Here is a 134,324-nt window from a genome sequence, read left to right as displayed (position 1 = left end):
CTATATTAAGTTAGTACGGATCAGGCACCGCAACAGTAAAAATGCTTTTTTTTAATCACACCACTTCGACTGACCCAACGCAGGGTGTACAATCCAGCCACGCAGAGTGCGGCTCTTGGTGTGGTAAAGCACGCAGCAAATTTATCACTCTGCGTTTGCGGCTGCCTTTTCTTGGTGCGCGTAAAACACGAAAGAGCGTGTTTAGCAAAAGAGACACTGAAGGGAATTTGTGGGCGAACACACACCGCATGGCGAGTGTTGTGTTGTTTAAGAATGTGTGTCTTTTAGTCTGCGCTGCGGTTTATGCCACCTCTGCCGGCGATGAACTGAAAGTGGTTGATGAGTTCATATATTTGAGATCTCTGGTCACCGCCGATAATAATGCGAGTAAGGAGATTCAACGACGCATTCAAGCTACAAATCGAGCCTACTTTTGACGTAGGACTAAGTGTTTATTTACTATACTGGGACTGGGTAGCACTTTGTGAAAACGAAAATAGAAGTGTAACGTTTGAATGAAAGATTTCAAATGCTAATAACTACTAAACTACTGAACGCAACTGAACAATTTATATGTCGTTGGATAGATAAAATGACCAGCAATTTTATGAAAGGGGTAAAAGCCCAATGTTAAGGAGGGCGTAAAGGGGGGGGGGGCTCCTATACAAATGAAACACAAATTTCCTCAAAACTCGAGAACTAATCAAGCAAACCAAATTTGGCATGTAGGGGTTTTAGAAGGCAGGATTTTTTTCTATGGTGTACTGAGACCCCTTTTCCTTTTAAGAAGGGGGGGTTCCCATACAAATGAAATAGAAATTTCCTCATAACTCTAGAACTAGTCAAGCAAATGGAACCAAATTTGGCATTTGGGGGTTTCCGAAGGCAAAAATTTGTTCTATGGTGAATTGAGACCCCTCTCCTCTTTAGGAGGGTGGGCTCCCATACAAATAATATTCAAATTTCCTTATAACTCAAAAACTAATCAAGCAAAAGGAACCAAATTTGGCATGTGGGGGTTTTTGGAGATAAGAATTTTTTCTATGGCGTACTGGGACCCCTTCCATTTCTAAAAGGGCGGTTCCCATCCAAATGAATTACAAATTTCCTCATAACTCTAGAACCAATCAAAAACATAGAACCATGGCATGTGGGGGTTTCAGTAGGTTAGATTTTTTTTCTATTGTGAATTGAGACCCCTTCTCTCTTTAGAAGGGGGGCTCCCATACAAATAATATACAAATTTCCTCATAACTCCATAATTAATCAAGCAAAAAGTACCAAATTTGGCATGTGGGGGTTTTCGGAGGCATGAATTTATTCTATGATGGTTTGAGACCCCTCACTCCTGTAGTAGCAGGATAAGGACTCTCATACAAATAAAGCAGAAATTTTTGCGTATGTGCCATATGTTGTGCTATGTAACAGCGGTAAACTATGAAAGTAATCTAGTAGAACCTTCTCGGAGCAAGAGACAGTGAATCGATACCGCTAAGAACGTGCCTGTGGCCATTCATGTCGAAAGACAAGGACATTCGAATGAAACGTCATATTTGCGATGAACGTGCTTTGGCTTTAATGTTATTTGTAACCAATGGCCCTTTTAAAGGCCACAAGCGAGTTAAAGTAAGATTATTGAAACATGTCAAGCTACGCATAATCATATTTAATGCAATAAGCTGTGGGAAGTTTTTACGTTATTGACATTTGAAAAAAGCATTTTTTTTTAGAAAAAATGCCTGTAGCTTCAAACCGGAATAGATAGTGACTTGATTTCTTCCAACAAAATGTGCGTTCTCCATGAATATGACGGTACCCAGAACGCATGATTTGTGAGAAATAAACACGAAAGGAGATATAAGGAAAAAACAGATTTTTAGGTCTACCCCGACTAAAAAACTTTAAATTGCCCAGGCCTATCAACCATAAGAGATAGGATTTTTATTTCTTCAAGAAAGTTGCTCAAAATTTAATGTTCTTTAACTTTGCTGAACATTTCATTCAGCTAACTTAAGCCATAAAAAACTTTATGCCATATACACCAAAAAATGCGGAAGTAGAAATAACAAATTTTCTCCGAAAATACTATATACCTAGGAATAACGGTCTTAGCGCAATTACTTTTGTCCACCTAGACCGTGGGTTTCATCCCACGGTGCGGCACCAGGAATAGAGGGACCCAACATGCTAGATAGCTTGACCAAATTGAAGCCGACTTACGTGTGTCAAGACGTGCACTGAATTGGCGACGCGTAGCCCAGAACCGAATACAATGGAGAGGAATTCTTGATACGTCAACAGCCATCCCGGCTCTCGGCTGGTAAAGCAGAAAGAAGAAGGCGTTAACAGCGGTTACTGCGCTGTCCAAGATCGAACCTACTTTGCCGCCTTTCGCAAAACACTAGGATCAAAAGGCATAAGCCTCCATACGAAGGTGATAATATACCCGCTCCCCCTCGTCGCTACGCCCATGGTTTTTACCTAAAGCTTTTTTAAGTATGGCCAAAAGAATTAAATATTAAAATAGCTTTAAAATTTCAATTGTCGATGAACAATTGTTTGAAGAACTCGCTTATAACTCAGCTGTAGAGAATTTGATTTTGACAGCTCAACACGGATTTTTCAAGCGTCGATTAGTGGTTACAAATTTGTGTGAGTGGTGAGCTCACAAGGGTCACAAAAAGGATAAGAACGAGTTATCCAGTTGATTGCTTGTATACAAACATGACGAAGGGCTTCGATGTGTACCCGAGCAGTAGCGAAGAGCAAAATAATATAAAAACAATATCAAACTGTGTTATAATGCTATATTTTGTTATTGAATAGATATGGAGATACATTGATAGCACATTTTGTTATTGAGAAGATATTTAAAACAGAGGTTGTAAGATGAGTTTAATAGCTGATTTTGTTATCATATCATATTAGACACTTTCCAGCGTTACGGGACACAATTAGCACCCATTGTTACCGTATGAATCACCTCCTGTTTCACCAATTTTTTGGCAAATGCCTTGTAAAATATTTGTTTAAAGAGTGCTTTATTTTCCACTAGAATGCGAGGGATTTGATGAAACAGGAACCGATCTGCATAGTAGGGATAGTGTCCCGTAACGCTGGAATGGGTCATAATGACCTTAAAATGACATTCGATATATTTCATAAAATTTTATTTTATTGATTAAAGAGATTTTAAATTATAAATATTTTATGAAATGATTTTTTAATGTCTCATATGCTACAGCATTTGTTATTCAATACCTTAATAATACTAAAATATGTTATTCCAAACTATGAATACAGTCATGTTATTGCTTTGTTATTCAAATAACACAAGTAGTTATTCTTACCAGAGTAGTAGTTATTTTACCAACTATGTCAGCCAAAACAAGACCAAATTTTGATATGAGGTATTCGATTTCCTGCTCGGGTAGTAATTCGGGAAGTGTTGAGTGCATGCTGGCATTGGTAACTCGTGGATCCATGCATACTTAACCGGAAGAGAGCAATGTGTTAGTGTAGAAGTACATTTTCCGAACCATATACTGTAACATCAGGGGTACTGCAAGCTAGTCATTTGGGACCACTTCTGTTCATCCTACTATTACATTGGGAATAAAAATGGGTGGAAAGCAAATTAGTTTACAAGTCTGTGATTTTGTTAAATAAGATTTTTTACTCCACCAGTGACGGACCTTCGCTGATGAACCGCCACGGGTGGCTCCCTAAAAAGAGTGAACAAGTGATGGGGAAATTGGATCGGGACCCGAGCTGTCTGTCACAAGCCAGGATAAAGGAGGAGTGTTGAGATTTGTCGCTCGGCGTGCAGCTCCGGATGGCTCCATGGTAAGTTTATGGTGGATCCATCCGGAACTGCACATCGAGTCTCTTCCGCGGCAAATCTTGTAAAAATCTTTTGCTCTCAATGTAGCAAGTAGTCAAGGGCATGCTACATTCTGAGCAAAGTGCGGAGGAGGACCCCAATCCTCGGTGTAACGCGACCCGTGCCTAGGGATGAATGCTTGGGGGGGTCTAATAAAGTTTCCCAAGGTCGAACGGAGCCTGCATGGTACCAGAGCACCCTGTGCAGTATATTGCTCCCTCTGTTCCAAGCTGGTAAAGAACCGTTGATTTTCTCCCCAGCAGAGTACAACCATCGCCATGGATAACCTTGAAACAATAATTGATGGGGCAACCAACGACCCCCAAGAGTTGGTGATAAACACCGGAGTAGGTGTAGAGGTGGCGCACGACGGTAGACCGGAAGTGCGCAGACCGAACGGCACGGACAATACTGGCGAAGTAATGGATACAGGGATGGAAGAGGACTTTAACCTCGACAGCATGTCGCTGGATGGAGGACTCTCGGCTTCATCTCTGATCCTGAATTCACCAACAGGGAATGCGGAGAGCGACGCGGATAACCTTCCCGATCCGGTGACGCTACCTGAAGTCAAGGGGCAACCTGGGACTTCCGGAGTTGTAGCCAAGCGTCTCTCCAATGCGCAACGGCGACGGCAGAAGTGGTATCGGAGCAAGGGCTACTCAAAGGACGAAGCGGAGGAACTTGCCCTTCTGCCGGCCGGTCAGCCTAGCCAGCGGGACCTTGTCGTTACCAAGAGGCAACGATCCGCTGATACGGCGTCGCCGAACATCAGCAGCAAAGGTCCCACTAAAAAGAGACCACGCAGTCGAGCCTGCGCGGGTCCTTCGGCACCAAAACCATCCTCGGGGTGCACCTACAGGGAAATGGTGGATGCTTTCAGTGTAGCCATAACTACGGCTGATTATCCCGTTTCCCTGCTCACTACGGATCAGCTCCAGACTGTCCGCGCCGTTCTTCTGGATCAAATAGCTGACCAGGAGACTCCAGCCATTAGACCCAAGTTCAGGAGCTGCCAGTTCAAGAACGGCTACTTGATACTGGCTTGCTCTGACCAGAACACGGTCAAATGGCTGGAGCAAACGGCATCTACTCTCGTCCCGTGGGAAGGAGCACAACTACGGGCCTACGACACGAAGGACCTGCCGAAGGCTCACACCTTCATAGGGTACTTCCAGGACAGTGTCGGTACCACGGACGAGAAAATCCTGAGATTCCTCCAGAATCAGAACGACGGCTTTTCAACGCAAGCGTGGCAGATACGCCGTCGCATTGTGCGTGGAAATACCGTGGATCTGTTAATGGAGGTTGACCAAAAGTCGGCAAGTCAGATCACTGAGCAGCGCTTTACGCTAAATTTTATGTTTGGCAAAGCACGCATGCGACAGGTTGGCAGAGGTCTGATCAACACAGGCGCAACAGTCTCTGCTGCAAAGTCGAGGAAGGTACGAGCGGAACTCCCTTCTGGGAGCGCCCCGCCACCACCAAGACAATGCAATCCTGCAACGTTGAGGGTGGAAAGTGCGGAACTTCCCACTGGAAGTGCCCCGCCGCCACCTAAACAATGCAATCCTGCGAAGACTAGGCGAGCGCCGCGAAAACCTCGCAAGAGGCGTACGCAGCAATCACCAGTCGATAGCAGACCTCAGAGGCTCAATCCGCCGTTAAGTGCGGGTCGGACATCTGTGGCCTGTCGCCTGCGGCAACCGAAGCCTGCCGGTGTGAGCGACCCAGCCACTCAACTCAGCGAAAACGCTGCTGGTACCCGTTCGCCAAGGCTCGATCCAGTACTGGATCAAGCTGAAAACGGCAATCCTGCCTCCAAATGAGCAGCTTTCGCTGCATCCAGGTGAACCTCCACCATGCCAAGGCGCGTCTAGTGTCCTATGCCGGAGGTTCACCAAAGAGCAGCTGAGTGCTGCTCTGATCCAGGAGCCATGGATCAACGATACCACGGTCCTCGGTCTATCCGGCGCTAATGGTAAGTTGATCTATTGTAATACACAGTCCAAGCCTAGGACTGCCATTCTGTTAAATAAGAGAATAACATTTTCTCCAATTACAGAATTCATCCAACGCGACGTCGTTGCCATTACGGTGGTAGTCCCGACGACTAGAGGGAAGCAGGAGATAGTCGTTGCGTCCGCCTACTTTCCAGGGGACAAGGACGAAATACCACCGCCCGAGGTTGCTGAACTTGTGCGGTACTGCAGAGCAGTCAATAAGCCGTACGTGATAGGCTGCGACGCAAATGCGCACCACACGATATGGGGCAGCTCGGACACAAACAACAGGGGTGAGTACCTACTTGAATATCTTACTTCTAACGATGTCAATGTAATCAATGTATGGAATGACCCCACCTTTATAAACGCTATCAGACAAGAGGTCCTAGACCTTACTCTATGTAGCGCCTCTATAGCTGAGAAAGTCAAAAATTGGCATGTCTCTGATGAACCAAGTTTATCAGACCACAGACATATCATTTTCGACATCGAGGCTAATCCTCTAAAGAGTGAACAATTCAGGAATCCGAGGAAAACTAATTGGAGTTCCTTTAGGGATCATCTGATTGCCTCACGTAATTCCTGTCACAATAATATACGAACTCCAGTTGAGCTGGATATCGCCGCTAGTGACCTGCAATGTAGGATCACAGACGCGTATAACACAAACTGTCCCGTAAACACGCGAACAGTTTGCCGTGATGTGCCCTGGTGGAATGAGACGCTTAGCAATCTCCGTCGGAAGGCAAGGCGTCTGTTCAACAGGGCCAAAATCACGTCTAACTGGGAAGACTACAGAGCTTCCCTCACCAAATACAACGCTGAGCTACGCAAAGCCAAAAGGAAATCACGAGTCAAATTTTGCGAAAGCATTTAAACTCTGCCAGAGGCTACGCGTCTGCAGAAAGCGATGTCCAAGGACCATTGCAATGGTCTAGGGCAATTGAAAAAAGAGGATGGGAGTCTCACTGTTACCACCAGGGAAACTCTGGAAGTTCTGATGAACACGCACTTCCCTGGTTCGACAGTGACCACTGGGCAAAACATAGGCGGGCATCAGTGGAATGGGTCATTACACAATGTGCCAAATGATTCGGTTCTACTTGCACGCCGATTGTTTACGGAGGCCTCGATCAATTGGGCACTCAGCTCTTTTGAACCAATGAAATCTCCAGGTCCGGATGGTATTCTACCCATTTTCTTACAAAAAACCCGAATTAATCCACCTAGCGGCGTGACCTAGCCTTTCTACTGCCACAATAATCATTATTTAATTTCTCAGGAACTTAATTGTAGATGTATAGATGTTATATTAGACTATATTTTTAAATATCCGTTCCGTATTCCTCAAAATCCTTATTTGCCAGTAAAATTCACAACGTATTGTGTAGAATAATTATATTTTCTTTCCTTGGGTGCGTAAATACATGTAAGCGTTATTTATGTTACTTGATGAACACCTTATTTAGTTTTATAATATTTATAGAAGAATAATGTAAACACAAAAGATAATTTTTACAGACTTGAATGAATATGTATAGAAAATTAGAAATCAACCCTCTAACGGGTCTACAGACGGCCTTAACTTTTGGACTTCAGAGCCACATACGAAACTTGTTTTGAATTGACAATATTAAGTATTTGTTCATAGCAGATTTTTTGATATTAATACCATGCATTCAAAAGTTAGCATCTTTGAAAAACAAGAGTTCAGAAAAATTATTATTATACTTCGCTTTTGAAGAAAAAGGATATCTACAACAAAATGATTGATCTCAAAATTTTACTATTGGTTTGCTTGGCTTCAATTTTGCAATATATCTGAATTAGAAAAAAAATACTGAATAGAGCATTAGATATGAAAACGAGAAATGGAACTATTTCTTAGCTAGCGCTCCTTCAGATAATTATTTTTGCATGAAAACCAAAACTTAAGCTTCTTTTGAATGTACTTTCATGAAAAGATAGTCATTAGCTTGATCGCATCGTTTTTACAATGTTAGAGGGTTAGGAAAACAAGATGAGGTCGAAAAATAGTGCCAAAGCTGCGCCATAAACATGCTTGAGAATGGGAAATACGATCGATATGATTCCCAGTGCTTGTCTTTTTTTGATTTATTTATTAAAACATGTTACATGACATAAGACATCTGTCCTTTAAAATATCACTAACGAAAACAAATCTTACAAAATTTCTACCGTGCAACGTTTACTTCCTATTTTTCATATAACATTTCTAAGCTCTAGTATCTATTGATTGAAAAGAGCATCTATTGATGCGCAGAATTTGTTTGGAATTTGTACAAATTTATTTGGAAAAATCAACTCACTAGTATTTTTGATTCTATACACCACTATACCTACATGCTTAAATAAACTGCTTTTCTTCGCTTTTTGCTTTTCTTGTACAATTGTGAGTAACAGCAAGTGAAGAAAATGACAATTGAAATCTGAAATCAAAGAAAAGAAAAAACTTTTCGATTGAATCCCACTATTTAATATTTATTTGCAACAGATACGTAGTTCACCTACGACGTGCAGGCTTCATCAGTGTCTTATTTCAAAGCGTATACGTATCTGTCGCGAATAAATATTAAATAGTGGAATTTAGTCGGTAAAAGTTTTTTCTTTTCTTTAATTTCAGAGTTCGTATTCCACTAAGAGGCTTCAAAAACTTCAATTGACATGTTTCTCACTTTTCTTGAATTTCATTGCAAATTTTAAAATTGCAAATTGTCATCACATACATACATACATACATACATACATACATACATACATACATACATACATACATACATACATACATACATACATACACACATACATACATACATACATACATACATACATACATACACACATACATCACACACATCTCATACATTGAATACAATCAACATTTGAGATTGATATGTTTTGATTTCACACGTTTTAACGGTTTAATATACGGTGCTTAAGTGTTAAAGTTTGAATAACTTTTGAATAAAGCGTCCGATTTTAAATAACTCGGTATCGTTTGATAGATCTCAGCAGTAATTTTCAAATAATCATAAAATGTGTGATGTTTTTCATTAAATCAATGCTTATATGTTACATAAATATGTTTTAAATACTATTTTTTCACATTTCTTTATGTAACTTTCAAACTACAAGTCCAATCGTCATGAAATTTGGAAGTTAAGGGTTTGCAAGGCTCCTCTTTCATATGCAATCAATTTTGTTCAAATCGGTTAAGAGACCTATGAGATAATGAAGTCCCATATTTTTCGTATTTTTATACATAACTTTTGAACTAAAAGTCCGATCAGTATGAAATTCAATAGCGACCAATGGGACACCTAGACCTTTCATTTGACACTAAGAACATTAAAATCGGTCCAGCCATCTCCGAGAAAAGTTAGTGAGATTAAAAGCGTCACATACACACACACACACATACACACACACATACATACACACACACAGAAAATGCTCAGTTTTCGAAACTGAGTCGAATGGTATATAACATTCGGCCCGCAGGACCTTCTTTCCATTTCCGGTTTTCCAAGTGATTTCTATACCTTTATACTATATATTTATATAGTAGAAAGGCAAAACGGACGGTGTTATAATGTCCGAGCTCATCAACCTCTTTCGAGCCAGTTTCACTTTGGGGTATATCCCAGAGAATTGGCGGAAAGTAAGGGTGGTGTTCATACCTAAGGCTGGCAAAAAAGACAAAACCATGCCTAAGGCTTTCAGACCGATAAGTCTGACTTCAACGCTTCTTAAGCTGATGGAGAAAATCACGGATAACTATATCCGCAATGAGTTTTAAAAAAACTCTCCGTTACATGTAAATCAACATGCATACCAACACGGTAAATCTACGGAAACCGCACTGCACTGCTTAGTGACGTTAATTGAGAAATCGCTCAAATATCAAGAGACGGCACTTTGTGCTTTTCTTGATATTGAAGGCGCTTTCGATAACACGTCCTTTGCGTCAATTAATACGGCTCTCTGTCAAAAGAGTCGACCACACTACAATGAGCTGGATTCAAGCAATGCTCTCGAGCAGACAAATTACAGCATCATTGGGAGATACGTCGGTCACGATTTCGGTGATCAAAGGATGTCCACAGGGAGGAGTTCTCTCCCCCCTGCTCTGGTCACTGGTGGCCGACGCACTCCTTCACAAGCTGTCACAGCTTGGTTATGAGACCATTGCTTACGCCGACGACGTTGTACTTATCGTCAGAGGAAAGTTTGACGCAGTACTGTCAAGTCGCTTGCAAGGAGCTCTAAACACCACCATGTTATGGTGCTCACAAGAGGGACTTAATGTAAATCCCACCAAAACAGTCGTTATACCATTCACTAGGCGAAGGAAACATACCATTACTCCGCCTATACTGAATGGTGTCAGACTGGGCTTCAGTAATGAAGTCAAACACCTCGGAATAATTCTCGATAAAAAACTGAACTGGGCTGCCCACCTAGATTATGCTGTTAAGAAAGCAACTTCGGCTATCTGGGCATGCAGGTCACTGTTTGGCAAAACCTGGGGATTGAAACCTCAACTAGCCTTCTGGTCATATACTACTATTGCACGGCCTAGGATAACCTATGCTGCAGTCGTATGGTGGCCAAAGGTGAATGAGGTGACAGCCCAAGCCAAACTAAACAAAGTTCAGCGCCTGGCCTGTCTTACAGTTACCAGTGCCATGCGTACAACACCTACTGCAGCCATGGAGGCAATGCTATGCTTACTGCCTTTGCATCTTCATGTGAAGAAGGAAGCAGAGCTCGGCGCACTACGGTTGCAAAGGAGTAAAACCATACTCGAAGGTGACCAAATCGGTCATCTTCGCATACTTCGGGAATTCAATCTGACACCCTTAGTAACTTCAGTCTCTGACTGCATGGAAGCCAGGCCCAATATGGACGTTCCATATGAGGTGATTGAAATAGATCGCTCAATGTGGAATAATGGAGGGCCAGATCTTCCATCTGGAACTATCTGTTTTTTTACAGATGGTTCAAAAATGGGGGCCTGCACAGGCTCCGGAGTCTACGGACCCGGCATCAGGGAAACTATCTCATTAGGAAAGTGGCCCACCGTTTTTCAAGCAGAAGTATATGCCATATACATCTGTGCGACAATATGCTTGAAACGAAAGTACAGGCATGCGAAAATCGGTATCTTCACGGACAGCCAAGCAGCACTACTGGCTCTCAAGTCCGCCAAATGCGTGTCCAAATTAGTTTGGGAGTGCAGCACAGCATTGAGGGAACTCTCCCGCCAAAACAAAGTTTTATTACTTTGGGTGCCCGGTCACTGCGGAATCGAGGGCAATGAATTTGCTGACAACCTAGCAAGACAAGGATCAGCTCAGCAATTTATTGGTCCTGAACCGTTTCTGGGCACCTCCACATCTGCCGTGAAAGGCGAACTGATGACATGGGAAAAGCTAGAAATAGCATCCCGTTGGAATCAAACACAGGGTTGTAGACAAGCTAAACAGTTTATCTACCCAAACCCTGCAGTAGCTAAAAAACTACTCCATTTAACTCGTAGTGAACTACGCACGATCACGGGACTCCTAACAGGACACAGCCCCGCTCTTTATCATTTAAAGAATATCGGCAAGGTATCATCTGACACCTGCCGCTTTTGTAACTCTGAACCTGAAAGTTCAGCGCATCTGCTCTGCTATTGCGGAGCTCTTGCATTATCAAGGCACAACTTCTTAGGAAGTTTCCTTCTTACTCCATATCAGGTATGGAGCCTAAATCCCAAAACGGTCATTGGCTTTATAAACCATGTAGTACCGAATTGGGGCACAGGATTACAACTATTCCGCTCAACTCCATCAATGGGTATGAGCGATCCGTAAACTGTGTACAGCAATCGGGGCCTGCCACAAAAGACGATCATTAAGACTGTCGCAGTGGCCTTTTAACCCAATGCCCTTCTGGCATACAAAAAAAAAAAAAAAAAAAATAAGATTGTACAACAATTTCTTGTACTACAGCGAAAGTTAGTTGAAAAATTTAAAATCAGCCGTGGCATAATTCAGGGAATTGTGGCATAGCATAACATACCGTGTCCACGGAATACACGACTAGTCTCAAGAAGTCACCGTTCGTTCAGAGCAGAATAATATTTCGTTGCTTATTTGTTGCAAAACCTTTCATTGTATACTAGCTATTTGCTGCTTACATACACACAGAGGTGGCATAAACCGCAGCGCAGACCAAAAAACACACATTCTTAAACAACACAACACTCGCCAAGCGGTGTGTGTTCGCCCACAAATTCCCTTCAGTGTCTCTTTTGCAAAACACGCTCTTTCGTGTTTTACGCGCACCAAGAAAAGGCAGTCGCAAACGCAGAGTGATAAATTTGCTGCGTGCTTTACCACACCAAGAGCCGCACTCTGCGCGGCTGGATTGTACACCCTGCGCTGGGTCAGTTGAAGTGGTGTGATTGAAAAAAATATTTTTACTGTTGCGTCGCCTGATCCGTACTAACTTAACATAGACCATATTAGTTGTTCAGTGCAGCGTGTATTTTCACTTTTAAAAGGGCAGAAAATTTGTAAATACAAAACATTTTTTTTGCGTTAATTCCGCAATGAGTGTGGCACCAAGTGCTGTTTGGATGATCACTCACTGGGCGATTTTCACCGAGGGCTGTCGTTCGCTCCCACTCCGCTTTCGCTCGTACGCTGTATGCATATTAGCTGTAGAGGTGTGTTGTCGAATCGCTCTGTGCGACAAGGCATAATATTGGAACATTGGGCGCATAGTGTGAGCGAATGACAGCCCTGTATACACACGACGTAAATAGGGAAGGCATTAACCAGCAGTTTACCAGCTTATTTCAGTACTGTGTCGAGGTAATAAACCGGATTGATTCTCAAAACTTTATGAAAGCAAAAGGTAATTTTCTCCTTGTGCATATCGCGAGGAAAAGAAGTGAAAGATAAAGTTGAGGGACTGTTCACTGCCATAAATGATGACTTTGTCATTAATAATCAATGAAACTCAAGAGCGTAAGACATATCTGCTTCTTCTATTTCTTCTGTCGCTTGTTGTTTCAAAAATTAAATTTTAATTTTTAAGTTTATTCAAACCCAGCTTCTAAAAATATTTTCAAACATTTAACAGCGCAAAAGCTCAAAGGTAATATAGATATTATAAGACAAAAAACCAGTACAGTAGTTTGACGATGAAAACTGTAAAGCACCAATTTCATCGATGTTTTACAAGTACAAGCGAACTTGCTAGGATTCACAGCATACGCAGCACGTTGCATGAACAATACAGAAAGTCATCAAAAGATTCCCTCGATTCAATTCCCAGACAATCGGCACGAAGCGTGGCTTCGAAGAAACTTATATTATTTCGGTTTTTTCTTATTCTGCTTCTCATCAAAACTGTTGGGAAATTATATCTCCAACTGTTGAATAGTTCCATCGACACTCAATTTTATCGGACCATTGCAAAGCGGTGGTGCCGGCGTATAACTTCCGCTGCCAGTTTTCATCAACGTTTCGTGCTTACACCATAGTTACTGTTCCACCGGAAAGTGCCACGCTGCTGGTGAGAGCCATCCGAACGGGACGAGAAAAAAAAACAGCGGAAAATAGGTGAGCGCCGAGAGAAACCAGCTATCTCCAAAATCATCCTGTCATCCCCCAATGTGGAGCACAGCGGAAATAGAATTGCTCTGCTCCATCTTGCGAAGGGAAAAACTCAGCCTTTCGCAGCATCAATTTTCAGTTGAGTTTGTACAGTCACGGAGATTACACGGGAACCTCGCCCCAGGATCTCTGTGCTACACAAAGGATCATAAAATCCACTTGGTGAAAGCCCCCCACTTGCTGCACGGGCAATGTGCAGGAAATAATTTTTTCTTGAAAACGGGTGTTGTCTCGTGAAATTCGCGTCGTGCTCGGGTAAATCTATTTCCGACGGATAGCAAATGAAGAATTAGTTTGTTGAATAAATGTGAAATCCCATATTCCAGCATAATTCAAACCTCATTTCATTGTCCGGTCGTTCGGTCGCACCTCGCCAGGAAATGTGTGCCCATTTGAATTAGCAAAATCGAAATCAACAGTGACGTGCGAAGGTTAACCAGACAGATCAGAAGGAAGAAAACTAGTTGCCACGTTTTTCTGTCTTCGTTAAATTTGCTGTAGAAAAGTGTATTTCCGCGAGTGTGCATTTTCTTTCAGGTAAACACCATCTTGAGCTATAGTAAAGAGGATTTTACCGGACAGAATTAATCATAATGATCAGTAAGTCCAATATTACTTAGCTTAGTGATTAACTTTCTCCTGCAGGAAAAGTCTCGCCATCCAAGGACGAAGTCGTCACGTGTTGAAACGTGGATAAAAAAAAATTACTTTATTGACTCTCATGCATATGAAAATAAAGTGCTTTCTCCTCGTACACAATTGAATTATTTTAAGAGTGATAGAACTTATGTGCCTGACAGCATTCGTCTTCGTATAGAGGAAAAGATTTCGCCGTCGTTGAGTTTGCAATTTTTCTTACCTCGTACGACATCAGCATCCAATTTGGCTGTCTGCCTATGGCGCTCACTCTCTGTCATCCAATTTCACGCTCATGGCAACTTGAAGGAAAAAAGGATTTTCCAAGATTCACAGAGAAGCAATACTAGCCGCATGGCAAAGAGGATTTTCATCTCTCGTAAAGTGAGCAAATCTTGTCATCTTTTCTCGCCAGTAGTGTTGCTGTCGCTGCTCAGCAACATCGGCTCCGGATGTAGCGAGCCTGCAGCACTGTGGAGACGAAGCCGAAGGATGAAGGATTAGGAAACGGCAATGACATATTGAGTCTGTGCATTGTCTCGCACCCATTAGCAGGTCGTTGATAGCAAAACAAGGAAAGTTTGGGTCCTCATTGCACTTTTTGTCGTCCTTCACATGCTCGTTGCGCGACGAAGCAAAATGGGCTGGGAAAGCGTTTCTCTGAGAGTGAAAAGTGCTATCGGCCAGTGCGGGCAATTACGTATGCATCCTATTAACCATGGACCGTGCCAATGCAATGTGCTGTAACGTTGGTCATTGCAAGAGTTGCATCTCGGTACGGAAACATATGGTAATTTTTCTTGGCTTTGTAAAAATACTCATATTTTATTTAATGGATTTGAAGAATTACTCCGATTTATTTCCGAACATTTGCAAATTAATCCGTGCTATAAAGGATATCAAATGTTTTCCGGCAACCAGTATATTTTTAATCCTCCAAATAGTAGGAAAATTATTATTTTACCATTAAATTACTTCCTGTAAATGACACTATTGAACACTACTTAAACTGGAGTATGAAATTGAAAATAGGTACTTATTAATCAGAATGAAATATAATTTTATCTATGCCGAAAGCATTCAACATCTTTGGATTATATAAATCTTGCTGTGCTATTTGTACTAACTCATGCGATGACAATTGTTTGCTTATTGCTTGTAGAGCAATTCTACGCGAAGTCATCCTAAAAAGACTGAAATCTGAAATGACCTTTTCTGATTTGAAGGAAACTTTACCAACGTATTTGATAGGAGGAAACATGCATCTTCCTTTGGTATCATTATGGTTCAAGACTCATTTTTAAAAAGGACGTAATGTATAATATTATTTCTAGGCATAAAAAAACAAATACACCAAGAAAAATTTTACCAGTTTTTCAAAAATTTGATAAATAAAACTTAAAATCAAGATTACAAAAATACAAAATTTAATTTATTTTTTCCATAGTTAGGAATCAATTTTTTACAATTCTTCCTTATACAAAACTTTTAAGCAATCGATAGTTTTCGAGATACGGTTTTTCAAGTATAACACCCATGAAAATAAATGTGTCCTTTTAAAAGTGAGTCTTGAATCAAAATGGTGGCAGGTCCAACACGTTTATAAAATTCCCTCCAAATCGGAAGGGTTTTTTTTCAGATTTAAGCTCTTTAGGACGATTTCGCGTGGAATTGGTCTTCTTCGCAGTTTTGCAATTGTTTCGAAGCTTTTCTCAGATTCCGTGAATTCCTCTGTCACGCATACCGCGGCCATTCAATCTTCTGTCAACTTTGGTGTACATGTATATGATTTCCTTTGCACCTAACAAACCCAATGTACTGCGCTTTGTTTGTATCCAAACGGAACAAAAGAACTGGCAGAATATATGGAAGACGATGTATTTTTTGGTTCGTTTCGATCAAGAGATCAAGACTTACTACACTATCACATGACGCACTATAATATGGATGTTAGGCATACGGATGCTGGCCTTACAATCCAGTTGTTGCATGTTCAAAACTCGACTGGGTGGGTACTGTATATAGAGTTAGTACACTAAAAAAAATCGGCACGTCAAGTTTACCTGAGAACATAGATAATTCTCATCCATCATACTTTTCATGTAACATTCACGTGAATTATTGGTAACTCGCACTCATACTAACCAGTTTACGTGCAATCCCGGTAAATTTGATTAACTTTTCCATTAACTAGTTCATGGAGTTCATGTAAGTTGCTGTACAGAAGTTGACATGATTTTCCACGTGGATGCGACGTGTCGATTTTTTAGAGTGTAGGATCCTTTCACTAGCCCCATTATTGCCCTGTACTTTAATAGCCGGCTGCGAAGTCTTGTCGATAAAGAAGGGTCAAGTTTTTAAGGACGTTTATACTCATGGCTTTGCTTCTTTTGCATACGGATGTTATGCATAATAGGCGTCAGGCATAATAAACGATTGGCCATGATCCATTATAATAGGCATAATGTACAAAACTTCACCCATTTAGCGTAAAGTTATTCATAATGCTGTTTGGCATAATGCCGTTTGACACTGATACATTAGCAAAATTATAAGCGAGTATTAGGTATAGCACTCTAAAAATCATTTTATGACACTCCGAAGCAAACTCTGAATGAATGATCCAGGGTGAAAAAACCGCAGGCCGCGAGTGTTGCCGGCAACCTGGCACATCTGTCTAAGTTTATTTGTTTTGCCAGTTCTACCGACTCTAGTTAGTATTCCCTAGTCTTCGTATCAATTCACTCTATATGCAAGAGAAAACGAGGGGCTCCGTAGCCGCAAGGTTACCGAGTCTGCTTTGACAAGCGAGTGGTCGTGGTTTCGAATCTTAGTAGAATCAAGCCATTCGATGTCAAGTGACTTTAGCATGGGTTTATTCTCAGGCCCCTCCATATACCCTTCCTTCATGCTGAATTCTACATATTTACCCACTGAAGCCTCCTGACAGTGCAAATGTCCCTCCTATATTTAAGTGTACTGGTCAGAGGTACGAATGAGTCCTCGCCAGGGACGGCAATATGGGATAGTGCTGGCAGCGAGGAATAAGTGGGTAAAGTAGATCAAGCTTTGAAGGAAGGGTAAACCCCAATACACACAAGCATGCATAAATTTAATAAGCATGTCGCTCACTCATTAGCGATTATAGCAAAAAGAAATGCAGTGCAGGTCATTCAGCAAACACCCGGGCGATATCACAATAGATCAACTATACTGGTCGCAGTAATGAGTCCACACATGGAAAACAAGAGAAAACGACTGACTGAATTTAAACTGAATCGATTGGGCCCCTTATAACATTATAACGTGACTGGGTGCAAAACATGCCTAACGTCTGCTATGCCTATCGTCCATTATCCCACACGTTTATTATGCTTAACGTCCGTTTGCCCAAAGCGGTACATCCTAAAATAACTACTAAAGGATCCTATTCTGTCACAGCGACTCTTTAGCACTTACTTACTTTCGTCTTATGGTATGATACGGCTTGCATAACATAATTCCACTAAATAACTGGCTTCCGCCAGAGGCCACTAATCTGCAGTTCTGCGGGATCCCAGCGATCGCTAGATATTGCCACCTCACTCGTCGTGCCACTCTTCACCTTGTTTCTACCGGATTCGATACAACAACCATTTTAATTGTCCGGCATTTTAGCAACATGTCCTGTTGATTGTATCTGCTGTACAACTTTATCCACTTTCTGAACAGTAAGTTCACCGTAGCCACACGTGACTTCGTGGTTCATTCTTCATCTCCATACGCCGTTCTCACTCACTGCATGCCGCCAAAGATGGTTCTTGGCAATCGTCGTTCGCAAACACCAACCACCAACCAAACACAAGAGATCTTCTTCGATCAGTATCCACGTTCCATGCAGACCAACCGGTCAAATTAGCATTTTGTACACTTACAATTACCAGAGAAGGGCATAGAAGGTGCGGTTTGTCCCATCTACAAAAACGGCGATTGCTGCAATTACCGCGGCATTACACTGATTATTGCCGTCTACAGGGTGCTCTTCCTGATCTTGTTGCGGATTAGAGCCGCAAGATCTATAGCAAGAGATTTCATAGGGCAGTGTTAGGTGGGCTTTATTAGAGCCTTGCTATCACAGTTCAAATTTTCACTCTCCGATAAATCTTCCAGAAATAACGGGAGCCCACGCATCATATTTTTGTGGATCTCATGGCAGCAGATTTCAGAACAGCTATGGCAGATAAAATACATCAGGATGGTTTTCCGGACAGACGAGGCAAGTTACCCTGGAGTGAGAGATGTGCTAGTTGGTTTCGAGGTGCGATGCTGGTCTAACAAGCCAGTCGTCGTATGTTCGAATCTCGGCTTGGCGGTGCTACTAGATAGAGTCAGTAGGATTATCGCACTAGCTCTGTATCTGTCTTGTACTCTAAAAGCCGGCTGTGAAGTCTAAAGATAAAGAAGGGTCAAGTCTTAGAAAGACGTTTAAGCCCAAGGCATTTTTTTGGTCTTAAACCTCTTACTTCATGAATTTAGTAACTTTTTAGAAGCAAAAAGCTTTGAAATTAGTATTTCTCGAGGCGTTTTTATCAAATTTCTCCTAAAAAGATATGATAAAACTGATTGCTTTTATTTAGGGGGAAGTCCTTCATGACCGGACAGCCACTATGTCCGGACACTTTTCTCAAAAACAAAGCCTGATAAAAATATTCGGAAAGAAGTGAACAAAACTAAATTGCAAGATTTCATGGTGTCCCAATTATGACGTCTTAGGACGTCAAATAAGAACTGGCAAAAGCTCAACAATTTAAAATAGAGAGAATCGAGCAAATTTCAGGAAAGTGTAGCTGCAAAGGTTTTTAATAGATAAAGAAACAATTTTCTAAACGTTGACTTGATAAAGTTTTTTTTCGAAACAGTGCAAATTTGACATGAATATAAAAGATTTTGAAGAAAAACTTATTTTTTTAAAACTGTGTCGTGTCCTCTACCGCCGGATACCAACTTGTCCTCTACGACCGGACAATAAACTACAAAATAAATATTTTCGCTTGCATTTCGCATTACCAGCACTCTCAACATACATTTTATGTGAATAGAGCTTTATTCAACTTTTATACAGCAACCCTGCAAAGATTGAACTCAAAAGATGTGTGGTGAGGTTTTAAATTGTTATACACACTTAAAAAACTCAGCAAAATTTGCCGAGATTTGGACAGCCGAGCGTTCGGTGAAAATTTCAGTTTTGCAAATCGACGTTTACGGATTTTTACTAACGTTTGGCATCATAAAAAATTTTACCAAACGCTCGGCTGTCCAAATCTCGGCAAAATTTTGCTGACTTCGGCACTTTTTTTAAGTGTGTAGGGTCTTTTTTTTCATTGCATTGATGCAGGTTTTAATAGCTCAAATTATCATGTCATGTCTAATTTCAAATTTAATCTTGCTGCACAATTTTGTTTTGTTTTGTATTTTTTTGCTTGTAATATTGTTTTCCTCCACATTGAAGGGAAAATAGAAGTAATAAAGCCGAGATTTACTGAGTTTTATTTGAAAAGCTTTAGTGTCCGAGCATAGAGGACTTCCCCGTTCCCCCTACTAATTTAAAACTCTAATACCGTTCTACAATTCGTTCTTTGATGTAAAACAGTTATGTCTTTTAGTTTCGTTACAATTCCATTTTCAACGTATGGTTTTGGGTCTTTAATTAGTATCTGAAAACTGCACGAATTCATACATCACGCATAGCACACTACATCACCGCATGCGACGGACACGATTAGACGCATATGGAAAACAATAACGAAACTAACTTCTCGGGTCTCTCTGGCACGTTTCTGAAAACAATTGCAGTATTAAAATGTATTCTGCGGAAGGACTCACGGACATTCACCTTTGTTATGGCTTCGCTAATTGTGTAGCAACGACAGCCCAGTAGAAGTATGGTAGTAGATTTTCTGATTTTCGGCTACCCAATGCAAGTAAGTGGACACAAATCCAGAAGTGTTCGTTTTGTTACACAATGATTTTAATTCAGGGACGTCTACCCGAGCAGGAGCAAAGAGCAAAATAATATAAAAACAATATCAAACTGTGTTATAATGGTATATTTTGTTATTGAATAGATATGGAGATCCGTTGATAACACATTTTGTTATTGAGTAGATATTTAAAACAGTGGTTGTCAGATGAGTTTAATAACTGATTTTGTTATCATATCTTATTTTGACCTTAAAATGACATTCGATATATTTCATACAATTTTTTTTATTGACTAAAGTAATTTTAGATTATAGATATTCTATAAAATGATTTTTTAATATCCCATATACTACTGCATTTGTTATTCAATACCTTAATAATACTAAAATATGTTATCCTAAACTCTGAATCAGTCATGTTATTGCTTTGTTATTCAAATAACACAAGTAGTTATTCTTTTAGCCTTGAAGGAGTAAAATTTTGATATTATTTTATGCTATTTTACTAACTATGTCAGCCAAAACAAAACCAAATTTTGATATGAGTTATTCGATTTCCAATAACACATTTTGATATTATTTTGCTCTTCGCTCCTGCTCGGGTACAACAACGCACCATCGCTGCCCAGAAGTAAAACAACGTTACTTCTCAACGTCAATTTTCGACAACGAGGTTTCGTCAGAAAGTAACGTTTGCAATTGACCATAAAATTTTGCGGATCGTGGGGAATGATCTCAAGAGAAGCACAAGGTTAATTGCGGCACAGCCCCATGTCACCCTGGAACTGGTGAGCGTGCTGCACCGGGTAAAAATGCATTCTTTCCACACTACAGGTTCAAATGCTGCTGCCTGCGAACAAACCAATGCGGCTTGAGTTTTGCAAGATTAAGCAAGCAAAAGTGGAGGCGAACCCTTAATTGATGAAAAACATTGTTGTTGCTGTTGTTGTTTTTCATACATGTCAGACTGTGTTCGTCGCACGCGGTAATCTAGTGTGCTATGTCTGATGTATAATTTCTTATAGTCTTCAGATGCAAATTCAACACCTAATACGATACGTTTAAAATTAAAATCGCAACGAAACTAAAACAGACAGGCGTTTTACGTCGAATAACGAATTGGAGAATGGTACCAGAGCTTTAAATTGGTGAATAAAAGCAATTAGTTTTATCACACCTTTTCAGGAGAAATTCGATAAAAATGTCTTGAGAAACACTTATTTCAAAGTTTTTTTACTTCTAAAAAGGTACTAAATTTCATGAAGTAAGTGGTTTAGAAACAATTTTCAGTTCAAATTATTCTCAGCTTTCGAATGAATGTAACAGAATTGACATAGCTAGCATAGTTTTTGTACCAAAGCTAATTTAAGGTAAACGGCAATGAAAACTTAAAATGTAACGATTGAGATTTGACCATTTGCGTAGAAGGAGTTTTTCGTCAAATGATCCTGTATCACCACCTGAGACATCTGCACTAAGCTACCTACCACAGGGCTCCAGAGAAAATAGTGATCGCCTCCCACGGACAGTGACTATTGACGGCAATGAACTGGAAGTGGATGATGAGCTCGTATGTTTGGAATATCTGGTCGTATCCGACAATAATACGAGTAAGGAGATTCAACAACGCGTTCAAGCTGGAAGTTGAGCCTGCTTTTCTGTCCTCAAGATACTTCGATCAAGGAGCGTGCGCCTTCGCAAATAGCTGACGATGTACAAAACACTAATCAGACCGGTAGTCTTCTACGGACTTGAGCCTGTAACTTTGCTTACGGATGACACTCGTCCACTTGCCGTATTTTAACGAAAGGTGTTGTAGGCTATTCTTGGTGGAGTACGACAGGAAAACGGAGAGTGGCGTAGGCGTAGAAATCATGAACTGTAGATACTACTTGAAGAGATAGCCGGTTGGCCAACCACGTATCGCAAGGCTACCGCGGACAACTGTGCAGGGAAATCTGTTTTCTTCAAGAACTCCGCCGGCACCAGGAATAGAGGGTCTCAACGAGGTCGACCAGGTTGACATCAACTTGCGTGTGTCAAAACGCTCATTGAATTGGCGACATCGACAGCCCAGGACAGACTACAGGGGAGAGAAATTTTTGATACAGCACGAGTCACCCAGGCTCTATGCAAGATGCAAGAGACAATTGACGGTGGTGAAATATCTGTTGTTATGAAAATATATCTTATGATGTTCTAGATGAACTCCTGGTTCATCAAGTTACTAATGCGTCACATTTCAACCCGCAACTACAAAATGCAGGTCAATCAAGGAACTTTGTTGGGAACCTCGACCGGTATAAACTTTTTGTCCTGGAATTTGTCAGATAACGCCTTTGCTATACGTTTCATTATCCATAACGACGAAATCGTATTTCGTCCGCATACTCGTAAAGCTTCTTTCAGTGCCACCAGATTATACTTGTCATTACAGCTCGGTACAATTGGAGCATTGAAACTTCTCTAAGTTCTTATTAGAGTACAGGATAATTCCGGGGTTAGTGCAACGATCCTACTAACTTTAGAAGCACCGCCCAGCTGAGATTCGAACATATGACGACTGGAGGATGGGAGTCTTACTGTTACCACCAGGGAAACTCTGGAAGTTCTAATGACAGTGACCACTGGACAAGACATAGGCGGGCAACAGCGGAATGGGTCATTACACAATGTGCCAAATGATTCGCTTCTACTTGCACGCCGATTGTTTACGGAGGCTTCGATCAATTGTGCACTCAGCTCTTTTGAACCAATGAAATCTCCAGGTCCGGATGGTATTCTAGCCATTTTCTTACAAAAAACGGACTGCGTTAGAATGTTCGAGCTCATCAATTTCTTTCGAGCCAGTTTCACTTTGGGGTATATCCCGGGGAATTGGCGGAAAGTAAGGGTGGTGTTCATACCTAAGGCTGGCAAAAAAGACAAAACCATGCCTAAGGCTTTCAGACCGATAAGTTTGACTTCAACGCTTCTTAAGCTGATGGAGAAAATCACTGATAACTATATCCGCAATGAGTTTTTAAAAAGCTCTCCGTTACATGTAAATCAACTTGCATACCAACACGATAAATCTACGGAAACCGCACTGCACTGCTCAGTGACGTTGATTGAGAAATCGCTCAAATATCAAGAGACAGCACTTTGTGCTTTTCTTGATATTGAAGGCGCTTTAGATAACACGTCATTCACGTCAATTAATACGGCTCTCTGTCAAAAGAGAATCGACCACACTACAATGAGCTGGATTCAAGCAATGCTCTCAAGCAGAGAAATTACAGCATCATTGGGAGATACGCCGGTCACGATTTCGGTGATCAAAGGATGTCCACAGGAAGGAGTTCTCTGCCACTGCTCTGGTCACTGGTGGCCGATGCACTCCTTCACGAGCTATCACAGCTTGGTTATGAGACCATTGCTTACGCCGACGACGTTGTACTTATCGTCAGAGGAAAGTTTGACGCAGTATTGTCAAGTCGCTTGCAAGGAGCTCTAAACACCACCATGTTATGGTGCTCACAAGAGGGACTTAATGTTAACCCCACCAAAACAGTCGTTATACCATTCACTAGGCGAAGGAAACATACTATTACTCCCCCTATACCCCATATAGATTACGCTGTTAAGAAAGCAACTTCGGCTATCTGGGCATGCAGCTCACTGTTTGGCAAAACCTGGGGATTGAAACCTCAACTAGCCTTTTGGTCATATACTACTATTGCACGGCCTAGGATAACCTATGCTGCAGTCGTATGGTGGCCAAAGGTGAATGAGGTGACAGCCCAAGCCAAACTAAACAAAGTTCAGCGCCTGGCCTTTCTTACAGTTACCAGTGCCATGCGTACAACACGTACTGCAGCCATGGAGGCAATGCTATGCTTAGTGCCTTTGCATCTTCATGTGAAGGAGGAAGCAGAGCGGCGCACTACGGTTGCAAAGGAGTAAAACTATACTCGAAAGTGACCAAATCGGCCATCTTCGCATACTTCGGGAGTTCAATCTGACACCCTTAGTAACTTCAGTTTCTGACTGCATGGAAGCTAGGCCCAATATGGACGTTCCATATGAGGTGATTGAAACAGATCGCTCAATGTGGAATAAGGGAGGGCCCGAACTTCCATCTGGAACTATCTGCTTTTTCAAGCAGAAGTAAATGGGTACACAAGGTTTGGATTCGACCTCAGCGATTTCAACCAAAGTTGGCATAATTGTTCATTCCGACCCCACAACCAATTTCCCGAAGTTTTACGCCGATTGATCAATCCCCGTAGCAGTGGCGCAGCTTCCTTTTTTACAGATTTTCAAAAAAGTCATTTTTCTGATTTAAATATCTCTGAAACAGTTCGATGTGAAGACATACGAATATACTTTTTTGTGAGTTTTTGGCCGCGCAATCGAATGATGTTATCAGTTTTTATCTAATTTGTCACCATCACACTTTTTTTGCAATTTAAAGCGAAAAATGCGAATATCTCAAAACACCCCTAATTTTATTTTCAAATAAATATGCTTAAAATGACTGCCAGAAAATTCTACATAAGAATCAATTAACTAGAAAAAACAATATTGGTAATTTGGGAGATGTGGCGTTTTGAATATCTGGGGCATGCGTAATTCTATCTAAATTGTTGGTGAAAGTATGTTTAAACACGTCTACCTGAAGCTTCCGGACATTTTCATGATTAAATAATGTATTTTAATGAAAAAGATGCATTTTCAACATAGAATCAACATGATAAATTTTGATATTCTGGATAATTTTGTATATATGACTTAGATCAAAATCGTACATCGAAGCTAACTGGGCGGATTATCTTGCCAACGATTGTTAAACTTCTGCCATTTTCGCCATGGCTTTCGAGGACAACTTCGGGTTGTGTTTGAAAGGAGCCATCACTTTCGAGTACGTTTTACGATTAGCTGCCTTTGCTTTTCTGTAAGTTCCAGATTTCTAGTCGACGGTCGGGCGCTCTCTATATCGTTACCGAACATCATATTTGGGATAGATGTGCAGTTCAGCCAATACACGACCGGATAGTTCGAAATTATCATCGCGAGGCTCTCTAATCGACTCGTGCGCACTCGTTTCGGTGTACTACAAGCACAATGTAGGGTAAGGTGGTGCAGAATGCACCGCTTAAGCAAAACATCATTTTGCAGAGCAACGGCGTGTTTGTTCCACGTTTTTCGACTTATAGAAGACTTTGGGATCTTTTTTACACTTACTCCTGTGGAATTTCCTAACAAAAACCAGTATTTTTTGTTATTTTTGACGGTTTTTGGCAAGAGTCAAAATCATTATGTGAGGCAGAACGCCAAGTCCCGTGGACAAAACGCACCAAGTTTGCCCAGCTAGGCATTAAACGCAACCAAAAAATTTACCATTCAATAACGAGTTGTATAAACTCCTAAAACTAAGCTATATTTTTAATAAATAATCCGAAACAAAAGATGTACTGCAAATTGAAAATATTTTATAACTGTTCGATCCCGCTGTGATGCATTCTACCCTTGTTTTGTATTTTGAAGTTTTTTGCAATATATGTGAAAAACCCGAATTAATCCACCTAGCGGCGTGACCTAGCCTTTCTACTGCCACAATAATCATTATTCAATTTCTCAGGAACATCTATAATTAACTTGACTATATTTTTAAATATCCGTTCCGTATTCCTCAAAATCCTTATTTGCCAGTAAAATACACAACGTATTGCGTAGAATAATTATATTTTCTTTCCTTGGGTGCGTAAATACTTGTAAAGGCCCCCATACACGTACGCACATGTTGGCCGAAAATGTTGGTGAATTCATGCTCGTCCAACACGCTCGCCGGTGTGTGAGTGCCACGAACCAAGCTGACAGAAGAAAATGTTCGGCTCGCCGCTCGACCGGAATGAACCTCCAACATTTTGTTCATTTCCAACCCAACATATGCGTACGTGTATGGGGGCCTTAAGCGTCATTTATGTTATTTGATGAACACCTTATTTAGTTTTATAATCGGTCGGCCTTAACTTTTGGGTTTCAGAGCCACATACGAAACTTGTTTTGAACTGACAATATGAAATATGCGTTCATAGCATATTTTTTGATATTTTTTTTTTTGAGTGGTTTTAGCCCAAAGGGTAGATTTTTTTTGATATTTTGATATTAATACCATGCGTTCAAAAGTTAGCATCTTTGAAAAACAAGAGTTCAGAAAAATTATTATTATACTTCGTTTTTGAAGAAAAAGGATATCTACAACAAAATGATTAATCTCAAAATTTTACTATTAGTTTGCTTGGCTTCAATTTTGCAATATATCTGAATTAGAAAAAATAACTGAATAGAGCATTAGATATGAAAAAGAGAAATTGAACTTTTTCTTAGCTGGCGCTCCTTCAGATAATTATTTTTGCATGAAAATCAAAACTTGAGCTTCTTTTGAATGTACTTTCATGAAAAGATAGTCATTAGCTTGATCGCATCGTTTTTACAATGTTAGAGGGTTAGGAAAACAAGATGAGGTCGAAAAATAGTGCAAAAACTGCACCATAAACATGGTTGAGAATGAGAAATATGATCGATATGATTTCCAGTGCTGGTCATTTTTGATTTATTTATTAAAACATGATACATGACATAAGACATCTGTCCTTTAAAATGTCACTAACGAAAACAAATCGTACAAAGTTACTACCGTGCAACGTTTACTTCCTATTTTTCATATAACATTTCTAAGCTCTAGTATCTATGGAGCATTTATTAATGCGCAAAATTTGTATGAAATTTGTATAAATTTATTTGGAAAAATCAACTCACTAGTATTTTGATCCTATACAACACTATACTTATACCGTGAACGTACCATATTCTGCGCAGTTAAGACATTTTTATGATTCCTCCGCTATTATAAGTATTCTAGAGTTAAATTGATAACGTTGATAGCAGCAACATGTAGTGCTACGGTCTATAATATATGGTAAAAAACATGGGAATTAAAAGTCGACCAACAATTGAGTATATCTTTCGTTTTGTAAACTTATCCACGGTGCCTAATTCTGCGCACTCTCTTGCCCATGTTCCTAATTCTGCGCAAGTTTGTTCCTAATTCTGCGCACCTAAAAAGTAACAATAAACATTCATACCATGTAGTTTATGTCTTTATACGCTGAAAGCACATCAAAAATCCGACATTAGCCATTACCATGATTAAATCCATAATCTGGCCTTCTTGTGCTGTCCAGGTGGCACAGGAACATTATTATCATTTGGATTGGCTTATTTTAAATATTTTATTGTCGATAACGTGAAGGGCGAGTTCATTCGGGTTTTCTCTATACTGAACATTATACTTTAGACTAATATTAACAACCACTTCCCCACTAACTGACAGCTCAATGAAGTTCGACTGTCAAAAAAAATCAGAAGACATGTTTCCATGAATTGGCGCTCGTAGGTTCGGACCCCGAGCCGTAACACAGGATTCCAATCAATGCAAGTTAAAGGTTCTACTTGAATTTCTATGCCTCTATACCTCAGCCATTTGGGAGAAGTTGCGTATTTTTTCGCGATTTCTTCATAGGATACATTACTGCGCAGAATTTGGAACATGAATAAAAAATCTGTGCCTAAATCTGCGCACTACTGCATCGTATTTTTCCAACAAAAACAAGGCATGCAATCACTCTTTTTGCCTAAAACATGACTAAAACTAATTATTCTTTCTAATTATGCTGGGTAATTTGATCATTGCAAAGAATTTCGATCATTATTTTGTTAATTTTCTAGAAGGACAGTTTTAGCGTTGGCGCTAACGACGTTGTTTTCTGACATATAAAATACTTTCAGTTTCACTTTAATTTATTTCGCTGTCAAATATTATGGCCCTTTTGTGAATAATGGCGTAATATTCAACAGAGATTTATAAAAAAATAACACAATGGCCATAGTTATGCACAATGTTGAAAAATACATATATAAAGAAAAATGCGCAGAATTAGGAGCTGCGCAGAATATGGTACGTTCACGGTATACTTAAATTAACTGCTTTTCTCCGCTTTTTGCTTTGCGTGCAATTGTGAGTAACAGCAAGTGAAGAAAATGACAATTGAAATCTAAAATCAAAGAAAAGAAAAAAACTTTGCAATTGAATCCCGCTATTTAATATTTATTTGCGACAGATACGTAGTTCGCCTACAACATGCAGGCTTCATCAGTGTCTTTTTTCAAAGCGTATACTTATCTGTCGCGAATAAATATTAAATAGTGGAATTTAGTCGGAAAAAGTTTTTTTCTTTTCTTTTATTTCAGAGTTCGTATTCCACTAAGAGGCTTCAAAAACTTCTGACTTTTGACATGTTTCTCACTTTTCTTGAATTTCATTGCAAATTGTCATCACATACACATACATACATACATACATACATACATACATACATACATACATACATACATACATCGCACACATTGAATACAATCAACATTTGATTGATATGTTTTGATTTCACACGTTTTAACGGTTTAATATACGGTGCTTAAGTGTTAAAGTTTGAATAACTTTTGAATGAACCGTCCGATTTTAAATAACTCGGTTTCGTTTGATAGATCTCAGCAGTAATTTTCAAATAATAATAAAATGTGTGATGTTTTTTATTGAATTAATTCTTAAATGTTACAAAAATATGTTTTAAATACTATTTTTTCACATTTCTTTATGTAACTTTCAAACTACAAGTCCAATCATCATGAAATTTGGAAGTTAAGGGTTTGTAAGGCTCCTCTTTCATATGCAATCAATTTTGTTCAAATCGGTTAAGGGATCTATGAGATAATGAAGTCCCATATTTTTCGTATTTTTATACATAACTTTTGAACTAAAAGTCCGATCAAAATGAAATTCAATAGCGACCAATGGGACACCTAGACCTTTCATTTGACACTAAGAACATTAAAATCGGTCCAGCCATCTCCGAGAAAATTGAGTGAGATTAAAAGCGTTACATACACACACACACACACACACACACACACACACACACACACACACACACACACACACACACACACACACACACACACACACACACACACACACACACACACACACACACACACACACACACACACACACACACACACACACACACACATACATACACACACACAGAAAATGCTTAGTTTTCGAAACTGAGTCGAATGGTATATAACATTCGGCCCGCAGGACCTTCTTTCCATTTCCGGTTTTCCAAGTGATTTCTATACCTTTATACTATATATTTATATAGTAGAAAGGCAAAACATGCCTAGTTAATGCCATTTTTGTAATGAATCATCGAGTATGACAGTATATTAATTATATAGACTATATTTATTATCAAATTTGCATACCGAAAAAAAAGCAAAGCCTTGGGCATAAACCGTCTTTAGACATTACCCTTCTTTATCGACAGACTTCGCAGCCGGCTGTTAGAGTACAGGACAGTTACGGGGCTAGTGCAACAATCCTACCTGACTCTACCTAGCAGCACCGCCTAGCCGAGATTTGAACATACGATAACTGGTTTGTTAGACCAGCATCGTACCTCGAAGCCAACTGGACGGAGCTTGCATACCGATTAGTGGTAAAAGCTTAAGAGAAAACCGTGATTTCTTACATGTGGAATGAGATCGCGGATAATCGCTTGATTTTATTGGATGTGGCTATGTTTGATGCTTTTACATTCTACACAATTATGAATTAGCGTGTTTTACACCAAAATAAAATGCGCATTCATAATTTTACCAAATAGTTTCCGCGTTTTTAAGCAATTAAAGCAACCCCCCGGTGCGTTCTTTATTTGTTTTATTTGGTTTTATTTGTTTGTTTTACACTTCATCTGACTTATAAGTCTAAATGTCTTATAGTCTTACTCTAACAATCTATAACAAATTTATTCTCACCAACCGGTTAAATTTACTCAGTGATTCGCCAAATTGGAAATGCTCCTCAACACAGCTAAAAACTCCGACACACGATGTAACTGGTTCGTTGCGGCCAAATTCGGTACGGTGAAACAGGTTAGTCAGCAATGATGACGGCCTCAAAGTCCTTTCAGATGCACGGAAATTCATAAGCGACAGTAATTTCGGTGAGTCAATTTCTCCATTTAACAGTTTGGCCACGAACAAAGCCCGTTGAACCTTACGTCGACATTCTAATGTATCTAATCCAAGCAAACGGCAGCAGTCAGGATACGGGGGCAAATTGTTTGGGTCACGCCAAGGCAGATTACGTAGAGCCAGTCGTATAAACTTTCTCTGAACTCGTTCAATTCGAAGGGTCCAATAGAGCTGGTGTGGAGTCCACACTATACATGCGTTTTCGAGGATCTGTCGGACTAATGCACAATAAAGTGCTTTGAGACAATATGGGTCACTGAAATTTCGGCCAATTTTAACTATAAATCCAAGCTGGCGCGTTGCTTTTGAGATTATCTGTGCACGATGACGATCAAACGCCATTTTTGTGTCTAGTGTGACACCAAGATCGTTAACGCAATCGGCCCTTCTCAATACCTGACCGTTAATTCTGTAGTCGTATACGATCGGCGATTTGATACGGTGGAATGTCATGATCTCGCATTTAGTAATGCTGATGGTCATGTGGTTCGATTTACACCAGTCCACAAATGTGTCTAACAGTAACTGAAGACGATGACAATCCTCGATAGAACGAATCGTCAAGTAAATTTTAAGATCGTCAGCATATACCAGTCTGCAACCAGTTCCTAGAGCAGAGGCAGCGTCGTTGAAGAATAAAATAAACAAAAATGGACCCAAGTTACTGCCTTGAGGTACACCAGATATATTTGTGAACGGCAACGATAACTTAGACCCAAGTTTCACTTGCAGAACCCTATCGCACGAGGTTCTGGACTTCTGGACAGTCTTACCCTAATATTTTTTCTTGTTTATTGAGGTATAAGCTTCAATTAATGCTTGTGGGATAAAAATTTATCAAACACAAGGTATATGTCACAAGGGAAGACAATTGCATTCGTTGTACCAGAAGCAGAATATAAAGAAAAAAATGAATTTTCCGATTCAATTATATTTATATTGTACCAATAGTTGCGCTAATGCTCCCTTATTTAAGTTTGGTGTTCCTTTAATTGTGTTATTCCGTATACATTGCTTGGAAGCTAGGTGAAAAACATTGTAAAGCAACTTTAGAAATGAGCGCCTACAGTTGTGTTAGTTTTTAGAAAATCGGCATTTTAGCAAAAAAAAGCTTTACTTTCAAATGGTGTATGTAGTCCAACAACTCCTAAGAAAATACTCCTAAGAACTTGTTTGAACGTAATTGTTTTATTTAAAGTTCTACGGTGACGAAAATATGCATTAATAATGATTAGCAGCGCAACTATCGGTACTGCCACAACTATTGGTTCAACTACCCTACTCTTGGCAAAATTCAGGGAAATTTTGAAAATTTATACCCATGAAATAAATGAATAGGGTAGATGCGCCAGTAGTTGTGGTAGTACCTATAGTGGTGGAAACTCGAATTATTCCGTTATTCTTGCAGATTTTGGTACAAGTTTGATAGGTATCGAACTACCAGTACCAGTATTATCGGTAAGCACCAAACTTGCACCAAAATCTGCAAAAATAACGGAGTAATTCGAGTTTATAGGCGAAACTCCATAGAAAATGGGGCTGTTATGCGAGTAGCGGCAGTTCAAACTGACATCCACAAGCCACAGCGCAAAATCGTAAAATAGGAAAACGAATTTATGGAGGACATCGTTATTTTTTCTAATATGTGCCCAAACGTTCGAAAACAACAACTGAACATCCCTTCAACATTATCTTTCGCAGGTATCTGGTACAACAACAATGATCTAAGGCGTGATTGGATTCGTATTGCTGGACGATAGTACCCGTTATACCCTAACAAAGGGTTTCGTCCAAAGGTTAGACATCCAACCGAACCAGGCAGTGCTCAATTGAACTCGTCACTACAGCAACAGCAACGTCGCCATAGTCACCATCAACAACAGTTGCAGCAGCAGTTGCACCAGCAGCAGCCTACACCCTCAACTTCCGCCTCACCTGCATCCGTCTCATCCAACCAAACATCCGCAGTCCGTTCATCGTCGGATAGCTCAAAGGTTATGGGCAAACACGAAATGAAGCGCGGAATATCACAGAGATCATCGGATGCTGGAGGTAGGCTCAACTGGTTCAGTTTCCATAGATGTTGTTTTCATTTTGCTATGTGTAACCATTGTACGTGTGTTTCATTAGCATACAACACGCAGTTTTTTTGTATAGATACACAAGCCCTCAAAAGGGCACAGTTCCGATCACTCTCCAACGCTTGGTACACGAAAACCAACAAAAACACTTGCACACACCGAAGCCAATACATCAAAGTCTTTATCATAGGTGATATGACATTATTTGCCGAACACTGTCATTCCTTCGAGCAAAAAGAGAAAACAACTGTTAAACACGAATAGCGAGAATATATTACACAATATCGAAAAAAATACTAACCAATATTTCAAACACAGAAAAGATCTGAAACGACACATGAATTATTAATTTCGCTCGGTAGCTTCAACGATGGAAATGGTGTGGAAAATTGGGATAGATGTATCATCAATCATTTTTTTTTCGTTGTTGCTTTCTGCCTCATTGTCGTCTCCAAAGCTTAACGTGATGGACAACGAAGGGTTTAAGTTTGGTTTGTACAATGGCGCGACGCATGTTTGGCGAACAAACATTGATCTTAGCATGTCCTTAATTATGTGACGGGACGATGGACCAAATTACATCGAAATGAGCCAGTCAGCTCGAAGTCTGCCGGGTGATACCGAGAATCTCGTATGATTAAACGAAAACATTTGATAAGTTTTTATTTAAAATTGAGACTCATTTGTAAATTAAAATGTTAAATTTTGATAAAACAGCTATAATTTTGGTTTTATTTGTAATTTTTGATTTGGGTGATTGATTTGGAGATTTGGATATGAAAATTTCCATTCAAAACCAAAATGAATGGGTTTTTAATTGCAAAAATTTTCCTACCCTAAAAGTCCCCTGGATATAAAACTCATTATCTCCTTTAATTTCATTATCTCATTTCCTAGGGCTTCAACTTTATTGTAACCGCATTTCACAGTTCACTTATTATTTCAGTATCGATTTTCCAATACCCACCGACTCTAATCAAGCGTGTAAATGTCCTGATAATAGTTTACGGGCGTCCTCGCACGGACGGCATTTGTAGAATGGTAGATTATGCGAGCTCGCAAATGAATCGAGGACATCAAGTACAATTTCAATCAGAAAAATATTCAAGCGAACCGAATCTAATAATCTCGATTGCTGAACAATATTGAGCGATACAAAAACCCAATCCACTCAGACTCTGGCGAATTATGTAATCAGCCTCATTTAGCACACGGTCCAGCATCCTCGTTAGGTGCTTCCTTCGGAGTGACCAGTTCCTCTCATCTGTCGCCCACGAATAGCTAGATGGATATGGATAATATTGAACTTGTTGCCGTTCCATTATTTTCCAATCATGATGCTTCAGGTGCCGTTTGTATTTTCTGGCCAGCTTTTACCGGCACTTTTTGCTAAATATACGTCGATAGTGTCATGACAAAGTGTACATCGTTTGGCATAAACCTTCTCCACCACTCACCAACCGTACCCTACCAAGCCCGTTCGACGTCATATCCTGTTCTGAGATCTACACCAATAGTGCTAACAGCGTCAACAGTTTCTTTATCCCGCTTAGCAATGTGGGAGTCAAATTATGAAATGAATACGCTCTTGCAAAGCTGTACAGGCAATTCATACATTAAAATTTTGGAAAGTACAAACAATGGTTGTTATAGTTAGGTACGCTTTGTGCATCCAAGGAAAAGTGCTCCGACAATGCATGAAGAGATTCTGGTTCGGAAATCTGACTAATGCAAATTTATTATTATCATTGCGTTCAGCCGAGCGAACGGAATTTTTAGCGCAGAAAACTACATATATTTATGGTTATGCAGATGAGCTGCACCGGGGGAGTATTCTTTAATTAAGTTGGAATATAATGTTTATCGTGCTTCTGACAAACAACGCTACTGCCATGCCGGCCGGGGAAAATCGATTTTCGATCAACGGCATGCAGTGGTGCAGTTTTTGGATCATTAAGATCCCTTTTGATCAATGTATACTAATTAGTTTTCTTATTCTGCTTTTATAAAAAACAAATGAAAAACGGGAGCATAAGTACATTAGAATTATATGATTTTTTTCTTTTATGGATATCATTACTGTGATTATAATTATTATTGTTATATGCTTAGAATAGTTGGAAATTGTCCTTTCCTTCACTTTTCATTGGTTTTGTATATAGTATCGAAACGAGATACGATTTGTGAGGGTAAGTTTATCTTTCGAGCATTGAATACGTAGAAATCGAGTCAAAAACTCTCTTTCTACTAAATTCTACATTTAATTGTATTTTGACGTATACGCATTTCGCCTACGACTTGTAAACAATATCAATGTATGTTTTCGTACTCAACCAACTTTACTTACTTTACTTTAGGAGCAATGGTCCGATATCGATCGTGCGCCGAACGAATAATTAATACTTTGAGCACAGACAAACAGACGAGACACTCGCGTTAATTCCATCGTCCATTCAAAAACCACTTATTTTTCAAAAAACCATGTTTCGCAACATGGCCACACCGCGGCGCACGAGTGTTGCTTCGCGTTTTCAGTATAAAACCATTCAGTAGAAATGTGAAAACCCTACAGTATATAACCCTACAAATGTAAAAACCCTACAGTATAAAACCCTGCAAATGCAAGCTACTCCGCAACATGCAACATAACAGAGAGTGCTAGTGTGCAAGCAAAATGTGTAGGACGATGGTTTTTGAAGGATTTTCTTCTATGTGTCATGTCAGTTCGTTAGTGCTTTGAGGTTCATTGAAAATTATCCACCGTGCAACTCCAAAATGAAATGCTCTTTCATGGTTGCCGGGACGATTTTGACATTATTGGAAGAAATTCACAGAAATCATAAAGTTTTAATTACGTTTGGTGACACAGTTAGGTGAACAACATGTTTGTTTGCAACATTCTGGCAACAGTTCTAGCGCGATATTTGCTTCAAGCGCGGTGTTTCTTTTAGACCGCGTTTAACTTTGGGCAAAGCTCCCAATATTGTACTGTCGGCTGTATTGTCATGTATTGTCTGTATTGTCATCGATAGCGTACAGGCACCCATCGGGACTGCCATGAAGTCTACAGCCTCTTCCTGGTCCTCTGTCGAAAAGAGTTTTAGATATTCTTTCATCGGGCATTCTGGCCATGCGCCCAGCCCACCGCAGCCTGCCGTATTGTATTACCTTTACTATATCAGCAAATTTGTATACTTGATACAGCTCGTGGTTCATGCGTCTGTGCCATGATACTTCGTTTTGGCGGTATTAATGATGATTTCAATCTCGATGCTTCCAATTTAAAAGGCATAAACGCTCTTCTACTTTACGGTTAATTCCGATGATGTGGACGTCATCCGCAAAACCAACAAACATTTGAAATTTCGTGATGATAGTCCCATTCCTTTCTACGTTTGCCCCTCGTATTGCATCTTGCAATGCAATGTTGAATGGTAGATTAGAGAGCTCTTACTTTAACCAATCTAACGTTATGAAGGGGTCAGTCCCGGTGTAGTGGTCAGCATTCACGCCTTTTACGCCGAGGACCCGGGTTCAAATCCCAACCCCCAGAAGTCACGAATGACATAAGCTGTTAAAGTGACTATAATCTAACAAAAAAACGTTATGAAACCGTCTGAGGTTCCCGGTATACACGAATCAGCTTAACTAGTTTCATCTGAAAACTATGTTCTAAACATTATCTGCTACAGCTCATTTCTTTTGACTGATTCGTATGCCGCCTTAAACTCCACGAACAGATGACGAGCCTGCAATTTGTCACTTGGAACTTGTCTAGCAACTGACGCAGGGTAAATACCTGATGCGTCGTGATGCGACCCGCTCCCTTCAATTACTTTGCATCGAAACAAATTATCACATTTAAACAATATTGGAAAAAATCAGTTCCTTTTAAACAATCTAATTCGAAGCTTAAGATGAAAAAATCCCTACTGCAGATTTATACATATTAGTACATGCACAATGCAATACGAAGACTTGAAAAATTTATTCTATTCTATTAAACGCTATTTAATACTACTAAAACATTCAGAATTAGCTTTTAGCTTTTACTTTATGAATTTTGTGAATTCTTAGTTCTTTGTCAGTGGAAAATTTGCATAAAACACCGATATTTCTGTGTGTCTGTAGTCACTTTTGCCTATTGTGAACTGTCACTCTATTCAACAATACCTTCTTTATATTGTTGCCCTGGGTAGTCAGCTTCGAGGAAGGGATGCTGGTCTAACAAACCAGTCGTCGTATGTTCGAATCTCGGCTGGGCGGTGCTGCTAGAGTCAATAGGATCGTTGAACTAGCCCCGAAATTGTCATGTACTCTAATAACCGGTTGCGAAGTCTGACGATAAAGAAGAGTCAAATCTTAAAGGCTTTTATAACCCAAGGTTTTGCTTTTTTCTTTATATTATTTTTAAGACATAGGGTCTTTTTCTAGTTCCCGTTGTAATAAGTAAAGCCATTCTAATTTTCATCATTTGCTGGATGAATTTAATTAATACTCCAAAAGTTCTTGTGCTGATTTGACTAAAACACACTTGCCTTCCGATCCGTGAACTTTTAAATCACTGAAAAGCGACTATTAAAACATATTATTGAAATTACGCAACTGACTTTATTTCTAAAATTCGTCGTACCGTTTTAAAATCCGTCCATCAACATTTTTCATCGTCCAAACTATTGCGACATTTGCCCCTATTTAGACTACCCCGATTTACACGATTATCACAGTCGAATCTCGCACACGATTTCGCTCAAAGAAAATGAAGTGAAAAAGAAGGAGAAGGAAAAAGAAGTCAAACTCATTAGTAGATCAAACTAAAAGCCACTATAATGTCAGATTAACAGTGCAAAATGCGGTACGTTGCATTAAATGATTATCACAGTAGTCTAAATAGTCATAAAAAGGGCAATAAAAAACACAATAATGTGTACGAAGCTAAAGCGCATATATTTGTGTATGACGGCATGACAAATGTTATTCTACAAAAATTCTGCAGGTCAGGCAACTTTTCCTGGCTGTAGAATAACGACAATGCCTTGCGTGAGTTATTTTCATTTATGAATGACGGAAATTAAAACGTTTAGGCGACATTGTCTTCTTCGTCGCACGAAAAAACGTAGGAAATTTGGCTGGTAGGACTTCATTAATGATAAAATACATTTAAATAGATCTCAGCTCACTTTGATTGATCGCGTATGATAGACAACTAACTAAAATATTAGGGAATAACTAGTTTTGCATTGTGTGTCATAAAAATGCTGATATTTTTAATAATTTGTGTTGGATAGGACGGGAATAGGCAATTACGACGATGTAGCAAAATACCCTATAACAAAATAAACCTGAAATTATCCGGAAGAGGGAGGAAGTGTCTTGAATGATTAATTGGTTGAACCGAAAAATTTAGATGTATAGTAGACCAAAATGATATTGGATTGTGCAATGGCAGGTAGGGCTCGCACCCACACTCATTCGGTTGGTACCCGAATGTTTTACTCACTTAACTGCTGCCGCTCGTTATATTAGATAGCCTAATATTACGGAGTTTCCACCTATTTAGAGTCCCACGCGAAAATTATTAGCGTGGTTATTTTCTGCGTTTACCACGCATGTTTGCAATTTAGCAATTTGAACTATCAGTTATTCCCACTGCCTCCCCACTGCACCCCTACTTGCTTGACAAGCATAGTTTCAATGTATTTAGTAAGTACAGGATAATTATTATTAAAAGAATAATTTGCGTGGGACTCGTTAAATTGCTGCCAGGTGCAATACCTAGTTTTGTTTAGTAATGGGTGATGTCACATCGATAAATCGAAACATCGATGTTCCAGCATCGATTTTCCGATGTTTCGATTCGATGTGAGCTTACAGGAAAATCGGTCACATCGATGTTAGTTTTTCGATTCAAATCGATGTCCCGATAAAATTAATACGTTGAAATCCAGCGGGGTGCTATCCCTATCTTAACGAACGGTGTTTGACAGTCGACTTAACGAAGGGCGCTATTGCAGGAAAAGCGCCCGTCTGACAGGTAAATTTGCTGCCAACCTTGTCGAGATGTGCTGAGATGTTGGCAACAAAAACAAGGCACCCATCGCAAGCCCCTGTTGAAATCAGCACAACTTCGATTGACGCAATTAACACAGTTGACTGCGTTGCTATTTCTATAGTTTTTTTTTGTGCTAAAATCCTGCTTTTTTTTTGTAAACGTATGAATATTTTCTAAATTCTATCGGAACTTCGCATATGTGCGAACCGACAGACCGGACTATTAAGGAGAATGGCGAGAAGGTACAACATCATACCGTCACTTTGTTTTATTCTTTGCAACAATATATTCATTTAGTTAAAGTCAGAAAAAATCAGAATTTTTTCTCAATATCAGCCAAAAAATAAGGATTTGTCAGCGTATCAGTAGACACGCAAAAAAATCGGAATAATGCTGCGATGAATAAAGAGCATCGGCCGTTCCGTTTCCTTCATTTGCCAACATCGAACATCGATTCAATTAACATCGATGTCTCACACTCGATTTAATCGATGTGCCGATGTTTTTGAGACTATTGACATCGATTCAAAAACATCGATTATTTTTGTTTCGATGCCCAATACTGGTTTTGTTTCATTCTCCCAATTCTATCATTCCCGTATACGTATCACACTCAACATGCAACGTGCTATGGCTCGACTAGGTGAGGCGACTAAGTGATTTGCGACTTCCGAGACGACTGGGAAGTTAGCACCGACTGGCCCAAAATCGAGTTGAATGGAGAAGATTGCATGAAATAACACGAGCGACCTCGGCACTATTCTGCTGATGACGATGACGACGACGACTCTGCTATGCGACGATATCAATTTTGTATGACTGCTCTTTGTTTTTACCGCTGAGAAGATAGCCTATTATCTACTCGATCAGTGCGATAAAAACAAACAGTACGTTTCTAACAGTCGCCCCAACAAATCTCATGATTAAACTAACTCCGGGTGTGTTTTATCTTTTTATTTACTCGTATGGTGGTTTAATCACAAGCGGACAGCTACTATCGGCAACGCGCTGCTTACTTCTATCGCACTGATGTAGTAGATAACAGGCGGTAGAAACAAAGAGCAATCATACATAAATAATATCGTCGCATAGGAGTGTATGGTGCGTATAAGGGAATAATAGAATTGGAAGAATTAAACAAAACTAGGTATTACACTACATAATATAACGGGCGGTGGTAGTTTATTGAGCAAAACATTCGGGTACCAACCAAAAGCGTGTGGGTGCGAACCACAGCTGCCATGGCACAACCCAATATATTTTTGGTCCATATCGAAATTTTCCAGTTCATTCAATTAATCATACTTCGCATCAGACACTTCCTCGCTTTCCAAAATAGTATACGTCATGACCGTGTACAGTCATATATCTATACCTATAAAGAAGGATTTCTGTCTGTCTGTCTGTATGTTCCTTATAGAATCGAAAACTACTGAACCAATCGGCATGAAAATATGCATGTAGAAGTTTTTTGGGGCCAGGAAAGGTTTTAGTGATGGTTAGAAACCCCTTACCCCACTAAGAGGGGGGGCTCCCATACAAATGAAATACAAATTTCTGCATAACTCGACAACTAATCAAGCAAATAGAACAAAATTTGGCATGTGGGTGTTTTCGGTGACAAGAATTTATTCTATGGTAAATTGAGACCCCTCCCCTCTTTATAAGGGGAATTATAACTCCTCTCCTCTTTAAAAGGGGGGGCTTCCATACAAATTTCCTCATAACTCGAGAACTAATCAAACAAATGGAACTAAATTTGGCATGTGAAGGTTTTCGAGGGCAAGAATATTTTCTATAGTGAATTAGGACCCCTCCCCACTTTAAGAGGGGAGGCTCCTGTACCAAAGAAACACAATTTTCCTCATAACTCAAGAAGTAATTAAGCAAATGGAACCAAATTTGGCACGTGGGTGTTTTTGGAGACAAAAATTTTTTCTATGATGAATTGGGACCCCTCCCCGTTTTAGGAGGGGGGGGTCCTATACACATGAAATACAAATTTCCTCATAACTGAAGAAATAATCAAGCAAATGGAACAAAATTTGGCATGTGAAAGTTTTCGAGGGCAAGAATATTTTCTATGATAAATAAGGACCCCTCCCCACTTTAGGAGGGGGGGCTCCTATACAAACGAAATACAAATTTCCTCATAACTCGAGAACTAATCAAGCAAATGGAACAAAATTTGGCACGTGGGTGTTTTTGGAGACAAAATTTTTTTCTATGATGAATTGGGACCCCTCCCCACTTTAGGAAAGGGTGCTTTTATACAAATGAAATGCAAATTTCCTCATAACTCGAGAATTAATCAAGCAAATGGAACCAAATTTGGCATGTGAAAGTTTTCTAGGACATGAATATTTTCTATGGTGAATTGGAACCCCTCCCCACTTTAAGAGGGGGGGCTCCTGTACCAAAGAAACACAATTTTCCTCATAACTCGAGAACTAATCAAGCAAATAGAACCAAATTTGGCATGTGGAGGTTTCTGGAGGCAAAAATATTTTCTATGGTGAATTAGGACCCCTCCCAACTTTAAGAGGGGGTGCTTGTACACAAATGAAATACAAATTTCCTCATAATTCGAGAACTAATCAAGCAAATGGAACCATATTTGGCATGTGGGTGTTTTTGGAGGCAACCATTTTTTCTATGATGAATTAGGACCCCTTACCTTTTTAAGAGGGGGGGCTCTCAAACAAACGAAATACAAATTTCCTCATAACTCTAGAACTAATTAAGCAAATGGAACCAAATTTATCATGTGGGTGTTTTTGTAGGCAAGAATATTTTGTATGGTATATTTTCTATGGATTTCCCCACTTTAAGAGGGGGGGGGGCTCCTATACAAATGAAAAACAAATTTCCTCATAACTCGAGAACTAATCAAGCAAATGGAACCAAATTTGACATGTAAGTGGTTTTGGACGCAAGATTTTTTTCTATGGTGAATTGAGACCCCTCTCTTCTTTAGAAAGCAAGTTATGGCAAATTTGGCATGTGTGAGTTTTAGATGGCAGAAATTTTTTCTATGGTGAATTACGACCCCTTTCCCTTTTAAGAGGGGAGCTCCCATACAAATGAAATTCAAATTTCCTTATAACTTGAGAACTAATCAAGCAAATGGAACCAAATTTGGTATGTGGGAGATTTTGGAGTCTTGAATTTATTTTACGATAGTTAGAGACCTCTCACCCCTGTGGTAGGGGGATATGGACTCTCATACAAATAAAACAGAAATTTTTGCGAAACTCAAAAACTAATCGAACTCGAGAAATTCGAGACTCTTTCATAAAACATTAGTCAATACAAGACCACAAAAACTATCTATAGTAACACTAGATCATTCAGGACGAGACGGTCGCGAGTGTTGCCGGTGACCCGCCGTCGGAAGCACCGCCCACTGGGGGGCTTGCAAAACTCGAGATTGTGACAAAGATCATCCGAGATTCATGATTTATGTACAACACAGGTTAATTTGTGGCAATACGAAGTTTGTCGGGTCAGCTAGTCTTACATATAAAAATGGATTCCTGTCTGTCAGCCTGTCTGTCGGGATGTTCCTTATAGAATCAAAAACTACTGAACCAATCGGCGTGAAAATTTGCATGTAGAGGTTTTTGGGACCAGGGAAGATTTTAATGATGGTTAGAGACCCTTCCCCCCACTAAGATGGGGGGCTCCCATACAAATGAAACACAAATTTCTGCATAACTTGAGAACTAATCAAGCAAATAGAATAAAATTTGACATGTGGGTGTTTTTGGTGAAAAGAATTTATTCTATGGTAAACTGAGACCCCTCCCCTCTTGAGAAGGGGAATTATGTCTCTTCTCCACTTTAAGAGGGGGGCTTCCATACAAATGAAATACAAATTTCCTCATAACTCGAGAACTAATCAAGCAAATGGAACCAAACTTGCCATGTCAAGGTTTTCGAGGGCAAGAATATTTTCTATGGTGAATTAGGACCCCTCCCCACTTTAAAAGGAGGGGCTCCCGTACAAACGATATACAAATTTCCTCATAACTCGAGAACTAATCAAGCAAATGGCACCAAATTTGGCATGTATGTATTTTTGGAGGCAAGAATTTTTTCTACGATGAATTAGGACCTTTTACCTTTTTAGGAGGGGGGGCTCCCATCCAAACGAAATACAAATTTCCTCATAACTCGAGAATTAATCAATCAAATGGAACCAAATTTGACATGTGAGTGGTTTTGGAGGCAAGATTTTTTTCTATGGTGAATTGAGACCCCTCTCCTCTTTAGAAAGTGAGTTATGACCCAACTACCCTTTAAGGGATTACCTACGAATGGCCGAAACACAAATGGTCGAGTCACGAATGGCCGAAACACAAATGGCCGAAATAACAAATGGCATAATATATCTAATGGCCGAATCACGAATGACCGAATCACAAAAGGCCGAAACACGAATGGCCGAACTTTATATTTGGCCGATAATTTTCACGGTCTTCAACCTGCACAAACGTTGGGTGCATACTGTCCTTACTGGCTGTCGCACGTTCGGACTTAACTAAGGGATAATCCCTACTAGTCACCTAGGAAAATGCATGCACCTAAATAGTAGTGGTTTCTGCGGGCGCTTTCGACGGCGGGTCACCGGCGCACACTCGCGGCCTGCGGACGTCTCACCCTGAATCGTCTAGGAAACATTTGCTACTGACACGGGGAATAGGTTTCGCATTCGCGCTTAGGGTAAGAAAGAGCTTTCAATTATCTTTACACTATAGTAAATAGTTGTGTTGATTATTTTGTTCTTTGTTTGATTAAAGTAATTAATAAACTGCTTGACAATTCATGTTTTTAATTGAACAGTTATTTAGGCATTCCGAAAAAATTCGGCCTTTCGTGATTCGGTCACCTGTGACTGTTGTAGGAATTCGGCCATTTGGATTTTGGCCATTCGTAATTCGGCCATTTGTGTTTCGGCCATTCGGTACCAGCCCCCTTTAAGAGGCTAGGCTTCCATACAAATGAAATGCAAATTTTCTCTTATCTCGAGAACTAATCAAGCAAATGGAACCAAATTTGGCATGTGGGAGGTTTAGATAGCAGAAATTTTTTCTATGGTGAATTACGACCCCTCCCCCTTTTAAGAGGGGTGGCTCCCATACAAATAAAATACAAATTTCCTTATTACTTGAGTACCGCCATCCGGGGTGAGATTGTGCCACGGGGGTGAGATTGTGCCAAAAACCAAAAATGTTTATTTGTGAAAATTTATTATATCTATAGAAACTGGTGACCTAAATTCAAAATGATCATGAACATAACATATTTATTCATAATTTAGAATGGAACACAGATAATATTAGCAAACTATTTAGCCTAAACAGGGTTTCAAAGTTCGCGATCAAAAATACTCGGAAATAACGCTTGTAAAAAATGTCCCGCATAAGCCAACCCAAACAAGAAATCGCATCAACTTGCTATTTTGAAGGTATATAAACTAATCATTTACCATGTATTGAAAGGTTATTATGCGTTGGATAAGTTTTGATTATGAAACTAATATTTTTCGAAACTTTGTACTTTTCGAGCTTCACGGGGGTGAGATTGTGCCAAGCCATAATGATTGATCCAATTTGTGGATTTCACATACACAACAAAAATATGTCAGTAAACACCAGTACACTCGCATTCTTTACTATTGAGCACAATATTTTGACAGATTAGGTTGCATTATCCATTTTGGAGCAAACAGCATCATAGGTCTGCTAAATAATTTAAACTAATTTTTACTTTTTCTCTGGAAATTTCAAATGCTTTGAATGAACACTCTAATATAAGACAAATATATCATACCCTGTAAAAACTGCCAGTTTTAAGGACGAAGGAGGGGGGTGGGATGTTCTGCGGCCGCGAGTTCTCGAACGAAGTAATGGTTACTTTTGTTAAATGATCAAATAGGTATGCCCCTTAGGATACACGCTCTCCATATATCTCCCCCTTGTTAACCCTAGAAACGCTACTGGCTATATAAAAGCTGTCCATTGACTACGGACTCATTTTTAGTTATTTCATACCTCCCCGGGTTATTTTCGTTCAAACTTTTTGTATGATGCGTTGTTTTCGGCCGACCCCCTGCCCCTAATAGTTCACTTAGTTCATGGACGGCCCCATATGAACTACTTTATACTGGTATTTATGTGTATTGTCCATAAACATGCTAATGTTCACTGTTTAGGTATTTACCTTAACTTTATGTTTTTGGCACAATGTCACCCCTTAGAAGGGGTGAGATTGTGCCAAAATTCATGCACTTCCAGTAAAATCAGGTTTTATTGTAACTAAACCATCTCAGCGGTAGTTGTTAATTGAACAATTTAGTAAATATTGACAGGTTTGAAATGAACTTAGTTCCTAAATTGTGTGTGTACTGAGCTAAAGAACAAAAACATATGCTATTTTGGCACAATCTCGCCCCGGATGACGGTACTAATCAAGGAAATGGAACCAAATTTGGCATGTGGGAGATTTTGGAGTCTTGACTTTATTTTATGACAGTTAGAGACCTCTCACCCCTGTGATAGGGGGATATGGACTTTCATACAAATAAAACAGAAATTTTAGCGAAACGCAAAAACTAATCGAACTCGAGAAATTAGAGACTCTTCCATAAAACATTAGTCAATAACAAGACCACAAAAACTATCTATAGCAACACTAGATCATTCAGGACGAAACGAAATCACTACTGTCTAGGTTTATTTGTTTTCCTAGGTCTACCTAGGTTTCCTGGAACGAGCGACAGCGGGTAAGGAGAGGATCGCGAAATGGTACTTTCCACGAAAAAGTTTCCCGTGAAATGGTACATTCCGCTTAAGGTTTTTCGCGAAATGATATTCGGCGAAATGTTGTACAATCATTGCGAATATTACTATCCGCTTGCTGGCTATGCAATGAGGGGACAGGGGAGTTGTTTTCTACTTTACTTTGAGGAAAAATTGCAAATTTGTATATTAAACTACCCATTCATGGTAACTAATAAGCATTAACATAAGCAGCAAATCAGCATATCTGGCATTTTATACTGCACGTTGTTGTATATTAGCTTTTTGACTGCATAGGTGTTGTAAATTGGAATCCAAATTCAAATTCTTCGTGTCGGTAATTAGCTGCAAATTAGCATTGTCAGCACTATAAGAAGATTAGCAATAAAGTAGCTGTATATTTTGCCAAAATAGCATTTAAGTAGCATTTAAAGCGATTTAAATGCTTATTGGCCTGCATTTGAATAGCATTGGTGATGCTTATTGGTTACCTGGGATGGATTGGTTACCTAAAAAGTTTAGCATTAATCTATTAAAATTCGTCACCAATTGAAATATTGAAGGGAACCATTTTATTTCCTCGCTCAAAATGGGGATCGAGAAGGGGGTTTTCCCAAACCAATTCTTTCCTAAATACATGATGAAATATGTTAATCTTTCTTAATGCTGATAATTCGACGTCGCGTGACACCTTTTTGCGAGTGTCCGTCTTTCCCATATCAAGTGTCCGTCTTTCCCGTCCCTGCGCATAAACTCTGATTTACACATACTGTTTATCATATCGAAAAGAGTATAACTATTGGAAGAAATTTTCTAGCACACGTTGTAAGTATATTAGACAGAGACATAAAGGTTCAGTTTGTATGAAAATTACGATTATTTGAGTAGCTATTGGGTCTTAACCTTAAGGTGTCCATCTTTACCGCCCTTCCCCTAATAATGTCTTTTAGTGGTCAGTTCTTTAGCTTTAAGAACTAAAGGTAACAAGAAGATTAGTATGCTGATATCCCCATCTTAGTCAATTCATCACTTTTAAGGTAAAACAATCAGTGATCCACTTAGACTGCTTAAAATAGGTTCCCTGCTATAATGATAATCAAAATCAAACTATATTTCTCATGCTGAATATGAGATTTCTAAGTACTGGTGAAAAATATGCGTAGCTAATGCCATATATGTGATGTATCACGGATTCTATTAAGTAGTTAGTGTGTATTTATTATGAGATTTGCACGCTGTTTAGTGGTAAAAAGTTTTGAGAAAATCATGATATTTTACATGTGAAATAAGATCGCGAGTAGTAACTTTTTTCTCGTCAAACATGGCCTGTAAGCTTTTAATAAACACCAAACATACGTAAAATTTATTTTCCGCTCATCATTTTACCAAAGTTATTTATTCTGCGTACCAACCAACCAACCAACCAACCAAATTTATTTCTTTTACCAAGCTAACATGTAATGAATGTTCCACGATAATTGAATATTACCTAGGTATAACGGATCACCATGATTCCTTTTCATCGTATATCCACTGAATAAATTATTCATCCGAAAGAATGATTGATTTCCCATTTATCCATACACAATCTAGACAACCAATCGCCGAGCTGCCCGTGTGCCGAGATGGAACCACCACCACCAACAGCAGCAGCAGCAGGGATGTCCTGTGCTGGTAAACGGTGGCATCTGATAGTACTGTTACTAGCCAGCTGTATTCCAATGTCCACTTCCAGCATCAATTGTTTCCGTTGCTTCGCCATGATCGATTCAAGTGACACTAATGTGGTTCCCTACAAGCTCACAATTAGTCCGCGCAGCTACGAGAACTCACCTACTAATGGTACCATCGGTAGCGGGACGATTCAAATATCATATTTTGATGAGTCACTAGCAAATGCATGCGTCTGGAGTCTAGACATTGTAGACGAGAGCTTCGGAAGTTACTTCAATAAATCAGAGGATGTGTTCGATGTCGTCAATCATATCTTAAGCGCCTTGGTGAACTATTTACAAATCCATTGCTCGCCCGATGATAATCAATCTTGGACTGATGCTATTAAGTTCAGCTGTCTCGATAAGTTTATCTTGTATCGATTGTGCGAAATTCAACGAGACTTGGAATCATACCATCTGCAGGATGTGCTCGGCTCGCGAGAAAGACGTACGACCAGAACCAAACGATGCAGCCTTAACAATCTACTTTCAACGAATCGTAAGATATATGAGTTCGGACTTGAGAACGAGGGCCTCACCTCCCACTCGCAGACTATTCTTAGTACCATATATCTCGTCACCGATGTAATAACGGAATTTTACAACCGTAAGCTGGCCCATTCACGCAAGAGCTTCTACCGGTCCGATCCGGGACGTGACACCGAGAACACGGTGGTGCAGAAGATCGGCTCTTCCATTGAGATTATTCTCCTTCAAACTATCAAGTATCACATTCTTCACAAGTTGGGCCTGCGGGAACGACCCAATGTAACGCGTGTTGCCAAGAATGAATACGTGTTCGAAGCGCTAGACCGCGTGTATGGTAACAAGATAAATATTGGAAACACTTATGCTGAGAAGCACTACTATAGCAAATATTTGCAAGCGAATCTATCAAAAGATTTCACAAATTCCTTCGTCGACACGTTCTTTGAGGCGACTGACATAGGCACCGGCGGTGGCGGTCTGGAAAAGCAGCACAATTTCTTTCCGAAGAAGATGAAGTACAAGATGCCGGTGCACACCGACAGTGAAAAGCAGAATTTATTCGGTGGTACCAAAATTCTTTCCTTCGCTGAAAAAGGTTCGGTCATGATATTTTTACCTTCACTTTTACGCTTAATTTACTGCCTCCAACTTACCTGGTAGCTCTGCCCCTCGTCAGGGCGGCATAAAGTGATATCATTTCATTATCCTTTGGGATTGTCTGATTTTCCAGCAACACGGTAGGCTTCACCGTTGGCTTCGAAGTCGTGTCAGGTTCGATGCCGATGCTGATTGAAGCCCCGCTTGGCTACTCGGCTTCCAGGCTATCGGTTGCTGGTAACGTAAGCCAGAATATCGGTGAGGTGTATGAAATTTGGAAAGGGGACTTGAATCAGCATGGCAGCTTGCCAAGTTATATAAATTTTTAACTAAGCACAATGTTGCTGCTGCGAGGTAGTTACCACTTTATTTATTTACCCGTCCTTTCAAATAATACTTACAGGTGTTGCGAGCGTTGTAAACGGTGCATTAGAGTATTGATTTTTTTTTCAATTCAATTCGTTACAGCAGAGCTCATATTTCAAAACGACTTAGCAGGAAACGTTATCAAATGGTTGTAAGAAGAATTTTAATCAGGACATACAGACTCCGATGTTTTAACCTGATTAATGAAAAATAGAGCAGTTTTGATCTGCAGTTATAAGATGACAAAATTTACGTTGTTTTATATTTAATAGATTTTTTAATGTTTTTTATTTTGTTATTATTACAAAACTGCTATATAACAAAATATATCAATCTTATATCAAAAACTTGATATTATACTCCTTGTAGTATACATATTGTGCATTGATGTAACTGGAAACGCACTTGACCGGCAATTCAGAGTTAAGAGTTCGAATTCCAGCTGCCCAGTCAATTATTTACGACGTTCTATATATCATGAAGCCTCGTTCCATCACCAAAAACCGATCATTTCAAATTTCCACTCTAACCGAGACTCAAACAACAGTCGCTGTGTGAGAGTGTCGTTTGCCTACGAATAAATTTATAGTGCAGCTAAACTTATCCAGCTTTTCACGGAGCCATAACGGCGGACGGCGTAATCCGTGCTCATTATATTTGAACAGTATTTTTGACATTTCAGTAAAATACATCGTACCGTATCGTTGTTTCCGCAAGTTCACGGTAAAGGCAAAGGAACGCGCGAAAAGAGAATGTGCGATGTATCACTGAAATGTCAAAAATGCTGTTCCAATATTACGAACACGGATTATGCCAGCCGCCATTATGGCTCGTAAACCAGGTGTTGCTAGTGCTTTTTGCGAGATTTATCGTTTCAAACAATGTTTTACTGGAAAACTTGTTCAAACTGTTACGTCTGTTAATCTGTGACGCGATATTACATTGAAAAACATGTGTATCCAAAACATATTCTTTCTATTCATTTGTGTCAAATCTGCATATTTGAATATGCCTCTCATTGCAGATTCTGTTTTTCAGAAATTTATATTTCAGACAGCAAAATTATGGTTTGTATAACAATGATCTTAAAAATGCAATTTCATTTCTATTGTACTTTCGATAAACGTCAATACGAAAGCCGTCGTCATTATGTTTCAAAATATGTATAATTAAAAGCGATTTGCAAGTTTATGAAATTTAAAATTATAATTTTTCAATGACCAACTTACATTCAACATTCAGCTAATTAATTTGTTTTCGTGCTATCACATAAAGGGTGATCCACATTAAATTGCACCGCGGAAAAACGCTGTAGAAAATTACACATTGGGTATTTTCTCTTGCAAATTTGGGTAAAAGTAGTTTAGAGTGTATTGTTTGCACTGTATTTTTAGCGCTGTCAGTTTTTCGAAAATTGGAAAAAATGGCGTCACCCGAAAAGCAACGTCGCGAATTGGTTTTGCGTAAGCATCTGGAAAACCCTCGACTTTCTAATCAGACCACCGGAAAACAACTCGGAATCGTGCAGTCGTTACTAGGTACGAAACTCTGAGTATCGAACGAAAGTAGAAATGCGGTAAGATTGGATGTTCTATAGGTGATTAGGATCACATGCGTGTCGTGAAAGCGTTTAAGCGAAGTCCCACTGCTTTGGTCGAGGAAGAAGTTGAATCTGACCAAGTCTTTCGTTTAGAGAGCCAAGAACCGTGAGGGACTCATACGCACTATGTGCAGAAGGCTCCAAATCGTGACGGGGCTACTGTTCTTCACCGCCTAGCACAAGTTTGATGTTACGAAGAAGGTAAGGAACCAGAAACTTTCAAAGTTTGCCAATAAATGCAGGATTTGGCAAGCGATCTGCTCATGTGGCTAACGGAGTGCGCCGTTCCTACCGGGACAGTAAACGAAGAGGTCTACCTCAAAGAGTGTCAACAGAAGGGTCTGCTTCCTTTGTTGAAGCAACACGAGGACTCCAAGATTTTCTGGCCGTTTTCCTAGCTACGTGCCACTATTCAAAGAATGTCCTGGAGTGTTACAAGGCCAACGGGGTCACTTTAGTACCCAAGGGCATGAACCCCCAACGCACCGGGACTAAGGCCCATCGAAAAACTCAGGGCTATTATGAGGCAGGCACTACGCAAGCATCCCAAGGCGGTCAAATCTGACATGAAGATAAAGTGGGTTTCCGTACAGAAGAAGCTGCAACCAGATATTGTACAGAACCTTACTTACTTACTTACTTACTTATTCAGCCGAGAGCCGGGGTGGCTCTTGCCGTATCAAGAATTCCTCTCCATTGTACTCGGTTCTGGGCTACTCGTCGCCAATTCGTTGCGCGTCTCGACACACGCAAGTCGGCTTCAACCTGGTCGAGCCATCTAGTACGTTGAGCCCCTCTATTTCTGGTGCCGGTGGGGTTCTTGAAGAGAACTTATTTCACTACACAGTCGTTCAGCATCCTTGCGACGTGGCCGGCCCACCGTAGTCTCCCAGCTTTCGCCAGGTGTACGATGGGAATCTCTCCAAGCAGTGGCTGTAGCTCGTGGTTCATACGTCTTCGCAACTCTCCGCTTTCCGTCTGTACTCCGCCAAAAATAGTCCGCAACACCTTTCGTTCGAAAACGGCAAGTGCACGTATGTCTTCCGTAAGTAAAGTTACTGTCTCAAGTCCGTAGAGGACTACCGGTCTGATTAGCGTTTTGTACATCGTTAGCTTTGTGCGGCGGCGTATGCTCCTTGATCGAAACGTCTTGCGAAGGAAAAAGTAAGCTCGATTTCCAGCTTGAATGCGTCGTTGAATCTCCTTACTCGTATTATTGTCGGCGGTGACCAGAGATCCCAAATATACGAACTCATCAACCACTTCCAGTTCATCGCCGTCAATAGTCACTGTCCGTGGTCCGACGTTTGCCTTACTATCTCGGGAGCCTCTTCCTACCATATATTTGGTTTTCAACGCATTAATTTGCAACCCTATCCTCCTAGCCTCCGTTTTTAGTCTGGCGTAGATTACCTCCGCCGTCCCACGGTTTCTAGTAATGATGTCGAGGTCGTCTGCAAAGGCTAGGAGTTGGCTACTCTTACTGAAGATCGTTCCCCTCGTTTCAATGCCCGCTCGCCGGATCACACCTTCAATAGCGATATTGAATAACATACAGGACAGTCCATCCCCTTGCCGTAACCCTCTGCGCGATTCGAAAGGGCTTGAGAGTGTCCCCGAAACGCGCACGTAGCACATCACTCGTTCCAGAGTAGCTTTGATCAGCCACGTCAGTTTGTCCGGAAAACCGTACTCGTGCATTATCTGCCATAGCTGTTCGCGTTCAACGGTATCGTATGCTGCTCTGAAATCCACGAAAATATGATGCGTGGGCACGTTGTACTCTCGACATTTCTGAAGGATTTGTCGGAGAGTAAAAATTTGATCCGTAGTAGCACGGGCCCCCATCAAGCCCGCCTGATACTGCCCTACGAATTCTCTTGCTATTGGGGATAGACGACGCAACAAAATCTGGGAGAGCACCTTGTAGGCGGCGTTGACCAGCGTAATGCCGCGGTAGTTACAGCAGTCTAGCCGGTCGCCCTTTTTGTAGATGGGACAGACTGCGCCTTCCATTCACTCCTTCGGTAGTTTCTCTTCTTCCCAAATCCTTGAAATTAGCCAGTGAAGTGCCGTACTAGCGGTTCTTTGCCATTTTTGAAGAGTTCTGCCGGGAGTCGATCCTTCCCGGCGGCTCTATTATTCTTCAGCAGACCGATTTCTCGTCGGATCTCTTCGAGATCGGGAGCCGGTACGCTGTTGTCGTTTGTAGGTACTCCGAGGTTAACTTCCATTGCGTCTCCTGCTGCTATATCGCCGTTGAGGTGCTCATCCAAGAACTGCTTCCACCTGTCGACCACCTCGCGCTCGTTTGTGATAAGATCCCCTCCCTCGTCCCTACACATGTCAGGATTTGGTGTGTGGGCCTTGCGAGTTTGGTTCACCTTCTCGTAAAACTTGCGGGTCTCATTAGCGCGGAATAGTTGTTCAAGCTCCTCACGATCTCTGTCCTCCTTCTGGCGCTTTTTCCTTCTCAGGATCGTGGTCAACTCATTCCTCGCTCGTCGATACTTGGCCAAATTCTCTCTCGTGGATATGCTCAGATAGTTTTCCCAAGCTCTTTTTTTCCTCTCTATCGCTTCTTGGCATTCCCCGTCAAACCAATCATTTCGTGCACTCGAAGTTTCCACACCTAGCACCGCGGTTGCGGCCTCGTTGACGGCCGAGCGTATCCTACTCCATCCGTTTTCGAGGGTCGAAGCATCTAGCTCCACAGAAGAAGGCAGAGCTTCATCCAGTACGCGCGCGTAGTTTTCGACAGTTCGCGGGTTGTCTAGTTGCCGAATGTTTAGCCGAGGAGGGTGACTTTGTTGCGAGATATAAACCGTCGATAGTTTTGAGCGCACATGTACTGCTACTAGGTAGTGGTCCGAGTCAATATCCGCACTCCGTAGGGAGCGTACGTTGGTGATGTTCGAGAAAAACCGGCCCTCGATGAGAATATGGTCGATTTGGTTCGAGGTTCGTTGGTCAGGTGATCTCCAGGTGGCCTTGTGGATATCTTTGTGGGAAAAAAATTGCTTCTGATCACCAAATCTCGGGAAGCTGCAAAGTTGATGCATCGCTGGCTGTTGTCGTTCATGTCTGTCTGTGTGCAGGCTATGAGGCCCGATCACCGGTCTATGCATTGCTTCCCTGCCGACCTGGGAGTCCATATCCCCGATGACGATCTTGATGTCCTGTCGTGAGCAGTTGTCGTACGTTACCTCCAGCTGGACATATAACGCTTCCTTCTCATCGGGTATACCTTCCTGTGGCCAATATACGTTTATGATGATGTAGTTGAGGAAACGGCCTTTTATCCTCAACACGCACATCCTCTCATTGATCGCTTTCCAGTCTATTATGCGATCCTGCAATTTGCCCAACACTACGAAGCCCGTTCCCAGTTCGTTAGTCGCTCCACCGCTCTGGAAAAATTGGGCTTTGCCGCCACGGATCCTCCATACCTGCTCGCCTTTGCGACAGATCTCCTGCAGTGCCACGATGCCAAACTTTCGGGGTTCTAACTGGTCGAGCAGCACACTGTCGCCACCAACAAAATTTAGTGATTGGCAGTTCCAGGTACCAAGTCTCCATACCATGTCCTCATTTGGTCGCCTTTGTCCATGCCGAATGTTCCGAGTAACGAAGAGCTACATAGTTTGAAAATTTTCAAAAACTATGAGAGATACAAAACGATGTGTTATTCAAAGGCGCACTAATCAAAAATATACTTGTGCTTCAGTTTTAGCTTGGTGTATTGTTATTCTGCATTGATTTTTTTTTAAAAAACGTAAGCCAAAATATTTCGGGGGGGGGGGGCAAGGCCCCAAGGGCTCCCCCCTAGCTCCGAGGCTGCTTACAACAACCGTGTGTGCCTGATGAATTTTCCATGCGTCTATGTTTTGTATGCAGTCTTCATTCTTTAATATTTAGTAAACAGACAATTACTTCTTACTTTTTGCTAAAAATATAATATTAATAAATTCTCCACATGAGAATTGCATGAGTATGATTTTTTTATAATGGTAGTCTTTCCACTAGGCGGAGGAAAGGGTAGAAGAAAGTAATGAAATCATGGGTGTCTTACCCTAGAGTGAGAAAAGAGGTGAAGGAGAAAAGGCGGAACACTACGTAAGCGACGGCCATTGTAGCAACACTTACTAGGTTCGTAGTTCGTTTTCACTTACCAAGCTAAGGTACCCGCCGGTTGAAAGAGGTTATAGTGGAAGCAAAGAATGTTTAATATGCAGAATAATGTTACCATGTTTAGTATCCCGGACCTACAACACTAAAATTGCTTGAGTTTTTTACCTTTGCGTTCCCACTCCATCCGGAGTACCTCAAGGCAGTATCCTAGGACCAATAGTTTTCGTGCTTTATGTGAATGATATCTGTGATTGGATCGACTCTGAGAAATTGTTATTTGCAGATGACCTAAAAAACTTTCAAACTATTACTTCTTCTCTCGATCGCGATGTTTTTCAAAGTGATATAAACAACTTGCTGCATTGGTGCCTTTTAAACGGTAGGGAAATGAATGCATCGTAATGCTACGTTAGACGGCACGTAGACGCTACGTAGACGGCAGAAAGACGTCTTTGTAACCCATAACAATTTACATACTGTATGCACGCACACGACATAACTCGCTGCAGCTCCGTCAAGGATCTGGAGGTTACGATCAACAGCAAGATAAGGTTTGACGAGCACATTAGCACGATTTCATGGTGGTCACCAAATAATGCTAATAAAATTGAAAGCGCTGAACGTGCCTTCATCCGGTTTGATCTTCGCCGTTTGCCATGGCAGAACCCGCTACACCTTCCAGCTTATGAAAATCGTTGCCGGGTAATAAGACTCAGTAAAAACAGTCATCATAGGTATAAACGTCCTTGGCTTTTCTTTATCGACAGTCTTCGCCGCCAGTTATTAGAGTTCAGGAAAACTATGGGGCTAGTGTAAAGATCCTATTTACTCTATAGCGGCACCGCTCAGTCGAGATTCGAACCTACGGCGACTGGCTTGTTCAAATAGCATCATACCCCGGAGCCAACTGGGCGGGCATAATAAGACTCAGTACGCTAACTGAAAAAAAGTATTGTCGTGTAGAATTTAAATTAAAACTAATCTGTAGTGCAATGCAAACTGTAAACAACAAACAGCATCGTTATTGATAAACTCAGGAGCGAAACTGTTTTCAAATTAATACTAGTAAACAATCAATGTAATTTGCTCATGTAGAAACATGGTTATTTATCACCAATGATGGGTAAACATATATTACAACCCATTAGACGTCTGATTCGATCGATTCTGAAAATAATTTCCGGAGGAAATCAATAGCCTTTGAACGGGATGTTTGCTGAGGAATAACTTCTTTCACTCCAAATTCTGTTTCTGTGAACTGGTACATTATTGTGATCTGCTGTTCATTATTAGCGGTAACGTTGGTTACCTAATTCTAAGAAGGCATTTTTATCGCAAGGACATTTTACGAAAGCAAATAACTTATACCTACTGTTATCTACAACAGCGCCGTCAACAGATTTCTGTGTTGTATTCTTTTCACGACAATGCATTCACAACTGATAAAAAAAATCTTTGAAGTTAGAAATTTTTAAAGTTACGAAATCTTGAGGAAATTGACAACCGACCCGTCACACTTCCAATGTTAACAATCAGATGACGATCATTAATCGACAGTTACATTTAGCGTATGTTATATAAACCGCACAGTTTTTAATAATTAAATTTTTCATTTTTTCGTCTCATTACCATATTCCGTTCAAAGCAATCAAAGAAAAAACTTAAACCACCTCAACAGCTTGCACAATTGCACAGCTTCTCAGCTGAACCCATCTACCGAGCCATCCTTCATGCACTTGGGCACACAGCATAAAGTCCACTATTTTCATGCATCATTTCCGAAGAAGTTGGGCGAGCATCATTTGCTTCAACTTCAGCCCGACGACATCAGTCAGGGCGGTGACATGGGTGGGACACAATTGCGTTGTCGGCAGAGCCAGAAGAGCGAAAAGAACCCCTCTCTTGACAGTTGCTAATTGTGGATGTGCGATGGGAAACGGAACGTCTGGAGGCTACAGGGAAGTAGGGAAAAAATCGTTTTGTCGTTACGCCACATAAACTAAACTGGATGAATTTAACAACATGTCAGAGCACTGGTTAGGGGCCAATTTTTTTGCTATTGCGTAGACTTGGCATTAATTATGAATAGAATACAATTATGAATAAGCTTTTGGTTCTATGCTTGGTGGAAAGTTGTGTATCATCTACAGTCAGTGGTATATTCAGAAGTGAAGTAGCAGCATTTCAAATCGTTACCAGCCTTATGAATTTTTTAAAACCCAAATATGTTTTGAAGAGTTGGTGTCCTACTTCAATGTTTTAATGTTTTAATGTGAATTGATTTAGTTTTTCTATTTTAGCGGAATCAATTATTAAATTCCACCTTTATTTTTTAATAATTCGGTGTCTGTGTTACACTTGAAAACAAACACGATGGAAGTTTATAATTTATTCAGTTAAAACAAGTCTACCACAACTCTCGCAGTTCCGCATTTCTCGCATTTTCTTTCCTTTCTTCCTGCTGTTCTGCGACTCGTTGTTTAAGCTTTCGGGCACTGCCACGCCATCTACCATCACCCGCTGAATGTTGAAACGTAGCGTTCTCTCAGTGCAAGCCTTCGCCGCGTTTGACGACGAAACAGTGGTCATAGTCGATATTAGGTCCCCGAAAAGACCGTACATCGATGACATTCGAACAGTTTCGATCGTCAATAAGGACACACCGATCTGAGAGCTAGCGTCCCCATTAAGATACCTCCAGATGTATTTACGAATATTCAGACCAAATTTATGAGCCTCAGACCGTTATGACCGTTTGGTCGACAGATGAAGGCTAGACAACAAGATGCTGTCAAAAACCGGGAAGCCGTTATTGCTACTGGAGCTAAGGAGCGCTATACGAATCATGCATGATTGTCGGAATAACTGGATAAACTTGGATAAAAATTTAAATTAGGAAATAAGGGGGCAGCAAATTGGGTCTTCGCCAAGGATGCTACAATATCACGCTACGACTCTGCCTCCGTCGTCGCAAAGTTCCTGGCTATGACTTTTATCATCAGCAAAACCTAGGAGTTGGCTACCATTGGTGAAAATCGTGCCTCTCGTTTCGATGCTTGCTCGTCGGATCACCCGCTAAAAAGCAATGTTGAATAGGATGCAAGATAAGCCTTAACCTTGTCTCAACCCTCACCACGCCTCGAAGGGACACAAGAGTGTACCCGAGATGCGCAGGAAACGCATCATTCGATCCAATGTAGCATTGATAAGCCGCGTCAGTTTATCCGGAAAACCGTGTTTGTGCATTGTCTGCCATAGCTGGTTTCGATCGACTGTATCATATACTGCATTGAAATCAATAAAGATGTGATTCGTGCGTACGTTGTACTCCCGGCATTTCTGCAAGATCTGTCGGATGGCGAAAACTTGGTCCACAGTTGCGCAAGCCACCATGATGCCCGAAACCTTGTGCTATCAGTGACAGCCGACGTAGCAGGATCTGGGAGAGTACCTTGTAGGCAGTATTTACCAGCGTTATGCCGCGATAGTTGCAGCAGTCGAGCCGATCACCTTTTTTGTAGATGGGACAAACCACTCCTCCGAACTATTCATTCATCCGGTAACGTTTTTTCTTCTCAAATCCGGGAAATAACCCAGTGTAGAGCCGTTGCCAACGGTTCTCGGCCATGTTTATAAAGTTCTGCCGATCACTGGTCCTTACCAGCAGCAGCTTTGTTGATACTTAGCAACCCGATTTCTCGTTTGACTTCTTGGAGATCACATGCTAGGACATTATTGTCTTCCACGAGCACTCCTAGGATAACTTCCGATCCGCTTCCTTCTGACACTTCGCTATTGAGGTGTTCAACGAAGAATTGTTTCTCGAGCACCTTGCGCTCGTTTGTGGTTAGATTTCCTCCCTCGTTCCTACACATGTCAGGTTTCGGTGTGTAGCCCTTATTCAGCGTAGCTCACCGTACGAGATGGCTCAACCAGATCGAAGGGGACTTGCGACTTCTAAGACACCTGGAAAATTGGCTACGAGTAGTCTAGGATCGCCCAGTTAGCTCCGGGGTACGATGCTGGTTTATCAACCCAGTCGTTGTATGTTCGAATCTTGACTGGGCGGTGCCGCTATAGAGTTAATAGGATCTTTGCACTAGCCCCGTAGTTTTCCCGTACTCTAATAATCGGCTGCGAAGTTACTGCTCTCCATCCTTACTTACTTACTTAGGTGGCTTGCCGTCCTAAGACAAAGCCTGTTGAACAAAATTTCTCCATGTAACTCGGTTGAGGGCTACCGCTCTCCAATTCCTCGGACACCGAGTACTCTCCGCCAGATCTCGCTCTACCTGGTCTAACCATCTTGCTCGCTGCGCTCCTGGTCGTCTTGCTCCTACCGGATTTGAGGCGAACACCATCTTTGCAGGGTAGTTGTCCGGAATTCTTGCAACATGCCCTGCCCATCGCATCCGTCCAGCTTTAGCCACCTTCTGGATACTGGGTTCGCCATAGAGCTGTGCGAGTTCATGGTTCATCCTCCGCCTCCATACTCCGTTCTCCTGTACGCCGCCGAAGATCGTTCTTAGCACTCGTCGTTCGAAAACTCCGAGCACTCGCAGGTCCTCCTCGAGCATTGTCCATGTTTCATGTCCGTAGAGAACAACCGGTCTAATAAGCGTCTTGTACAGGGTGCACTTTGTACGGGGACTTAGTCTGCTCGACCGCAATTGCTTGTGGAGCCCATAGTAAGCACGACTTCCGCTGATAATACGCCTCCGAATCTCACGGCTGGTATCATTGTCCGCCGTTACCAGTGAGCCAAGGTAGACAAATTCATCGACTACCTCAAACTCATCGCCGTCGATCAATATACTACTGCCCAAGCGGTGTCGTTCGGCCTCGGTTCGGCTGGCCAGCATGTACTTTGTTTTAGACGTATTTACCTTTAACCCAATCTTTTCTGCTTCGCGCTTTAGTCTGGTGTACTGTTCAGCCACCGCCGCAGATGTTCTGCCGATAATATCCATGTCATCGGCAAAGCAGACGAATTTACTAGATTTGTTGAATATCGTGCCCCGCGTGTTGATATTCGCTCGGTTCATAACACCTTGTAGCGCTATGTTGAACAGCAGGCATGAAAGACCATCACCTTGACGAAGCCCTCTGTGTGATTCGAATGAACTTGACAATCCATCCGAAATCCGAACACAGCACTGCGTACCATCCATCGTAGATTTAATCAGTTTGATGAGCTTCCTGGGGAAGCTGTTCTCGTCCATGATTTTCCATAGCTCTTTCCGGTCGATGGTATAATATGCGGCTTTGAAGTCAACGAATAAATGATGCGTGGGAACTCTGTATTCACGGCCCTTTTTGAGGATTTGCCGCAGTGTAAATATTTGATCCGTTGTAGACCGACCTTCGACGAAGCCGGTTTGATAAGTTCCCACAAATCTATCCGCAATTGGTGATAGACGGCGGAAAATGATTTGGGACAGCACTTTATAAGCGGCATTGAGAACGGTGATCGCTCGATAGTTCTCACAGTCCAACTTGTCGCCCTTTTTGTAGATCGGGCAGATAACCCCATCTTTCCACTCCTCCGGTAGCTGTTCCGTATCCCAAATTCTAACAATTAGTCGGTGCAGACAAACGGCCAGCTTTTCTGGCCCCATTTTAATAAGCTCCGCTCCGATGCCATCTTTTCCAGCTGACTTGTTGTTCCTTAGCTGCATGATGGCCTCCTTAACTTCGCCTATCGTTGGGGTTGGCACCTCTTCCCCGTTTGTTGCACCGTCGAAATCGCTTTCCCCGCCGCCATGGTTTTCCGCCTGGGCGCCATTCAGGTGTTCGTCGAAGTGCTACTTCCACCTATCCGTCACCTCACGATCGTCCGTCAGAATACTGCCAGTCTTATCCCGACACATTTCGGCTCGCGGCACAAAGCCTTTGCGGGATCCGTTCAGTTTCTGGTAGAACTTCCGCGTTTCCTGAGAACGATGCAGCCGCTCCAACTCTGCATATTCCTGCTCTTCCAGGTTGCGCTTTTTCTCCCGAAAGATTTGGTTTCGCTGCATCTTCTTCTGTTTGTGTCTTTCCACGTTCTGACGTGTGGCACTGCGCATTTTGACCGCCCGCGCAGCGTTCTCCTCATCCATCACCCTCCTACATTCATCGTCAAACCAATCGTTCCGCTGATTCCGGGCCACATGCCCGATGGAGCTCTCCGCTACACTGCTGATGGCTGTTTTGATAGTGTTCCAACAGTCCTCGAGAGGGGCTTCGTCCAGCTCGTCCTCTTCCGGCAGTGCAGCTTCGAGTGAATGCGCGTAGTTTGCGGCGACGTCTGGCTGCTTCAGCCGCGCGAGATCTAACCGAGGCTGGCGTCGGTACCGAATGTTGTTCACAACGGAGAGTCTTGGGCGCATCTTAACCATCACTAGGTAGTGGTCCGAGTCAACGTTAGCGCTTCGATAAGATCTGACGTCGATAATGTCTGAGAAGTGCTCTCCATCCTACTCCATCCATCTTTGCAGGGTAGTTGTCCGGCATTCTTGTAACATGCCCTGCCCATCGTATCCATCCAGCTTTAGTCACCTTTTGTACCTTTTGTTCATGGTTCATCCTCCACCTCCATCCTTCGTTCGCCTGTAGGTATACGCCGCCGAAGATCGTTCTATTTTTTCCTGTATGGACTCATATCGTTGATCTAATGTGATATCGCCCGGGTGTTTGTATAACCTGCATTGCATTGCATTTTTGTGCAATGATCGCTATTGAATGAGCGATATGCTTATTAATGCCAGCTTCAATGCCAGCTCTACTTTACCCACCTTGCTCCTCACTGCCAGTACTGTCTCCAATTACAGCCATCCGAGGCTGACCAGTACATTTAGCTATAAGAGTGACTTTAGGCACTGTCAAGTGTGCTTTATGGGGGTCATATAGAATACTGCATGAAGGCAGGGTAATGAGGGGCCTGAGAATAAACCCATGCTAAAGTTACTTGACATCAAATGGCCTGATCCTACTAAGATTCGAACGCTACTAACATTCGAAAAGATCGTTCTTAGCACTCGTTTCTCGAAAACTCCGAGCACTCGCAGGTCCTCCTGAAGCATTAGCCACATTTCGCGCCCTTAGAGAACAACCGGTCTAATAAGTGTTACGTATCTGGATGCACTTTGTACGGGGGCTTAGCCTGTTCGTACGTAAATGATTGTGAAGCCCATAGTAAGCATGTCTTCCGCTGATAATACGCCGTCGAATCTAACGGTTGGTGTCATTTCTTCCGTCACCAGTAAGCCAAGGTAGACAGATTCATCGACTACCTCTAACTCATTGTCGATCGTTACATTACTGCCCAAGCGGCGTCGGCCGGCCTCGATTCTGCCTCTATGTTGAACAGCAGCCATTAGAGACCATCACCTTGTTGAAGCCCTCTGTGTGATTCGAATGCACTCGACAAGCTACCGAGATCCGAACACTGCACTGTGTACCGTCCATCGTAGATTGATTCAGTTTGATGAGCTTTCTGCGGAAGCTACACTCGTCGATGACCTTCCATAGCTCTTTTCGGTCGATGGTATCATATGCGGCTTTGAAATCAACGAACTAATGATGCGTGGGAACTCTGTATTCGCGGCCCTTTTGGAGGAAGTTCCAAGGTCGCTCGTGCCGTATCAAGAAGTTCTCTCCACTATACTCGTTCCTGGGCTATTCATGGTCAATTCGTTGAGTGTCTCGACACATCCTTGCTTACTTTTTACGACTAAATTTTGAGGGCGCCATTTTAAGGCTTTGTGTGGAGCGACAAATGGGCTAGCGCCGGCCCTGCAGACAACTGGCTCGATGCTGTAGAATAACAACATTGACTCGCTTCATCTGCTCTTCTATTATTTTTCTCTTCCACCAAATCTTAAACATACTCTACGACAGTACTCTAGAAGATGTTTCACTGTCATGCTCATAGAGCTCGCCTGACAAAGCAGACAGGTTTGTGCTAGTAGTTTATGTAGATCAGTTCAAAATTCTCTTCTGTTTAGTGCATCCCAAATCAGATGCGTATCGAAGTGCTGCTTCCACCTATCGACCACCTCGTTTTCGTTCGACAGCACGTCGAACTCAAACCTGTTGGTTTCCGTAAAGCGGACAATCTACTTTTGAAAGAGCAGTCACTCAGTCATTTCCGAGCATCCGGAGAACAACAAGACAACAAGCCATTTCCATGAAACTTGCTTTTACATTCCGTGAGCGCCGTAATCGGGAATGCAGCGCTCGTTGCTGCAAAGAATTGTTACTCAGTTTTGTTTGTGTAACTTGACAAATTTACAGTAGAAAGTTTCCTTACGATGCACATAAGAAGGGCTTCATATAAAGTAGCGGCCAAAATTGCCGAATGTAAAATTTCACATTTAGCACATGCTTAAACGCGATTTTGTAGTAAATTGTCTATATTTTTATAATTCGCGAATAAAATTTAGATAGAAAAAAAATCATGTAGAAATAAGCCGTCAAAGTTGACTATTTCAAAAGTTTGAAAAATAAGTCATTTTAAAAAAGTCAAAAAATTAAATAGTTATCGCGGATGTAAATATTATTGTTATATATCATTTTAAAACTGTTATCTTAGCCTATTAAACAATGAAATGAAAACAAATTTAAACTCAATGAGGTGCGTCATAGGCTACTTATAATAAAAATGAAATTCTTATAAACTTTAATCATAAAAACAACTCTTGTCGCCGCAGTTTCTTACAGTGCGTCTGAAAGCTCGAAGTATATTGTATCAAAACATCAATTAAATATTCGCTACAATTTGACGTTTTCCGAAAAAAATAATTTTAAAATTGTCATATTTTTAGAAAGTCTTTAAAATTTTAAGTACTCTTTCAACAAATTTGATTATCTTTGTTACTAAATTTATTTAGTACCTGAAGGGAGTTTCAATGAGAAAATGGGAGAATCCCCGCGAGAAAGATTTTTTTTTATCAAACAAATATTTATACCAGAAACATTTGATCATTTTTCCCCAAATCACCCTAAATATGAGTTCTTATAAGTTTAAATCATTTCTTTTATAACAAATATAATCTAGAATCAATTTGAAACTAAAAAAGAATTTTGGCCAAAAATCGCAATTTCCGACTATTGTGGCGATGAAAGAAGTCAAATTAAAAAAGACTAATTAAAGCTAATGAAACATCAAAACGAAAAGCTAATGATAAAATACAATGGCAAAATAATGCCCCCTCTAAACATGAACACTTAGTTGGCCCTTGCAATTAACAACTTATATGCCACAAAAACAGCATAATTCCTTTATAACTTTTTGAGGTGAAGCCAAAACCTTCTTAACTTCGCACTCTTGCAAAAAATAAAAACGCCTTCTTTTGCAATCTTAGCTGGCCGCAAAAGCTAGTTCTAGAGATTCCTGCATAGCAAGTAGGTATTTTTGCTCTTTCGACTTCCTACTTGGTTTGACATAAATTAAAAAAAAATCGCCATGCTTCCTAATCTACGCAAAAACTACGATACCAAACCGTAAACGCTATCGACCGTTTCCTCCCGGTTCCGTTACCTTTTCGGTTGCGAAGCCGATAATCCACGCATGGGAAAAGTTTGGGTGAGCATGAATTAATAAATCCTAATCATGGTATTAAATGAGGGGATCAGTGAAAATTCTTCGAAAGGGTTGCTTGTTGGCTCCCTCGTAGCTATCGGAATAAAAAAACGAATTACATTTAGGTTCAAATTCAATTGGCTTACGAAACGGTCTCCGCAGTTTCTGGGTCACTTTTTATAGATGACGCTACTGGAAAGGTGTCCTACTGTCCCATTTTCATTAGTGAAATATAAAAAAAACAACTTTCATATTGCGACAGACGGATTCTTTTGTATTTAATGTCACGAGGCTAGTGGATTTACCCCATTCAACTCTCGGGTGCATACGGAGCTTTCGTGCAGAACCACGAGGATTTTTCTGAGTAAAAATCAATTGGTCACAAAGAAAAGGAAAGAGAACGCATGCGCAACGTGTGGAATGTTATTGCCCCGATGTCACCGCGATGAAAACGGTGGACCATTTCACCTTCTTGCTCACGTGCACTTGAGAATATACAACAATATATGACACGGTCGACGGTAGCAGACGTAATTAGGTACCATTCCCTGGAAATCTGCGGAGTACGACGAAGTGAAATATGTATTCGACCTAACGCGTGGCTGGTTGTGATGACACGAGACAGGAAGGGAAGCTGGGATTGCTTGCCGGAGGGTGTGCCATCAGCGGCATTAAAGTCGAGATGAAACATTTTGATTTTATATATGAATTGTAAACGAGAAAGGCCTCGCTGCGTACACTCGACCCCGGTCTTAGAGCAACCTGTGAAATTGGCTTGGGAGCAAATATTATTTAACTTTATTACACCACTCGGAGGGTATACATTTTAACGACCTTGACCAGAACGGATAGCCTGTGGCGCTGGATGTTAAACAGCTGAGCACAGACAGCGCGCGATTAGAGATGTGCTGACACAGAAAGCTAATTTGGCGGATAACGTTTTGCGGTAATAGAAAGCGTGACAGGAAATTTATGTTTTCGCTACAAACATAAAAAACCTTTTTTTTTTTTTAAGGACAACCATGTTGGGTCCTTTGCTGCTTCAATGGTCGGATTGGATACGTTAAAATAAATTTTCAATTGCATAGACATATGCACTAGAGGCTAGTATTTACCAGTAGAGATTTTTGATTAAATTGCGAATTTTTGAACTCGCATAATTAATTTGCGATATGATTTCTAAACTAAAAAATATTGTGCACCAACAGGTAAAACGGGCGATGTGATGGCCAAAAATGCCCAAGATCCAAGATAGGAGTTTAAAATTATTTCTAATTAGCTCTAGAGGTATCCAATCAAAAAGGGCTTTGCCCATCAGAGCCGCACGGCATAACTACACCAATCAGTTTTGCCTAAATTGAAGTCCTTGCCATGGCATGAGTTCCATTTCGAGACAGCATCATGTATTATTTAATGTCGCAGATAGCTTCTGCATGGTAGATGAGGCAATGTTACAAACAAGATAGAGGCTGTAGCACGAACAAGGAATAAAAGAACTCTTCAAGTGTCATACGTACGCTTTGCGAATCCGACAACTGCAAATGCGATGAATGTCTGCATCAGGAAGGGCCCAGCAGCGTTCTTTTGCAGTGGGACAAGTTCTGCGCCCCGAGTGACGTGACATGACAAATTTCACTACGCTGTCACTTACTTGCGAGTCGAATTAAATCTTCTGAGAGCATCAAAAAATAAATCTTCTCCGGCGTTCGACTCGATTTGCGAAATATCGATAGATTGGCGAATGACAGCATGGTGAAATTTGTCGTGACACGTCAATCGACTCGCGGAGAAATCCGTAGTGCGTTTCCGTGTCACAATCGAAAAAGACCTTTACATACAGAGACAGTTTCCGAGCAAATTACGTTGTTCATTCTAATTGTTACAAAATAATTTATTAGATAAAATCATTTGTGTTGTGACATGAACTTCGAACAGTAGGATGATTACATGGATTGTTTTGTTTTTTCGTTTATTTTCTTACTGACTATTATTTTCCAAGCTGTTCATTCTAATGCAGTTTTTGTTTTGCAGCTATTGTTTCAAGAAACTTATTAAATGCTGAGCGCAGAGTGGTTCGTATAGGAAACAGACATCAGCGTAAAGCAAGTATCAAGTGTTGCTTCTACTGGTTGAGTTGGACAGCTAGACATTGTAGTAATTCTCTATTTCCCGCAATGCCTCTGCGAAGTAACGCCGGCAAACGTTGTCTCCCCAGAACGAACCAAAGCACTGGTTCTGCTCAAAGCAGTAGTAGCGAATTTTGTCCGAATTATGGCTGCAACAGTTGGCAATGGCCCACGTGCACTTGGTCGGGGCCTGTCGGTTTGAATTTGATCCTTGTGAATCTCTGTTTCCAACCGTAGATGGCCTGCTATCGGGGTTTGGGACTCTGTTATCTTGTCCGTTTGTGTCTGAGCCTGAGAATGAATCAACTGTTAGTGGAATGGTTTTCTTGTTTTTCGTGAAACAGGTCCCTTCCAAATAAAGCAATTTTGCTTTAATTTCTGGGAAATGTTCTGCTTGTGTGCATGTTTGTTTTACCCGTCAACCTGTACTGAACTGCAATATGCGGCTTCAACCTTTCTAGAGTTAATGGTGCGCTCATACAAGCAAGTGCAAACTATTTGTTTTGATTACCTATTCTATTTCCGACTCCATCTGAAGATATAAACAAAATAAACAAAAAAAATAGCAAAGCAGTCGGTGAGCGAATATTTGAACGCATTTAATGCATGCAATACCCATGAATCTCATGGTTTGTGTCGTAAGTACCTACCACCAACGGAAAGGCCGATGCTGGACCAATCAAAATCATCCTCACTGTTGTGCTGAATCGATGGTCGACTGGTTGTGGTGCTGGTAGTGATGGTTGGCCCTTGAGCGGGTCCAGGAGTAACACTTACCGGACCGGGAATAAATGGCCGTCTGGTCGTTGCAGGAGGTTGTTGTCTCTCTGTGAAAGTGCACAAACAAGTGTTTAATTTTAGGATGGATACAGCAGAACGAGTTTATTTTAGTTTTCTTTCCGAAGAGAAGTAGTTTTTGCGTACTCATAGGCATGAAAACCAAAAAAATTGATGTATTTTTTTTAAATCAACAACAAAAATTACTCAAAATTGTGCCACGCAAGTCAAACACATTTTATGCATTCTATGCAAATCATATCCTATCATTAAAGTTTGACTTGAAATTAGTATTGAATAGGACTTGAAATTGGATTTAAAATCCGACTTGAATTAAACTTAAATTTGACATGAATTTGGACATTATTGGATACAAAATTAGACACGAAGTTTTGATGGAAAGTTTCCCTTTTTTATATTTCTTTTTTTGCTTCTTACTAGTCCCGTTTTTCCACTTATTATTCCGTTTTTTTCTGTACCATTTTTCGGTTTTTGTTGGGTTTTGCTCTCTTTTTACTTTTTCTTCCTTCCATTTTGCCTTTTTTCTGTTCGTGTTTTCTGTTGTATTATTTTTCCTCATTTCCTGTTCCATTTTTCTTCTATTTTCAGTCATTTCCAGTGTTTTTCTTTTTGATTTTCCCTTACTTTTTTGTAATTTTGTTTCCCATTTTTTATCTTTTCTCGTTTCCAGATTGATGTTTTTGATTCCCTTTGACCGTTTTTCTTCCCCCATCTCCCGTTTTTGTCTACTTCATTTGGGTCTGCAGTTTTACGTTTCTCTTTGGCGTGTGTGAAAATTTGCATATACGGGTTTTTGGGGCCAGGGAAGGTTCTTATGATGGTCAGAGGCCCCTCCCTTCACTAAGATGGGGGGCTCCTCTACAAATGAAACACAAATTTCTGCGTAACTCGAGAACTAATCAAGCAAATGGAACAAAATTTGACATGTGAAGGTTTTTGGAGGCAAGAAATTTTTCTATGGTGAATTGAGACCCCTCCTCCCTTTAGAAGGGGAATTATTAACCTTCTCCCCTTTAAGAGGGGGGGGGGGCTTTCATACAAATGAAATTCAGATTTCCTCATAACTCGAAAACTAATCAAGCAAATAGAACCAAATTTGGTAAGTGAAGGTTTTTGGAGGCAAGAATTTTTTTCTATGGGGAATTAGGACCCCTTCTCACTTTAAGAGGGGTCTCCTATACAAATGTAATACAAATTTCCGCATAACTCCAAAACTAATCAATGAAATGGAACCAAATTTAGCATGTGAAGTTTATTGAAGGCAAGAATTTTATATGATGAATTAGGACCCCTTCCCTTTTAAGGAGAAAGGGTTCCCATACAAATGAAATACAAATGTCCTCATAACTAGAGAACTAATCAAGCAAATGGAACCAAATTTGACATGTGGGAGATTTTTAGGCAGGATTTTTTTTATGATGGTTTCAGGCTCCTCACCCCTGTGGTAGGGAAATAAGGACTCTCATACTAACAGAACAGAAATTTTTGCGAAATGGTATTCGGTGAAATGTTATACAATCACGGCGAAAATTTAAGAGCTAACCGCCTTATTTTATCTGGCTAAGTAACGGGGGAATTGTTATCTACTTTACTGTAAGGAAAAATTGAAAATTTGTAAATTAAACTACCCATGCTTTTATAGTGACGTAACTACCAAAAAAAGCAATCTAAGGTTAAGCTCCTCAGAAACATGCTAAACTCGAAATTGTGACAGATTAACGATTTATGTACAACACATTTTAATTTGTGGCAATACGAAGTTTGTCGGGTCAGCTAGTCTCTTATCAACTTACTATTAGTGCAGCGTAGCTATACTATATGGCGCACCAATCAAAGTTGATTTTATTGTGGTTGCTTTTCAAACCGCAAAGAAACTGATAGTTTTAAGGTGCTATTAATATGGTAACACCCTAACCTTACAGGTTTATTGCTGCTATCATGAAGAATATCCAACATGCACGATAAAATTTAATGCGCATATGCTGCACAACTACGGAAACTGCTTAAAATTAATTAAATATTCTTTCGGATATTTTATTATGGTCGTTGTAAATCAAATCAATTATGATAATCTGACAGTAAAACTTAAGTTTTTCTGCTCACAGCTATATATTTTCAAATGTTTAAAGTTGTTTGGATGATTTAGTTTTTTATACAGTAAGTTTTATGCATTATAGCTTTGTCGAACAAAGCGAAAAGCATTATTAGATAAAGGCTGTTTCCGTCAAGCAGCAAAAAGCATTATCGGTTTTATTGTTGCATTCAGAAGAGCGTAATAATCCTTCTTGAGCTTATGGCCTGACTCTGCAAGAGGTTATAAAAACCTTCTGAAGAGTGGGACCCTTGGTCGGCAGGATGTTTTAAAGCGGTCAATAGGTCATTAGAAGGTTACTACCTATAAGGTTACTTATAATTTCAATGTAGGTAATACGTTTGTCTGCCACTCTACGACCAAACAAGCGTCGTCAACGATTTTCAAAATGGTGGATTGACTGCGTGACACAATCCAGGGCCAATTTAAATGCTCAATATTGTTCCGCCACTCGGCCTGGAATGGCCCTGGTTCGATAACAATTAATCAAAATTTTACTCACCACGAAAACTGCTCGGAGTAGTCGTTACTGGTGTCTTCTTCGTAGCTGAAAAAACAAAGCAAAGTTCAAATTAGCCTACCGTATAAATTTGTACATCTTACTTTTCATCAGTTTATATTTGGTGTCCCGGCTGGGATCGTAAACAACATCGAACGCAAACGGATTCCGATCTTCATCAAACGAACCTCTCATTCCCGGATCGATATCAACGGCCGGTCCAGCCGGTGTACCGGTCGTTTGTCCTGGGAACACGGGCAGAGCGGTGACGGGTGGTAGATATTGATTGTGCAGGTTCGGCCTATAACTCAAATCGTATGGATCGTACTGCAGCCTCCAGTCGTTCGGATAGATGCGCTGGGGCATGACATAGGAATAGGATGCTACTGGCTGTACATACCAAACACCTACCGATAAATGGTGATAATGATTTATGCGGGTGGGGAAAACCGAAGTCGCTTGATATTATTAATACGCGCACATCCCACGTAGCGCATCCATAGTTAGTAATCGAATGAAAACACATACATACCGTGCCTTCTGGCTCGTGTCTGTTCCTTCCCGTCGGCATTTCGGCGAATCCTCCGACTGTTAATCCGTTTTGATAAACCTGCCCCATTCGCTGGTGAGTCGCTCACTTCCGCTGACAGATAGTCAAAATATTTTTTCTCGTAGATTGATTTCGGAGACTTTCCATCTTGTACCTTGCCCACGCCATCCAGTGCGTACTTTCGGGATGATAATTTGTTTAGTTTGACCGAGTCTTTCCTCTGTCGTGGCGTGATATATCCAGCGAAATTGAAACCTGCCGGAAGTAATAAAAACGAGGACACACGTATCAGTTTAGCACCGTCACGTATCCCTGAAGGCGAAACCCCGTTATTAGCAAAACATCAGCGAGTAAAGTAAATATACATTCCGGGAATATTCGGTGTGTGCCGTAAAGGAAGAACCCTCTGCATGAGATTACAATAATTTGCCAAATATTATTCCCATTCGTGCAACTTTGTGCCACTACGTGTGCTAATTTCCGCACTTGTCACGGGCAAAGTTTGCAAACGAAATAAGCCATTTGGACAGAACGAAACCTTGTTCACCAGCTATGTCTGCTCGCATTGTGAATCGACTGAACCTTGTTCGGAAACATTGGCTGTCCGAGAAAGCCGTAAATTACTGTAGCAAATTAGTGGTAGTTCTAATATGAATAACAAAAAGTTGATCTGTGCTACTGTCTAGAAATAGATTGCAAAGGTTGAAATTTTTGTTTCATGCAACCGCTCGACCTTAGTTTTGCATTGCACAAAGAGCCTTGAATGAAAACTAATGGTTCACATGGTGATTGCTTTGCTGGGATTATGAACCTACCATATTTGAACGCCAGTGGAGAGGCGATTTTTCTGAATAAGCATTATGTAAGTAATTTCATTTGTTTCGCATAGCAAATAGATTTTAGCTTACATTAGTTCAATGCAGCATCCTCTCCTTTTTTGGAGCGAAAACTTTTAATCGTACTTTTTGCTCCTTTCTTATATAATTTAGTAGATGGATGATAGCTGGAGGTTCAACTGAAAAGGATGAACTGAAGGATGAATAGAACCTTGCAGGAGGCGTCGGGAAAAATTAAACATTGAAATGTTTTTTAATATGTTTCATATCGCTCAGACAATTGTAGTCGTTGCATCGAAACAAATGAATGAATATTCAGCTTTTACGCTTGAAAAATGTTCTATAGAATGTCATAGTACCTACTATTCGTAACAGAGAGACGTACTCCACGCCACTCAGTAGTGGTGAAAATACTTACATAACAGAACAAAATAATTTGAAAAGGTTTTTCTTGACCTAGATGTATAGCTGTTCTACTGTACTGCGAGTTGAAATAAAAAGCATATAATGAGCTACAGTCTTCTGGAATATAAATCTGAATATAAATTGATTTAAACTAGTGAAAGAATAACCTTTTAAAGTACAAGCTAAACTTTAACTTTAACTTATCGTAATTATAAAACTTTAAGACAAGTAATGCAGTTGAAATTCAGTCGTGCAAGATACATAATTTCATAAAAACCTTAGAACAAAAAACAAACTAATCAACCGAAAGCAGAATACAGAATCAGCCAAAAATTTTATCATTTAAATCACCCCTCCGATATCTAACATTATTTTCCAATATAACTTCGTTTTCGAAAGAAGCTCATACCGAGTCCTAGAATCAGCTCCCAATCCGGTTCAAATCATTGCTACCCAAAAATAATTTCGTTTGCGATTACCCGCTTTCGGGCTCAGCTGAAAGCCGGTTGCCAAAGTTAGAACGGCTCCCGGTCGGTAATCCACCAGACCAGGCTCCTTGTGCCGCAGCAACAAATTAATTTGATTTTCTTATCCATGCCACATCGTCCCGAGAAGATTAACCGACAGCAAAGGACGGAAGTTGCACGCCAGGAAACATCAACTGGCGGCAAACCTACATTTTGCCGGACACGATGACTTGTAGCTTGTGAAGGAAAACAAATCCTTCACAACTTTTCTCGACTGCCATGAATGGAAAAGTACCACAAAAACAGTGCTTACTCCTGGGGTAAGTGTTAGTCCGCAAGTGATTACGAAAGCTTTACACAAAAAACAGCAGCCCAAGCAGAAGCTGCCAAGCCACGAGGCATCAGGCAATGGGATCCCAAATTCAGCCTGTAAAATCAATTATTTTCTAATTAGAAATAAAACTGCAATGAATTAATTATTTCGGCTCTGGCCTCGACCATCATCATGTTCATCGGCCACATTTTGCTCGAAGTGACCCCTGACCCAACATCATTAGTGGTTGAACAGCCGGCCGAGATAAAATCGTAGAACCAACAACAGTGGGATAGGACACCGAGCAGGCAAGAGCACTGCTAATGCACACCTTCCGAACCTGACCGACCATTCCCGTGGTTTCACACTTACCTCTAGGAACTTTATCGTCAGCCTTTTGAGCGTGAGTAGCAACTTTGAGATCGATTTCCGGCTCTTTCAATCCATCGGCAAAGGCAACCAGCAGCCCGATGGCATACAGGGCGGCAGCCAGCCTGGTTGGGACCGAAGACATCGTGGGTGAGCCTGTGTAAAAATAGAGTACTTTTATAACATTAGAGCACTCACATGTAGGGAGTTGTTTCTAGTATTTTCGTACAGATAAGCGTATGGGTTGGGGTAACAGTGAAAGTGGCCAAGTTGGATTATTATTGAAATCACTATAGGTACCTAATTCAACTCTTAAATGTCAGTGAACGTAAGCGTTCTTCAAAGATAATCATGGTCTAAGGTGATAGCTGGTTTAATGAAGCTAGTACATGTGCTAGTTTTATTAACCAAATCAGGTATCGTAATAACAGTACAAGAAAGGTTCAATTATAATTCTAGTTGAAATTGACTGGGTTTTCACTAGTTTCGCAATAAGATAACCAAAATATTAGTATGATGTTGTGCACTTTGGTGTTATTGAAAACATATTTTAATTCATAACTTTTCAACCAAACCCCAAAAATGTACTATAGACACGTTGCATGCAAACTTACGATTTGAAGCACACGTTGTCGTTCAGTTGTGGAAATTATACGATCTGGGCACATTAGGTCCTGGGACTAACCAACAAAAAACATTTATAAAGTCGCTTTCTAAACTTACTCACTTACTTCTAGCGGCATAGAACCGAAGTGGCTCGTGCTGTAGCGAACAATTCTTCCCACTGTACTCGGACCTGGGCTATTCGCCCAGCTAGCATTTTGATATGTATAAAAACAGGTAAAAATCAGCATTACGTACAGATATACATGCTAAATAAATCGTATTTCATGCACAAAATTGGCATATCTGTACTATTTTGGAGGTGATATACGTGATTACGAATAATTTTGAGCGTTACGACTATATAAGTATTTATATACGATAATATCCGATTAAGCGCGAATCGCTCCGTACTACTCTACGATTTTGTGCTGAAAATCGTATGTATGTCAGTCATTATCATTATATACGGCAAAAAATCAACTTGACCCCACTTTATCCAGTTTTATCCAGCTTTACTTACAATTTCGAGTTTGTTAGGAGATAGTTACGATAGTTTTCGTACATTGATATATGAGTTGGTGCTAGCTGGGCGTCGTCAATTTGTTGACCGTCTCGACACACGCAAGTCGGCTTCAGCCGGGTCGAGCCATCTAACACGTTGGGGCCTTCTATTTATATATTTGGTGTCGGTGGGGTTCTTCAAGAGAACATATTTTACAGCACAGTCTGGCATCCTTCCGATGTGTCCACCCTGCCGTAGTTTTCCAATTATCGCCAGATATGCGACAACTCACTCTCTAGCAGCTTTTATCAGCCGCGTCAGTTTGTCCGGAAAACCGTTCTCGTCCATTATCTGCCACAGTTTTTCGCACTCGACTGTATTGTATGCTGCCCTGAAATCCACGAAAATATGATGCGTGGACGCGTTGTACTCCCGAAATTTCTAGAGGATTTATCGGAGAGTGAAAATTTGATACTGGTCTGGTAACAAAATCAGAGAGAGCACGTTGTAGTCGGCGTTGACCAGCCTAATGCCACGGTAATTAAAGTAATCGAGCCTATCGCCCCTTCCACACCTTCCACACACTCTTCCGGTAGTTTCTCCTCATCCCAAATCCTTGAAATTATCCAGTGAAGTGCAGTGGCTAGTGGCTCTTTGTCATTTTTGCAGAGTTCTGTCGGAAGACTTTCCTTTCCGACAGGTCTATTATTCTTCAGCTGATCGATTTCTCGCCGAATCTCTTCAAGATCGAGAGCCGGGACACTATTATCGTTAGTAGGCACTTCTAGGTTAGTTTCCGTTGCATCTCATTCTGTTATATCACCATTGAGACCTCGCACTCGTTTCTGACCAGGTTTTGCCTGGTGGTGACTTTGTTTTCTTTAGTGTGTGCTTCAGGATATTGTCTTGTTAAACCACGAACAGATTCTCAGAGCCTGTGTTGATCAATGAAATCTCGAGATTTTTACCCACAATATTTATGTATGAGTCTGCAGTCATGATTCCAACCATCTTCACGCTGCTAACTGCAGACCATGAAAATACCCCAAACCATTACGTTACCTCCTCCGTGCTCTATTGAAGGATTACTCGTAGATTACATAAAAACCTTTTACACACTTTTTGTCAATTACCTGCCAGTCTGTTCTCTGTGATATTAGTACAGTGCTTCACGATCCAGAATCTGATAATGTTAAAAAACTGTATCGTAACAAAATTGAAAAAAGTCAATCTAAAAACTTTAAGGGTGTTAAAGTGGCTTTATAAACTACTACGAAGCTTTTGTTTGGCTCATAGCACATACTGGCTCATTAAGGTTGTCCGAAATTAAAAATATCGCGTTCTCCAATGTTCACGGCAAAATTAAAATGACGCGTATAATTTTTTCACTTTATAAATAGATTATTTTTTGGCTGCATAAAGGCTGGCAAGATGTTGATTAAGCGACTGGAAAAGCATAGCAAAACTATTTCTCGTTCTAAAAATAAAACTGACAGAGTAATTCTCGTTGAAACGGGGCCACTACTGACACCAGGTCTTCAAACATTGGAACTTTTGCACTTAATTGGTTGAAAATGGTTTAAAAATGAGAATTACACTTTTAATACCTCGAAACAGTGGACCCCTCGTTCGCCAAGGAACCTAACAGTTTCAAAAAAAGTTGAATTTTCTGCAAACCTCGAGATCTCTATCATGTGATATTTCATAAATTTGCAATGAAACAACTAAAGCTGAGAAAAAATGATAAAAAAACATTCATAAAATTAGGTGTGAAATGGCATTAACGGAATAAAACCACTAGTTATCTGTGGCTAGGTTAACAATTTTCATATAATTACTGTAATATTTTCAAAATTTGCCATGAAACAACCAACAGATTGCTCGATTTTGTAAAGAAGCAGGACTTTCAAATGGAACAAAAAAAATTTGGGTCACCTTCTTGGATTTGGTCGCCATATTGGATTTTATCAATAAATCGCGGTTTGTGCCATGAGCCTCCCAACCGATTTTCGTTTTAAGCCCACCATTGGAAAGCTGAGAGCTCCATCTACCATATGTTTGCTGTACTCCACCTTCCACATGTTGGTGTAGTCAGCAGCACAAGTCAACACGGTGTATGCTGACATCAATGCTGCGTTTGATCGTGTTGCCCACACCAAGCTAGCCATAATAGAGCATCTCGGTGCCTCTGCTGCTTTTGTCCGGTGGTTGAAATCCTTCCTTGAAAACCGTTGTCTTTCTGTGAAACTGGGGAATACTGAGTCTTGTGAGTTCTGAAGTACCTCAGGCGTGCCTCAAGGTAGCAACGTCGGACCCTTGCTACTTTTACTGTGTTACAACAATGTTTGCATGATACTACTCCAAGATGCAGAATCATGAAAGCTGATGACCTCAAAATCTACCTTGTAGTTCGCTCAGTTGCTGATTGTATCGAATTACAAAAGCTGATAGACATGTTTTATGATTGGTGTGTATGCAACCAGCTCAGCATCAGCATTGCCTAGTGCTCCGTAATCAGTTACAGTCGAAAGAAGGCTTCAATCCGATACAGTTATTCCATAAATGGCCAGAATATTGAACGCGTAACAGTCGTCAAGGATCTTGGTGTTCTATTGGATAATAATCATAATAATCAGCATAATTTCCAAAGCAAACAAGAACCTGGGATTCAAAATGAAAATTGCGAAAAAGTTCCATACTGCCTGAAAGCTTTTTATTACGTACTTGTACGCTCATCTTTGGAGAATGTTGTTTGTAACCCTTATATTGGCCTTTAAACAAATTTATACAAAAGAGGTTCCTCAGGTACGCGCTTCAGGATCTACCCTGAACGGATCTAGTCGAACTTCCTTCTAATGAACACAGCTGTAAGCTGCTGAATATGGAGACACTGGAAAAGAGGAGGGCAGTATTTGTTGCAAAGTTATTATGTTGAGCAATTGATGCCCCTAGGATTTTAGCAAAGATCAATATGAACGCGCCATCGAGAGTTCTTCGCTCAACTGACTTCCTCAGAATTCCGTTTCATCGGACATTTTATGGTCAAAACGAACCTGTTACCGCTATGCGTGCAGCTCTGTGGTCTACTTAGGGTTTATTTCCGTCGTAGTAAGAAAAGCCACTCTAATTTTCATCATTTCTTAGGTGGATTTAATGAATACTCCAAAAGCTCTGCTGCTGTTTTGACTCAAATTTGAAATTTCAAAATTTGACACACTTACCTTCCGATCCGTGGCCTTTGAATTCACTAAAAAGCGATAATAAAGCATTTGATTGAAATTACGCAACTGACTTTATATTTTAAATTCGTCGTACCGTTTTAAAATCCGTCCATCAAAATTTTTCATCGTCCGAACTAAAAATCACAATAATGTTTACGAAGCTAGCGGGCATGTATTTGTGTAGGAAAGCATGACAAATGTTATTCTGCAAATTTCTGCAGGTTATGCAAGTTTTCCCGGCTGTAGAATAAAAGCAATGCGTTAAGTGAGTTATTTTCATTTTATGAATGACGGAAATTGAAACGATTAGCCGACATTTTCTTCTTCGTCGCACGAAAAAACGTTGGAAATATGGCTGCTAGGAATTCTTTAATAAAAAAAGCATTTAAATAGATCTCAGCTCACTTTGATTGATCGCGTATGAGAGGCAACAAACTAAAATATTAGGGAATAACTAATTTTGTGAATAACATTGTGTGTCATAAAAATCGCTGACATTTTTAATAATTTGTGTTGGATAGGACGGGAATAGGCAATTACGACGAAGCAGCAACATACCCTATTTGATTTTAATAATAGCTGTGAAACGTTCAAGTTTCGTTTACGTAATCGTAGGTCATTTTAATTTGTTAGTTAGTAGTTGTAGAGCTTGTCAGATGAAGCAAGGAAATAACAATAAATAAAATAAATAAAGTGAGCGATTTGAGTTGAACTAATCTGCTAAAAACTTAAATAAGTTTCAAGTAGAATATATAATTCGGTTAGTTTTGTGATTTTTTCCACTGTTGTTATAACTAGTTTGTTTTACTGACATAAATCATCACACTGTAACTGTAATCATATTAACAGTATGAACAGTATACATCCTGTTAAACTAAAGTCAGAACTGATCGAAATCTGACAGATTTGGACATTAATGTCTTAATGTCACGTTCCAATGGATGTCCGATAGAAGTTTGCCTTGTTCACCAAGTAACCAAATGTTAAAGTACTTTAACATATTTCCAGACTAATGCGAAGATGCAACAGATTTTAAGATATTCAATCTTGCTTGAGAAGCAGAGAATTTTTAGCTGCATATTTGCATTTTGACATTTTCGTCTCATGCATATTGCAATGCATTTTATAACGTATAGTTCTGGTTCAAAGAGCCGATTTGAGCAGATTTTTTTCTGCAGCACTATAGTTTGGGATAACTAATGAGAAGCAATCAAAAACAGTTTATCAAACCGTGATCGGTAGCGGCATAAACGAGGCAAAACGATTTTTGTTTTTATTATTGTTTTCCACCTCCAACGGAGAATACATGATTGGAATGCAATCATGTTTCGGTGATAGACTAATTTCAGATCCTCTTCGAAACTTGTTTTTAAGAAGGAAGAACGATCACCCCCAAACGAGTTATTGGCTCGTGTCTGCAGTATCCAAGAACCTGATTCCCACCTAAATCGAATTACAAAGTTGCAGATTTTAAAGGGGAAAAAACAAGATAGCAGATCTGCCAGCTAGAACAAAAACACGCAATAATTTGTGTTTCCACTGTTGCTACAATGTAGTACGTTGTTGCAACATTTAACCTTGAAATCGTCGTTTGAAAGGTTGGCTAATGCTTCATAATATGATTTTATACCTACGAGCATTTAACACTTGCAAGGAAAGTCAGACAGCATCATCGTTATAAATCAATACTAAAGTGATACATGATGATAGACCTAATTGTGTATTGTTTGTTTTCTTTCCTACTATTATTACACCTATTTAAAGATCTGTACCCTCCACCCGGTTCAGTTTACCCAAACGAAAGAGATAACGATCTCGACTATCGTAGATCGCCCTGCCATAAATTTTACATGTTTCCAAGACTCACTGGTTAGACAATGAAGCCATTTATTTTTGAATATGTTTTTTCTGTGATGTCACTGAAAATTCTAGTCGAATGTGTCTGTGTAGATTTAATTTTACTTTGACCATGATAAAGTAGAGTGCGATTTACTCGCACTCACACGAAATCCCATAATAAACTGTTGAAAAAAGCAAAAATAGGGTTACGGACCCTGTTCGTCATACGTAAACACGATCCATACTTTATTGCGAGATTTTATAAAAATTAATCCGCAAGTACTCAAATTTTTTACAGCAGATAAATCTGACACATTTTGCCTATACATGAATACCCATTTAGTCCGAAAAAATATTTCGGAACTTACATTTCCCAGTGGAACAATTTTTCATGCTCCAGCGGGAGTTCGTCATATGAAAATTGACTTCTTCATAAGCAAGATTTCTTTCATTTATCATGGACAGACAGCAATTATTTACAAAAATCTATGCATGTATTCTTTGAGCCATGTGCAAGAGCTACCCAACTACCAGAGATGGTTCGATCACTTTGACTCAATTTTCATTCATTTGAAAGTACCGTCCCGCATAGAAATGCATAACGAATATTAATGTAAAAACATTACGGTTACTATGAATTTTACTGTTTACAACACTTTATGCTGTAACTTCACTTTTCATATTAATGTAAAAACTTTACGATTACAATGAATTTTATTGTTTACTACACTTTATGCTGTAACTTCACTGTACCGTTCTTGGAAAATTTTTCATATAATTCGGCAACAATGCAAATTGTTTAGAAGCAGGAAATAATCTCTATCTAAGGTCCACCCGCATAGAAATGCATAACGAATATTAATGTAAAAACATTACGGTTACTATGAATTTTACTGTCTACAACACTTTATGCTGTAACTTCACTGTACCGTTCTTGGAAAATTTTTCATATAATGTGTTCATATTAATATAAAATCTTTACGATTACAATGAATTTTACTGTTTACTACACTTTATGCTGTAACTTCACTGTACCGTTCTTGGAAAATTTTTCATATAATTCGGCAACAATGCAAATTGTTTAGAAGCAGGAAATAATCTCTATCTAAGGTCCAATCCTTGGCAGGTTGAGTTATTTGTAGACACAAATTGTGTCTCTTCCTCCGTCTACTGTAGAAACCACAGATCGAGAAGTTTAATCTAATTCGTTTTACTGACGGGACGACGACACTCTGCAGGCCCTTGCGACTTACTTGTTCGTGTCAACATATTAGCCGCGATTCTTAACGCGGGTGTTCGGGGAAAGGCTCCGTTCCTATGGAATAGACCAACCTCGTCGTTTCTACGTCTTGACGTCGAATGAGGTGTCAGGCATATAATTAAGTTTTTATAACGATAGATTTTACAATTGACGGAGGGAACGATAGAAGACAGTAATGAAACAAAGAGTCGATAGGATCTAACAGATTGAGGCGTGAATGAGAAAGAGCGGAATTTGTGTATGTAGGTGTACTGACCTCTAATACTTTCCTAATATGAGCGATGAATGCGGCTCGAAAATCATAATAGTTCGAAGCCTATCAAATTCATTGTCATCACATCTTTTCAAAAACATGAAATACCGTAATTAACCAGCCGGTTTTATTTTGTCCTAATTCCGAAAGCCTATAATTTTTTTTGCAGAACTCACCTTAAATTTTATTGTAACTTCGTTGTAAAACAGTGTAAAACTTACAGTGAATGTACCACAAATTTTACTGTTTTTAGTTTTTATTTGTATGGGAAAAAGCCGAAAAATTTAGTGTTACATCACTTAATCACCCCCTTATTCGCTGTAAAATTGGCGGTTTCCATTAAAATTTACTGTGAAAACAGCGATATTCATGGTAACTTCAGTGTAACTTTTACAAAGATTTTCACTGTTGCAATGTGGTTTTTCGAAGTTTTTCAATGTTTGTAACAGTGAAATTTAATGTTTTTTCGCTATACCTTTTTATTCGGGAAGGATTGCCCGAATAAAAATGTATAGCGAAAAAACATTAAATTTCACTGTTACAAACATTGAAAAACTTCGAAAAACCACATTGAAACAGTGAAAATCTTTGTAAAAGTTACACTGAAGTTACCATGAATATCGCTGTTTTCACAGTAAATTTTAATGGAAACCGCCAATTTTACAGCGAATAAGGGGGTGATTAAGTGATGTAACACTAAATTTTTCGGCTTTTTCCCATACAAATAAAAACCAAAAACAGTAAAATTTGTGGTACATTCACTATAAGTTTTACATTGTTTTACAACGAAGGTGAGTTCTGAAAAAAAATTGTAGGCTTTCGGATTAGTAGGACAAAATAAAACCGGCTGATTAATTACGGTATTTCATGTTTTTGAAAAGATATGATGACAATGAATTTGATAGGCTTCGAACTATTATGATTTTCGAGCCGCATTCATCGCTCATATTAGGAAAATATTAGAGGTCAGTACACCTACATAAACAAATTCCGCTCTTTCCCATTCACGCCTTATCTCAATCTGTTATATCCTATCGACTCTTTGTTTTATTACTGTCTTCTATCGTTCCCTCTGTCAATTGTAAAATCTACCGTTATAAAAACTTAATTATATGCCTGACACCTCATTCGATGTCAAGACGTAGAAACAACGAGGTTGGTCTATTTCATAGGAACGGAGCCTTTCCCCGAACACCCGCGTTAAGAATCGCGGCTAATATGTTGACAGACGAACAAGTAAGTCGCAAGCGCCTGCATAATGTCGTCGTCCCGTCAGTAAAACGAATTAGATTAAACTTCTCGATCGGTGGTTTCTACAGTAGACGGAGGAAGAGACACAATTTGTGTCTACAAATAACTCAACCTGCCAAGGATTGGACCTTAGATAGAGATTATTTCCTGCTTCTAAACAATTTGCATTCCCGAATAAAAATGTATAGCGAAAAAACATTAAATTTCACTGTTACAAACATTGAAAAACTTCGAAAAACCACATTGCAACAGTGAAAATCTTTGTAAAAGTTACACTGTAGTTACCATGAATATCACTGTTTTCACAGTAAATTTTAATGGAAACCGCCAAATTTACAGCGAATAAGGGGGTGATTAAGTGATGTAACACTAAATTTTTCGGCTTTTTCCCATACAAATAAAAACCAAAAACAGTAAAATTTGCGGTACATTCACTATAAGTTTTACACTGTTTTACAACGAAGTTACAATGAAATTTAAGATAAGTTCTGCAAAAAAAAGTAGGCTTTCGGATTATTAGGACAAAATAAAACCGGCTGATTAATTACGGTATTTCATGTTTTTGAAAAGGTATGATGACAATGAATTTGATAGGCTTCGAACTATTATGATTTTCGAGCCGCATTCATCGCTCATATTAGGAAAGTATTAGAGGTCAGTACAACTACATAAACAAATTCCGCTCTTTCCCATTCATGCCTTATCTCAATCTGTTAGATCCTATCGACTCTTTGTTTCATTACTGTCTTCTATCGTTCCCTTTGTCAATTGTAAAATCTACCGTTATAAAAACTTAATTGTATGCCTGACACCTCATTCGATGTCAAGACGTAGAAACAATGAGGTTGGTCTATTCCATAGGAACGGAGCCTTTCCCCGAACAACCGCGTTAAGAATCGCGGCTAATATGTTGACAGACGAACAAGTAAGTCGCAAGCGCCTGCATAATATCGTCGTCCCGTCAGTAAAACGAATTAGATTAAACTTCTCGATCGGTGGTTTCTACAGTAGACGGAGGAAGAGACAAAATTTGTGTCTACAAATAACTTAACCTGCCAAGGATTGGACCTTAGATAGAGATTATTTCTTGCTTCTAAACAATTTGCATTGTTGCCGAATTATATAAAAAATCAGAGAGGTTGTGTACAAGACACGACCGCATATATAGGTGACGCAGGACTACGTCTCTTTGTAGTGATAGTAGCATGTATTCATGCTTGTAATCATTCCATTCTTCATGTATACATGCTATATGCAACATATATACATGCTATATGCGTTGTATGTAACGTTTATCAAAGTAGTAACGTTGCATGCGTTCAATTCTCAAAAGATTGTGAATTTGAAAACAATTTAACAAAATCAAGAACACAAACTATTACTTTCCTGCTACCTTACTGAAATTAAAGATTGTTTTTATTATCCATGGATTCCCACGTTGAAGGGATTTTACCAATTCAATCCTATTTTATCAACAGCACATCTTTTCACTACACTTCTAATGAAACGGCAAGCATGCGTATTCATACAGAGCCGTATTATAACCGAACAGTACAGCTGTAGCACATTTTTCCAACACAGATATCAAATTCGCCGAGGTTTAATTGTCTCGCAGTAAAGAATTTGCGATTTGTTGGGACAACGAGCTTCTGTCATTTTTTCTGGCACACTTCCCTAACACAGACATCAGATTGGACTACGTTTAATCGCGTTCGTAAGAAATTTGTTGGCTCGATGGGGCTTTGTCACTCTCTCTGGCGTACTTCCCAAGCAAGGACATCAAAATGGTCTAGGTTTAACCGCGGTGTTAAGAAATCTTGTTGAAATGAGGAAACTTGGTTACTTGTTTTGGCTTACTTCCCAAGCACAGATATCAAATTGGAATAGGTTCAGATTATCGTAAAGAATCTTCCAGCCAATCACGAAGCGAGAATTCTGGTAAAACATAGGTTTATTATTTTCAATTTTTCAATAGTTCAACATCAAGAATCCATACTTTTCTTCATTTGGGTCAATTCTTAGAAGATTTTCCGATCGATTGGTGTAATAATATTGAAAATCTATCGGAAAACCGCTGAGCTATTAGCGCTCAAAACCTTTCATTTTTCGTGACGCTCGCATTTTTCGATTTTTTGTTATGACACCCTATCTCAAAACTTGCCGTAAGACGTAGTCCTACGTCAAAAAATTTCCAAGAACGGTACAGTGAAGTTACAGCATAAAGTGTAGTAAACAATAAAATTCATTGTAATCGTAAAGTTTTTACATTAATATGAAAAGTGAAGTTACAGCATAAAATATTGTAAACAGTAAAATTCATAGTAACCGTAATGTTTTTACATTAATATTCGTTATGCATTTCTACCCGGGTTGTTGCCGAATTATATGTAAAATTTTCCAAGAACGGTACAGTGAAGTTACAGCATAAAGTGTAGTAAACAATAAAATTCATTGTAATCGTAAAGTTTTTACATTAATATGAAAAGTGAAGTTACAGCATAAAGTGTTGTAAACAGTAAAATTCATAGTAACCGTAATGTTTTTACATTAATATTCGTTATGCATTTCTATGCGGGAGGGTATTGTCGTTATCGTCGGGCCACTGTTATGGTCGGGCCATTACGATTTTACAGTTTTAGTAACTCATGATGTCTATGCTAAAACCATTATAAAACTTCCCGAATAAAAATGTATAGCGAAAAAACATTAAATTTCACTGTTACAAACATTGAAAAACTTCGAAAAACCACATTGAAACAGTGAAAATCTTTGTAAAAGTTACACTGAAGTTACCATGAATACCGCTGTTTTCACAGTAAATTTTAATGGAAACCGCCAATTTTACAGCGAATAAGGGGGTGATTAAGTGATGTAACACTAAATTTTTCGGCTTTTTCCCATACAAATAAAAACCAAAAACAGTAAAATTTGTGGTACATTCACTATAAGTTTTACACTGTTTTACAACGAAGTTACAATGAAATTTAAGATAAGTTCTGCAAAAAAAAATGTAGGCTTTCGGATTATTAGGACAAAATAAAACCGGCTGATTAATTACGGTATTTCATGTTTTTGAAAAGGTATGATGACAATGAATTTGATAGGCTTCGAACTATTATGATTTTCGATTCGCATTCATCGCTCATATTAGGAAAGTATTAGAGGTCAGTACACCTACTTAAACACATTCCACTTTTTCCAATTTACGCCTTATCTCTATCTGTTAGATCCTATCGACTCTTTATTTCATTACTGTCTTCTATCGTTCCCTCTGTCAATTGTAAACACCCTTATTCTTGTTTTCATTCGAATGACATTCGATTCGTATTCTTGTTTTCGTTCGAATCAATTCGAACGTTCGAACGCCCCTTCCTTTTGCTCATACGAATATGAGAATAGTGCTTCCCGATTCATTCGAAGCAAACTATTCGTACGAATGCAGGATCCGGCCGTAAACAAGAATAAAGGTGAAAATCTACCGTTATAAAAACTTAATTATATGCCTGACACCTCATTCGATGTCAAGACGTACACAACGAGGTTAGTCTATTCCATAGGAACGCAGTCTTTCCCCGAGCACCCGCCCCGGGTAGAAATGCATAACGAATATTAATGTAAAAACAGTACGGTTACTATGAATTTTACTGTTTACAACACTTTATGCTGTAACTTCACTGTACCGTTCTTAGAAATTTTTTCATATTAATGTAAAAACTTTACGATTACAATGAATTTTACTGTTTACAACACTTTATGCTGTAACTTCACTGTACCGTTCTTGGAAAATTTTTCATATAATTCGGCAACAATGCAAATTGTTTCAAAGCAGGAAATAATCTATCTAAGGTCCAATCCTTGGCAGGTTGAGTTATTTGTAGACACAAATTGTGTCTCTTCCTCCGTCTACTGTAGAAACCGACGAGCCAGAAGTTTAATCTAATTCGTTTTACTGACGGGACGACGACACTATGCAGGCGCTTGCGACATACTTGTTCGTCTGTCAACATATTAGCCGCGATTCTTAACGCGGGTGCTCGGGGAAAGACTGCGTTCCTATGGAATAGACTAACCTCGTTGTGTGTACGTCTTGACATCGAATGAGATGTCAGGCATATAATTAAGTTTTTATAACGGTAGATTTTCACCTTTATTCTTGTTTACGGCCGGATCCTGCATTCGTACGAATAGTTTGCTTCGAATGAATCAGGAAGCACTATTCTCATATTCGTATGAGCAAAAGGAAGGGGCGTTCGAACGTTCGAATTGATTCGAACGAAAACAAGAATACGAATCGAATGTCATTCGAACGAAAACAAGAATAAGGGTGTTTACAATTGACAGAGGGAACGATAGAAGACAGTAATGAAATAAAGAGTCGATAGGATCTAACAGATAGAGATAAGGCGTAAATTGGAAAAAGTGGAATTTGTTTAAGTAGGTGTACTGACCTCTAATACTTTCCTAATATGAGCGATGAATGCGAATCGAAAATCATAATAGTTCGAAGCCTATCAAATTCATTGTCATCATACCTTTTCAAAAACATGAAATACCGTAATTAATCAGCCGGTTTTATTTTGTCCTAATAATCCGAAAGCCTACAATTTTTTTTGCAGAACTCACCTTAAATTTCATTGTAACTTCGTTGTAAAACAATGTAAAACTTATAGTGAATGTACCACAAATTTTACTGTTTTTGGTTTTTATTTGTATGGGAAAAAGTCGAAAAATTTAGTGTTACATCACTTAATCACCCCCTTATTCGCTGTAAAATTGGCGGTTTCCATTAAAATTTACTGTGAAAACAGCAGTATTCATGGTAACTTCAGTGTAACTTTTACAAAGATTTTCACTGTTTCAATGTGGTTTTTCGAAGTTTTTCAATGTTTGTAACAGTGAAATTTAATGTTTTTTCGCTATACATTTTTATTCGGGGCGTTAAGAATCGCGGCTAATATGTTGTAAGTAAGTAAGTAAGTAAGTCGCAAGCGCCTGCATAGCGTCGTCGTCCCGTCAGTAAAACGAATTAGATTAAACTTCTGGCTCGTCGGTTTCTACAGTAGACGGAGGAAGAGACACAATTTGTGTCTACAAATAACTCAACCTGCCAAGGATTGGACCTTAGATAGATTATTTCCTGCTTCGAAACAATTTGCATTGTTGCCCAATTATATGAAAAATTTTCCAAGAACGGTACAGTGAAGTTACAGCATAAAGTGTTGCAAACAGTAAAATTCATTGTAATCGTAAAGTTTTTACATTAATATGAAAAAATTTCTAAGAACGGTACAGTGAAGTTACAGCATAAAGTGTTGTAAACAGTAAAATTCATAGTAACCGTACTTTTTTTACATTAATATTCGTTATGCATTTCTACCCGGGTTGGCAGGTTGAGTTATTTGTAGACACAAATTGAGTCTCTTCCTCCGTCTACTGTAGAAACCACAGATCGAGAAGTTTAATCTAATTCGTTTTACTGACGGGACGACGACATTATGCAGGCGCTTGCGACTTACTTGTTCGTCTGTCAACATATTAGCCGCGATTCTTAACGCGGGTGTTCGAGGAAAGGCTCCGTTCCTATGAAATAGACCAACCTCGTTGTTTCTACGTCTTGACATCGAATGAGGTGTCAGGCATATAATTAAGTTTTTATAACGGTAGATTTTACAATTGAAAGGGAACGATAGAAGACAGTAATAAAACAAAGAGTCGATAGGATATAACAGATTGAGATAAGGCGTGAATGGGAAAGAGCGGAATTTGTTTATGTAGGTGTACTGACCTCTAATACTTTCCTAATATGAGCGATGAATGCGGCTCGAAAATCATAATAGTTCGAAGCCTATTAAATTCATTGTCATCATATCTTTTCAAAAACATGAAATACCGTAATTAATCAGCCGGTTTTATTTTGTCCTAATAATCCGAAAGCCTACAATTTTTTTTCAGAACTCACCTTAAATTTCATTGTAACTTCGTTGTAAAACAATGTAAAACTTATAGTGAATGTACCACAAATTTTACTGTTTTTGGTTTTTATTTGTATGGGAAAAAGCCGAAAAATTTAGTGTTCCATCACTTAATCACCCCCTTATTCGCTGTAAAATTGGCGGTTTCCATTAAAATTTACTGTGAAAACAGCGATATTCATGGTAACTTCAGTGTAACTTTTACAAAGATTTTCACTGTTTCACTGTTGGTTTTTCGAAGTTTTTCAATGTTTGTAACAGTGAAATTTAATGTTTTTTCGCTATACATTTTTATTCGGGGTCTCAGCCGAGCAAAATTTGACCAAGTAATATATGAGACACTTGTAGAATTAGTTATTATATACAATCTTGCTGAACAAAGTTTTGCAGTATCTTTTGTATTTACGGTGCTACAATGCTACTACCTCTTTAGTAATTAAGTGAACGTTCATTTAATCACTAATGAGTTACTAGCATTGTAGCGCCGTTACTACAAAAGATACAGCAAAACTTTATCCAGCAAAACTGTATATAATAAATAGTTCTACAAATGTCTCATATATCACTTGGTCAAATTATGCTCGGCTGAGACGGTACTGTCAAATGAATCAAAATTGAGTCAAAGTGATCGAACCATTCCTGCCAACTACTATAAAAAAGTGGAAATAGTTTGAATCACAGCTCAAATTTTTAAGTAGTTATTCCGATGGATCAGTAGATTCTCTTCGTCATACTCAAAACTGGTATAAAAACCAAGAGGACTTTTTTACTATTTTTTGAACAAAAAGGGAAAAATAGTAATTTTCTAACATAATCTCTTCCTCGATAGCGAAGAGACAATCCATAAATATCAATACCAGGATAGTTTGAATGTAATTCGCATCAAAATTGGTTATAATGCTGGTTTCGTGTCTATATGTCTGGAAAGTAGACGAAGACCCACCGTAGACGAACCCATCCAGCACCCTATTCCCTTTCCTTTTGCTCACGCACAAATCCACAACTTCGTCAACGCGATTTGATACACAACATTTGCGTTGTCTTTGTCGAGATGTTTCGCGGTCATACGCGGCAGCAATATGGATACAACGTTTGAATTTAAAATGCAAATTTTGGTATTCAAAGAATACCTTGTACTGATGGACTATCTAATCTAGCGTTGGAGTATTCCTCTATGCTAAAATGGGTGCCATACAACAGCATACAACAGACATTCAAAAAGCTAGTCGAACGAAATGTTTAACGTTTTCAAAATTGTAATTTTTCTAGGCAATGCACAAGGTTATTAAAAGTGTATAGAAATGTTAGCGTGTATTTAAGACAGGGATAGGACGTTCAAATTTTAATAGCTTCTGCGAAAGTAAATTACAATAAATGATAGAAGTTTAAATAATATAAACTATTAAAATTCATACCTTTACAACGACTATACTACCTATACTAATGACTTAAGTATGCCATGCTTAGGTACACGAGAAATAGTCGATTCGATTACTAGTATCATAAAAACCATTATTTGTTTTTTTAATTTGGATAATATGGAATGTTGAAGGTAAAAATATAACAATACACCTCTCTGAGACATATTTGTGTAATGTATAATCTAGTACATGGAATATTTTATTTTAAAATTAAATGGAAAAATCTCTCCTTTACTCGTATTGAAAAGTACTGTTCAAATCACTTCTTTGACATATCTACATCGAGCTGCAGTGAGTGACAGCGGAGGCATATCCTGATGGGCTCAAAGATTTGACAAGTGATATGAGCCCGCTGCTGGCTGTCGAGTGAAATATAATGAAACGTAGTGGTGAAAAGCTATTTCGTTTCCTTACCTAAACGAAATAAAAATATTAAAAATCGAATGTTTCGTTCCAAAGTCATTCAGAATAAAATCATCAAAAAACTTCAATAGAAAAAAAACCTTTCAAATTGATTAAAGTACAATTTAAAGTACAATTAGCATAAAATGCAAAAAAAAACATTTAGATAAGCTTGCGGTTGACCGAATCCAAACTATCGAACCTATCCTTTAACTCCCGCCTTCAGATTATACGGCGCAGAACGCCAGTGTGCCTCAAACTTCTCCAAAAGTTATTGAGTTCTCTTCTGCAAGTTTCGTTTACCTGTAGTACCATCTACACGCTGTTGGCGACATACTACTGCACGGTCTTTGCTCCCTAATGGCAGGATACCAAATCTGGCCTAAGCAGCACGAAACAATCGTGTTGCTTCAGCAAAAAGAAACAAACGTTTTATCAGATACTCGTTCTCAAAAACTTTCTGGTTGACGGCTGCAATGAAAATGTCGCTTTTCAAGCCAGATATTTCTTCTTCAGCAACTTTACGAGCTTGAATATAAGTGCCACCTTTCCATCTATATAAATAAAAGTGAATGTGAGTTTGTATGTTTGTATGATAGGTATGTTCTGCCATAACTCCAGAACGCCTTTCTCTAGCAAACTAGGCACATAACATATGTGACATAAGGGAATCTGCACTTGGGGGGTTGACGAAGGGGTGGTCTTCTACAAGAGGGGAGGAAGGTTTAAATGGGAAAAGGGATGCATTTGGACCGATAGCAGTTGTACAAGGGGTTGGATGACAAGAGGAAGTTTCTGAAAGGGGGAATAGGGTGGCCACTGACAAGGGGGAGGTTCGAAAACATATAAAAGGTTTTGTTTCGCATTATAGGAACTACCGAAAAGAAGATGTTATGTAGCATAACTCTGAAGGTTTGATCAGAAAATCTATTCAGATTCTTTTGGCAGTACTACTTCACTTTAGTGGGGACAGATTTTGGATAGTCTTTCGTCGGGCATTCTGGTCACGTGTCCAGCCTACCGCAGTCTGCCAATCAATGTGGCAAAACCCTCTTAAAATCAGCATGCATACCTGTTACAGGGCGTGGTTCATGCGTTTGTACCACATTCCATTTTCCATTTGCGTCCAAGTATTGATTGCAGAATTTTACGGTCAAAAAACCGAAGCACTTGTCGATATGCCTCCTTTAGTATCCATGATTCATATCCGTAAAGGGTCACCGAAAGGATTAGTGTACTTCGTTTTTGCGACGCTTCCCGTTAAAAGGCCTAATGTCGATGACGTCGACGTCAACCCATAGTGGTCCAGAATCACAAAAAAGCGAACATTAGCAAGTTTATTAATTAAATATAGCGCACATTTCTGCTCTATTAGGGTGATACAAACTTTTGCATTTTTAATAGTTTAAAAAAAATCGTCCGAAAAGGTGCAGAATATACTAAAATAAGTAACTTTACTGAATACGGGAACTATCTATATCTTACTGGTTGTGAAATATAATGATATGTTTAAAATGGATCAAATCAATCACTCAATAACTTTGCACATGATTTTATTATTGCCTTCAAATGTTCTGCAAAGTTATTCAATATGTTAAAATACATATTTTTTCTGCAGACTGTTTGTCACTAACACGCATATTTAATGAGTTATGAAATATTTAAGAATAAAAATTCGCACTATTAAAAAAAAACGTTTCAATTTTGGGCAACTTCTGGCAAACCAACAACTTTCATAGGAAAGTGCTATATTTTGTCTACACAAAAATAATAAAATTCTGTCAAGAGATCTCCGAATTAATTAATCGAAAGTGAATTGAAATGTTATTTTTTGATAAAATATTTTATACCTCGTAAAGAGAAAGAGGTAGAAAGTTACTGTATTTAACAAACTTGTTTATTTTAATGTGTTCTACAACTTTCGTGAAGACAGCATATCTCTTTGAACGTATTTAAATAAGCAAAAATTTATATCACCCTAATGAAACTACCAAAATCACAATAGTTTTCTATAACGTACAAATACGTAATTTTTTAGGTATAGTGTCTTTGAAGAAGTTTATTAATATAATATAGCGCATTTTTCTGCACTATTATGGGGACCGCGAATTCACCTATTAGAGTGACAGAAACTTTTGCTTTTTAAATAGTTTCATATTTTTTTCCAAAACGTTGCAGAACGTACTAAAATAAGCAAATTTACTGAATAAAGTAACTATCTATCTCTTACTGGTTGCGAAAAATAATGATGTGTTTAAAAAGGGCACTTAAAAATCATTTATTGCTCACGATTTCTTATTGCTTTCAAATGCACTACACTCAAGTCTTTTTTTACTCGGTTTGCTTTTTACGATTACTCGAAAACAGTGCAGCTAAGGAACTATTTACAATCTACGTGAGGAATGTCGGGCTACTCATTGCATTGAGAAATGCAAATGCATTGAGAAATAAATGAATGGTCTCTAAGTTACCCCGTTCTTAATACTCAAAAAACTAAACCGTGTAAAAAAGTACTTGAGTGTACAAAGCTATTTAGTATCCTAATATACACATTTTCTGTGAAGACTACTCTTCACTAAGATGTATATTCAATGAGCTATAAAATATTTTATCGAAAAGTAACACACTTTTCAATCAATTTTTCCGTGAAAGCTTCGAAGATTTTTTGACGGAAATGTATGTTTTTGTAGACAAAACATAGTACTTTCCTATGAAAGTTGTTGGTTTGCCAGAAGTTGCTCGAAATTGAACGAAAATTTTTTGAATAGTGCGAATTTTTTTCTTAAATAAATAACTCATTAAATATGCGTGCTAGCGACGAACAATCTTCAGAGAAAATGTGTACTTTAACATACTGAATAACTTTGTAGAACAATTGAACGCAATAACAAAATCGTGTGCAAAGTTGTTGGGCTTAATTGATTTTTAAGTGCTCTAAACACATCATTATATTTCGCAACCAGTAAGAGATCCCCAGTAACAATTTGGGTTTTATTACACTCTTATGATGGTATTTAAGACCAAAATTGGTCTTGAACACTGTAATTAAGAGTACAATAAAACTCACATTGTTGCTTGGGGATAGATAGTTACTATATTCAGCAAAGTTCCTTTTTTGTAATATGTTCTGTAACGCTTAGGAGGAAACTTTTTTTAAAAACTATTTAAAATAATAAAAGTTTATACCACCCTAATAGGTGGATTCACGGTCACGTGAATAATGCAGAAAGATGCGCTATATTTTATAAATAAGCTTCTTCAAAGACCTTGAAAAATTACGCATTTCTATATTGCGATTTTGCTTTTCTGCGATTCTGAACCACTGTGAATTCGCAATACCAAAAAGCATATGAAATTTCGTGATGATAGTCCCATTCCTTAAAGGAAATTCAACGTTTGCTCTTCGTATTACACCTTCCAAGGTAATTTTGAATAGTAGGTTAGAAAATGCATCCCCTTGCTTCAGTCCACCCAACGCACAGTGGTCCAAAAGGGCGAAAAGCGGAACTTTTTTCCTAGTGTCTTTTGTTTTCATTTTATCATTTATAGTCTTCAGCACCTTTATTCGTATTGATCTCCCTTAATCTAAAGCTGTCAAAAGTTAGTCATTCCTTACTATAATGAAAATAAAAATTCAGAGGGGTTGTATACAAGACACGACCGCATATATAGGTGACGCAGGCCTACGTAAGTCTCTTTGTAGTGATAGTGGCATGTATTCATGCTTGTAATCATTCGATTCTTCATGTATACATGCTATATGCAACATATATACATGCTACATGCGTTGTATGCAACATTTATCAAAGTAGTAACATTGCATACGTTCAATTCTCAAAAGATTGTGCATTTGAAAATAATTTAACAAAATCAAGAACACAAACTATTGCTTTCTTGCTACCTTACTGAAATTAAAGATTGTTTTTATTATCCATGGTTTCCCACATTGAAGGGATTTTACCAATTCAATCCTATTTTATCAACAGCACATCTTTTCATTATACTTCTAATGAAACGGCAAGCATGCGTACTCATACAGAGCCGTATTATAACCGAACACTACAGCTGTAGCACATTTTTCCAACACAGATATCAAGTTCGCCGAGGTTTAATCGTCTCGCAGTAAAGAATTTGCGATCTGTTAGGACAACAAACTTGTGTCATTTTTTCTGGCACACTTCCCTAACACAGACATCAGATTGGACTAGGTTTAATCGCGTTCGTAAGAAATCTGTTGGTACGAGGGGGCTTTGTTACTCTCTCTGGCGTACTTCCCAAGCAAGGACATCAAAATGGTCTAGGTTGAACCGCGGTGTTAAGAAATCTTGTTGAAATGAGGAAACTGTCACTTGTTTTGGCTTACTTCCCAAGCACAGATATCAAATTGGTATAGGTTTAGATAATCGTAAAGAATCTTCCAACCAATCACGAAGCGAGAATTCTGGTAAAACATAGGTTCATTATTTTCGATTTTTCAATAGTTCAACATCAAGATTCCATACTTTTCTTCATTTGGGTCAATTCTTAGAAGATTTTCCGATCGATTGGTGTAAGAATATTGAAAATCGATAGGAAAACCGCTGAGCTATTAGCGCTCAAAACCTTTCATTTTTCGTAACGCTAGCATTTTTCGATTTTTTTGAATGACACCCTATCTCAAAACTTACCGTAAGACGTAGTCCTACGTCAAAAAAAAAACACTTTTTGTGTTAGAAAATAAAGATATAGTTTCTTTGACAAGTTGTAAATAATGTAAAAACAAGCAATTTTGCTGAAGAAATAAATTTTTTATCTTTATCGAGTACTGAACTATAGGGCCTATTCTTTAAAACTTCTTTAAAAATTGGTTTTTCATACTTAACTTTTCTTAGTTTCATTTTACGAGAATACAATGTTCTAGACAATTATCGAAGCACTCGAAATACACGTTTTTGCAGAAGACCACAAATTCCTTGAACACTTACTTGCTAAGTTATCGCATATTCAAGTTTTAAATTTCCATAGCTTCACGAGCCCATGGGGTAAAATGGGGCAGGTGGTTGTATGAAATCAGTGCTTCATCTTAAACCTTAAGTCGTGTACCATAAACTTGTATGGGTTCCGCTTGTCCCCTACCACCCAAATGAGAGTACGGCAAGCATACTTTTTATGTGTTTCGTGTTCGCTAAAGGCTCGATACACGTCCATTCTTTTGTGTAAGTAGATAGAAACATGGTTTGTTTTTACATTGTTTACAACTTTGCCGAAGACATTATGCCTATATTTTCTAACACAAAAAAGTTATTTTATTTTATTTTCATTACAGTAAGCGATGACTAACTTTTGACAGTTTTAGAATTAAGGGGAATATTCATACAAACAAAAACGCTGAAGACCATAAATGATAAAATGAATACAAAAGACACTCCACTTTTCGCCCTTTTGAACTACATTGCAATGTCACGACCCAAGCGACTGAGGTGCTATTCTGACGCATGATTTTGACACATCTAGCATCGCACGAATCAGCGGAATTTAGTCGGAAAACCTTGTTCTAGCATTATCTGCCATAGCTCATTTCGTTTGACTGAATCGTGCGCCGCCCTAAGGTCCACAAACAGATGAAGAGTCCGTAAGTCTGCAGTGAAGTAGCTATATATTTCGCCAAAGTAGTTTTTAAGTAGCATTTGAGGTCGCTTAAATGGGCTACCTAAACTACCTAAGCTAAGCTAAGCATTTGAGGTCGCTTAAATGCTTCTTGGTTTGCATTAGAATTACATTGGTGCATTCTTATTTGTTGCCAGGGTCCTTAACTTCACTCATTGTGGGAATCGGCATATCTTCATGATCTACCGTACCGATGTAGTCGTTTTACTTACTGCGCAGTTTTGGTATTCGCCCTCTGGGTCATTCAATTGTTCAGTGCAGTGTTGCCTGCTTTCGGCTTGCGACATAAAGCCGTAGTTGAACAAGTTTCTTTTAAAAAGATTAATAATAAGCAAGAAATATTTTATGAGCCCTGGTTACACCTAGCCTAGAAGTGTGGTTATGTTGCTCAAGCAAATACCGAAAAACTCACCTCCTATCTCTATTATAACATCTCAAATTTTCCAGTTTAAGGTTGATTTGATGTGTTCATGTAATTTAAACGTATATGACCGAGCCTTCGAATGACGGTATGCAAAAGAAATATTCCCGGAGATTATCGATTTATGCAAATAAGCGTCAGTTACAATTCACCGAAAAAAAACGCGAACCGTTGTTGGCCTCCAGCAAACACGCAAAAAAAACGGCAATGAACCCGCAAGTAAGCAGCGAAGCGGCGGATGTACATTAGCGTAGTGTTCACTATTGTTTGAACTACTGATCACTGGCCATTCATTTGGGCAAACTTTGTCATGCAACACGTTAGTGATGTTTATTTAGATAGTATTACGCAAATCTTGCTTTTTTGCAGTCTATTTAGTTCATTGACAAACACCATTCAATCATGATTTGTTCTTTTAGAGGACTAGTAAAATAAAACCTCCATCATAGTACGTCTGTTGTCTTTTACGTATTCAACTGAACTAGGTAATAGAGTTTCGGCACTTTAAACTATTTCACCGATGTTGATGACAATTAGTGTGGTCATTAAATCGTTGCTATTTAGCAAGAGTCAACATTATTTATTCCAGCAGCTATGAGGGTACACTTCAGAGCTTGTCAGCCTGTTGAAAGGAATATTACCGCTCACAAATGCCGCTTCTAATCGTACCTGAATCGCTCTCTACAGCAGAAATAATGATTCTGTCAAACAGAATGGAACGGCTTAGGAGCGTGCTTTGAGGGGAAATCTCTTTTTGTCGGTGGAACAAGCGGGACTCGAAAAACGACGACGAAACGTTTCATCCGCTCTGACTAATCAGTTCCGTTAAAGCTTGTCCGTGTAGATTAATACCGCAAAACAAACGAAGCCGACTCATTATGCTTCTTTTTGCAGGCAGCTGAATATTGATGGAGTTTTTCACGTTGTCACGATTTTTTACGAATTGATTACATCTGTGCACAAAGCTGCTCGATGTAAAAAAAAATCCATTGAAATTTTTTAAAGGTTACAACTAATCATTTTCTCACTCAAAATTATTTACAAAATCGAAGTAATAAACACTTAAGAAATAAACTAAAAAGTATAAAATGGCATATTTTCGGTATTTTATGAAAATTTTACCAGATCTCTTACAAAACTTGCCGGCTGATGGGTCGGCTGGAAGCAACGCGCAAATTGGGCCGTTGCACAGTGGTCCCAAATCGCACAAAACGCGATCATTAGCAATTGCATAAAAACGCACAATTTTTCTAGGGTGGTGTCTTTGGAGAAGTTTATTCATAAAATATAGCGCATTTTCCGCACTATCAGAGTAACCGTGAATCAACCTTTTAGGGCGATACAAATTTTTGTTTTTTTTTAAACAAAAGTAGCTGTCTATCTCTTACTGGTTGTGAAATACAAAGAGCACCTAAAAATTGATTCTGCTCAATAACTTTGCACGCAAATGTTTCATTACTTTCAAATATTCTAGTCAGTTAATCAGTATGTTAAAATACACATTTGCTTTAAAGATGGTTTGTCGCTAGGACGCACATTTATTAAACTATGAAATATTACTAAAAAAAATTCACTGTTCAAATTTTTTTTCTGCTCTGTGTGCTCTGTAACTTTTTTAAAGAAAAAATTTAGTTTGGACGTATTTCTACAAACAAAAGTTTGTATCAACCTAATCGGTGTATTCACTGTCACTCTAATAGTGCGGAAACATGCGCTAAACTTTATTTTTAACCTTCTCCAAAGATACCACTCTTGAAAAATTACGCATTTCTTACGCAATTGCTAATGATCGCGTTTTTGCAATTTTGGACCACTGTGCGCCGCCAGGGACTTCCATCAACGGCCATGGTCCACATTGCAGAAGAACAGATATCGTTTAACATAAATGTTGAAGCTTTGTGATGATGCGCTTGATGCTGTTCGCCGAGGTATTAAGGGTCAAGCTCCCAGTGTCGTCAGTGTCATTATAATATTGTTCACTGCACATCGTGACTTTGCACTGACCACACCACCAGGTAAAATAGGTACCACAAAGCGCACTGCACTGCAGGAGCTGCTGATGACTGAAACCGTAAGGGGTACATATCGTTTGCAACGGTACCCATCAGCAGCCGTTGCTAGAACAATTATCCTTGATATGATGGAAGAGCTGCTTCAGCACGAGACAGCTTTATTGCTTCAAGAACATCTAGATATGAATTCACATCCAAATTTATTTCATAGGTTTTGTGAAACACGAGAGCCTCGTGGTTATGAGACTATATTCCTACGCTGATTACAGTCTGCTTGAGGTACGCAGAAGTCAGCATTCAGCAATTACAAGTAAGGAAAGCACGGAACTACATGACGGTTAAGCTAATCAAAATTACAATACTTTCATCGGCTCTTGAATAGAACGATGGAAAAACTGAATAAAAATAATAAATATCCCGTGAATAGTTAGAGACCCATTAATGTTATTTTGGATTAAACCCAATAAAAATATTCTAATTAACTCTTAGGCCATTTGAAATAAGAACTTAATCGTCTAGCAAAGCAGGTCAAAGTCTGATTTCTTAAACGGTGCACGCGATGCACGCTAAGTTTCGAAAATATTTCGTTGTCTCATACAAACCTTGCCGGTTTTAGCGCAGCTGAAAACCGGAACCCTTTGGCGTGGGTTACAAATAGCACCGAAAATAACTTTGAAAATGTTACCTGCTTGTGCCAACAGTAAAATTTTATAACCTTCCGGAAATATTAAAATCAACCGTTTACTGTGGATTAATTGTTTACACTTGATGCACGATGAATGATGGTATGGAAATTGTTGAACGATCATTGAACGCCAGCAGAATAACATCCGTTACGCTATTAATCTTAATACAACTGCCAATTGATTGAGGACAACTCCTTCGCTTGTCTTCGAAGCATTATTAGAATAAACAAAACTAACAGCACTTAAATAGTTTTAAATCATCAATTAAGACCATCACTAACGGTCAACAATTCATCAATCACAAACATACCGCTCTTCATTCTTAAGTCTGCTGAACTCAGCAGAACGCGCGTCACGGCAAAAACTTTTTTTGGCGGCACAACGAAGTAAGTAAATGCGTGAGCTTTTCCACGAGAGGATAATTAATGGATTTATTGCCGTTGCCAACGAGAATTTCACTGCACCACTTAAAATCAGTTATGAATTTGGCCGAAACAAATGTCTGCGCCGCCATAAATCACTCAAGTGGCGACTTGCCGTTAGTGGCTTAGATCGAGAGTAAAAATAAACGACACCAAGTTCATGGAGTTGTTTCTTTTTCCAGACTGAATAAAAAATCTTTTTAGCTAATTTGCTCACTCGGATTTATAACGTTGCGGCGATCTGAGCTCGAAGTGCAGATTTCAAATCTGGTTTTCGATATGACTATTCCGGTCCAGCTATCCTTCGAGCCAATTAACCAGCCGGCTGAATATAATTATGGATGATTTCACCGGGCAGTGGAACTAGCCGGTCATAACAATTGTTCAACGTTCGAGCCACATACGCACGATGCAAAGCACATTACCTACACTTCAATCAACAGTCAGTCCATACCGGTTGAATTGCGAACTAAGTTTTATCACTTTCCCGGCTGATAAAAACACTCGCGACACAAACCAATACCGTGACAGCGTGACTACCGGTTATATCGATACCGTGCAATAAACTAACCGAAGACGCGATTCAGCTTAGACTCGATATCCGCAAGAAAACGCGCGATCGTACCGAAAATTTATACGTCTTCTTACAATGCCAATTCCTGCCTAACTGAGTTGGTTGCTGCCTAGATCGGCAGCATAAACAAGCCAGAACACAACCAAATAAGCGTGTTTTCCCAGCCCCACCAATGCGATCTTTCTGCGCGTGACTATGGGCTAAGACTCGATCAATAACATCGTAAATGATGCCTGATCGATTTCCTCGCTGAATCTCGGCTGAAGCTGAAGCACCTGTTGCCACAGAATGGTTGAGCAAAATACAACTGCCATCAACACGCCGCCATTGTTAAACCAGTTTCTTCGCTTCTATGCTGTCATCACTTAGATCACGCATAATTTCGAATCGCGAGAAGATGTCACTGTAGGAAATCATATCGCATGTGATTAAGATGGTTATATACAGTACTTATAGATAATGATGTCATTTATTGAAACTTAATGTTTCCAAACGCTTAGTAATTAGGGTAGAAGGCTTATTTTCAACCTACCAAACGGCTCCCTGAACAATTTTCATAAATTATGTTGAAACTATATTTATCGGAAACAAATTTTTCATACCAATTGGTTTGATAACATTTACTGAATATCTCAGTGTATTTTAGTATTAATAGAACGCTTTCTTATTTGAGTTAGAGGCTCGATAAATGATAAGCTTTTGACGACTAATTTTGCCTACGATTCTATTTTCTGCCTACGGGTATTCTATTTTCAGCAGGCCTGTATGATACTAACTTTAGTTACTTACTTACTTACTTAGTTGGCCTTACGTCTTATGACAAGGCCTGCGTAACATTACTCCTCCATTTTATTCGATCCATGGCAGCTGATCTCCAGCTCCGCGGGCACACAGTGCTCGCCAGACTCGCTCTACCCTTTTTCATCTTGTTCGTACAAGTCCCCTGCGAGATTTGAATGGGTCCGACAATCCACCTGAGATTCTCGCACAGCACTGGATCCCATCCATCGTAGCCATGATAAGTCTAGTAAGCTTACTCGGCAAGCCGTTTTCGTCCAGAATTTTCTATAGTTCTTGTCCGTTTACACTATCATTCATTGAATTCAATGAATAGGTAATGCGTGGCGACCCGAAATTCGCGATACTTCTGGAGGATCTACCGCATGGTGAAGATTTGGTCCGTTGTAGACGAGGCTCTCCATGCAGCCGGCCTGATAACTTCCCACAAATCTATTGACTATTGGCGATAGTCGATTGTAGATGACTTGGGAAAGCACTTTGTAGGCGGCATTCAGGATAGTGATCGCTCCGGCAGTCGTTCCGGATCCCAAATCTTGACAATCAATTGTTGCAAACAGCTGGCCAACTTGTCCGGGCCCATTTTAATAAGTTGCCATCCGCTCCAATGCCATCCTTTCCCGCTGCTTTGTAGTGTAGTGTAGTTCTTCAGCCGTTGGTTGGCTGGCTTCTCTGGCTTCGCTTATCGATGGGAGTGGCCGTTGCTTGCTGCACCAACGAGGTCACTTCCTCCACTATCATGGTCTTCCGCCTGCACGCCATTCAGGTGTTCATCGTAGTGCTGTTTCCCACCTTTCGATCACCGCGCAGTCGTCAGTCAAAATATCTCCATCTTTATCTCTGCACATTTCGGCCCGCGGTACAAAGCCTTTGCGAGATTCGTTGAGTCTCTGATAGAACTTCCGTGAGTCGTGAATGCAGTACAGCTGCTCGAGTTCTGCGCTCTCCTTCTCCCTCGGGTGACACTTCTTCTCCTGGAAGATTCGGGTTTGCTGAAAGAGTCGGGTCGAGTCTCGGCTAGACCGTGCTGCTAGATAGAGTCAGTAGGATTTTTGCACTAGCTCCGTAACTGTCCTGTACTCTAATAAGGCTGCGAAATCTGTCGATAAAGAAGGGTCAAGTCTTAGAAAGGACGTTTAATCCTACTGTTTTGCTTTTTGGAAGAGTCGGGTTTCCTTGTATCTCCTGGAAGAGTGGGATTGCTTGTATGGGTTGTTTGTATCGCTCCATATTCTGCCGGGTGGCCGCATTTTACCCGCGCTGCGTTCTTCTCATCCAATATCTGTAGGCACTCTTCCTCAAACCATTCGTTACATCGATTCGGGGCCACACGGCCCAAGATGTTCTCCGCTATGCTGTTAATGGCTGTTTTCACAGCATTCCAACAGTCCTCAAGGGGAGCTTCATTCAGCGCACCTTCTTCCGACAGTGTGGTTTCGAAAGATAACGCGTAGCTTTCGACGACATCCAGTTGCTTCAGTCGCATCAGATTATACCATGATGGGCGCCGGTATCGTATGTCTTGAGAAAGCAAGAAAAACACGCTTGAATTGAATGCGTTACTAAGAATGAGTTTATTATGTTAAAGAACAATCAACTATAGTTAATAACATCATGGCTTGCTACTTCCGTTGCTCCTTCTACAGTATGTTGTTCACAGCAGATATTTTTTGACGTATCTTGACCATCACTAGATGGTGATCTGAATCAATGTTAGTGCCCCAATAGTCTGAAAAGTGCCGACCATCTATCAGAACGTGATTTTTGATTGTGACCCATCTGGTTGGGTGATTTCCAGGTGTACCGATAGTGGAGAAAAAAGGAAAGTGCTGAAAGAGGTACTGCGTATGGCTACGTACAGTTGGCGAAGTTGACAAGTCTTAGGCCGTTTTCGTTCGTTTTCGGGTGTGGGCTGAACCGAAACCGGTCGTATTCGCACTCCAGCTGCGCGTAGAATTCGTGTTTGTCATTATTGGTTCTTACGAGGTTAATTATTGATCTGCACATTTGGGGGTTGACTGGCCACCACCCGTTCATCCGCTTCTGCATCTCGCTAATCACTATTGAAGCTGTGCCCAGCTCGTGTGTATTACCGCAGCTCCGGTAGAGGGTGTGACCATCCCTGTAGGTACGTACCATCGTTACCTCCTGTAACGCTATGATGTCGAACTTGCAGCTCTCCACTTCTTCAGAAAACACGTGGGAGTACCCACGCATCCATCCGAGGAAATTTAGAGACCGACAGTTCCATATTCCTAATCTAATCGTTACTTACGTAGTCGGTTGCTTTGGTTTTTAGTGGTTTAGGTTTCTAAGACCTGCATCACCCCACTTATCGCCGGAAGACCAACATAGCTCGAAGTATTCCTCTTCCTCGGCAGTATACGTCCTTGGTTTCCATCGGGGTTGGTCACTCGATCTCCACCAAGTTTGCTCGTATTTCGGCTGGTACCACGAGAAAGTGGAGATTGGAGTTTTACTGGATAAGAGGCTATGGACCACTGCTGTAGGGTCTATTTTATGCCGAGTGCACAAGGCACCGATGGTACACATTACCCAGCAGTTTACCAGCCTAACCATAACAACTTTTTGTCTTCCGTAAACCGTAAGTAAAGTTACTGTCTCTGGTCCGTCTAGAGAACTACCGGTCTGATTAGCGTTTTGTACATCGTCAGCTTTGTATGGCGGCATATGCTTCTTGATCGAAGCGTTTTGCGGAGGTAAAAGTTGGTACGACTTTCAGCTTGAATGCGTCGTTGAATCTCCTTACTTGCTGTTGGCGGTGACCAGAGATCTCAAATATACAAACTCATCAACCACTTCCGGTTCATTGCCGTTCCTCTCGTTTCGATGCCCGCTTGCCACATCACACCTTCAACAGCGATGTTGAATAACATATAGGAAAGTCCATCCCCCTGCCGTAACTCTCAGCGCGGTTCAAAAGGATTTGGGAGTGCTCCCAAAATACACGCGTTACACATTACTCGCTCCACGGTAGGTTTGATCAGCCGCGTCAGTTTATCCAGAAAATCGTACTCGTGCATTATTTGACATAGCTGGTCGCGCACGACTGTACCGTATGCTTCCCTGAAATTCACGAAAATATGATGCGATGACTCGGTGCACTTCCGACATTTTCGGAGGATCTGTCGGAGAGTGAAAATTGGATTCGTGGTAGCACGGGCCCCCGTAAAGCGCTTGGTACACTTTTTAATGAATAGTCTCTTGGACCAACCTCATGTTTTAGTCTTGACCTTGAAGTGCGGTCAGGTATATAAATTAATATTTTTTGAAACGGTAGTTCTTTTACAATTGATAAAGGGACGGTAGAAGAAAGTAATGAAAATTTTAGAGTGGTGGAGAAAGAGCGGAAAGGTGAGGGGGAGGGGTTATTAGTAGCTAGCTAATTAGTAGCTTAACAAGTAGTCACCCGGCGTGTGTTGCGGCTCCGAATCCGGTTATAATCTCAGATTATAGCTTGGTTCGACCCACGCACCTTCCAGAATTGTACAAAAGGTAGGAGTCACAACTACTACTTGTTAAACGTAGCTATTAATAACCCTCCACCCTTTCCGCTATTTCTCCACCACTCTAAAATTTTCATTACTTTCTTCTACCGTTCCTTTATCAATTGTAATAGAGTTACCATTTCAAAAAGTATGAATAGTCTCTTGTTATATTGGGGCTAGACGACGCAATAAAATCCTATAGGCGGTGTTGACCAGCGTAATACCACGTCAATTACAGCAACGTAGCCGATCGCCTTTTTTGTAGATGGGACAAATCACACCTTCCATCCTCTCCTTCGGCAGTTTCTCCTCCACACAAATCCTTGAAATCATCCAGTGAAGTGCCGTTGCTAGCGGTTCTTGGCCATTTTTGTAGATTTCTGCCGGGAGTTGATTCTTTCCGGCGCGTCTCTATTACTCTTTATCTGCCCGAGTTTTCGCCGGATCTCTTCGAGAGCGGGAGCCGGTACGCTGTTATTGTTTGTCGGTACTCCTAGGTTAACTTCCGCGTCTCCTTCTGTTATATCGCCGTTGAGATGCTCATCAAAGAACTGCTTCCACCTGTCGCACATTGTGCTTGTTTGTGACCAAGTTTCCCCTCGCGTCCCTACGTATATCAGGCTTCAGGCTTAATTTAGCCTGAACACCTTCAGCAATGAAACCTTTCGTGTGACGATAAGTTTCAAGGTTTTTCCAAAAACGTTCATGTTCAGATGAAAACCAACATCGAATCACTTGTTTTATCCAAGATGCCGTAATTGGTAAAGTAGGTTCTCAACCGACAACTAACTTTTCCGCTCCAGCTCTTGCTAGTTCATCAGCCCATTCATTTCCGGTTATACCAGGATGTTGCGGAACCCAAACCAGATGGACGGCGTTCAGAATGCTTAGACAGTGGTGCCCAGGCATGGGCATGGTGCGGGCCAAATTAGATAGCCCCATGAATGCCGCGGGCTGCAATGACCTCAGCGCATGACAAAATGTAAAATATGCGGCATCAAAAACCATTTTCTAGAAATCACCACAAGTCCTCAAATCAGTCCGCGGGCCGCACGAATCATTTGGAAGGGCAGTTGATCCAAATTTTAAAACAGTCATTCAACAGCCTGCCACACTCAATTAGAAAATCTAAGCCAGTGATCGCCTGTTTTAAAATTTGGATCTACCGGATAAAGTACTTTTATAACGGCTTGGCAACCGGAACAGAAGTAGATATCCGTCCCTCTATCAATTCTTTTTGAAATGCATACTGTGCTCCGCAAATAATCGCAAAAATTTCAGTTTGAAAAACGCTGAATAGGAATATAAACGAATAGGATTCCTCCAATTCCAGCTCACGGTGGCAAAAACCAGCACCCGCGTGCAACCTTCGTACAGGGAACTGGCGGTATAACAGACCTTATAGTCGAAAAATTTTCTTTCCATGTAGCCTGATAACCACCCTTCTCTAGGAAGAAAGTTACTTGAGAAAGTCCTATACGGAAAAGTACGCATGAGCTTACATTGCTAGGAGCAAGAGTAAACTTATGGTCTTCAGTGATTCGTCAACAATTTACGACCACATTCAAGTATGACCAATGGAACCGTTCGAAGGCTGCCAAAGGCCAATCGTGTTAAGTCGTTAAGCACATATTAGTGCGTCTTACTTCAAGTGGAAGTGTAGAGTAGGAGTTGTTGTAAATGCTCCAGATATTGCCATTGGACACATCCTTTGTTTGAACGCTTACATACAACAATTTTTTGCCATGCCTTAAAAATCTCAAAGCTAATTGTCTGCAGTAAATTCATTAGGAATATTGCGTATAACAGGATGAGCCCGCTTTCTTTCCCCCACTCAAATGAGGCTTTATAAGACATTCCATTCCGTTCCGTTCCTTTATTCATACTTTGGGTAGTAAGGGCATGGAATCGTGCCCAGTGGCAGTCCATTCAATTCACATATGGTGCCTTTTAATCGGATTGTGTTGTGGCTGCAAACCCGAATTAATCCGCCTAATGAAAAAAGTAACCCATCAAATCACCTAAGTTTATCAACTGTGATACTGATGGAAACTTACGTTAAGCCCGATAGGGGTTGATATGCTTTCTGATTTCGACCCCATAAATTCGTGTAGATTATTTGTTTTAAACTAGGATGTGGACGTTATTATTGATTGCGTCCCGCTAAATGATTAAACTAGTTAGGTAATTGAAAAACTATGCTATTTAACATCGCATGTGTACTGTTAACGCTAAGTAACAAAAATTCTTAACTTCTGTAATTTTAAATGCCACTACTGCTGTGTTTTGCAATTTTCTTCAGAAACTCACTGACGACGGCCCACAGCGCGAAAATCGAAGCGCATGACTTCGCACCCAGACGAGACCGAGCAATAACAATCAAACTCTTCAACTTTGGCATGGCTGATCTGGAGAAACTTACTATATCTTCCGTTATACACATGTTGACATGTGACAATTCGCCCGTTAGACCAGCCCCTACCCTCACTGGGTAAGAGAGCAGCGGTCAAACCAGCCGTCAAACAACGGGCAGCGCACAGGGACGAACAAAATTATGAGGCCATTGCAAATGAAAGCGATATGCTGGCGATAAAACTTGGTGTTTTTTTTTTTTTTTGAGAAACAAAGCAGTACATTTACTTATAAAAAATTCTATTTAGAATTAGCAAAAAAAGTGGAACTTTAAAAAAAAGTGAAACACATGTTTTGGAAAAATTTAAGACAAGGCAACGAAGTTGGGATTTTCCAATATTTACCAGCAGTGGTTCTGGTTTATTACTTCCTTGAGATAGAAAATAAGCCGGACGCTATGCTAAAATAAATGCGTTTAATTCACTGTGACAGACCTATTGTTCTGCCTGCCGCTGTATATAGGCGTGGGAGTGACGCACGTGGTATCTGTTGAAAGTTGACCCTTGAGACTACGTCTGCTCTGCCGTTTGCGTTTGATCCACGCCAGATAGAATTAAAAACGGGTATTAGAGATTCGGAAATCCCACAGTTGCTTATTCCCGATGCAGATTAGCGACGTATTAGCGTGAGCAGATTAATTCTATCGCGAGAAAGAATGCAATTAGTGTGTGTTGATGTATGTAATGTGATAAGATTCGTGTATTTCGGAGTAGGAATACCTGCCACCAAGTGCATTGCTGAAGGAAGAGAAATAAAACGTGCGGATAGAATTTCTGATTCTTCTTGATTCAAGCTTTACTCATACTTCCATCTTGGTATTGCCTTGACAAATGCTGTTAATAAGTAAGGTCAATACACTCCTAGAACAGCCCTGACTGACGCGACAAACAGTTTTCTGTTCACTTTGTTCCTCAAGAGCGACGTCATAGTTATTACACTGTGGCCAAATGCAAAGTTTCCAGAAATCTGCAAATCATGAAGGGATTACGTTTATTATTCGCAGTATCTCAGCACCTACAACTAATACTAAATTATGTTTTATAGTCATGAACGTGACGACCGAACACGTCTCTTGCTTTAACGAAAAAATAAAAAACAATGAATGCTAAACCAAAATCGTGATACAGACCCGGATAGCTGGAAAATGTTAAAACCCACTCACAGGGGTCACTTAGCGTAGCTCACAGTCGACAACCAAGTGCAACCCCCAAGAGTTGCAATCTTTTAAACTTGTTTGTGTACGGTGCAAATCTTGACCATCGAAAAGCAAATTTTTATTCAAACAATCTTTTAGTATGACATACGCTGGCAGCTGAATTAATCTGCTTCCGATCTTCCCATCACAGCCAACGGCAGAACAACACCGGCAAGCCATTTCGATGGTGACCGTGGGCAAGGTTGTAGTGCAGTGGTCGTGCCGTGCGCTGTGTGCGAGAATCCGATTTGAAAAAATCAAGTTCACGCAACTTACCAGAGCCCTATTCAATGCAGGCAGGCGAACAGCTGGATGCGATTCGCGCTCGGTAGATCCATCATGGAAGCAATCATCTCTGTTCGCGCTTCAACTAGAACCGTGAACGCGTAACATAATGTAAAACAAAAGAATATTTAAATTCGTCTGCCAGGGTTTGGCGTAGTCAAATAATGGCAGTTGAACAATTTAAAATGTCTATCTCTCGTATAACTTTTACGTCCTGAATTAAACTTTGCGTAAATGTATGACATACGGAGAGTGACACCACATAAAACAAACATAAAAGAATACTTTGGAAACTCTGTCGGTTGTGTTGTTTTACCCCACAGTCAAACCGAATCAGTGAGAAGGTGATGATGCAAAAGCCGCCGAGCGAACAATAGCAATATGTATTTATTCGCGTCTTTTCCATACGAGGCGCTCGCGGTAGTTTAAATGCAGTACCCATAAAATTGGAACAACACCCCAAAGACATTTTTTACACGCGTATTTTTTCCGCACATCAATAATCTGTGTGATTTACCTGCGTTGTAAATAATTCGAGGTTTACTTTAATTACACGGGAACGCAACGCACAGCAGCGGGTTTCGGCTTCGATCAAATAGTTTGCCCGTGCAATCCGGATAATTGCTGCTAAACACATGATTCAACGAGGATTTTGCGCTTTGATTAACCTTACAGCAATTATTCGCAAATATAATGCGGAAATAAGGCAATTCATAGTTTCAATTTACATCAGCGATTTTGATTGAGAGGTGACAATCCTGACAATAGCCGAGTGCACCCATATAATTAATTGAACGATCATTTCCTTTGTTGATCATATTGAGAATAATTGTTTGCATTGAAATATAAAACTCTGACGTGGCGTCATAATTGTTGGGGCTAAAAATGGAGTCACATATTTACCTAATTACTTTAAATTATATGTTCGATACGGAGGTGTGAAACAGATTGATGTCAAACCAGAAGTATAAACTTTGTATGAAAAAAGAGACATCAAAATTATACTGCTGATATAAAAATATTATTCATCGATTGATACAGAAATGCGCCAGCAGCAACAATTCCATTATGAAACCAAAAGCCAAAAGGCAGGTGAGATTGGATCAGGTCTTAAACTACACAAGGACGATATACCATAGCTTATTTCGTTTAACTGAATCGTATGCCGCCTAGAAAACTACAAACGAATGATTTGCATTTTTTTTTCGAAACATACCTAGAATCGGTCGCAAAGTATACATGTAATCTGTCGTTGAGCGAAAAGCAGGTTGCTGTTTGCAGGCAAAGGATTCCTTTAACGTTCTCAATTTGTTAAAAAGGGTATAGAAGAGTACCCTGTATCAACCTGAACCTGATCTCGTTCTCGTTTATGATTAGATTCCCTCCCTCGTGTATATCGCATGTCAGGTTTCAGTGTATAATGTCGTAACTACAAAGCTGTTGATATTCGTTTGGTTGTTTCACGAGAAAAATAAGAAGGGAATTATTTTTGGGAACATATACACTGATTTTTTTTCCTGTTTTCAAATTCCAATGATAAAAATTGACCAATTTCCACTGCCAATGTTCTGTAAACTTTTTTTTATTGATAAATGAACATTCGTTTTCCATCGAATAAGTTACAGATTTACTGCAGCGTAAATACAAAAAATAATGCAGTACCTACTCTATTCAGAAATATTGTAAATACACTCAACTCTAGCATGCTTCAGATATGACTATTGCTCCGAAAATTTCCCCTCACAATAACTTTTAACTTGTCCGGGTACATCTTAGAAAGCCTTTTATTTTCTCCATCATCACCAGCGTCGCGGAATGGTATTAATATTCTCATAGAGCTCTTTAAAACAAGCCGAATTACTCTGTTTTATTACCCGGCTCGGAACGCTTCTCCGTCTTCGTCTGTTCTTGCTCTCTGGATGAGCCTCCTGGCTTTGTCTGATTGATTAGTTGGCTGGATTAGGTTGGCGGAACGGCTTGGTTCCGTGTTGGTGACCGCAGCATTCTCCCACTCCGTGCAAACGGGTGTTCATCTTCTCCGCTCCTCAAGGTACCTTCTTGTAAAACTTCTATCTAGTGTGTGTGTGTTTTTTTTAACGAGTAGGGAAATCTGCTCACCACCTTAGAAGATACGGTACTATCAGAAACCTGAGAAGATAACTCAGGGAGTGAGGTTAGGTATCCCGACCCCCCTAATGAGGCTTGAGGATCCAGACCCACTAAAACCCTACTCGAGTCTCCAGCCTCAATCCCCCCTGGCACCACCTTATCGGTATTACTTCAGGGAGGGGCTATTGTGCTTAACGCACCCTCTTAGATAACTACTGGACTATGGTAGTTAGGCTGTTTACTCGCCGTTGATCGGCTCTCCAGCGGTTTTGTAGCTCAAGTACAATCTGGGTAGTAGCCGCATTGACCGCTCCCCAGACATCGGAGCTTGCCCAAACTTGTGCAGATACTGTCAGGTGCAGATCTGTGTCAGGTGGAAGTTGAATTCGCCGTGGTGCCTGTCGACCCACCCAGATACTTTCAGAATAAGTCGGTGTGTCCACCGGCCCTTTGTGGAATCAGACCATACCCACCGCCATGTGGTCATCGAGGCCGATCTTGCGTACCGTATGCTTCTAGTTCCACGTTGGTTGAAGCACTCTACGTTCTCACTGATGATGATGCCAATAGGCATCATGCCCGCTAAGGTACAGATTGCGTCATATGAAACTGTGCGATACGCACTCGCCAATCTCACGCACATGAGACGATAAGTACTTTCCAGTTTACCTAGATAGCTTTTGATTCCTAACGCCGATGACCACACTGATCCATACCTAAGTATGGACTGGACCACGTTGGCTAAAAGCCTTCGCTTGCTGCCATATACCGCAGAGCTATTAGACATCATATGAGACAATGCCGAAATAGCTGTGGAAGCCTTCTTGCAGGCATAGTCGACGTGACTCCCGAACTTGAGCTTGTCGTTGACCATGACTCCCAGGAGTTTTAAGGACCGCGTTGACGAAATAGTGTAGTCCCCGACGCTGATATTTGCTTGCTGGATTGACTTGCGGTTGTTCGCCACGATAACCTCCGTTTTATGATGCGCTAGCTCCAGTTTCCTGAAGCACATCCAATCTTCGACAATGCTTATAGAGTGGGCAGCCGTCAACTCAACCTCTCTGATAGTTTCAACGTAGACTTCCAAGGTGATGTCGTCCGCAAAGCCGACTATCACGACCCCTGCCGGGAACTTTAGCTTCAACACCTCGTCATACATAACGTTCCACAACACCGGGCCCAGTATGGAACCTTGCGAAACCCCTGCGGCGATTGTAACGCACTTCTAACCGTCCTCCGTGTTGCAGCATAGCACACGATTCTGGAAAAAAATTTCCAGAATCCTGTACAGCGACACCGCTGGGGTGACCTTTTTATCAGTTTTTCCGCAGAAACTATCCACACGCTGAAGAAAGCTATAAGTCGTAGCTGAAATACGCGTATACGTAACGATAATAAAATATAGTAAAACTAAAAGGAATTTGTTTCCGATTTGTTCCCGGTAATTCGTGAGTTCTACTAAGCCGCTCGGAAATAATTGCAACCTTTTGATTTTATGATTTAGGTATACTAAAACTGTGTAGAGTTCTTAACCGACTAATCTCAAATCAACTAGGGCGACTGAAAATAGGCTGAATACAATAGAATGTAATAACATCCGAGCACGCAATACCTAGTTATTTATTCATCACAAGCCAAGAAACATCACCCATCTAATTGCATATTAAACAATCCTGGTTAGAGTAATTAGATGTTGAACCATTTTTAATTATTTAAACGGATCCGTTTTTTTCATTTCAGTAATACTAGATTCACAAACCACAAAGTAGTCGTAGTTGATAGCTTTGGTAATTTGAATCGATGTGGTTTAAGAAGACCCATTAGCAAACAATTTCTATAGCCATGTCTTCTTCTAGTTTCAGGTAATCCAATCAACAATTGTAACTCTAAGAAAATAGTTGGTAAGACCGAACATTTTCTTATCTTTAAATTACACCTAGCACAAACAAAGGCAGCTACTTCTAAATAAACCTATGCATTATGTTTCAACTGTTGGGTTAATACTAATCACGGCCAATCTCATCCAATTATCTCGCATCCGTTTTTTCGAACAGGCACTGTGGGTTTACCGCTTCTGGACTTGATTAGGAGCACATGTTTGTATTTCGACAATGATCGATGATGATTTTTCAGACCCAAAACTTCAACCCGGTTAACAAAAACTTGTAAAAAGTTACCAACTCCCTGTACTTACTGCATTCCACCTGTATAGAGTGCTCTGGTCCGGTCTGTTAATTTCGCCGAATTGTATCGCTGTGATGAAAATACAGTTTGCTTAATGTTGATCATCTGCTACTCCACTACTGAAAACAACGACTTTTTCCGATTCGGCTGAAAATTTACATATTTTTGCATCATAATCTAATATGCCATTTTACACCACCAATTCGCCATTTCGAATCGCGTTACATTTGGAAACTGGTCAGCTGGTATGCAAATACGTTTTTTATAAACATGGTTTAAAAAAATTTACAGTGTTTTAAGGGCTGAACCACCAACCTCCAAATTGTAAAGAGAATAACATGGATCCGACGACAAAATTCAGGTTATTTACCTTGATCTTTTTGATTTAAACAAGACACGGTTTAAAATGGCGAAACAAATATTGTGAAATAACAATTTCTATCATATATTAAATAGATATCAAAATTTTCAGCTGAATTTCTGACAGGTCGGTTCAAAAGTTGAAATCACCTGTCACTGAATGCTTAAAACCTAAAGTTTCCATTAAAGTACCTGTACCCTGTGGACCGGTAAAAACAGTTTTCTTAGATGTTTGTAAATACTCCCCCTACTATGAACATTCTACCTAGTATCTAAGCATGGTACTTCGTAAATTATCTGTATAAAGCTTTGAATTTTGAGCTTTGAAGCACTTGGAAGTGCAAGAGTACCTAAACTTTTTGTGGAGATTATATTTACGTTTAATTTACTGCTTGAAATGGGGGCCCACTGAAAAACTATGTTTTAAAAAAGCTTCATATGAAAAAGCACAGCAGGCTTAGCTCTTAGCAGTTTTCCAACACAGTGGAAAATTTATTCCAGATAATATTTTTCATAGAAAATTTTTTTCTTACATTTCCACTAAAGAAACTGTTCCACAATACTTCGTTCAATACATTTTTAAAATAAGCGATGGTGAATCGAAAACTTTCCTTTTCCGGAAAAATTAACGATTTGGATTTACTTTCTTTCGCTTTTTTTTATCGACAGTACAGCAGTCGGCTTACATTTCCCTTGAGGAAAAGTAAATGTTTAATGCGAAAAATGTAGATTTGGGCAAACTGAAAAATTCTTAATATTTGGCCGAAAATATAGACTTAGCGAAGGTGAGAGTGGCAAGGTGACAAAACCTGCAAAAAAGTGATGAATAAGGAACAAAAATGCGACAGAAAGACGACAGGAAGACGAAGAAAAAACAGCAGGGGTTGGAGAATTCGCGAAAAAATGATTACTGATGAACATCTCTCATGAACATACACTATTCGCCTGCATTACAGATAAAGCATCCATCACCTCATTGTGAACATCGGAATTCGTTCAAAAATTGAATATTGAACATTGAGTGTGGCCGATTTAGCGGGTATAGAATACCCGGGAATGCCAGAAAGCATTCAAAATAACATCACCATGAAAAGAGAATAGTTTAAAGTAGTGTTAGTTGCTTCAGAAGCAGCAGAAGATGTTAATTCGCACTTTTGCATTGCACTCGATATTCGTATTCGTATGCGTGAATGTTTGTGACTCATTAGTTATAGGCGAATTGAACCATTCGCATCTCTGTTTTCTCATGATAAAATTGTTTGCCAATGCTCGGTGTATATAGAGTAAGGAGGGGTAAAAGTGCGATGTGGGTAAAAGTGCGATTCAATGATTTATCGGTGCAGATTCCGAGTAAATTTTCTACATTGGCATGGATGGGTGACTACTTTGACAGCTTGAATCTAACGTAAACTTTGGTTGCTTACGAAGCATAGTTGCCGAGTTACGTGCAAATGTTATTTTAGGGCGGTTTTGATGTAATTTTTCGTTATACGGTAAATACGATATTAACAGGAGGATATTACTTGTTGAAAATTTGTAGAAGCGTTTTATATCACTCAGATATCTGTTTTGAAAATACGGCGAAAATAATTTATAAAATATATTTCTCTTTTCCATAATTTTATCTAACCCCGTCAAGCGGCTAGTGGGGTAAAAGTTCGATTCACGGACGGGGCAAAAGTACGATTCATGGACGAGGCAAAAATGTATAGCTAATTATATACAGCTTTAGGCACTATATTACAGATGCTAGAAATGAAAGATCTGCAGAAAACTGTGTGCTCTACAGATGTTGGCCGAAGAAAAACAACGTGTTTCCGCTGATGAAACAAAAAACAAAGGGTTGGAAAAGTTTCGATCTAACGGAGGCTGCAATACACCAGCGCAAAATAGAAAAGGTGTAAATTCAGAATATTCCTTACCGAAACATAACGCAGATTGAAGATAATATGGTTTTGTTAGCTACTGCTGGGCTAATTTCATGGAGTCTAGCTTCGAACTTTTGCCCCTCTGGTGTGGTAAAAGTGCGAATCTGTACTTGATCAGAAGAAAGAAGAATTTATTTTGCAAAACACTATTACCGCAGATGATTTATAGTTGAATGTGAAGACATTGAGTCACTGCATCATTATAAAATATATTATGTTGTTGTCCTTCTTTATATCTCACGAAAATTGATGACAACTTCAAACATCGCACTTGTGCCCCGCCCTACTCTATTCATTTTGCGAATTTTCCAACCTCTGATAAACAGCCAACAGGCCATTTTCGACAACAGAGAGCGATGAAAAAATGGCGAACAAGTAACGCAAAAATAACAAAAAACGGCAAAACGACTACAAAAGACGAAGAGAAAGTGACTAAAAGACGCCCAAACAGTAATAAAAAAGACGACCAAAATTACAAAAAGCTGTCAAAAAATGTGACAAAAAATTCCAAAAACAGACGTCGAAAAACGACGAAAGTGCCATAAAAAGCTATCAAAAAGATCATCAAAAGACTCCAAAACTAAGACAGAGCGATGAGAAGACGACGAAAAGACAGCAATGAGGTGACGAAAAAGGACGAAAGAACGAATAAATAGGCGACAAAAAGACGGCGGAGGGGCAACCAGCTAAAGGACAGCGAAAAGACGACGAAAAAATGATGACAGGCAGCCGAACAGACGATGAAAATACGATGAAAAGAAGCCGAGAAACGTCAAAGAAGTAACAAAACAGTGACTATAAATAGATGCAGAAAAAGTGATGAAGAAACGGCGAAACGAACGACAGAAGCAACAAGAAATAGCAAAAAAGACTACAAATGACAGCAGAAACACGTCATAAAGAGCAACGAAAAATGTCCGAAAATTGAAGTAAACAAAATTGTGAACACAAAATTACAAATCTACAAACTTACGGTACGTCGGCGGTCAGAGTCGTGTTGAATCGCAACAATGTGATCATTAGCATTTGCCTAAAAATGCTTTAGATTTAAAGGCCAGTGCCCTTAAAGAAGTTTATTATTAAAATATGGCGCTACTTTTGTCATTATTAGTATGACCGTGAATTCACCTATTAGGGTGACACAAACTTTTATTTTTTTTTTTTTTCAATATAGCGTAGTTTTCTCCAGAAAACTTATAGAAAAGCTAAAATAAATAACTTTGAGGTATAAAGTAACTTTCTATCTCTTACTGGTTGCGAAATATAACGGTCTGTTTAAAAAGAGCATTTTTAAAATCAATTCTACTCAATAACATTGGACACGATTTTTTAGTGCTTATAAATAATGTTCTACAAATTTATTCTGTATATCAAAAGACAATTTTTTTTTACTGAAGGCTGTTTAGTTAAAGAAAGAATTTATACTATTCAAAAAAATCAGGTTGAGGTCGGTTCAGGTAAATCAAACAACTTTTAAAGGAAAGTAGGGTAGATGCTCCAGTAATAGTGGGATTATGTTGGGGGATAGTATTTACTGAGAATTTTAATGATCAATTATTCAGCTTTCAATTGATCTTTATGATAATATGATGCACCATAATATTGGCTTTAAACACATACAAAAATTATACCATTCTGTTGGTTAATATATCTGAAAATTGCTTTTCCTGACATTACTCTGTGCTCCTATAGTAGTGGTAATGGTTCTTTAATAGTGAAAAATGTTCCTATAATAGTGGAATTTTGTTTACGGCCTTAATAACACTATCAGTGAGCATGGCAGCAAGTAAATAACAGGCTTGTTAAAATGCTATTGATTGTTACGAAGTTCTTAAACAGTTGCACCTTATTGGTCTGCTCAAAAAGAGTTTGTAATTTCTGTACCAACATCCTAAATTTTACCTTTGTACCTTACATAAAAAACGAAAACTTCCACTAACAGCACATCGCAGGTAAAATGGAAAAAATCAATTGAAAAGCGTATTTCATTTTTGTAGTGTATTGCATTTTTCTATCATTTCTCTACGATTTACTATGTATATTTCGATTTTCATTTAGATGTGTTAAATTTTTATTTCTTTTTTCTGTATCGTCATTGCTTTTTTTGTATTATGTTTTAGTAATATTTTCGGCTACGTTTCTATCATGTTTGGACCTTTGAAAGACATTATTTTTATTATTATTTTGGAGTAGACGATAAGTGCTTAAATATAATCGACGTTCCCGACAGAACAGTGAATTGAATGGGTGCGCGACGTTAAGCATTAAGCAGTACGAACATTAGGCATAATGGGCGTTAGGCATAATGGACGATAGGCATAATGAACATTAGGCATAATTTACAAAACTTCACTTTCTCATACGCATCAATCATCGCCACGTCACTATACTATGAGAACTGCGATCACCCATTTAACATAAATTCATTTGGCATGCCATGCAGCACGTTTGCCATAAAAACATAGGCATAAACATAAAGGACCATTTGACAGAAAAACAATTGGTATAACGACCTTTTGAAATAGTTCCGTAAAAAATATTTTATAACTGCATAGATGATTCATGGCGAGACGGGCGCAGGTTGCATACAGTGATTTTCCTATGCGATTCCAAGTACATTCCAAGTGGAGTTGGAACATTTGAATCTGATCTACTCTTTCATTACAATGATTTTCAAATGTGAAATATTTTCGGTCCACATGTTTTGTTTCATAATGTCAAGTGACGTTTATATTGACCTTAGTACCAATGGCGATGGCGAACAAATAAGTTCATGTGTATTCGCTTTGTTGTTTAAACAAAATTGTAACGAGGCATTGTTATGGGAGTTTTTCATTTTCTCATTTTATGGTGCTGCATTTAAGGCGGAACCGAAAGTGGCTAACGTTATTGTGTTAGTGCGACAAACACTGTACTGTACATCTCATGTGTTCGTTAAAAACCTAAACGTTTATTTGAATATTGCATTAGTATTGGTAATTTATGTCAAATAGCGGAGCTTGCAAACATAAACAGCTGATCCGCAACCAACCACACTGACTACAAACATCCCGAAAAAGGGTTTGTTTTCTTTATCAAGGCATTCCGATTCAATCAAAATTAACAGCAGCAACTGAATAATGCGTAGGAACACTAGGATGTTTAATGAATCCGCTTGCATCGGATTGCGTTTTTGATTCCTGCATTTGCGTTTTGTTTGTTTACTTCACTCTAAGCTCATTGATGCGGCGAAAGTTGAAAGCTCTTTAAAAGCTCATTGATGTGACGAAAGTTTGATACTGTGTTGCTGCTTTTTCGGAAATCGCTAGCGCAACGAAATATGTGCGCAACCAAATATCTATTAACTAATTCCAAATTATACATTGGTCGCTTTTATGAACACGTAATGATCGATATGATCAGTTAAATTTATTTTCCATTAGCAATTATGTTTTGCTGAGCGTTTATTGATACATAGCAGATCGATAAATTGAATTACAAGTTGTAGGAAATTATAACAGCGCTGGAAGCACTGAATACGTGGCGAAAGCGTGCTCTGCCAATACAGATGCATTTTTAAGGCGCAAAACAATACATGCTTCGAATGGCAGCCATTTACCCAGCCATCTTTGAGGCACTTTCGGTTTCCCCTTAAAGATGCATTGTTTAACGTACTCGTAAAAAACAACCAATTTCAGTATCAAAGTGCACTTTTATATTGTAGCTTCTTCTTTGCACTTTTATTATGCTATTCTTTGCAGTGCACAGAAAATCGGGTATCATTTCAATGTAAAATCACACGTTATTGGCATTTCTACGCTTTCCGTCACACTTATTAGTGCGCAAAGTGATATATTTCATTGGGTGAGCATATTTAGTTTATATCTCGGGTAATTTTTCAAATAGATCTATCTGACAATGGGGGATTTTCTTCATGTCTCCTCTCTTCCGCACGGCAATGTATATAAATGTATATAAAAGAAAATTTTTAAAACATTTAGCTAACTAGTGACTTCGGCAACCGATTCGTGCAAAGCTGATGTGCTAAAATGCATTAGCATCAAGAGAGAAGACACGAAGAGAATCTCTCATTGTCACATAGGCCTATTTGAAAAATTACCCGAGATTTATTGTCGCATGAACAACTCTTCGTGTGGTGCCATTAAGTTTAGAGTTTTGCTAATACTAATAAAGCTAATAGAATAGGTAGCGTAGGCCATGGGTACGGTTGAAAGGATGCGCGTGTTGGGGATAAAAGGCCGTTTCTTCAACTAGACCATTAAAGACGCGCATTGTCCACACAAAGGTAGACCCGAGGACGAGAAGGAAGCGTTCTACGCGCAGCTGGAGGCAATGTGCGACAGCTGCTCACGACGGAAAATCAAGATCTTCGTCGGGGATATGAACGCCCAGGTCGGCAGGGAAGCAATGTATAGACCGGTGATCGGGCCCCATAGCCTACACGCCGACACGAATGATAACGGCCAGCGATGCATCAACTTTGCAGCTTCTCGAAGCTTGGTGATCAGAAGCACTTTCTTCTCTCACAAAGATATCCACAAAGCCACCTGGAGATCACCTGACCAACGAACTTCGAACCAAATCGACCATATTCTCATCGACGGTGGTTTTTTTTTCTCAAACATCACTAACGTACGCTCCCTACGGGGTGCGGATATTGGCTCGGATCATTCCCTAGTAGCAGTACACGTGCGCTCAAAAATATCGACGACTCATGCCTCGCGACAAATGCGCCCTCCTCGGTTCAACATTCGGCAGTTAAACAGCCCGCCAGTTACCGAACACTACGCGCGCGTACTGGATGAAGCTCTGCCTTCCTCTGTGGAGCTAGTTGGTTCGACCCTCGAAAACGGATGGATTATGATACGCTTAGCCGTCAACGAGGCCGCAACCGTGGTGGAAACCTCGAGTGCACGAAATGATTGGTTTGACGGGAAATGTCAACAAGCGACAGTGAGGAAAATAAGAGCTTGGAAAAACTATCTAAGCATATCGACGAGAGAGAATTTAACCAAGTATCGACGAGCGCGAAATGAGTTGACCACGATCCTAAGGAGGAAAAAGCGCCAGAAGGAGGACAGAGATCGTGAGGAGCTGGAGCAACTGAATATTCCGGGTTAATGACACGCGCAAGGTTTACGAGAAAATCAACCAAACTCGTAAGGACGACACACCTAAACCAGATATGTGTAGGGACGAGGGAGGGGATTTATAACAAACGAGCGCGAGGTAATCGACAGATGGAAACAGTATTTCGATGAGCACCTCAACAGCTACGCAATGGAAGTTAAGCTCGGAGTACCTACAAACGACAACAGCGTGCCGTCTCCCGATCTCGAAGAGATCCTGCGAGAAATTCGTCAACTGAAGAGTAATAGAGCCGCCGCAAGCGTCAGCAGAACTCTACTAAAATGGCCAAGAACCGCTAGCAACAGCACTTCCATGGTTAATTTCCAGGATTTGGGAGGAGGAGAAACTACCGGACAAGTTGATGGAAGGTAAAGTTTGTCCCGTCTACAAAGAGGGCGACCGGCCAGATTGCTGTAATTACCACGGCATCACGTTGGTTTACGTCGCCTACAAGGTACTCTTCCAGATTTTGTAGCGTCGTCTATCCCCAATAGCTAGAGAATTCGTAGGGTAGTATAAGGCGGGTTTTATGCTGGCCCGAGCTACTACGGATCAAAGATTTACTCTCCGACAAATCCTCCAGAAATGTCGAGAGTACAATGTGCCCACGCATCATATTTTCATAGATTTCAGGGCAGCATGATACAGTTGAACGAGAACAGCTATGGCAGATAATGCACGAGTACGGTTTTTCGGACAAACTGACGCGGCTTTTTAAAGCTACTGTGGAGCGAGCGTTGCGCTACGTGCGCGTTTCGGAGACACTCTCGAGTCCTTTTGAATCGTGCAGAGGTTTGCGGCAAGGGGATGGACTGTTCTGTATGTAATTCAATATCGCTATTGAAGGTGTGATCCGGTCGAAACGAATGGAACGATCTTCAGCCATAGTAACCAATTCCTAGCCTTCGCAGACGACCTCGACATCATTACTAGAAACCTTGGGACGGCGGAGGCAATATACGTCAGATTAAAAACGGAGGCCAGAAGGATGGGGTTACAAATCAATACGTCGAAAACCAAATATATGGTATTCAAAACTTTCAGAGAAAGCCACATTTGCCTCCCGCGGACAGTGACTATTGACGGTGATGAACTGGAAGTGGTTGATGAGTTCGTATATTTGGGATCTCTGGTCACCGCCGACAATAATACGAGTAAGGAGATCCAACGACGCATTCAAGCTGGAAATCGAGCCTACTTTTCCCTTCGCAAGACGTTTCGATCAAGAAGCATACGCCGCCGCACAAAGCTGACGATGTACAAAACGCTAATCAGACCGGTAGTCCTCTACGGACTTGAGACAGTGACTTTACTTACGGAAGACATACGTGCACTTGCCGTTTTTGAACGAAAGGTGTTGCGGACTATTTTTGGCGAAGTACAGACGGAAAGCGGAGAGTGGCGGAGACGTATGAATCACGAGCTACAGGCACTGCTTGGAGAGATTCCCATCGTACACCTGGCGAAAGTTGGTAGACTACGGTGGGCCGGCCACGTCGCAAGGATGCCGGACGACTGTGCAGTTGAATCTGTGCTCTTCAAGAACCCCACCGACACCGGGGATAGAGGGGCCCAACGTGCTAGATGACTCGACCAGGTTGCAGTCGACTAGCGTGTGTCGAGACGCGCAACGAATTGACGACAAGTAGCCCAGGACCGGATACAATGGATAATTCTTGGTACGGCACGAGCCACTCCGGCTCTCGGCTGCTAAAGGTAAGGTGTAGGATAGCTTTGTCGTAGTGAATAAATAACTAAGCATCTTTGAAAAACTTTTCATATTGAACTTAATGAAACGAAAAATTGTTCAACAATTGATACTTTTTAATGCAGGCTGATTACATCATACAGTACCACCCCGCTAATCTGACAAATTGATGGCCGGATCATCGAATTTTGACTCGATAATCCGTCAGTCAAACTAATGTTAGTGGGGGTTTGAAATGTCGTGTTACATCCACACCGAAACAATTCCGGAAATTTTCGGAAAAAAATTGTCCTAAACACGCAATAAAGTTGTGTTATACTAAGTAAAACTTAATTTAATCAATAAAATACTTTTGAATTCTTGGTTAACTTAGAAATAAGCGCAAGAACGTTGATCTATTGAGAAGAGTGATGAAAAAATGGAGCTCCCGGCAAAATTAAACACAGTTATAAGGAGCCCCATTTACCATTTCCATTTAGTTAGAATGAAATTATTTTATTATTTGTTTGTTATTTATTGATAATTTCATCTGACATGCATAGTCTTAATGTGCATGCATGTGCATGCATAATTAATATGACAGGGTAAAGTCACTTAGAAAATGCACAATGCAGTTTTCAAAGCGACACAAAACTCAGCATCTTTTCATTCACATAGTCACATTAATATAAAACTTAAGAACTAAGTACACTTTACAATGATTTGAAATAACACAAAACAACAGAAGACAAACACTAAAAATTAAAATTGCTGTCATTTTCATTATATGCTAAAGCTAAACGACGGATGGATTCGGGTTGACCATAATTAGTGCGATGAACGTTTACTCATAGAAGGCGTAAATGACAGGCGTAAATTCCGGGCGTAGAGGACAATATAATGGATGCTGGGATAATCGTAGCTACCTGTTAGGATTTTGTTGGCCATTTGAGATATTATACCCTTGCGACGCTGTTCGAGGGGTTTTTTGTTCCAATAAGAATGCAGAGGTAATTAAAAAAAATAAGAATTATACGGTGGCAAGCTCTCGGGATTTCTCCATGGCAGAGTGCGAAAAATACGGTGAATAAAACGTTTTTGAATACGTTTCACCCAGATGTCATAATACGGGTCCCAAATCTCGCAGGCAGACTCCAGAATTGAGCGTACCAGCGAGCAATAGAGGGTCAGCAAGGTTCCATGATCGTCCAATTCTTTTCCTATTCTCAAAATTAAGCCAAGTTAATGATCATGGAGTAATGTTACCTGAATGTCAATTGAGTATCCAGAATACCACCAAGATCCGTGACAACTTCCTTGCGTGGTAATGCGATAACCAAACAACAAAGGCTGTTTTTTGCGGAGAAAGCTGATGGCAGTGCCATTGGTGATGCTTAATGTCAAAAAGTTGCGGCAGCACCATTCAGCAAACAAATCAATTAATGCTTGGAGTCGGAAGCTATCACCGTAGCCTTCAATAACCTGGTAGATTTTTGTGTCATCGGAATACAACAATCGTGTGCCACGAGGTAATAACTTTGTAACATTTGAACATTTGAATTTTATAAAGGTTTTATTGCGGTATTAATCATTACCTCTGGTTTTATTGTGGTATTGTGCAATACCGAAAGGATATGAGTCCAAACACACTTGTAGCAAGCTAGAAAACCATAATAAAACTGTTAATAACGCAAATTTATTGTGGCTGCTTATATTACCACGGTAAAACTTCCCAAGTAACAATTTGGGTTTTATTACACTTTTATGATGGCATTTAAGACCAAAATTGGCCTTAAAAACCGTCATAAGAGTACAATAAAACTCACGTTGTTGCTTGGGTTGTTGGCTGCATCACGTCTGCTATAAACTTACCAGAAGTGTGGCGTAACAATACAAAATGGCGCATCAATTAAAATTGATCTTAACGCGGTTACTTGTCAAACCGCAATAAATGCGTTAGTTTAATAGAGCTATTAAAACGGTAATACCCTGACCAAACATTTTTTTGCTGCTATTGTGAAGAACACCGCAGTTCAACACCAAAATAATTTTTTTATGCGAGGCCATATTACCATATTCTAGTATTTTGTTTTAGCTTGCAAACAAAAATTCATCAAAGCAAAGTGTTTCGCAGAAAGAAAGTTATTATCAATCGGTTTTCTAGCCACAGGAAGCAACTAAAATGATTTTGCTAGAAATTGAGATTGACAAACTGAATATATACCCAATTCTTTTTTTGCGCGGATTTTTTTTCACGACTTTTTTTACACGGTTTCTCGAAATAACACGGTTTTTCTAAAATTTCGCCAACAACAGTTGTACACCCAATTCTTTTTTTGGACGGATTCTTTTACGCGGAATTTTTTTGCACGACTTTTTTTGCACGGTTTCTCGAAATAACACAGATTTTTTTACACGGTTTCTCAAAATAACACGGTTTATTTTTGCACGGTTTTGTTTTACACGGGACGCATCCCCCGTGTAAAAAAAGAATTGGGTGTATTCATTTTGTTTAAACAACCAGTTTTCGAAAATTGCAAAATTTTAGCGGTGCTTTGATTTTATCCACCAATCATATCAATATGCATGATAAAATTAAATGCGCATATGCTGCAAACCAACGATTGCTTAAAATTTATGAAATATTCTATGGACAATTTTATTATGGTCGCTATACCTAAACCAAATCGATAAGAATAATCTGACAGCATAACTATAACTTTGCTGCTCACGCATGTATTTTCTAGTTGATAATGCTGGCGAACTTATTTAGCTTTACCCAGAGGCGATAAGCGAAAAGCTTTATTAAATATTGGCGATGGCTGTCAAGCAGCGAAAGCTTAACCGGTTTTTTTGCTGCTTTCAGCAGAGCGTGATACGACTACTTGAGCTTATGATCTGATTCTCATAGCGGTTATGAAAACCTTCTGAAGAGTGGGCCCCTTAGTCAGAAGGCAGTTTTATAGCGGTCATCAGAAAGTTCTGGTGGAGCTCATAGTTTAATTAGCAGTTTTATGAAATTGGTCATGAAAACCACTATACGAACGTAATAAAACTTGGAATTGTTACATGTGCGGTAATAGACAACAAAAACAGTAAAGGCCACAAGATATTACCTTGAGGGACTCCGGAGTTGTTACTAAACCAGCAAGATTGTGACGTTCCCAGTTTCAAAGCAATTTTACGATCCCGTAGGTACGATTTTATCCATGCAACCATCGTGACAGATACTCCGAGTTTATCACACTTAGCACGTAATATCCCATGGTCGACACGATCAAATGCAGCTTTCAGGACAGTGTATGCAGCGTCAATCTGGAGACCCCGATCAATGCCGCACAAGCAAAATGAATTGATTGGAATACCACATCACTTGTTAGTGTTCGACATCGGAACGAAAATTGAAGTCCGGGTTACGGTCCGGCCCGGTAAGATATCGGGACGAATTTCCGGACCCAGAACAGAGCCAAATCGGACCGCAATAAAGTCAGAATAAAAAAGTCCGATTTTTAACCGGACCGGAACCCGGACTTCAATTTTCGTTCCGATGTCGAACACTAACACCAACCATAAACAGAAGGTGAGGTACGTCCTACAGTATGCTCAATTCCTGAGGGAGAGAAGCCAGCTCAATGACAGATTGATTGTTTTCGTTTGATTCTTTTTCTTATTTTTGATGCAAAAAATTCTTATACATAGTACCATTTAAAACAACTCAGCATACACGAGTTTGAGAAGGGTTTATCGCAAATAAATAATTTCCTTGTTTTGTTGAATCAAGCTAGCCTGGCTTACAGTGACAGTTCTCTCCCAATTCGCGCTGACAGTTCGGTGCACAAAAACATTTCCAGCTGGCTTGTCAGCTTCAGTCTACACTCTTAAATGATTCTACCCGTAATAGGTGGGATTTAGCTAAAGCTAGGTTGATACTACTCAAAATGCCCTTAAAGTGTAGGAACGCCAGCGGACAAGAACTACCACGATGAAACACAACCGGCTACGACGAATGTTTAATGGAGATTCTCTCCTATTTTTGTTCAAATAACTATAAAATAAGTTTTAATTAATAAGCAGCTAAGAGTGGTCTTTTGCGACAACACAACACAAAGATTTTTCCATATCGTAGATTCGATCGAATCTGATTTTATTATACAACCCTGATTTATGAAGCAAAAATAGTATTCAGTGTTCCTGCAATGTCTTCCTTCGCCTTCTTTCCTCTACACCAGAATCAAGTCGTATGTAAAGCGTACTGTTTCTCATACTCTATTCAGATAAAAATGGTTATCAATTGGACACCGTTGAATTCTACTCTATCGAATCCATTCCATAAGGTTTCTGATTTTAGTAAACGTAAAACCCCTGTACAGTTTCTTTTAGGAAACCGCATATACTAACATCACACTACACTGTTACTACAGGGAAACCCTTACAATAGAACACCAGCTGCATGCACCATACACACCCATAGAAAACACCTCCAAAAGCGAGTAGTAAGTGTGTCCTAACCAGCGCAGCGGTACGCACCAAAGTACATACTATGCCATGCGAGACATTCAAGGTCAACCTTTGCTGCATACCGCAGTGCTAGTGCGTAGGCGTTGTACACTGCCACCGGCCTACGTTTCCGTAATTTGATGTTAATTTATTGTCTCTATTCCTGCCACTCACAAGCTATTAAGCCATTGTTTCTTGAATTCTTCCAGACTCTCCCAAGCATTACGGTAAGTATTAGCGAACTGCCAACAGATGACAGACAACCATTGGAGGTGATATCATAAGGGCGTCATAACGCGAGTAAGTCTACGCCGTCGGCCAATTTACGATCGAACGGTATTTAGGATAAATGCGGTAAAGCTGTTGAAATATGCATCGGTTCCGAACCGACGCAATAACGATTAATAAAAAAAATTAAATAATTGATCAATTGGTGCCACCCCAACGGAAGCGCAATGAACTGAACGCGAATGGAAGCACGAAATGAGAGCAACAGTACGAGGCGTGGGTATCACTATCCAATCTGTGTGGCCATAACTTATTTTTAAATTGCCCGAATTCTAACGCGCCACATTTTATTATCCGGCCGATCTCGTTCTCTCTTTACCACCAGCTCGGCAAAAAAAGTGTAAGATGCATGGAGGAGATATTTGACGCACAACCCATGAATTATGAACCGTGAAAAAGCATAACTCGAAGCCACGCTGCATTTTTTCACCTCCGTCATAACTCCTCCAGGTATCCGCTTCCGCCGATGGGAAGAAAATTGCATTTTTGCGGAATGAAAAATGTTACAACTTCATTCTATCAAGTTGCATAATTGATTTATGGTACGCGCTGTATAAAATTTGCTCATTTAATTATTTTGATTTTCTGTTCCTTTCCTCGGGCATCGGTATGCTGCGGGGTTGTGAGCGGAAAACTCCAATGCCTTTCCGATAGGTTCAGCTTCGTCCAACTTGGTCGGAAAGTTCACCCAGAGCGTGCGGCGGATCGTGCAAGATGTCAAAGATGAAGGATCGCCAAGTAGGTCCCCTTCCTTTTATTTGTTCTTTTATCTCTGATGACGGACTGATGATGGCTGCACAAAAGGTGTGTTCATCGATAATGATTAACCATATATTTTTCCCCTATTTCCACCTCGGTTCCGCACCATGGACAACCGCATCACCGGCACAGGTGGTATGAGCCGGGAGGAGCTGATTGAAACCAACGAGCGACTGCGGGCGGTTCGCATACGGCTGGAAGAGTCGTACGATACTGCGAAAAAGGCATTAGTTACCCTGATGAACAAGTACGGTGACTCCAAGAGCCAGCGGAACGTTTTCAACCGATACCCGATGCTGAAGCTAATGATTAAGGTAATTTTGTTTTAAGATGTTCCAACTGAAGAAACTCATCCGAAAAATAGTTACAAACTTTCGGAGTCAAACGTAACACTGATATGTAGATAGGAACTTTTTTGCTGCATTTAGACAATTCTGCTTTAAATATTTCCGTTGGTTCACAACCGTCCTAAAAATTATGTTCTTTGAAGCCAATTGTTTGCCACTCATTGTCACTTCTAAATAACCAGCTCTGAAGACTATGCTTATTGATAATCAAGGTGCGATTTACATAAATATTTCCGTTTGCCTTTCTATATTTTAACTTACCTTAAATAAGAACTAGAGAACGTCACTGCTTAAAGCCGTAAGCTTGTTCGAAAGTGGCAATTTTTTATTTCCTTAACAAGACTCTAGAAATTTTTGTCAACAAAAAGTTATCTGCTCTGATTCAAAAACAAATTAAGGAAAACGAGAGAATTGTCAATCGTTAATGCTACAAATCAATTCAACTTGATTTGAAAGCACCGAGCAGAAAGAGCAGCGAAATTCGACGTCCACCATAGCACCATAGCAAGCAAGATTGATGAAACCCTAAATTAAAACCTGACATCGCATTGCCCTCGTTGTACCGTAGGACGTTATTCGGCTAGAAACACAGTACTGGACACTGGTGGAAATCCCCAAGCAAGAGAAGCTCGAAACAGTCCCTGCCTTTGTGCTGCGCGCCTGCAGCATCATGGAAAAATCGCAAAAATCGGGCGAAGGTGTCAAAACGTCGGCAAAGCTGGCGGAGGAGGCAGCCGAAAAGCGGGAACGGATGGAGCGTCTGGAGAGTAAGTTAAATCGTTAAATCGGTCATGCGAGTATAATGTCAATTTTTTCAAAGTGCCTCACGATGTCAACTTGATTTTATTTTTATTTCCATTTTTTTGCCCTCAGTGATGACGACCGCGCAGATAGAACAGGAAAATACGCAAATGATCAATGATTTGTACCGCTTGCTGAAAAAATACACCGGCTTGAGAAACTTAATCCGCGAACTGAAGGTAAATTGAATGCGTGACTGTTGAATTTTTCCTGACAGCAAGCTTGAAATGTTCTACCCTCTTCGCAGTCTGAATATGGGAATTCTAAAATCTACCCAATTTTCCCACGATACACGATGCTAAAGGATATGATCAAGGATATTATGCACGACCCCGACTACATGGAGGTTTGCCATGAGGTGGATACCAAATATGTACAAACTGAACAATTTTATCGTTTACCACCCACCCACATCGACTGCCTTTTCCGGCTTTTCCTATCCCAAAATGTCCTAAACACTTGGCTCATCATTGCCATCAGCTTCTGCCTTTCTCCCCTTATCATTTATCCCATGCAATATAGTTTTTAAGCTTATCGTTTACGCTTACCGTGCCATCCTTGTTTCAATTCGAGTGTATGCCTTGTTGCTATCAGCATTGCTGCCGGAAAAATTGGCTATTATCTAGATAAAATTTATTTTTACTGTATATCGATCGGCACATAATGCGATGCGTATAGGTGGGGATTCAATTGCAGCATATTTTGCTTTTCTTCTTTTCAACTGTGCCCTAATATCGCTTCTCTAGATTGTGTCTAACTTACAGTCGCTGTAGGTATATCTAAGCCAAATCGAAATATTTTAACCCTTTGTACTACGAACCACTCCGGGCGTTACTTACCTTTGTTACTACCTGTTCGAAGTGGGTCTTTTTTGCAAAGCCATCATATCTGCGAGTCATCGTATTACATCGAACAACTCTCAGGTTAATCTAGTTGCAGCACTCATATTATGGATTTTATGAAGTCTTTTGCATAAAACACCTCAATTACGTGTTTTTCATAAAATATTTATGTTAATATACAGCATCATTCTCTATATATTTTGGCAATGACTATAGGGTAGACGTACCATTAGTGGTGGTAGTACTTATCAAATAATACTGTTACTGGTAGTTCGATACTTATCCAACTTGTACCAAAATCTGCAAAAATAATGGAATAATTCAAGTTTCCACCACTACTGGTACTACCACCACTAATGGTGCGTCTACCCTATGAATTTTCAATTAATTAACGTAATGCAAAAACAAAACAGTGGAAAACCAGCAGCCCAATTATGCGAAGAAAATTTTATTTATAGTATTTTGTAAAAGGACTACATCTTACAGCGAAGTATCAGCATTTGTGGTTCGAGCAGCACGTTTCTGTCAATCGTGTATAGAAAGGTAAGAATGTAAAATCAAAATCTAAAGGTTGAAAAAAAGGTTTGAACGCGTGTAGCCCATTCATTTTCTGCGGGTGAAAAATGATTCGCAGATCAATCAGATATTTTTCAACGAATTGATTTGCGTGCAAGAAAACATCGCATTCCAATCGCTAAATACAGTACCGCCCCGCTAATCCGACAAATTTATAGCCGGATTAGCGAATTTTGACTCGATAATCCGACAGTCAAACTGACGTCAGTGTGAATTTGAAATGTGGTTTTGTTTACATCCATACGTAAACAACTCCGGAAATTTGAGAAAATATTTGTCGTAAGTACACAATAACTATGTTTAATACTCAGTAATGCTCAATTTCGTCAACAAAATACTTTGAAACTCTTAGGTAGTATCGAAATAAGCGCTAGCACATCAGTCTATTGAGAATAGCAATGAAAATATTATGGCCATGGCAAATGTTAACATAATTAGAAGCAGCACCATGTATCATTTCCATTTAGTTAGAAAGAGTACCATTCTGACTCTAACGGAGACGCCAAACGAAGGTAGCATTCGATTGAAAGAAGCTAAGTGCATTACTTTTTAATTCGGAATTTTCCGGATTAGCGAGATCCGGACTATTGAGTCGTCGGATTATTGGGTGTCGGATTAGCGGGGGGATACTGTAGTAAAACTTGATAATAAGTCTGAAGGCGTAAATTTTCCATGCGTTTTCTCCACGTTTTCTTAACTTCTCAAACACAGACGACACATGCATATGCGAACTATTTTTAATTTAATTTTGAGGAAATGGACAGGACAGACCACGTTACAACAGGGAATGGACAACATCAATATAACGACAAGTATTGCTTGCTGTCGTCCGTGAAATGGCACGAAATAGAGCAACCAAGCATAACTCGTCGTTCTTCTCTTGGCACGGCCCCTTGACGTCGTCATTTTAGCTCGGGAATAAAGATACAGGCTGCACAGAATACGTTCGGATGACACGGAACAGAACTGCATAGCATCAATAGGTTGCCAATGCAAGCAAATGTCCACATAATCAATAGTTTTTTGAATCTTCTTGAAAATCTATTCGATTTTTATTCAGTAGTGTTATTTGAAATTTTCTTTCGAGTTTTCGCAATTTCCCAAATACAGAGGACAAATTATTGGACAGTACAGTACAGTAGGACAAATAAGTGTCCCACGCCTACATAATGGACCTTAGTTTTTATCGTATTAGTTTTTAGCAGCAGTGCTGCCAAATATTTTTAAATCCAATTTGAAGACTAAATTTACATTTTTCTCTCAATTAGTACAATTTGATCTCAAAAGTTCCAAAACCATCGTTTTCCTCAGATTTGATAAAGTAGGACTACGTCTTACAGCAAGGTAGCTAGCATAGGGGTTCATTCCAAAAAATCAAAAAATGTGAGCATCACGAAAAAACGGTTGGTAAGCGCTAATAACTTTCCGTTCAATTATCAATATTTTGACGCCAATCGCTCGGTAAATCTTCTACACACCGACTTCAATAAAGAAAACTATTGTCCAACTAAAAATTCTCGCTTCGTGATTGGTTGGAAAGAACGACATCAAAGTTTTAACGTGTTTTTAGTTAAAAAAATTCGGAGGAGTTGTGCACAAGACACGACCGCTTAGGTGACGTAGGTTTACGTAAGTCTCTTTGTAGCAATAGTAGCATGTATCCTTGTATGAAATAAAACGATTCTTCATGTATGCATGCTACACGCGTTGTACGTAACGTTTATCAAAGTAGTAACATTGTATACGTTCAATCCTCAACAGATTTCGGAGTGATTTCTATGAATTGATTGAATCTATTTTATTAAAACGAATCGAAGTCACACTAAACCAAACAGTAAATAAATTTTGATGATCTGTTTCTACGTTGAACAGTGCTTTTCCTCTGGTAGTCGGAAGATGGTACGCGCGTGAGTTTTCAAAAAGCTGAAAATTTTGCGCAAAATTTTTCTGCGGCTTACAAAAGAAGTACACTGAACTGCTAATCAATGTTGCTATTCATCGATAAAAATACTGATTCGATTCGAAACACACTCAAAGGTGATTCCATAACGTCAAATTCTCTGGTAATGCTTTTCTAGCTGAGAATTATTTAATGAGATGTAGAGTGCAGCATAAATCTTTTTTTTTCGTGACAATGACAAGCTCAAAAGATCAAATTTTGAACAGTAGCCGACGATATTTTTATTATCAGCCTTCATCGTTAGTCACGCAAGAAGAAGATGTATTATTTTTCATAGCTTCGAACCTTCGATGTACCAATTAATAATAATAAAATTGCATCAGGTTTGCATTTCATTGAAACTAAGTCTTGAAACCATTTTGTTTGTCCGTGTGCCACTTGAAGTTACTGGTTATTTATGGCGTTGCAAGTATATGTTGACGTTTGACAAGTTCATAATTATTATATGTGATAGGAATAACGTTTTATATTTGAACGAGCAATATTTCTTTTGTAATTTGCCAAAAATTATGTTTGTTTACGTTTTATCGCAAAATACATTCTCGGTTGGTTGACAGCGATTAACGATGATTATAGCGATGCGTGTGAGACAGAGATACCGAGCGAGTATTTTCGAACGTAATGAATTCATATTTTGCTCACCAGTTTTTGCGTCGGCGATTCATCGCGAGCAATCAGGATACGATAGAGCTGCCAGTTGATACGATTTAAATCGCTAATGAACAGGTGATGAGCCTTCATCGTGATGAAAATTTGCAACATTGCTGCTAATAAAGCATTTACAAGCTGCAGACGATTCTGAAGTGGCAGAAAATGCCGCCCCGACCAGAAAACTTATTCCCGCCATTTGTTAATCATCTGCAACGGACAAAAATTCACCTTTACTCTCGGTGTCTGTGTTATTATGGTATTAACTGGGCAAGAAAATATAATAAACTCTTCAATCGTTGTGTGGCCCTTAAAAGGAACGATTGTTTGATTATCATCACTCCAGCTTGCAATAAACGTGCACGAACGCACTTAGCGTAATTTTCTTTTCGGTAAATAGGAGTACCGATGACCGCAAACCTGGCACGGGCTATTGCAACGAGCCAACCGGAAAGCCTCAGCAGCTATGCGATCTAAAATATCATCGACGAAGCTTTCGTAACGGTCATGAGTCACGATGAAATACGAATCCGGGTTGCCAGCTGCAAGTGATGTGGGATAATTCTGGTCTTTTTGCTGTCACGAGCAGCATTTCCTGCCAACTCAAGCACTTCCGCAGCTAAATTTTCCATCACGGCAGCCTTTCCTCAGCAGCCGGTGAATGTGGCCGACCGGGAACTGCAATTCCGAAATTCGCGTAAAACCGCGCAAGTTCCGAAAATCGCGTAAAATAGTTGCATAGAAAATAAACCGCGTAAAAAGCGACTACAGTGTAGTGCTCTTTGCCGGCTTACCTCTTTTTATATATCAGAGCAAGCGACAAGAATCGTCTGTGCCACGTAGACAATGGAATTGCATGATTTGAAAAATGAATGGCCGTCCTATTTTTCATGGTCCGTCATTCCATCACCTACGTTGAGCAAACTGGAGGATTTCAATTTCAGTCTGGGCAGAGAAGGCAAGGTTGATCGTTTCAATTTGTTTGTACCCAGTAAGTCGTTCACCTTTTGCTACCAAAGAGAAATAACATTACGCATTACTGTAGCTGTACTCCTTTATTTAGCAATGGTGATTGGTGATAGATTTGTGTTGCTATAGAAAACCTTGAGGAAAACCCTAAGTTCCAAGTTTCTTAAGTTTCATCAATTACCAAAACCCGTTCTTTTAAGAACGAGCATATTCTTATATGAAGATGCAAAAGTTGTCACTAAAACAATTTCATTTTATTAAACCCATATTTTTCAAAGCATTTTGACGTATTTGCGGTGAGTTAGGGTTTAATTTCAGTAAACTCCAATTGTTACACTTGTTCAAAGCGGCGCTTAAAGCATTCGTGTTGCCCGTAGTGGAACGAGATAGTATTGATCGTATCATTAAGACAAATCAACGAGGAGGAGTAAAATCCCATTCAATTATACTGTAAATTAGTTATAGAAGAATTAAATAAAAATTTCCTTCAACTTTCTCGACGATTCGTGAATTTCAATAGTACGCACTTTAAAGTCAATAGTTTTCTATATTGGAGTCGATGCGTAGATGATTTCCGATCAATGGGTGTAAATAACTTTGAAATCTATTAGGAATTGGCTGAATTACACTCAACCCCCGCTAATGTGAAAAACACCTCGTTCAGATCAACCAAATTCATTTTTAATCTGAATATTTGGTTGCTCTATTCATTTTCACATACGCGAAAGGCACGCACCCCATGAACTTGTTGTTTTGTTTTGACGAAAACAAACGTTTTGAAAACATTTCGAATATGCGCGAATTCTGACAGTCCGGATTGTAGAAATGAAAATTGGCTCGACAGTTTCAACTAAAATGCTCTATTTTGGATGCTGGAGAGAGGTAAGTTGCATATGAGCTATATTGCCAAAGCTGTTGAGCAAGAGGAAACGTATTAAGTTTTTTTGCTTTTTTCCAATTTATTCGGTCAAGCTAACCGTTAATTGCCGTCAACCGACGCTCGAACATTTTTCAGTGTGAACGCATTCATATTACCGGGGTACAGATTAAAACTATTCAGATTAAAGAAGGTCATTCTAGCGGGGGTACATGGTATAAGCGTGAAAACACGTTACCGCTTGGATGACATCATTTCCAACAATCAATCATAAAGCGAGGATTTCTAGGTGAATAATGCCCAATTAGATCAAATTTTTCAAAAGTGCGCACTTAAAAATCAATAGTTTTCTTCCACAACCAAATACGTAGATTTTCTTTACGAGCAATGATTCGAAAAATATTAACTGAAGACTGTTTCTATGATACTACTGGGCTGTAAATGGCAAGTTTGGGAGACGTAAATACCCAGTTATTGATTCGTTTCTTCTCCACTGGGCTTATGAAAAAACTTGTTTTAACTTTATTGAGAGGCAGATGGAGAAGTTAGTTCGTTTATGTACTCTAAACACTTACTCGCGATTTTTTTCTGAGTTATAGGACACATTTTTCGTAGGACTCAGTTGGACACATTTTTCGTGTTAACCTTTTCAACCAGTAGCGCGAATGTTGTTTGTTAGGTTTTGCATACAAGATTAACCGGATCCAACGCATATTGTATAATAATTGGAAACCCTGCCTTCCCATCCCAGTTCAAAACTTTAGCGATCATGTGCAGCATTCTGACAGAAGCAAGTCATGCTGATTTGTTTACGTTATTGGTATTCAGTAAGCAGTTAGATAGCTATATCTTTATTGTTCCCACCCTGTTTTCTCTACAAAAGCTTCCGTAGACTGATTTCAGATGTTTAGGCAGATATAAAACGTGCTAGAAATAACATCACGAGTTAGTACAGTTGCTCCCGTCTAATCTAGTTAGCAATAAACCGCAATAGAAATACGATCGTGATCTTTTACATTTGCTATAGACCAAATCAAGGTGACGTCATTTGGCAGATACTGGCGCCCTTGTTTACATAACACGCGGCAGAAGCCAACAATGATTAGTTGTTTAAACGGCAAGTTTGTTGTTTAAACAGCAATATGACTAATTTAAAAAAAACCATTATGCCTGTAAAATGTTTAACACGCACGCTACATTATCACAGAGATATTCGATATAAACGGAGAAAAGTTGTCCACGATGTAAACAAGGGCGCCAATATCAGGCAATTGAAGGTATGATGATTTGGTCTATTACGGTCCGAAAAAACAAAAAAAAAAACGTGTGCATTAGAGTTTTGAGTAGGAAAATTTATTTTAGGTTTATAGAATCTTTCGAAAAGTTTCTTGAAATCAACAATTCTAAGAGTGAGATAAAAAATTTAATTTTCTTCAAATTCAATATAATACATTGACGTGTTCTGAAAGTTTTAGAACATATTATTACAATTTTG

The 134,324-nt window shown here is 39.7% G+C and overlaps 1 protein-coding gene across 1 annotated transcript; it reads left to right on the top strand.

Moving 5' to 3' along the window:
* The first annotated feature begins 32,319 nt into the window (after positions 1 to 32,319).
* On the top strand, positions 32,320 to 127,730 carry LOC128745655 (uncharacterized). Its single transcript, XM_053842733.1, has 8 exons — positions 32,320 to 32,374; positions 124,972 to 124,989; positions 125,711 to 125,788; positions 125,942 to 126,123; positions 126,725 to 126,923; positions 127,030 to 127,136; positions 127,205 to 127,330; positions 127,722 to 127,730. Exons 1-8 carry the CDS (start codon positions 32,320 to 32,322, stop codon positions 127,728 to 127,730), a joined length of 774 nt encoding a protein of 257 aa, XP_053698708.1.
* The last annotated feature ends 6,594 nt before the right edge of the window (positions 127,731 to 134,324 follow it).

This window comes from Sabethes cyaneus, chromosome 1 (genome assembly GCF_943734655.1).
Source record: "Sabethes cyaneus chromosome 1, idSabCyanKW18_F2, whole genome shotgun sequence".
NCBI lineage: Eukaryota > Metazoa > Arthropoda > Insecta > Diptera > Culicidae > Sabethes > Sabethes cyaneus.
This window is presented reverse-complemented; position numbering and strand designations above follow the sequence as displayed.

Excerpts from the sequence above, each read along its gene's own strand:
- LOC128745655 (XM_053842733.1), top strand. The coding sequence starts at position 32,320 with ATGGGCAAACACGAAATGAAGCGCGGAATATCACAGAGATCATCGGAT. Across the intron at positions 125,789-125,941 it reads CAAAGATGAAGGATCGCCAA|GTGGTATGAGCCGGGAGGAG; the intron begins GTAGGTCCCCTT and ends TCACCGGCACAG. Across the intron at positions 126,124-126,724 it reads TGCTGAAGCTAATGATTAAG|GACGTTATTCGGCTAGAAAC; the intron begins GTAATTTTGTTT and ends GTTGTACCGTAG.